Source organism: Argiope bruennichi, chromosome 9 (assembly GCF_947563725.1).
Source record: "Argiope bruennichi chromosome 9, qqArgBrue1.1, whole genome shotgun sequence".
In the NCBI taxonomy this organism is placed as follows: Eukaryota; Metazoa; Arthropoda; class Arachnida; order Araneae; family Araneidae; genus Argiope; species Argiope bruennichi.
In genome coordinates, this window is record NC_079159.1 from 33,262,074 (window position 1) to 33,397,447 (window position 135,374).

Consider the following 135,374-nt stretch of genomic DNA (forward strand, 5'->3'; position numbering starts at 1 on the left):
GGTGATTAAAATTTGAACTATTTTTTATTGCAGAAATCGTTTTCCCGCAGTCCATAAACGTGTATACCAAGTTTTAATAAAATCCGATAGGCAGAACAGGTTCTAGAGGGGTCTCAATAGAGTCACTTTAATTATAACCACTCTGTGTGTGACTACGTTCAGGATGAAACTTTTTAAAAACGTTCGAAAATAGTTATATTTTTGAAGGTTTAAAAAAATTCAATATATATAAAATGTGTAATAATATAATATATAAAATGAAAAGTATACATAAAATATATTCTTATATATATATAAAAAAGATTGTAAAAACATCTATGAAATCGAAATATACCAGATAAATGGCAAAAGTTTTTTTTTTTTTTTTTTTTTTAAATTGGGGAAAAGGACTTTTTTTTGGCTAAAAAGAGATATAAAGCAAAATTCTTCTAGATTAGAAGTTTAACAAATTATTTGCTTAAATTTTGAAGATGGCTCAAGAAATATATTATCTACTTCCTGAACTGAAAATTAAGATATATTTCTATCCATTCTTTAAACATTGAGTTCGCCTGATAAAAACACACGAAATTTTCAATTTTTTTCAAGTACTAAATAAACTATAAAATATTTCTAAATGAATAGATTACTTATTCTTTAGGTCAGGAACTATAGGACATACTGAAAAATTATTATATCAAATTTCAATAAGATATATATTCTTTAGATTTTAAACATTTTAATGTTCTGTAAGAAAATTCTACCATAGATTAGAATTTGAGAAAATAGCATTTATACATATAAAAAAAAACATTAATATATATATAAATGCAAATATGAGAATCAGTGTAACTTCCCAAAAAATAGATTTAAAAACTAAATTCCGAAACCTATGCAAACAGTAAGAATATTAAATAAAAATAAATTCATACTTTCACAAAAAAGCGACTTATCAACGCAATCATCTACTTTAAATTGAAAATTTTTAAAGCAGTGAAAAATAAATAAAATAAATGATCATCGTCTGAAACTTTTATTTATAAATGAAATAAAACTAGTGCAACGCTGTATTCAACAAAACAATTTTTTAAACTCTTTTTTTAAGAACTTTTATTTTTTATATTGAATTATTTTATAAAGAACTGCATTAAAATAATCACATTTTTTTGAAACATTTGAAATTTTTTGCTTCTTTATCAAAATGCATGTCAGAATTTAATAATATTCGTAGACATAATACAAAAATTCGTATAATATATACAGAATTTCTTTGCTTTTTTATTAATTAAAAATCTCACAAAATATTTTTATAACTATAACTAGCTCGTTCATTTCGTTTTATTGATTTCAAAAAAATTCGCTTGAAATGCAAGCAAAAAACACATGTCTGTTACATTTGTCAATTTTTCTGATTCTCTTTAACATTTCTTAAAGAAAAAATTTAATTTAAAGTAACGTTTTTTTTTTTTTTTTTTTTTTTTTTTTTTTATCAGTGAATATTTTTGTAAAATTTAGATATCTCCCAAAGAATTCTAAATTGTGCAGTCCTGGAAATTTTGGTTTATTTCTGAATATTTTGAAAATTATTTTCCGAGAAAACATTTGGGAACGAGGTATTTTTTGTCTTATGCCTTTGGCCTCAAAATTTTTGTATATTTCAATTTAAGAAATTTTGATTTATAAATTTAAAATAATAATAAAAATTATAAACTCCAAAAAAATTATAAAAAATGCGCGACTTCTATCTTTTTTATTCAGTATTTTAATTTAAAAAAGGATCATTGTTCAGTAATCATTACATTTTGACACATATTGAAAATAAGAAAACCCTAATTTAACATTTAGAATTCCAAATTTCAATTATTCATAATTCCTCAATAATTAGCTCAGTTACAAAAACGTTGTAACTATAATTGAAATTTAATCTAGAGAATTTGAATATGTATACAAAATTAGGTGTTGCCATTTGAAAAACTGAGTTTGCGTAAATCTAAATATGCAGACGACCTTTTGCTTGAAAAAAAAATACTTCGTACAGTAGCAGAGAACATATTTCTACAGTGACAGACATTTACACATTTATTGTACGGTAATTCGTTTTAGAACTACGAGCTATGTCTGGATACTTTTTTGACTGACTGTGCAATATTATTACAAGATTATAAAATACAAAAAGCTAAGCGAGGCATCTGAAACCAATGGGACCTTTTAATCTTAAAGCAATGAGTTGTGTCGAGAGTTATTTATTACTTTCGATGACAAAATTCGATATGATTCAAAGTTGCAACACCTACCATTAAAAACTTCGGCACATTTTAAAATATCAGCTTCTCTGACCTTAATTCATATTTATTCAGATGATTTTCATTGGCATTGCATTGTTTACGAAACACACCTTTGCCTTACGGATTTCCGGCTTGCTATGACATTATTTAGTTTTGTGTATTGTCTGGTACCGCTCAGATTTTGATTTCAGAGTATTGTCTGGCAGATTTCCGATTGGACAGTTCCCTAAGTTTACTGGGCAAAGGAGGGCCCTAGTTATGTTGATTATAAAATGCTATCGATCTAGTTATTTGTAATAAAAATATTTGATTACTTAGGATAAAGGTTATTAGCATTTTGTGACGTATAGTTCATTATGTTTCTATCCATTTTATTAGATTCATTTAATTATTAGAGCATTTATAAACACTGGACCTCAACATAATAAGATTGTGCACAGATATGGAAGTTGTAAAGTCTTGAGACATTATCTTTACTTATAATAAAGATAGATGTGTGTTGTTTGTATGTGTGTGCATATTGACACTGTACAAACGGATAGAGCTACAGCTATTGATTTTGCCATGTATATATTTTGGAGGATGGTAATGTGCATGTCAGAATTTTTGCTTATTTAAAGCAGCACCAATTTAAAATTAAAATTGGAATTTTAATTGATTAAAAATGAAATTTAATTTTTAGGTTTTTTTGTGATTTTTTTCGAAAATATTATCGTACAAAAAAAATTTCACATAAAAAATTATCTTTTCAATGGTAACAGTTTTTTAACATGTAAATAAATTTTTTATTTTTAATCAATTAAAAATATTTTGATTAGAATTTCCAACTATTTATCTCGCACAAAATAAATATAAAATTTAACTTGCTCGAGCATGCTATGTTTGCATAGGAAAAATTAGCTTTTATCACTGTGTTGCCAGTAGACGAAAACTGAAATACAAATTTTAGTTAATTCTTACTGCAATTTAATATATAGAATTGTAATTTTTTGCACACGTCTGCACGAAATGAAATAAATAAAAAATGTGATATGTAAAAAGAAAGTGCAAAAAAAAAAAACATTTCTGTGAATTTTAAAAGTATTTTTTATCTAAATGAAATAAAAAAAAAGATAAAAAAAAAGTTGATATCTGCTATCTAAAATTTCAAGATATCATGAGAGAACATTACTTTTTTTAAAGTCACGTGGGTATCAATATGACAGAAAAACATCATCTTCTCACATGATTCGGCGAGTTCGCAAATTATACAGACTAAGTCTATGGCAAAGGATACCGACGTGCTCTGATTGGTTTAAGCCTTGGCATCTTTTTGGCAATGTTTTGCTAAAAAGATGCCATACCGAAATATATTTTTATAAAAATAAATAAAATTTCTGAATTTATCCCCACCCCTATTTTTTACGGTTTACATGTAATATTAATCTGGAACACATATACAGAAGAAAAGATCAAATTATGAAACCTAAATTAAGGAAATATAAAAATTTCAATTTATTAAAAATATTTTTGTGTTTGTTTCTTCTTAATGTTATTTTGATATAACTAAAAAAAATTAGCTACGAAATCACATATTCCGTTAAAGCTTACATATTTATACGTTTTGGGCATTAAGTAATCATCTCCCCATATGTAGTTGATGGGAAAGTAACAAACGTTCATCAACAAGTTTCAATGACTGCATGAATTATCTAATAAAGACACGAAAATCATAGAAAAATAAGAATTATTTCATTGCTGCATCATATGTTGAGTAATTACTTTCATTTAGTTTTTATACTTCTGTGCATAAACAACATTAATTAATTGTATTACTAGTATTATTAGTAATATTTATTATTATTATTATTAATTAGTATTAGTAGTATTACAAGTAATATTTAGAGAAAACAATTATATTAATAAAAATTAGACCGTGTTGATATACACTCGTATCTTCCATAAAACTAATGAAAGGTACAAGGTTTGAGCCAAATAAGCGAAAACTACACTATTATGAGTGCAAAACATTGCCAAAAAAATGCCAAGGCTAAAACCAATCAGAGCACGTCAGTATCCTTTGCCATAGACTTAGTCTGTACAATTTGCGAACTCGCCATGATTCGTATTTGCAATCATCAACATTTAGAAAAGCGAGGGTTTTTGATAATCTCAAAATCAATCGAGTTCTAAAAATTTTTTCTCGAGGAAAAAATTTTGAATTTTTTTTGGTAAAAAAAGCAGGTTTAAACCGTTTTGAAACAATCACCTGACTATCAGATAATGCATGCGCCGATATTTAAAAAACGGTGGTTTCTTTTTTATCTCAAAATTGTTCTAGCTCCAAAGCTATAATATAATATAATATAACTTTTGGTACCTCCCATTTTCCTACGATTACTTATTACGACCCTACCCTTTATTGGCCAAACAGGAGAATCGGGTGCATGGCAGATATTCGAGCCAAGTTATAACTTTTTGTTGGCAATAAGTTTACCAACATAATAAGTATCATTTTTAATAACCCCAAAAGTGAAAAACTAATGCCTCAAAAGCGATAAACCGCCGATTTTTTATCTGTGCATTTTGAGATTTCAAAATCCTCAAACTAAAACAACATCATGTTCTGACATGATAAAATAACACTTTATGTTTGAGCCTATAAATATTGTGATGAATAATAAATATCATATATTTATACAGGCTCACGGTCCTACTCAGTCCAATGAGTTATGTCCAGTAAAACATAGGTGAATCTCTAAAGTTTTAAATAAAAATAGGAAGGTACAATTTATTATGATTACAACTGAATGATTTATGAAAATTTATATAATACTCTTACAAAGACTCGCAATTTTAGACTACTCCATTGATTGTCTCAGAAAAGATATTGTTACGGAATTTCAGGGGTTTGTTTGGATAGTGGGAGTTATATGGTGTGGAGAACACTCAATCAGCAGGCGGCAGTAGAAAATGAAACAACGACGTTTATTTACACGAAGACACACAGGACAACACAAAGACGGCAACTATATACAGCGCATAATTATCTTCAACCGAGACGTGCAGACAACAGCACACAACAGACTCTAATGCAGACCGTAGCACACAACTTAATTCAGCACTCACTGGACTCCATCGCTGCTCCGCTAATCTCTGGAAGGCCAGTTCTTCCTGTCGATTCCGACTACTCTTTGACTCCACTGTGCCACGACCCCTCTTCGCTGTCGCTTCCGACTACTCAATTCACCACTCATTTACCACTCGACTCACGACTGCCCGGCAGCTGCGGGTGCTTCCTTTTATAGGTCTCAGGAGGCGGGACTAGAAGCCTCTCAACCAATCAGGAAAGTTCGAGGCGTATCTCCATTCCTACTGGACGGATCGGGAAAATTCTCGATGTTTCGGGTATAATCTATTTTGGCGCCAAAGTCGCCAAATTCGTCTCCAAGTCGCCAAATGGTCTCCAAGTTTGTCGCCGAGCAATGGGACCTCCTATGGAACCGACTATGCTGGGAAGCCGCCTCACAGATTCGTAACAATATGTATATAAGCGTCTGGAGTTTTTCCAAAGCTAATTAGCCTAAAATTATGAAATTATTGATTTTCATAAAATAATGATATTCAAAACTTCATAATTTGGTTAAATTTCGTTGAAGAAAATAGAAGCGTTTCTTTTATTTAAAGTTGGAAGTGTCAAGAATATTTCATGGAATATAATTCCTTACAACCAAAGGAGTGTATAAAATTTAGACTTCATGATAGTACATATATTGACTAAGATAAAATAAAATAGTATTATCTGCATCATTTAAATTCTTTTACAAATAAAACTGAAAGCCCAATTTTATGATGAATTAGATAAATTTGTATTGAATAATTCCTTGAAATATTGCATAAAGTATAAAACAATATTCTGTAGCTCATCTAAAAGTTTAATGCTGAATGATTCAGTTTCCCGTACTCATATTTTATTCCCAAGGATTTATAATGGAATAAATTTTGATTAAATTTTTTTCTTAATAAACTCATGTAGAGGTTGAACGATAGAAAATTCTTTTCTTTGAAAAATGACTAAATGGATGTAATTTCAAATTAAGTTTAAAATGGTTTTTAAATTCTTTATGGATTGCATAATTTATTTGTATTTGATTCTGATTCACAGATTACAGATAATTGAGAAGTGAGTTTATATATCTCAGGATAATCTGGATTGAAATACTTCTTTTCCTAGGTGTATAAAAATTGCATAATTGATTGCATAATTTTTTTGTATTGTTGATTCTGATTCACAGATTACAGATAATTGAGAAGTGAGTTTATATATCTCAGGATAATCTGGATTGAAATACTTCTTTTCCTAGGTGTATAAAAATTGCATAATTTTTTTTTATTGTTGATTCTGATTCACAGATTACAGATAATTGAGAAGTGAGTTTATATATCTCAGGATAATCTGGATTGATAATACTTCTTTTCCTAGGTGTATAAAAATTGCATAATTGATTGCATAATTTTTTGTATTGTTGATTCTGATTCACAGATTACAGATAATTGAGAAGTGAGTTTATATATCTCAGGATAATCTGGATTGATAATACTTCTTTTCCTAGGTGTATAAAAATTGCATAATTGATTGCATAATTTTTTTGTATTGTTGATTCTGATTCACAGATTACAGATAATTGAGAAGTGAGTTTATATATCTCAGGATAATCTGGATTGATAATACTTCTTTTCCTAGGTGTATAAAAATTGCATAATTTTTTTGTATTTGATTCTGATTCACAGATTACAGATAATTGAGAAGTGAGTTTATATATCTCAGGATAATCTGGATTGATAATACTTCTTTTCCTAGGTGTATAAAAATTGCATAATTTTTTTGTATTTGATTCTGAATGACAGATTACAGATTATTGAGAAGTGAGTTTATATATCTCAGGATAATCTGGATTGAAATACTTCTTTTCCTAGGTGTATAAAAATTGCATAATTGAGTGCATAATTTTTTTGTATTGTTGATTCTGATTCACAGATTACAGATAATTGAGAAGTGAGTTTATATATCTCAGGATAATCTAGATTGAAATACTTCTTTTCCTAGTTGTATAAAAATTGCATAATCGATTGCATAATTTTTTTGTATTGTTGATTCTGATTCACAGATTACAGATAATTGAGAAGTGAGTTTATATATCTCAGGATAATCTGGATTGATAATACTTCTTTTCCAAGTTGTATAAAAATTGCATAATTGATTGCATAATTTTTTTGTATTGTTGATTCTGATTCACAGATTACAGATAATTGAGAAGTGAGTCTATATATCTCAGGATAATCTGGATTGAAATACTTCTTTTCCTAGGTGTATAAAAAATGCATAATTGATTGCATAATTTTTTTGTATTGTTGATTCTGATTCACAGATTACAGATAATTGAGAAGTGAGTCTATATATCTCAGGATAATCTGGATGGAAATACTTCTTTTCCTAGGTGTATAAAAATCAATAACTATTAAATCAGGATGTTTTTGGCATGCACATAATGGGAACTGATATTAGTAATAGTAATAGTTTGGATGTTGTAATAGAGGATGTTTAATTGATATTTATGATCATCATGAAGAGTTTTAAAATTATTGGCAATTAAATATTTTATATGATTGCATTGAATTAATCAAGATATCATTTTTACTTGCATTTGTTTATTATTAATAAGAACCCAAAATTTCTTCTTAGATGTTATATACATATACAAATAGAGAATGACATATAGAGTATTTATTTATATAATTGCTTTCCTGGATAAAGTAAAAAAAAAAAATAAACATGTGAAGTGAACATTTTATAATTATGTTGATTTACTTCATGTTACTTTAATATCATTAATTATGGCTTGCTTGACTAGCACATTTTTGCAAACACAAAAAATTTTGTTTTTGATAAATGATTAACCTTTTCCTTTGAATAGCATAGATTTTTGGAGTTTATTATTCGTGCTCTAAATGTTTAAACAACACTACGGTTACTAAAAGAGCAGACTAACATTAAAGCATCCGATTCGGTTATAAAAATTTCTTTTTCCAAAAAAATTTGAAATTTTTTTTTAGAATCTTCAAATAATGTCCAAACTTCGTAGATTTTAAAAGAGACTTTGTTTTTAATATATGTAAGATAGAATTATAGATACAGCAGTTTCAATAATACACAACAAATAAAAAGGAAATAGGTCACAGTGTTATTTTAAAACGGAAATGAGTGATTTATCTTATTTTTACCATAAAAATCATCTCCAAAATGATATTTAAACTCTCTATTTAGTCAGCCGTAGTTTGCTCACCTTTCTGTTAAAAAAGCGTGAAAACTTCCTTTATTTCTAGCGCTTTTGGATGAACTAATTTACATTATTTGAACGCATTTTCTGGAAAATAAATATATCACAGTGATAAGTTCACGGGAAACATGATATCTCAAAATCAATTCAAAATATTTCATGAAATTTTGTATGCATGTGTCCAAAACATTTGAGGATGTGATAGACGGGCGAGTTCGCAAATTGCACAGACTAAGTCTATGGTAAAGGATACCGACGTGCTCTGATTGGTTTAAGCCTTGGCATCTTTTTGGCAATGTTTTGTCAAAAAGATGACATACCGAAATATATTTTTATAAAAATAAATAAAATTTGTGAATTTATACCCCCCCCCCTCTATTTTTTACGGTTTACATGTAATATTAATCTGGAACGCATATACAGAAGAAAAGATCAAATCCTGAAACCTAAATTCAGGAAATATAAAAATTACAATTTATTAAAAATATTTTTTGTGTTTGTTTCTTCTTAATGTTATTTTGATATAATTAAAAAAATTAGCTACGAAATCACATATTCCATTAAATCTTACATATTTATACGTTTTGGGCATTAAGTAATCATCTCCCTATATGTAGTTGATGGGAAAGTAACAAACGTTCATCAATAAGTTTCAATGGCTGCATAAATTATCTAATAAAGGCACGAAAACCATAGAAAAATAAGAATTATTTCATTGCTGCATCATATGTTGGGTAATTACTTTCATTTAGTTTTTATACTTATGTGCATAAACAACATTAGTTACTTGTATTACTAATATTATTAGTAATATTTAATATTATTATTAATAATTATTAGTAGTAGTAATACTAGTAATATATAGAGAAAACAATTATATTAATAAAAATTAGATCGTGTTGATATTCACTCGTATCTTCCATAAAACTAATGAAAGGTACAAGGTTTGAGCCAAATAATCGAAAACTACATTATTATGAGTGCAAAACATTGCCAAAAAGATGCCAAGGCTTAAACCGATCAGAGCACGTCGGTATCCTTTGCCATAGACTTAGTCTGTACAATTTGTAAACTCACGATAGATGGCAGATTTTAAGATAGCTTTATTTAGATATGTTTTAAGACGATTTCAGTTCAAAACATAAATAACTTTTGACAAAAATCCTTAGCAACAACTCATAATTGTTGTTAGCTCATAAAATTTTTATTTATTAAAATAATTTTAATCTTGTGGTGTGTTACATTTCATGTAGTTTGTGCTGTATATAGGTGAAATAAAAATTAAATATTTCCATTATTTTTTAACTTACTCTTTTTCCCCCTAACTTTGAAGGTATTGCTGACGTTTCATTAAATAAGCAGTTTTTTCAAAACCTAAAGGCAATGAGTGTATTTGATTCCTTCTAGTAGCGATTTTTCAAATCTGTTTTAGCTATTTAGTAACAATAAACACTATTATGGGTAATTTTTTTAAAAAATTCGTCTCCGAAACTAATCGGATACCTTAATCAAAAATTATAATACCAGTTTGACTTTAATCAAGGAAAATAATTAACCACAAATTAGCAATCAATTATTATCCATACATTTCTTATTCTTTATAAAATTATCAAACTTTGAAGGAAATCTACTTATTAATATGAATTTTATATGCGAACTATTTAAAAATTTTTAGATTTATGTATTCATATATAAAGAGTTGAAGAATACTGTTTACCTCCATTTTACTATCTCGTATACAAAGTATAGAGAGAAAGACGCTTATTAGAATGAAATGCCTAAATTCTGTCCGCCATCTTAATAATCCTGTATTTAATAATTCATCGTTATAAATTTTCAACAAGAAATTTGATTGAATCAATTAAATTATAATTATGTTTTGAAATATGAAATATTGTATTATCAACAAGAACACACTGAATTTCGAGACTTGAAATTAGTCATCTTGCACATTTGAAATTAAGTGAATTTCGATTACAAAATTCTATCTTTACAAAACGGAAGTGAATGAGCTTAAACAAATGCACGTGTTATTTATTCTAAACTTCCTGTATTCCTTATCAATACAGTAAACCAACACAAATTCTAAAAATTAAAAAAAAATAAACTATGGATAAATTTGAGATCCTTTTTAGTATCTTCAGAAATAATCATCGAATTATATTTAAATTAGAAAACCAAAAATGATGAACAGCTTTGTGCTCATTTTCATATCCCTGTATTTTAAAAGAATTCTGAAAAAAAATCTACAGACAATAGAAAATTAATATATTTAATAGAAACACGTGTATATTCATAAGATCTAAATTATTAATATCTATCTAATTAGATGGCCCCTTATTTGCTATAATAGAAATGTAGCGAAAAGGGAGTGAGTTAATGTAAACAAATGCTTGTGATATTTATTCTACACTTCCTATATTCCTTGTCAATTCTGTAAACCGAAGCACATTCTAAAATTTCGAAAACATAGAAAAAAACTATGGGTACATTTGAGATGTTTTTCAGTATCTTAATAAATAATCATCGAATTATATTTAAATTAGAAAGCCAAAAATGATGAACAGCTTTGTGCTCATTTTCATATCCCTGTATTTTAAAAGAATTCTGAAAAAAAAAATCTACAGACAATAGAAAATTAATATATTTAATAGAAACACGTGTATATTCATAAGATTTAAATTATTAATATCTATCTAATTACATGGCACCTTATTTGCTATATTTTTACTATTGTAGAAATGTAGCGAAAGGGGAGTGAGTTAATGTAAACAAATGCTTGTGATATTTATTCTACACTTCCTATATTCCTTGTCAATACTGTAAACCAAAGCACATTCTAAAATTTCGAAAACATAGAAAAAAACTATGGGTAAATTTGAGATGTTTTTCAGTATCTTAATAAATAATCATCGAATTATATTTAAATTAGAAAGCCAAAAATGATGAACAGCTTTGTGCTCATTTTAATATCCATGTATTTTAAAAGAATTCCGAAAAAAAAAAAATCTACAGACAATAGAAAATTAATATATTTAATAGAAACACGTGTATATTCATAAGATTTAAATTATTAATATCTATCTAATTACATGGCACCTTATTTGCTATATTTTTACTATTGTAGAAATGTAGCGAAAGGGGAGTGAGTTAATGTAAACAAATGCTTGTGATATTTATTCTACACTTCCTATGTTCCTTGTTAATACTGTAAACCAAAGCACATTCTAAAATTTCGAAAACATAGAAAAAAACTATGGGTAAATTTGAGATGTTTTTCAGTATCTTAATAAATAAGCACCGAATTATATGTAAATTAGAAAGCCAAAAATGATGAACAGTTTTGTGTTTATTTTAATATTTATGTATTACCATCTAAGTATGAAGGGCAAAGGGGGTTCAACATTGTATTGAAGAAGTGGTCGTCATAATTTCACCACTCAGTGTATATGTAAATATATATAATCCAAAATAGTACAAAAATTGAAAAAAAAAATCCTTATAAAAGATATTTGTATTAAGTGGTTAAGTTTTTTTTTATTAAATAAGATATTTTCTAATTTAAATGAATAATTTGGTTACATCAAAAGAAAGGCTGAGAGGAATTTGATTATTTTTACCGTTTGCCATTTCCATAAATATAATTTATAAAATCATGAAATATTACTTATGAATAAATTGGGTGAGACAGAAAAGTTTTGAAGTAATTAGATGAGCTCCACCAATTACCAGCAAATTCTTCAAATTACTTCTTTTTACCATTCAATTCAATTCATCCTATCAACCAATCCTCCAAACCAATCCATGAACTCTTTTTCTTCCTTATAGGCTTCCTTGTTTAGAGTCTTCTTTTCATTATAATATGCTTTTCTCAAATTGATCAAATGTTGCTTCAGCTCCTGGTAGTTCCCATTATCGTATACTGTGGCCAATTTACGTATTCTCGGTCTTCTCTTAGCGTGGTCCAGGAAGGCCTCGAGCTGCTCGATGCTCTGAAAACAGCACAATGGTTCCCACATCTCTTTGATGCGAGGAGGAATGCTGACAGAGACCTGAAGTGATGAAGGACCTGGATTAAGTCCTGAGGTCATATTGATTACTGAGTTTACATTGTAGATTTCCTCGATATCAGGTTCGAATCTTTCTAGAAAAATAAAGACTGCATTAAGAATGAAAGTAAATAAATAAATATTTTATGATCTTAAATACAATACACTCCCGAGTATGCGGTGCGCGACTATCCGGCTCCCGTACTGCCCGGCCTAGTTTTCTTTTATCGTAAGGCAAAGTGTTGCACTGGTAACATTGCCAAGGCATTAGATGCAGCATCTGCTGCGATTCTCCTACGTGTCGTGTGCAAATTGCTAGTTGCGACAGGAAAAGAGCAACGCTTTCTGCTTGTTATTCATTGTTTCGTCAGCAAAGGACCTCAACTGTTGCTGCTGATTATATCTGTGTACTCATTTATAAGTGGAAAATAAAATCAGTTTGATTTTCTTAAGAATTAGGTCTACGATTTACGTTAACGTTTTGTGTAGGTTTCCTGCATTTAAATTACGTAAAACATTTGCAATAGCATAATGCTGTCTATCGCTCTACAAATTAAAAATATATAATTTGAAATTAAGAGGAAATAATCTGGATTACGCCTATTCTTAGGAAGTTTCTAGAATTAGTTTAACACGAAACCTCCATTTTTTTAACTTCCATTCTTCCAACTCATTAATTAAAAATCATTTATTTTATTTATTTAAGAATTACATAATACAACAACGTTTCTGGCTCAATGAAATGATAAAACCATTAAAAAGTTACAGATTGATTTTTAAATATTTATTGCCATTGCTATTCCAAATATTTAACGATCCAATAAGCGATGAAAATTCTTCAGTTCTGTGACTTTTATGAATGCTTCGAAGAACTATGGAAATAGTAAAATTACGTATGATTCAAAATATTGCATAATATCTGAATGAATACACCCTCCTCCTATTATAGTCTATAGGTGGTTACTAAATAACTGTTACAAATATTATTATATTTCTATTTATAAGTATGGACATCCTATTTATTTTAATATTATCAACAGCATAAATAAAAGCTCAAATTATTTTATTTGAATTATTCGTCATCATTATCTCTTACGAAATTGGTTTATTACGGCAAGAATCATTTATGAAGATAATGTACCATATTCTATCAGCACAGAAGTTTTTGAAGAATTGAACTGTTTCTAATGGTTATTATTTATGTAAGTTATTTAAATTCCTTAAATACAATTATATTCAGGTTTTTGATCCTATTAAAAAATTGGTCAAACTTCTTCCTTAGGGACAATTGAGACATCAGATAAGAAGCCATGTTGATTTGTTTAGGGTTAGTAAAAACGGAGCGTTCCAAGATAGAAGAATGTGTTAACGCAAGATTTTAATTCAATAAAAATCACAGTTTTTAAAAATTTGAGTTGTTATATTTTTATTGAATTGAAAAGTACACAGGATAAGGTTATATATGGAATAACACATAGTACAAATGGCCTCCACGACTTTGCTGACACATACTCTTTTGTCGAAATTTCTCATGACCATTTTGCATAAATGTGACTGAATTTCGTTGATACAGCTTTGAATTTCCCCCTTCAATGCACCCGCGCCTGTGGGCTTGTTGACTTCAAATAACCCCATAAAAAGAAATCCAATGGTGTTAAATCGCACGATCTAGGGGGCCAATTCTCAAATTTTCGAACTATGACTGGCCAGAATTTTATATTTTTGAAATATTGCTCAACAATGAAAAATGTTGTTCTATTATGTAACGCTCCATTTTTGCTAACCCTAAACTATCAAACAGTTTTTTAATAGATTTGCCAATACTTTACTGTACGAATAGTGGCAACCGTCCCAAAATAGCCCTAGTGTTGCTTTAAAACGGGACGTTAATATAACTAAACCAAACCAAACAAATGGTGGCAAATTCAAATTTTGGGTTAATTTTCAATGTGAACTTGCGTTAATTTTCAGTGTTGCATTTTAATATTCAGTGAGAAACAACTTCGTATCTCAATATATTATTCCGACAATTACCTTCTTTTTTGCAGTCTCTGTCATCTTTTATCTTTTTAATACCTGCGTAAAAAATTGAAAGCCATCCTTATTATTTGGAGTATTACAGAATTTTATAACCAGCTTGTATGAAAGATAAATATTATTTAATTTAACTGTTCGGAATTACTATACTCGAATGGAATTATTTGAGACAATTTCATAGAAATTTTAAAATTCAGATACATAATGAATGCTTTAAATTTAAATCAAATATAGAATCAAAATCGAATATATATACCTGATTTTGGGTCGAATTATTTTAAGATTAATTTAACCCTTTGCACTCGGAAAAGTAATCCGATGCAGAATTATTCACCTAATACAAAGGCTTATTGATTGTTCCGAAAACTAAATATATATAATTGTTTTAAGTTGAATTTCCATTCAAAATTAATCTACATCTTTTTACCATTCTATAGGTGTTTTTAACAATAAAAGTTGAAAAATAAATGTATAAAACGTTGTAACAATGTAAAAGGTTGATTTATTCTTTTTAATAAAAAGTCTTATATTCAGTTAAAAGTTTTATTATTTCTCACTTAACATTTCAGTAATAAGATGTTTCCCATTTTTTAAAATTATTCTAAACTGCATACTGTTGTAACTGATTTAGTTAAAAGAACATTCTATAATGCCACTTCTTAAAATTTAAAAAATATAAAATATTAAAATATACTTTAAAAGACAAAGTAATCTGTCCAAATAATTTAAATCACTTATTTAAATATTTAAAAATATTAATATTCATATTATTTTTTCATTTTTATAAATAACTTTCAAATGATGTTATTAATGCAATTAAAATGGATATACTGTTATTACATATTTAAAATTATACGAGGGTAAGTCAAAAAGTAAAGAGACGCTTGCGATTTTCTGGTTAAAATTCGGTAAAATAGTTAAAAAAAAAGAAACTTATTTTGAAAAAAACCCCAAAAAAACTGAGAGGTTGCACTTGCAATTCCTTCCAAGAGCGTAGTATTTTTTGGGATTTTGTGTCCACGTTTTTGAGTATTTTGATCCCTCTTCTTCAAAACTCGTTGATAACAGTCATAATACTCTCTCATTTCTTCTTAATCGACATAGCTTTTTATATGAGGTTCAGATTTTCAAATTTCAGGTTTCCCATCATAGTCAGATTATATTCTTGTTGTTGTTGTTTATAATGGCACTTACCATGGACAAGCTTGCTGACGAAGTCAGCGATTTCAAGCCAAGGGAACGTCTCTTGTTTTTTAGTAGCGCCAACTAGGGCCAAGAGTACGTCTTAGCTACTCACGCATCACATTCGCTTGCTCAACCACTTTTTATAGGGGGGCACATTTACACATCTCACAGATAGAACAGATGAAGAACAACCATGCCCGAACCGGGACGCGAACCCAGGACACCCAGATCACGGGGAAGACGCTCTATCCCTATGCCAAGACGCCGGCTTATATTCTAAAGATTATTAGTCTGAACTCGTCAACATAAGTATTGGGTCTTTTTGACACCACCTTTTCTCTTTTGTTTAGAAATTCTAAGAATTTATAAAAGTGTATACTTGTTACTTCCTGCATTATTATGAAGGATCTAGAAGAAGAAGATTAAAATAAAGAAATCAAGGAAACCATGTATCTTATTTTTTTACAAGAAGGTTGAGGTCAAACTGACGCCTGTGCGTGTTTCAGATCCTTTTAATGTTATGAAAATGTGAGCTAACGACACAGATTCAGAAATCTTCTCGGAAGTAGGAATACTTCCGAGAAGAAGGATGATAGTTCAGTTTCGGCATATATTCATGAACGTTTGGAAAGTGGTCATGATAGAAAACTGGAACAAAACGCAGAATCTAAATACTGCAGATTCAGAAATCTTCTAGGAAGTAGGAATACTTCCGAGAAGAAGGATGATAGTTCAGTTTCGTCATATATTCATGAAAGTTTGGAAAGTGGTCATGATAGAGAACTGGAACAAAACGCAGAATCTAAATACTGCAGATTCAGAAATCTTCTAGGAAGTAGGAATACTTCCGAGAAGAAGGATGATAGTTCAGTTTCGTCATATATTCATGAAAGTTTGGAAAGTGGTCATGATAGAGAACTGGAACAAAACGCAGAATCTAAATACTGCAGATTCAGAAATCTTCTAGGAAATAGGAATACTTCCGAGAAGAAGGATGATAGCTCAGTTTCGTCATATATTCATGAAAGTTTGGAAAGTGGTCATGATAGAGAACTGGAACAAAACGCAGAATCTAAATACTGCAGATTCAGAAATCTTCTAGGAAGTAGGAATACTGCCGAGAAGAAGGATGATAGTTCAGTTTCGTCATATATTCATGAAAGTTTGGAAAGTGGTCATGATAGAGAACTGGAACAAAACGCAGAATCTAAATACTGCAGATTCAGAAATCTTCTAGGAAGTAGGAATACTTCCGAGAAGAAGGATGATAGCTCAGTTTCGTCATATATTCATGAAAGTTTGGAAAGTGGTCATGATGCAGAACTGAAACAAAACGCAGAATCTAAATACTGCAGATTCAGAAATCTTCTAGGAAGTAGGAATACTTCCGAGAAGAAGGATGATAGTTCAGTTTCGTCATATATTCATGAAAGTTTGGAAAGTGGTCATGATACAGAATTGAAACAAAACACAGAATCTAAATACTGCAGATTCTGAAATCTTCTAGGAAGTAGGAATACTTCCGAGAAGTAGGATGTAGTTCAGTTTCGGCATATATTCATGAAAGTTTGGAAAGATGTCATGATACAGAATTGAAACAAAACACAGAATCTAAATACTGCAGATTCTGAAATCTTCTAGGAAGTAGGAATACTTCCGAGAAGTAGGATGTAGTTCAGTTTCGGCATATATTCATGAAAGTTTGGAAAGTGGTCATGATAGAGAACTGGAACAAAACGCAGAATCTAAATACTGCAGATTCTGAAATCTTCTAGGAAGTAGGAATACTTCCGAGAAGTAGGATGTAGTTCAGTTTCGGCATATATTCATGAAAGTTTGGAAAGTGGTCATGATAGAGAACTGGAACAAAACGCAGAATCTAAATACTGCAGATTCAGAAATCTTCTAGGAAGTAGGAATACTTCCGAGAAGTAGGATGTAGTTCAGTTTCGGCATATATTCATGAAAGTTTGGAAAGTGGTCATGATACAGAATTGAAACAAAGCACAGAATCTAAATACTGCAGATTCTGAAATCTTCTAGGAAGTAGGAATACTTCCGAGAAGTAGGATGTAGTTCAGTTTCGGCATATATTCATGAAAGTTTGGAAAGTGGTCATGATAGAGAACTGGAACAAAACGCAGAATCTAAATACTGCAGATTCAGAAATCTTCTAGGAAGTAGGAATACTTCCGAGAAGTAGGATGTAGTTCAGTTTCGGCATATATTCATGAAAGTTTGGAAAGTGGTCATGATAGAGAACTGGAACAAAACGCAGAATCTAAATACTGCAGATTCAGAAATCTTCTAGGAAGTAGGAATACTTCCGAGAAGTAGGATGTAGTTCAGTTTCGGCATATATTCATGAAAGTTTGGAAAGTGGTCATGATACAGAATTGAAACAAAACACAAAATCTAAATACTGCAGATTCTGAAATCTTCTAGGAAGTAGGAATACTTCCGAGAAGTAGGATGTAGTTCAGTTTCGGCATATATTCATGAAAGTTTGGAAAGTGGTCATGATAGGGAACTGGAACAAAACGCAGAATCTAAATACTGCAGATTCAGAAATCTTCTAGGAAGTAGGAATACTTCCGAGAAGAAGGATGATAGCTCAGTTTCGTCATTTATTCATGAAAGTTTGGAAAGTGGTCATGATAGAGAACTGGAACAAAACGCAGAATCTAAATACTGCAGATTCAGAAATCTTCTAGGAAGTAGGAATACTTCCGAGAAGAAGGATGATAGTTCAGTTTCGTCATATATTCATGAAAGTTTGGAAAGTGGTCATGATAGAGAACTGGAACAAAACGCAGAATCTAAATACTGCAGATTCAGAAATCTTCTAGGAAGTAGGAATACTTCCGAGAAGAAGGATGATAGCTCAGTTTCGTCATATATTCATGAAAGTTTGGAAAGTGGTCATGATAGAGAACTGGAACAAAACGCAGAATCTAAATACTGCAGATTCAGAAATCTTCTAGGAAGTAGGAATACTTCCGAGAAGAAGGATGATAGCTCAGTTTCGTCATATATTCATGAAAGTTTGGAAAGTGGTCATGATAGAGAACTGGAACAAAACGCAGAATCTAAATACTGCAGATTCAGAAATCTTCTAGGAAGTAGGAATACTTCCGAGAAGAAGGATGATAGCTCAGTTTCGTCATATATTCATGAAAGTTTGGAAAGTGGTCATGATAGAGAACTGGAACAAAACAAAGAATCTAAATACTGCAGATTCAGAAATCTTCTAGGAAGTAGGAATACTTCCGAGAAGAAGGATGATAGCTCAGTTTCGTCATATATTCATGAAAGTTTGGAAAGTGGTCATGATAGAGAACTGGAACAAAACGCAGAATCTAAATACTGCAGATTCAGAAATCTTCTAGGAAGTAGAAATACTTCCGAGAAGAAGGATGATAGTTCAGTTTCGTCATATATTCATGAAAGTTTGGAAAGTGGTCATGATAGAGAACTGGAACAAAACGCAGAATCTAAATACTGCAGATTCAGAAATCTTCTAGGAAGTAGGAATACTTCCGAGAAGAAGGATGATAGTTCAGTTTCGTCATATATTCATGAAAGTTTGGAAAGTGGTCATGATGCAGAACTGAAACAAAACGCAGAATCTAAATACTGCAGATTCAGAAATCTTCTAGGAAGTAGGAATACTTCCGAGAAGAAGGATGATAGTTCAGTTTCGTCATATATTCATGAAAGTTTGGAAAGTGGTCATGATACAGAATTGAAACAAAACACAGAATCTAAATACTGCAGATTCTGAAATCTTCTAGGAAGTAGGAATACTTCCGAGAAGTAGGATGTAGTTCAGTTTCGGCATATATTCATGAAAGTTTGGAAAGATGTCATGATACAGAATTGAAACAAAACACAGAATCTAAATACTGCAGATTCTGAAATCTTCTAGGAAGTAGGAATACTTCCGAGAAGTAGGATGTAGTTCAGTTTCGGCATATATTCATGAAAGTTTGGAAAGTGGTCATGATAGAGAACTGGAACAAAACGCAGAATCTAAATACTGCAGATTCAGAAATCTTCTAGGAAGTAGGAATACTTCCGAGAAGTAGGATGTAGTTCAGTTTCGGCATATATTCATGAAAGTTTGGAAAGTGGTCATGATAGAGAACTGGAACAAAACGCAGAATCTAAATACTGCAGATTCAGAAATCTTCTAGGAAGTAGGAATACTTCCGAGAAGTAGGATGTAGTTCAGTTTCGGCATATATTCATGAAAGTTTGGAAAGTGGTCATGATACAGAATTGAAACAAAACACAGAATCTAAATACTGCAGATTCTGAAATCTTCTAGGAAGTAGGAATACTTCCGAGAAGTAGGATGTAGTTCAGTTTCGGCATATATTCATGAAAGTTTGGAAAGTGGTCATGATAGAGAACTGGAACAAAACGCAGAATCTAAATACTGCAGATTCAGAAATCTTCTAGGAAGTAGGAATACTTCCGAGAAGAAGGATGATAGTTCAGTTTCGTCATATATTCATGAAAGTTTGGAAAGTGGTCATGATAGAGAACTGGAACAAAACGCAGAATCTAAATACTGCAGATTCAGAAATCTTCTAGGAAGTAGGAATACTTCCGAGAAGAAGGATGATAGTTCAGTTTCGTCATATATTCATGAAAGTTTGGAAAGTGGTCATGATAGAGAACTGGAACAAAACGCAGAATCTAAATACTGCAGATTCAGAAATCTTCTAGGAAATAGGAATACTTCCGAGAAGAAGGATGATAGCTCAGTTTCGTCATATATTCATGAAAGTTTGGAAAGTGGTCATGATAGAGAACTGGAACAAAACGCAGAATCTAAATACTGCAGATTCAGAAATCTTCTAGATAGTAGGAATACTTCCGAGAAGAAGGATGATAGTTCAGTTTCGTCATATATTCATGAAAGTTTGGAAAGTGGTCATGATAGAGAACTGGAACAAAACGCAGAATCTAAATACTGCAGATTCAGAAATCTTCTAGGAAGTAGGAATACTTCCGAGAAGAAGGATGATAGCTCAGTTTCGTCATATATTCATGAAAGTTTGGAAAGTGGTCATGATAGAGAACTGGAACAAAACGCAGAATCTAAATACTGCAGATTCAGAAATCTTCTAGGAAGTAGGAATACTTCCGAGAAGAAGGATGATAGTTCAGTTTCGTCATATATTCATGAAAGTTTGGAAAGTGGTCATGATAGAGAACTGGAACAAAACGCAGAATCTAAATACTGCAGATTCAGAAATCTTCTAGGAAGTAGGAATACTTCCGAGAAGAAGGATGATAGCTCAGTTTCGTCATTTATTCATGAAAGTTTGGAAAGTGGTCATGATAGAGAACTGGAACAAAACGCAGAATCTAAATACTGCAGATTCAGAAATCGTCTAGGAAGTAGGAATACTTCCGAGAAGAAGGATGATAGTTCAGTTTCGTCATATATTCATGAAAGTTTGGAAAGTGGTCATGATAGAGAACTGGAACAAAACGCAGAATCTAAATACTGCAGATTCAGAAATCTTCTAGGAAGTAGGAATACTTTCGAGAAGAAGGATGATAGCTCAGTTTCGTCATATATTCATGAAAGTTTGGAAAGTGGTCATGATAGAGAACTGGAACAAAACGCAGAATCTAAATACTGCAGATTCAGAAATCTTCTAGGAAGTAGGAATACTTCCGAGAAGAAGGATGATAGCTCAGTTTCGTCATATATTCATGAAAGTTTGGAAAGTGGTCATGATAGAGAACTGGAACAAAACGCAGAATCTAAATACTGCAGATTCAGAAATCTTCTAGGAAGTAGGAATACTTCCGAGAAGAAGGATGATAGCTCAGTTTCGTCATATATTCATGAAAGTTTGGAAAGTGGTCATGATAGAGAACTGGAACAAAACGCAGAATCTAAATACTGCAGATTCAGAAATCTTCTAGGAAGTAGGAATACTTCCGAGAAGAAGGATGATAGCTCAGTTTCGTCATATATTCATGAAAGTTTGGAAAGTGGTCATGATACAGAATTGAAACAAAACACAGAATCTAAATACTGCAGATTCTGAAATCTTCTAGGAAGTAGGAATACTTCCGAGAAGTAGGATGTAGTTCAGTTTCGGCATATATTCATGAATGTTTGGAAAGTGGTCATGATAGAGAACTGGAACAAAACGCAGAATCTAAATACTGCAGATTCAGAAATCTTCTAGGAAGTAGGAATACTTCCGAGAAGTAGGATGTAGTTCAGTTTCGGCATATATTCATGAAAGTTTGGAAAGTGGTCATGATACAGAATTGAAACAAAACACAGAATCTAAATACTGCAGATTCTGAAATCTTCTAGGAAGTAGGAATACTTCCGAGAAGTAGGATGTAGTTCAGTTTCGGCATATATTCATGAAAGTTTGGAAAGTGGTCATGATAGAGAACTGGAACAAAACGCAGAATCTAAATACTGCAGATTCAGAAATCTTCTAGGAAGTAGGAATACTTCCGAGAAGTAGGATGTAGTTCAGTTTCGGCATATATTCATGAAAGTTTGGAAAGTGGTCATGATAGAGAACTGGAACAAAACGCAGAATCTAAATACTGCAGATTCAGAAATCTTCTAGGAAGTAGGAATACTTCCGAGAAGTAGGATGTAGTTCAGTTTCGGCATATATTCATGAAAGTTTGGAAAGTGGTCATGATAGAGAGCTGGAACAAAACGCAGAATCTAAATACTGCAGATTCAGAAATCTTCTAGGAAGTAGGAATACTTCCGAGAAGAAGGATGATAGCTCAGTTTCGTCATATATTCATGAAAGTTTGGAAAGTGGTCATGATAGAGAACTGGAACAAAACGCAGAATCTAAATACTGCAGATTCAGAAATCTTCTAGGAAGTAGGAATACTTCCGAGAAGAAGGATGATAGCTCAGTTTCGTCATATATTCATGAAAGTTTGGAAAGTGGTCATGATAGAGAACTGGAACAAAACGCAGAATCTAAATACTGCAGATTCAGAAATCTTCTAAGAAGTAGAAATACTTCCGAGAAGAAGGATGATAGTTCAGTTTCGTCATATATTCATGAAAGTTTGGAAAGTGGTCATGATAGAGAACTGGAACAAAACGCAGAATCTAAATACTGCAGATTCAGAAATCTTCTAGGAAATAGGAATACTTCCGAGAAGAAGGATGATAGCTCAGTTTCGTCATATATTCATGAAAGTTTGGAAAGTGGTCATGATAGAGAACTGAAACAAAACGCAGAATCTAAATACTGCAGATTCAGAAATCTTCTAGGAAGTAGGAATACTTCCGAGAAGAAGGATGATAGTTCAGTTTCGTCATATATTCATGAAAGTTTGGAAAGTGGTCATGATACAGAATTGGAACAAAACACAGAATCTAAATACTGAAGATTCTGAAATCTTCTAGGAAGTAGGAATACTTCCGAGAAGTAGGATGTAGTTCAGTTTCGGCATATATTCATGAAAGTTTGGAAAGTGGTCATGATACAGAATTGAAACAAAACACAGAATCTAAATACTGCAGATTCTGAAATCTTCTAGGAAGTAGGAATACTTCCGAGAAGTAGGATGTAGTTCAGTTTCGGCATATATTCATGAAAGTTTGGAAAGTGGTCTTGATAGAGAACTGGAACAAAACGCAGAATCTAAATACTGCAGATTCAGAAATCTTCTAGGAAGTAGGAATACTTCCGAGAAGTAGGATGTAGTTCAGTTTCGGCATATATTCATGAAAGTTTGGAAAGTGGTCATGATACAGAATTGAAACAAAACACAGAATCTAAATACTGCAGATTCTGAAATCTTCTAGGAAGTAGGAATACTTCCGAGAAGTAGGATGTAGTTCAGTTTCGGCATATATTCATGAAAGTTTGGAAAGTGGTCATGATAGAGAACTGGAACAAAACGCAGAATCTAAATACTGCAGATTCAGAAATCTTCTAGGAAGTAGGAATACTTCCGAGAAGTAGGATGTAGTTCAGTTTCGGCATATATTCATGAAAGTTTGGAAAGTGGTCATGATAGAGAACTGGAACAAAACGCAGAATCTAAATACTGCAGATTCAGAAATCTTCTAGGAAGTAGGAATACTTCCGAGAAGTAGGATGTAGTTCAGTTTCGGCATATATTCATGAAAGTTTGGAAAGTGGTCATGATACAGAATTGAAACAAAACACAGAATCTAAATACTGCAGATTCTGAAATCTTCTAGGAAGTAGGAATACTTCCGAGAAGTAGGATGTAGTTCAGTTTCGGCATATATTCATGAAAGTTTGGAAAGTGGTCATGATAGAGAACTGGAACAAAACGCAGAATCTAAATACTGCAGATTCAGAAATCTTCTAGGAAGTAGGAATACTTCCGAGAAGAAGGATGATAGTTCAGTTTCGTCATATATTCATGAAAGTTTGGAAAGTGGTCATGATAGAGAACTGGAACAAAACGCAGAATCTAAATACTGCAGATTCAGAAATCTTCTAGGAAATAGGAATACTTCCGAGAAGAAGGATGATAGCTCAGTTTCGTCATATATTCATGAAAGTTTGGAAAGTGGTCATGATAGAGAACTGGAACAAAACGCAGAATCTAAATACTGCAGATTCAGAAATCTTCTAGGAAGTAGGAATACTTCCGAGAAGAAGGATGATAGCTCAGTTTCGTCATATATTCATGAAAGTTTGGAAAGTGGTCATGATAGAGAACTGGAACAAAACGCAGAATCTAAATACTGCAGATTCAGAAATCTTCTAGGAAGTAGGAATACTTCCGAGAAGAAGGATGATAGCTCAGTTTCGTCATATATTCATGAAAGTTTGGAAAGTGGTCATGATAGAGAACTGGAACAAAACGCAGAATCTAAATACTGCAGATTCAGAAATCTTCTAGGAAGTAGGAATACTTCCGAGAAGAAGGATGATAGCTCAGTTTCGTCATATATTCATGAAAGTTTGGAAAGTGGTCATGATAGAGAACTGAAACAAAACGCAGAATCTAAATACTGCAGATTCAGAAATCTTCTAGGAAGTAGGAATACTTCCGAGAAGAAGGATGATAGTTCAGTTTCGTCATATATTCATGAAAGTTTGGAAAGTGGTCATGATACAGAATTGGAACAAAACACAGAATCTAAATACTGCAGATTCTGAAATCTTCTAGGAAGTAGGAATACTTCCGAGAAGTAGGATGTAGTTCAGTTTCGGCATATATTCATGAAAGTTTGGAAAGTGGTCATGATACAGAATTGAAACAAAACACAGAATCTAAATACTGCAGATTCAGAAATCTTCTAGGAAGTAGGAATACTTCCGAGAAGAAGGATGATAGTTCAGTTTCGTCATATATTCATGAAAGTTTGGAAAGTGGTCATGATAGAGAACTGGAACAAAACGCAGAATCTAAATACTGCAGATTCAGAAATCTTCTAGGAAGTAGGAATACTTCCGAGAAGAAGGATGATAGTTCAGTTTCGTCATATATTCATGAAAGTTTGGAAAGTGGTCATGATAGAGAACTGGAACAAAACGCAGAATCTAAATACTGCAGATTCAGAAATCTTCTAGGAAGTAGGAATACTTCCGAGAAGAAGGATGATAGCTCAGTTTCGTCATATATTCATGAAAGTTTGGAAAGTGGTCATGATAGAGAACTGGAACAAAACGCAGAATCTAAATACTGCAGATTCAGAAATCTTCTAGGAAGTAGGAATACTTCCGAGAAGAAGGATGATAGCTCAGTTTCGTCATATATTCATGAAAGTTTGGAAAGTGGTCATGATAGAGAACTGGAACAAAACGCAGAATCTAAATACTGCAGATTCAGAAATCTTCTAAGAAGTAGAAATACTTCCGAGAAGAAGGATGATAGTTCAGTTTCGTCATATATTCATGAAAGTTTGGAAAGTGGTCATGATAGAGAACTGGAACAAAACGCAGAATCTAAATACTGCAGATTCAGAAATCTTCTAGGAAATAGGAATACTTCCGAGAAGAAGGATGATAGCTCAGTTTCGTCATATATTCATGAAAGTTTGGAAAGTGGTCATGATAGAGAACTGAAACAAAACGCAGAATCTAAATACTGCAGATTCAGAAATCTTCTAGGAAGTAGGAATACTTCCGAGAAGAAGGATGATAGTTCAGTTTCGTCATATATTCATGAAAGTTTGGAAAGTGGTCATGATACAGAATTGGAACAAAACACAGAATCTAAATACTGCAGATTCTGAAATCTTCTAGGAAGTAGGAATACTTCCGAGAAGTAGGATGTAGTTCAGTTTCGGCATATATTCATGAAAGTTTGGAAAGTGGTCATGATACAGAATTGAAACAAAACACAGAATCTAAATACTGCAGATTCTGAAATCTTCTAGGAAGTAGGAATACTTCCGAGAAGTAGGATGTAGTTCAGTTTCGGCATATATTCATGAAAGTTTGGAAAGTGGTCTTGATAGAGAACTGGAACAAAACGCAGAATCTAAATACTGCAGATTCAGAAATCTTCTAGGAAGTAGGAATACTTCCGAGAAGTAGGATGTAGTTCAGTTTCGGCATATATTCATGAAAGTTTGGAAAGTGGTCATGATACAGAATTGAAACAAAACACAGAATCTAAATACTGCAGATTCTGAAATCTTCTAGGAAGTAGGAATACTTCCGAGAAGTAGGATGTAGTTCAGTTTCGGCATATATTCATGAAAGTTTGGAAAGTGGTCATGATAGAGAACTGGAACAAAACGCAGAATCTAAATACTGCAGATTCAGAAATCTTCTAGGAAGTAGGAATACTTCCGAGAAGTAGGATGTAGTTCAGTTTCGGCATATATTCATGAAAGTTTGGAAAGTGGTCATGATAGAGAACTGGAACAAAACGCAGAATCTAAATACTGCAGATTCAGAAATCTTCTAGGAAGTAGGAATACTTCCGAGAAGTAGGATGTAGTTCAGTTTCGGCATATATTCATGAAAGTTTGGAAAGTGGTCATGATAGAGAACTGGAACAAAACGCAGAATCTAAATACTGCAGATTCAGAAATCTTCTAGGAAGTAGGAATACTTCCGAGCAGTAGGATGTAGTTCAGTTTCGGCATATATTCATGAAAGTTTGGAAAGTGGTCATGATACAGAATTGAAACAAAACACAGAATCTAAATACTGCAGATTCTGAAATCGTCTAGGAAGTAGGAATACTTCCGAGAAGTAGGATGTAGTTCAGTTTCGGCATATATTCATGAAAGTTTGGAAAGTGGTCATGATAGAGAACTGGAACAAAACGCAGAATCTAAATACTGCAGATTCAGAAATCTTCTAGGAAGTAGGAATACTTCCGAGAAGAAGGATGATAGTTCAGTTTCGTCATATATTCATGAAAGTTTGGAAAGTGGTCATGATAGAGAACTGGAACAAAACGCAGAATCTAAATACTGCAGATTCAGAAATCTTCTAGGAAGTAGGAATACTTCCGAGAAGAAGGATGATAGTTCAGTTTCGGCATATATTCATGAACGTTTGGAAAGTGGTCATGATAGAAAACTGGAACAAAACGCAGAATCTAAATACTGCAGATTCAGAAATCTTCTAGGAAGTAGGAATACTTCCGAGAAGAAGGATGATAGTTCAGTTTCGTCATATATTCATGAAAGTTTGGAAAGTGGTCATGATAGAGAACTGGAACAAAACGCAGAATCTAAATACTGCAGATTCAGAAATCTTCTAGGAAGTAGGAATACTTCCGAGAAGAAGGATGATAGTTCAGTTTCGTCATATATTCATGAAAGTTTGGAAAGTGGTCATGATAGAGAACTGGAACAAAACGCAGAATCTAAATACTGCAGATTCAGAAATCTTCTAGGAAATAGGAATACTTCCGAGAAGAAGGATGATAGCTCAGTTTCGTCATATATTCATGAAAGTTTGGAAAGTGGTCATGATAGAGAACTGGAACAAAACGCAGAATCTAAATACTGCAGATTCAGAAATCTTCTAGGAAGTAGGAATACTTCCGAGAAGAAGGATGATAGTTCAGTTTCGTCATATATTCATGAAAGTTTGGAAAGTGGTAATGATAGAGAACTGGAACAAAACGCAGAATCTAAATACTGCAGATTCAGAAATCTTCTAGGAAGTAGGAATACTTCCGAGAAGAAGGATGATAGCTCAGTTTCGTCATTTATTCATGAAAGTTTGGAAAGTGGTCATGATAGAGAACTGGAACAAAACGCAGAATCTAAATACTGCAGATTCAGAAATCTTCTAGGAAGTAGGAATACTTCCGAGAAGTAGGATGTAGTTCAGTTTCGGCATATATTCATGAAAGTTTGGAAAGTGGTCATGATACAGAATTGAAACAAAACACAGAATCTAAATACTGCAGATTCTGAAATCTTCTAGGAAGTAGGAATACTTCCGAGAAGTAGGATGTAGTTCAGTTTCGGCATATATTCATGAAAGTTTGGAAAGTGGTCATGATAGAGAACTGGAACAAAACGCAGAATCTAAATACTGCAGATTCAGAAATCTTCTAGGAAGTAGGAATACTTCCGAGAAGAAGGATGATAGTTCAGTTTCGTCATATATTCATGAAAGTTTGGAAAGTGGTCATGATAGAGAACTGGAACAAAACGCAGAATCTAAATACTGCAGATTCAGAAATCTTCTAGGAAGTAGGAATACTTCCGAGAAGAAGGATGATAGTTCAGTTTCGGCATATATTCATGAACGTTTGGAAAGTGGTCATGATAGAAAACTGGAACAAAACGCAGAATCTAAATCCTGCAGATTCAGAAATCTTCTAGGAAGTAGGAATACTTCCGAGAAGAAGGATGATAGTTCAGTTTCGTCATATATTCATGAAAGTTTGGAAAGTGGTCATGATAGAGAACTGGAACAAAACGCAGAATCTAAATACTGCAGATTCAGAAATCTTCTAGGAAGTAGGAATACTTCCGAGAAGAAGGATGATAGTTCAGTTTCGTCATATATTCATGAAAGTTTGGAAAGTGGTCATGATAGAGAACTGGAACAAAACGCAGAATCTAAATACTGCAGATTCAGAAATCTTCTAGGAAGTAGGAATACTTCCGAGAAGAAGGATGATAGTTCAGTTTCGGCATATATTCATGAACGTTTGGAAAGTGGTCATGATAGAAAACTGGAACAAAACGCAGAATCTAAATCCTGCAGATTCAGAAATCTTCTAGGAAGTAGGAATACTTCCGAGAAGAAGGATGATAGTTCAGTTTCGTCATATATTCATGAAAGTTTGGAAAGTGGTCATGATAGAGAACTGGAACAAAACGCAGAATCTAAATACTGCAGATTCAGAAATCTTCTAGGAAATAGGAATACTTCCGAGAAGAAGGATGATAGCTCAGTTTCGTCATATATTCATGAAAGTTTGGAAAGTGGTCATGATAGAGAACTGGAACAAAACGCAGAATCTAAATACTGCAGATTCAGAAATCTTCTAGGAAGTAGGTTTACTTCCGAGAAGAAGGATGATAGTTCAGTTTCGTCATATATTCATGAAAGTTTGGAAAGTGGTCATGATAGAGAACTGGAACAAAACGCAGAATCTAAATACTGCAGATTCAGAAATCTTCTAGGAAGTAGGAATACTTCCGAGAAGAAGGATGATAGCTCAGTTTCGTCATTTATTCATGAAAGTTTGGAAAGTGGTCATGATAGAGAACTGGAACAAAACGCAGAATCTAAATACTGCAGATTCAGAAATCGTCTAGGAAGTAGGAATACTTCCGAGAAGAAGGATGATAGTTCAGTTTCGTCATATATTCATGAAAGTTTGGAAAGTGGTCATGATAGAGAACTGGAACAAAACGCAGAATCTAAATACTGCAGATTCAGAAATCTTCTAGGAAGTAGGAATACTTCCGAGAAGAAGGATGATAGCTCAGTTTCGTCATATATTCATGAAAGTTTGGAAAGTGGTCATGATAGAGAACTGGAACAAAACGCAGAATCTAAATACTGCAGATTCAGAAATCTTCTAGGAAGTAGGAATACTTCCGAGAAGAAGGATGATAGCTCAGTTTCGTCATATATTCATGAAAGTTTGGAAAGTGGTCATGATAGAGAACTGGAACAAAACGCAGAATCTAAATACTGCAGATTCAGAAATCTTCTAGGAAGTAGGAATACTTCCGAGAAGAAGGATGATAGCTCAGTTTCGTCATATATTCATGAAAGTTTGGAAAGTGGTCATGATAGAGAACTGGAACAAAACAAAGAATCTAAATACTGCAGATTCAGAAATCTTCTAGGAAGTAGGAATACTTCCGAGAAGAAGGATGATAGCTCAGTTTCGTCATATATTCATGAAAGTTTGGAAAGTGGTCATGATAGAGAACTGGAACAAAACGCAGAATCTAAATACTGCAGATTCAGAAATCTTCTAGGAAGTAGAAATACTTCCGAGAAGAAGGATGATAGTTCAGTTTCGTCATATATTCATGAAAGTTTGGAAAGTGGTCATGATAGAGAACTGGAACAAAACGCAGAATCTAAATACTGCAGATTCAGAAATCTTCTAGGAAGTAGGAATACTTCCGAGAAGTAGGATGTAGTTCAGTTTCGGCATATATTCATGAAAGTTTGGAAAGTGGTCATGATAGAGAACTGGAACAAAACGCAGAATCTAAATACTGCAGATTCAGAAATCTTCTAGGAAGTAGGAATACTTCCGAGAAGAAGGATGATAGTTCAGTTTCGTCATATATTCATGAAAGTTTGGAAAGTGGTCATGATAGAGAACTGGAACAAAACGCAGAATCTAAATACTGCAGATTCAGAAATCTTCTAGGAAGTAGGAATACTTCCGAGAAGAAGGATGATAGTTCAGTTTCGTCATATATTCATGAAAGTTTGGAAAGTGGTCATGATACAGAATTGAAACAAAGCACAGAATCTAAATACTGCAGATTCTGAAATCTTCTAGGAAGTAGGAATACTTCCGAGAAGTAGGATGTAGTTCAGTTTCGGCATATATTCATGAAAGTTTGGAAAGTGGTCATGATAGAGAACTGGAACAAAACGCAGAATCTAAATACTGCAGATTCAGAAATCTTCTAGGAAGTAGGAATACTTCCGAGAAGTAGGATGATAGTTCAGTTTCGTCATATATTCATGAAAGTTTGGAAAGTGGTCATGATAGAGAACTGGAACAAAACGCAGAATCTAAATACTGCAGATTCAGAAATCTTCTAGGAAGTAGGAATACTTCCGAGAAGAAGGATGATAGTTCAGTTTCGTCATATATTCATGAAAGTTTGGAAAGTGGTCATGATACAGAATTGAAACAAAGCACAGAATCTAAATACTGCAGATTCTGAAATCTTCTAGGAAGTAGGAATACTTCCGAGAAGTAGGATGTAGTTCAGTTTCGGCATATATTCATGAAAGTTTGGAAAGTGGTCATGATAGAGAACTGGAACAAAACGCAGAATCTAAATACTGCAGATTCAGAAATCTTCTAGGAAGTAGGAATACTTCCGAGAAGTAGGATGTAGTTCAGTTTCGGCATATATTCATGAAAGTTTGGAAAGTGGTCATGATAGAGAACTGGAACAAAACGCAGAATCTAAATACTGCAGATTCAGAAATCTTCTAGGAAGTAGGAATACTTCCGAGAAGTAGGATGTAGTTCAGTTTCGGCATATATTCATGAAAGTTTGGAAAGTGGTCATGATACAGAATTGAAACAAAACACAGAATCTAAATACTGCAGATTCTGAAATCTTCTAGGAAGTAGGAATACTTCCGAGAAGTAGGATGTAGTTCAGTTTCGGCATATATTCATGAAAGTTTGGAAAGTGGTCATGATAGAGAACTGGAACAAAACGCAGAATCTAAATACTGCAGATTCAGAAATCTTCTAGGAAGTAGGAATACTTCCGAGAAGAAGGATGATAGTTCAGTTTCGTCATATATTCATGAAAGTTTGGAAAGTGGTCATGATGCAGAACTGAAACAAAACGCAGAATCTAAATACTGCAGATTCAGAAATCTTCTAGGAAGTAGGAATACTTCCGAGAAGAAGGATGATAGTTCAGTTTCGTCATATATTCATGAAAGTTTGGAAAGTGGTCATGATACAGAATTGAAACAAAACACAGAATCTAAATACTGCAGATTCTGAAATCTTCTAGGAAGTAGGAATACTTCCGAGAAGTAGGATGTAGTTCAGTTTCGGCATATATTCATGAAAGTTTGGAAAGTGGTCATGATACAGAATTGAAACAAAACACAGAATCTAAATACTGCAGATTCTGAAATCTTCTAGGAAGTAGGAATACTTCCGAGAAGTAGGATGTAGTTCAGTTTCGGCATATATTCATGAAAGTTTGGAAAGTGGTCATGATAGAGAACTGGAACAAAACGCAGAATCTAAATACTGCAGATTCAGAAATCTTCTAGGAAGTAGGAATACTTCCGAGAAGTAGGATGTAGTTCAGTTTCGGCATATATTCATGAAAGTTTGGAAAGTGGTCATGATACAGAATTGAAACAAAACACAGAATCTAAATACTGCAGATTCTGAAATCTTCTAGGAAGTAGGAATACTTCCGAGAAGTAGGATGTAGTTCAGTTTCGGCATATATTCATGAAAGTTTGGAAAGTGGTCATGATAGAGAACTGGAACAAAACGCAGAATCTAAATACTGCAGATTCAGAAATCTTCTAGGAAGTAGGAATACTTCCGAGAAGTAGGATGTAGTTCAGTTTCGGCATATATTCATGAAAGTTTGGAAAGTGGTCATGATAGAGAACTGGAACAAAACGCAGAATCTAAATACTGCAGATTCAGAAATCTTCTAGGAAGTAGGAATACTTCCGAGAAGTAGGATGTAGTTCAGTTTCGGCATATATTCATGAAAGTTTGGAAAGTGGTCATGATAGAGAACTGGAACAAAACGCAGAATCTAAATACTGCAGATTCAGAAATCTTCTAGGAAGTAGGAATACTTCCGAGAAGAAGGATGATAGCTCAGTTTCGTCATATATTCATGAAAGTTTGGAAAGTGGTCATGATAGAGAACTGGAACAAAACGCAGAATCTAAATACTGCAGATTCAGAAATCTTCTAGGAAGTAGGAATACTTCCGAGAAGAAGGATGATAGCTCAGTTTCGTCATATATTCATGAAAGTTTGGAAAGTGGTCATGATAGAGAACTGGAACAAAACGCAGAATCTAAATAATGCAGATTCAGAAATCTTCTAGGAAGTAGAAATACTTCCGAGAAGAAGGATGATAGTTCAGTTTCGTCATATATTCATGAAAGTTTGGAAAGTGGTCATGATAGAGAACTGGAACAAAACGCAGAATCTAAATACTGCAGATTCAGAAATCTTCTAGGAAATAGGAATACTTCCGAGAAGAAGGATGATAGCTCAGTTTCGTCATATATTCATGAAAGTTTGGAAAGTGGTCATGATGCAGAACTGAAACAAAACGCAGAATCTAAATACTGCAGATTCAGAAATCTTCTAGGAAGTAGGAATACTTCCGAGAAGAAGGATGATAGCTCAGTTTCGTCATATATTCATGAAAGTTTGGAAAGTGGTCATGATAGAGAACTGGAACAAAACGCAGAATCTAAATAATGCAGATTCAGAAATCTTCTAGGAAGTAGAAATACTTCCGAGAAGAAGGATGATAGTTCAGTTTCGTCATATATTCATGAAAGTTTGGAAAGTGGTCATGATAGAGAACTGGAACAAAACGCAGAATCTAAATACTGCAGATTCAGAAATCTTCTAGGAAATAGGAATACTTCCGAGAAGAAGGATGATAGCTCAGTTTCGTCATATATTCATGAAAGTTTGGAAAGTGGTCATGATGCAGAACTGAAACAAAACGCAGAATCTAAATACTGCAGATTCAGAAATATTCTAGGAAGTAGGAATACTTCCGAGAAGAAGGATGATAGTTCAGTTTCGTCATATATTCATGAAAGTTTGGAAAGTGGTCATGATACAGAATTGAAACAAAACACAGAATCTAAATACTGCAGATTCTGAAATCTTCTAGGAAGTAGGAATACTTCCGAGAAGTAGGATGTAGTTCAGTTTCGGCATATATTCATGAAAGTTTGGAAAGTGGTCATGATACAGAATTGAAACAAAACACAGAATCTAAATACTGCAGATTCTGAAATCTTCTAGGAAGTAGGAATACTTCCGAGAAGTAGGATGTAGTTCAGTTTCGGCATATATTCATGAAAGTTTGGAAAGTGGTCTTGATAGAGAACTGGAACAAAACGCAGAATCTAAATACTGCAGATTCAGAAATCTTCTAGGAAGTAGGAATACTTCCGAGAAGTAGGATGTAGTTCAGTTTCGGCATATATTCATGAAAGTTTGGAAAGTAGTCATGATACAGAATTGAAACAAAACACAGAATCTAAATACTGCAGATTCTGAAATCTTCTAGGAAGTAGGAATACTTCCGAGAAGTAGGATGTAGTTCAGTTTCGGCATATATTCATGAAAGTTTGGAAAGTGGTCATGATAGAGAACTGGAACAAAACGCAGAATCTAAATACTGCAGATTCAGAAATCTTCTAGGAAGTAGGAATACTTCCGAGAAGTAGGATGTAGTTCAGTTTCGGCATATATTCATGAAAGTTTGGAAAGTGGTCATGATAGAGAACTGGAACAAAACGCAGAATCTAAATACTGCAGATTCAGAAATCTTCTAGGAAGTAGGAATACTTCCGAGAAGAAGGATGATAGCTCAGTTTCGTCATTTATTCATGAAAGTTTGGAAAGTGGTCATGATAGAGAACTGGAACAAAACGCAGAATCTAAATACTGCAGATTCAGAAATCTTCTAGGAAGTAGGAATACTTCCGAGAAGTAGGATGTAGTTCAGTTTCGGCATATATTCATGAAAGTTTGGAAAGTGGTCATGATACAGAATTGAAACAAAACACAGAATCTAAATACTGCAGATTCTGAAATCTTCTAGGAAGTAGGAATACTTCCGAGAAGTAGGATGTAGTTCAGTTTCGGCATATATTCATGAAAGTTTGGAAAGTGGTCATGATAGAGAACTGGAACAAAACGCAGAATCTAAATACTGCAGATTCAGAAATCTTCTAGGAAGTAGGAATACTTCCGAGAAGAAGGATGATAGTTCAGTTTCGTCATATATTCATGAAAGTTTGGAAAGTGGTCATGATAGAGAACTGGAACAAAACGCAGAATCTAAATACTGCAGATTCAGAAATCTTCTAGGAAGTAGGAATACTTCCGAGAAGAAGGATGATAGTTCAGTTTCGGCATATATTCATGAACGTTTGGAAAGTGGTCATGATAGAAAACTGGAACAAAACGCAGAATCTAAATACTGCAGATTCAGAAATCTTCTAGGAAGTAGGAATACTTCCGAGAAGAAGGATGATAGTTCAGTTTCGTCATATATTCATGAAAGTTTGGAAAGTGGTCATGATAGAGAACTGGAACAAAACGCAGAATCTAAATACTGCAGATTCAGAAATCTTCTAGGAAGTAGGAATACTTCCGAGAAGAAGGATGATAGTTCAGTTTCGTCATATATTCATGAAAGTTTGGAAAGTGGTCATGATAGAGAACTGGAACAAAACGCAGAATCTAAATACTGCAGATTCAGAAATCTTCTAGGAAATAGGAATACTTCCGAGAAGAAGGATGATAGCTCAGTTTCGTCATATATTCATGAAAGTTTGGAAAGTGGTCATGATAGAGAACTGGAACAAAACGCAGAATCTAAATACTGCAGATTCAGAAATCTTCTAGGAAGTAGGAATACTTCCGAGAAGAAGGATGATAGTTCAGTTTCGTCATATATTCATGAAAGTTTGGAAAGTGGTCATGATAGAGAACTGGAACAAAACGCAGAATCTAAATACTGCAGATTCAGAAATCTTCTAGGAAGTAGGAATACTTCCGAGAAGAAGGATGATGTCTCAGTTTCGTCATTTATTCATGAAAGTTTGGAAAGTGGTCATGATAGAGAACTGGAACAAAACGCAGAATCTAAATACTGCAGATTCAGAAATCGTCTAGGAAGTAGGAATACTTCCGAGAAGAAGGATGATAGTTCAGTTTCGTCATATATTCATGAAAGTTTGGAAAGTGGTCATGATAGAGAACTGGAACAAAACGCAGAATCTAAATACTGCAGATTCAGAAATCTTCTAGGAAGTAGGAATACTTCCGAGAAGAAGGATGATAGCTCAGTTTCGTCATATATTCATGAAAGTTTGGAAAGTGGTCATGATAGAGAACTGGAACAAAACGCAGAATCTAAATACTGCAGATTCAGAAATCTTCTAGGAAGTAGGAATACTTCCGAGAAGAAGGATGATAGCTCAGTTTCGTCATATATTCATGAAAGTTTGGAAAGTGGTCATGATAGAGAACTGGAACAAAACGCAGAATCTAAATACTGCAGATTCAGAAATCTTCTAGGAAGTAGGAATACTTCCGAGAAGAAGGATGATAGCTCAGTTTCGTCATATATTCATGAAAGTTTGGAAAGTGGTCATGATAGAGAACTGGAATAAAACAAAGAATCTAAATACTGCAGATTCAGAAATCTTCTAGGAAGTAGGAATACTTCCGAGAAGAAGGATGATAGCTCAGTTTCGTCATATATTCATGAAAGTTTGGAAAGTGGTCATGATAGAGAACTGGAACAAAACGCAGAATCTAAATACTGCAGATTCAGAAATCTTCTAGGAAGTAGAAATACTTCCGAGAAGAAGGATGATAGTTCAGTTTCGTCATATATTCATGAAAGTTTGGAAAGTGGTCATGATAGAGAACTGGAACAAAACGCAGAATCTAAATACTGCAGATTCAGAAATCTTCTAGGAAGTAGGAATACTTCCGAGAAGAAGGATGATAGCTCAGTTTCGTCATATATTCATGAAAGTTTGGAAAGTGGTCATGATGCAGAACTGAAACAAAACGCAGAATCTAAATACTGCAGATTCAGAAATCTTCTAGGAAGTAGGAATACTTCCGAGAAGAAGGATGATAGTTCAGTTTCGTCATATATTCATGAAAGTTTGGAAAGTGGTCATGATACAGAATTGAAACAAAACACAGAATCTAAATACTGCAGATTCTGAAATCTTCTAGGAAGTAGGAATACTTCCGAGAAGTAGGATGTAGTTCAGTTTCGGCATATATTCATGAAAGTTTGGAAAGTGGTCATGATACAGAATTGAAACAAAACACAGAATCTAAATACTGCAGATACTGAAATCTTCTAGGAAGTAGGAATACTTCCGAGAAGTAGGATGTAGTTCAGTTTCGGCATATATTCATGAAAGTTTGGAAAGTGGTCATGATACAGAATTGAAACAAAACGCAGAATCTAAATACTGCAGATTCTGAAATCTTCTAGGAAGTAGGAATACTTCCGAGAAGTAGGAAGTAGTTCAGTTTCGGCATATATTCATGAAAGTTTGGAAAGTGGTCATGATAGAGAACTGGAACAAAACGCAGAATCTAAATACTGCAGATTCTGAAATCTTCTAGGAAGTAGGAATACTTCCGAGAAGTAGGATGTAGTTCAGTTTCGGCATATATTCATGAAAGTTTGGAAAGTGGTCATGATAGAGAACTGGAACAAAACGCAGAATCTAAATACTGCAGATTCAGAAATCTTCTAGGAAGTAGGAATACTTCCGAGAAGTAGGATGTAGTTCAGTTTCGGCATATATTCATGAAAGTTTGGAAAGTGGTCATGATAGAGAACTGGAACAAAACGCAGAATCTAAATACTGCAGATTCAGAAATCTTCTAGGAAGTAGGAATACTTCCGAGAAGTAGGATGTAGTTCAGTTTCGGCATATATTCATGAAAGTTTGGAAAGTGGTCATGATAGAGAACTGGAACAAAACGCAGAATCTAAATACTGCAGATTCAGAAATCTTCTAGGAAGTAGGAATACTTCCGAGAAGTAGGATGTAGTTCAGTTTCGGCATATATTCATAAAAGTTTGGAAAGTGGTCATGATACAGAATTGAAACAAAACACAGAATCTAAATACTGCAGATTCTGAAATCTTCTAGGAAGTAGGAATACTTCCGAGAAGTAGGATGTAGTTCAGTTTCGGCATATATTCATGAAAGTTTGGAAAGTGGTCATGATAGAGAACTGGAACAAAACGCAGAATCTAAATACTGCAGATTCAGAAATCTTCTAGGAAGTAGGAATACTTCCGAGAAGAAGGATGATAGTTCAGTTTCGTCATATATTCATGAAAGTTTGGAAAGTGGTCATGATAGAGAACTGGAACAAAACGCAGAATCTAAATACTGCAGATTCAGAAATCTTCTAGGAAGTAGGAATACTTCCGAGAAGAAGGATGATAGTTCAGTTTCGTCATATATTCATGAAAGTTTGGAAAGTGGTCATGATAGAGAACTGGAACAAAACGCAGAATCTAAATACTGCAGATTCAGAAATCTTCTAGGAAATAGGAATACTTCCGAGAAGAAGGATGATAGCTCAGTTTCGTCATATATTCATGAAAGTTTGGAAAGTGGTCATGATAGAGAACTGGAACAAAACGCAGAATCTAAATACTGCAGATTCAGAAATCTTCTAGGAAGTAGGAATACTTCCGAGAAGAAGGATGATAGTTCAGTTTCGTCATATATTCATGAAAGTTTGGAAAGTGGTCATGATAGAGAACTGGAACAAAACGCAGAATCTAAATACTGCAGATTCAGAAATCTTCTAGGAAGTAGGAATACTTCCGAGAAGAAGGATGATAGCTCAGTTTCGTCATTTATTCATGAAAGTTTGGAAAGTGGTCATGATAGAGAACTGGAACAAAACGCAGAATCTAAATACTGCAGATTCAGAAATCGTCTAGGAAGTAGGAATACTTCCGAGAAGAAGGATGATAGTTCAGTTTCGTCATATATTCATGAAAGTTTGGAAAGTGGTCATGATAGAGAACTGGAACAAAACGCAGAATCTAAATACTGCAGATTCAGAAATCTTCTAGGAAGTAGGAATACTTCCGAGAAGAAGGATGATAGCTCAGTTTCGTCATATATTCATGAAAGTTTGGAAAGTGGTCATGATAGAGAACTGGAACAAAACGCAGAATCTAAATACTGCAGATTCAGAAATCTTCTAGGAAGTAGGAATACTTCCGAGAAGAAGGATGATAGCTCAGTTTCGTCATATATTCATGAAAGTTTGGAAAGTGGTCATGATAGAGAACTGGAACAAAACGCGGAATCTAAATACTGCAGATTCAGAAATCTTCTAGGAAGTAGGAATACTTCCGAGAAGAAGGATGATAGCTCAGTTTCGTCATATATTCATGAAAGTTTGGAAAGTGGTCATGATAGAGAACTGGAACAAAACGCAGAATCTAAATACTGCAGATTCAGAAATCTTCTAGGAAATAGGAATACTTCCGAGAAGAAGGATGATAGCTCAGTTTCGTCATATATTCATGAAAGTTTGGAAAGTGGTCATGATGCAGAACTGAAACAAAACGCAGAATCTAAATACTGCAGATTCAGAAATCTTCTAGGAAGTAGGAATACTTCCGAGTAGAAGGATGATAGTTCAGTTTCGTCATATATTCATGAAAGTTTGGAAAGTGGTCATGATACAGAATTGAAACAAAACACAGAATCTAAATACTGCAGATTCTGAAATCTTCTAGGAAGTAGGAATACTTCCGAGAAGTAGGATGTAGTTCAGTTTCGGCATATATTCATGAAAGTTTGGAAAGTGGTCATGATACAGAATTGAAACAAAACACAGAATCTAAATACTGCAGATTCTGAAATCTTCTAGGAAGTAGGAATACTTCCGAGAAGTAGGATGTAGTTCAGTTTCGGCATATATTCATGAAAGTTTGGAAAGTGGTCATGATAGAGAACTGGAACAAAACGCAGAATCTAAATACTGCAGATTCAGAAATCTTCTAGGAAGTAGGAATACTTCCGAGAAGTAGGATGTAGTTCAGTTTCGGCATATATTCATGAAAGTTTGGAAAGTGGTCATGATACAGAATTGAAACAAAACACAGAATCTAAATACTGCAGATTCTGAAATCTTCTAGGAAGTAGGAATACTTCCGAGAAGTAGGATGTAGTTCAGTTTCGGCATATATTCATGAAAGTTTGGAAAGTGGTCATGATAGAGAACTGGAACAAAACGCAGAATCTAAATACTGCAGATTCAGAAATCTTCTAGGAAGTAGGATGTAGTTCAGTTTCGGCATATATTCATGAAAGTTTGGAAAGTGGTCATGATAGAGAACTGGAACAAAACGCAGAATCTAAATACTGCAGATTCTGAAATCTTCTAGGAAGTAGGAATACTTCCGAGAAGTAGGATGTAGTTCAGTTTCGGCATATATTCATGAAAGTTTGGAAAGTGGTCATGATAGAGAACTGGAACAAAACGCAGAATCTAAATACTGCAGATTCAGAAATCGTCTAGGAAGTAGGAATACTTCCGAGAAGTAGGATGTAGTTCAGTTTTGGCATATATTCATGAAAGTTTGGAAAGTGGTCATGATACAGAATTGAAACAAAACACAGAATCTAAATACTGCAGATTCTGAAATCTTCTAGGAAGTAGGAATACTTCCGAGAAGTAGGATGTAGTTCAGTTTCGGCATATATTCATGAAAGTTTGGAAAGTGGTCATGATAGAGAACTGGAACAAAACGCAGAATCTAAATACTGCAGATTCAGAAATCTTCTAGGAAGTAGGAATACTTCCGAGAAGTAGGATGTAGTTCAGTTTCGGCATATATTCATGAAAGTTTGGAAAGTGGTCATGATACAGAATTGAAACAAAACACAGAATCTAAATACTGCAGATTCTGAAATCTTCTAGGAAGTAGGAATACTTCCGAGAAGTAGGATGTAGTTCAGTTTCGGCATATATTCATGAAAGTTTGGAAAGTGGTCATGATAGAGAACTGGAACAAAACGCAGAATCTAAATACTGCAGATTCAGAAATCTTCTAGGAAGTAGGAATACTTCCGAGAAGAAGGATGATAGTTCAGTTTCGTCATATATTCATGAAAGTTTGGAAAGTGGTCATGATAGAGAACTGGAACAAAACGCAGAATCTAAATACTGCAGATTCAGAAATCTTCTAGGAAGTAGGAATACTTCCGAGAAGAAGGATGATAGTTCAGTTTCGTCATATATTCATGAAAGTTTGGAAAGTGGTCATGATAGAGAACTGGAACAAAACGCAGAATCTAAATACTGCAGATTCAGAAATCTTCTAGGAAGTAGGAATACTTCCGAGAAGAAGGATGATAGCTCAGTTTCGTCATTTATTCATGAAAGTTTGGAAAGTGGTCATGATAGAGAACTGGAACAAAACGCAGAATCTAAATACTGCAGATTCAGAAATCGTCTAGGAAGTAGGAATACTTCCGAGAAGAAGGATGATAGTTCAGTTTCGTCATATATTCATGAAAGTTTGGAAAGTGGTCATGATAGAGAACTGGAACAAAACGCAGAATCTAAATACTGCAGATTCAGAAATCTTCTAGGAAGTAGGAATACTTCCGAGAAGAAGGATGATAGCTCAGTTTCGTCATATATTCATGAAAGTTTGGAAAGTGGTCATGATAGAGAACTGGAACAAAACGCAGAATCTAAATACTGCAGATTCAGAAATCTTCTAGGAAGTAGGAATACTTCCGAGAAGAAGGATGATAGCTCAGTTTCGTCATATATTCATGAAAGTTTGGAAAGTGGTCATGATAGAGAACTGGAACAAAACGCAGAATCTAAATACTGCAGATTCAGAAATCTTCTAGGAAGTAGGAATACTTCCGAGAAGAAGGATGATAGCTCAGTTTCGTCATATATTCATGAAAGTTTGGAAAGTGGTCATGATAGAGAACTGGAACAAAACGCAGAATCTAAATACTGCAGATTCAGAAATCTTCTAGGAAGTAGGAATACTTCCGAGAAGAAGGATGATAGCTCAGTTTCGTCATATTTTCATGAAAGTTTGGAAAGTGGTCATGATAGAGAACTGGAACAAAACGCAGAATCTAAATACTGCAGATTCAGAAATCTTCTAGGAAGTAGAAATACTTCCGAGAAGAAGGATGATAGTTCAGTTTCGTCATATATTCATGAAAGTTTGGAAAGTGGTCATGATAGAGAACTGGAACAAAACGCAGAATCTAAATACTGCAGATTCAGAAATCTTCTAGGAAGTAGGAATACTTCCGAGAAGAAGGATGATAGCTCAGTTTCGTCATATATTCATGAAAGTTTGGAAAGTGGTCATGATGCAGAACTGAAACAAAACGCAGAATCTAAATACTGCAGATTCAGAAATCTTCTAGGAAGTAGGAATACTTCCGAGAAGAAGGATGATAGTTCAGTTTCGTCATATATTCATGAAAGTTTGGAAAGTGGTCATGATACAGAATTGAAACAAAACACAGAATCTAAATACTGCAGATTCTGAAATCTTCTAGGAAGTAGGAATACTTCCGAGAAGTAGGATGTAGTTCAGTTTCGGCATATATTCATGAAAGTTTGGAAAGTGGTCATGATACAGAATTGAAACAAAACACAGAATCTAAATACTGCAGATTCTGAAATCTTCTAGGAAGTAGGAATACTTCCGAGAAGTAGGATGTAGTTCAGTTTCGGCATATATTCATGAAAGTTTGGAAAGTGGTCATGATACAGAATTGAAACAAAACACAGAATCTAAATACTGCAGATTCTGAAATCTTCTAGGAAGTCGGAATACTTCCGAGAAGTAGGATGTAGTTCAGTTTCGGCATATATTCATGAAAGTTTGGAAAGTGGTCATGATAGAGAACTGGAACAAAACGCAGAATCTAAATACTGCAGATTCAGAAATCTTCTAGGAAGTAGGAATACTTCCGAGAAGTAGGATGTAGTTCAGTTTCGGCATATATTCATGAAAGTTTGGAAAGTGGTCATGATAGAGAACTGGAACAAAACGCAGAATCTAAATACTGCAGATTCAGAAATCTTCTAGGAAGTAGGAATACTTCCGAGAAGTAGGATGTAGTTCAGTTTCGGCATATATTCATGAAAGTTTGGAAAGTGGTCATGATAGAGAACTGGAACAAAACGCAGAATCTAAATACTGCAGATTCAGAAATCTTCTAGGAAGTAGGAATACTTCCGAGAAGTAGGATGTAGTTCAGTTTCGGCATATATTCATGAAAGTTTGGAAAGTGGTCATGATACAGAATTGAAACAAAACACAGAATCTAAATACTGCAGATTCTGAAATCTTCTAGGAAGTAGGAATACTTCCGAGAAGTAGGATGTAGTTCAGTTTCGGCATATATTCATGAAAGTTTGGAAAGTGGTCATGATAGAGAACTGGAACAAAACGCAGAATCTAAATACTGCAGATTCTGAAATCTTCTAGGAAGTAGGAATACTTCCGAGAAGTAGGATGTAGTTCAGTTTCGGCATATATTCATGAATGTTTGGAAAGTGGTCACGATAGAGAACTGGAACAAAACGCAGAATCTAAATACTGCAGATTCAGAAATCTTCTAGGAAGTAGGAATACTTCCGAGAAGTAGGATGTAGTTCAGTTTCGGCATATATTCATGAAAGTTTGGAAAGTGGTCATGATACAGAATTGAAACAAAACACAGAATCTAAATACTGCAGATTCTGAAATCTTCTAGGAAGTAGGAATACTTCCGAGAAGTAGGATGATAGCTCAGTTTCGTCATATATTCATGAAAGTTTGGAAAGTGGTCATGATAGAGAACTGGAACAAAACGCAGAATCTAAATACTGCAGATTCAGAAATCTTCTAGGAAGTAGGAATACTTCCGAGAAGAAGGATGATAGCTCAGTTTCGTCATATATTCATGAAAGTTTGGAAAGTGGTCATGATAGAGAACTGGAACAAAACGCAGAATCTAAATACTGCAGATTCAGAAATCTTCTAGGAAGTAGGAATACTTCCGAGAAGAAGGATGATAGCTCAGTTTCGTCATATATTCATGAAAGTTTGGAAAGTGGTCATGATAGAGAACTGGAACAAAACGCAGAATCTAAATACTGCAGATTCAGAAATCTTCTAGGAAGTAGGAATACTTCCGAGAAGAAGGATGATAGCTCAGTTTCGTCATATTTTCATGAAAGTTTGGAAAGTGGTCATGATAGAGAACTGGAACAAAACGCAGAATCTAAATACTGCAGATTCAGAAATCTTCTAGGAAGTAGAAATACTTCCGAGAAGAAGGATGATAGTTCAGTTTCGTCATATATTCATGAAAGTTTGGAAAGTGGTCATGATAGAGAACTGGAACAAAACGCAGAATCTAAATACTGCAGATTCAGAAATCTTCAAGGAAGTAGGAATACTTCCGAGAAGAAGGATGATAGCTCAGTTTCGTCATATATTCATGAAAGTTTGGAAAGTGGTCATGATGCAGAACTGAAACAAAACGCAGAATCTAAATACTGCAGATTCAGAAATCTTCTAGGAAGTAGGAATACTTCCGAGAAGAAGGATGATAGTTCAGTTTCGTCATATATTCATGAAAGTTTGGAAAGTGGTCATGATACAGAATTGAAACAAAACACAGAATCTAAATACTGCAGATTCTGAAATCTTCTAGGAAGTAGGAATACTTCCGAGAAGTAGGATGTAGTTCAGTTTCGGCATATATTCATGAAAGTTTGGAAAGTGGTCATGATACAGAATTGAAACAAAACACAGAATCTAAATACTGCAGATTCTGAAATCTTCTAGGAAGTAGGAATACTTCCGAGAAGTAGGATGTAGTTCAGTTTCGGCATATATTCATGAAAGTTTGGAAAGTGGTCATGATAAGAATTGAAACAAAACACAGAATCTAAATACTGCAGATTCTGAAATCTTCTAGGAAGTCGGAATACTTCCGAGAAGTAGGATGTAGTTCAGTTTCGGCATATATTCATGAAAGTTTGGAAAGTGGTCATGATAGAGAACTGGAACAAAACGCAGAATCTAAATACTGCAGATTCTGAAATCTTCTAGGAAGTAGGAATACTTCCGAGAAGTAGGATGTAGTTCAGTTTCGGCATATATTCATGAAAGTTTGGAAAGTGGTCATGATAGAGAACTGGAACAAAATGCAGAATCTAAATACTGCAGATTCAGAAATCTTCTAGGAAGTAGGAATACTTCCGAGAAGTAGGATGTAGTTCAGTTTAGGCATATGTTCATGAAAGTTTGGAAAGTGGTCATGATACAGAATTGAAACAAAACACAGAATCTAAATACTGCAGATTCTGAAATCTTCTAGGAAGTAGGAATACTTCCGAGAAGTAGGATGTAGTTCAGTTTCGGCATATATTCATGAAAGTTTGGAAAGTGGTCATGATAGAGAACTGGAACAAAACGCAGAATCTAAATACTGCAGATTCAGAAATCTTCTAGGAAGTAGGAATACTTCCGAGAAGTAGGATGTAGTTCAGTTTCGGCATATATTCATGAAAGTTTGGAAAGTGGTCATGATAGAGAACTGGAACAAAACGCAGAATCTAAATACTGCAGATTCAGAAATCTTCTAGGAAGTAGGAATACTTCCGAGAAGTAGGATGTAGTTCAGTTTCGGCATATATTCATGAAAGTTTGGAAAGTGGTCATGATAGAGAACTGGAACAAAACGCAGAATCTAAATACTGCAGATTCAGAAATCTTCTAGGAAGTAGGAATACTTCCGAGAAGTAGGATGTAGTTCAGTTTCGGCATATATTCATGAAAGTTTGGAAAGTGGTCATGATACAGAATTGAAACAAAACACAGAATCTAAATACTGCAGATTCTGAAATCTTCTAGGAAGTAGGAATACTTCCGAGAAGTAGGATGTAGTTCAGTTTCGGCATATATTCATGAAAGTTTGGAAAGTGGTCATGATAGAGAACTGGAACAAAACGCAGAATCTAAATACTGCAGATTCTGAAATCTTCTAGGAAGTAGGAATACTTCCGAGAAGTAGGATGTAGTTCAGTTTCGGCATATATTCATGAATGTTTGGAAAGTGGTCACGATAGAGAACTGGAACAAAACGCAGAATCTAAATACTGCAGATTCAGAAATCTTCTAGGAAGTAGGAATACTTCCGAGAAGTAGGATGTAGTTCAGTTTCGGCATATATTCATGAAAGTTTGGAAAGTGGTCATGATACAGAATTGAAACAAAACACAGAATCTAAATACTGCAGATTCTGAAATCTTCTAGGAAGTAGGAATACTTCCGAGAAGTAGGATGTAGTTCAGTTTCGGCATATATTCATGAAAGTTTGGAAAGTGGTCATGATGCAGAACTGAAACAAAACGCAGAATCTAAATACTGCAGATTCAGAAATCTTCTAGGAAGTAGGAATACTTCCGAGAAGAAGGATGATAGTTCAGTTTCGTCATATATTCATGAAAGTTTGGAAAGTGGTCATGATACAGAATTGAAACAAAACACAGAATCTAAATACTGCAGATTCTGAAATCTTCTAGGAAGTAGGAATACTTCCGAGAAGTAGGATGTAGTTCAGTTTCGGCATATATTCATGAAAGTTTGGAAAGTGGTTATGATAGAGAACTGGAACAAAACGCAGAATCTAAATACTGCAGAAAATCTGATCGTATTCTTTTCTGCACGTAGAAAATGTAACAAACTATTATATAAAATGTATTCTTTTAAATTAATAAATATCTTGAAATTTATGTTAAGAATTCATTTCATTCTGAAAGAAAAATAATAAAATTATTTTTCAAGCATGTATATAAAAATGAACGACAAAAGATATAAATTTTCAAAGTGTTTAAGCTTCTTTTTCTAAAATATTTCAAATGTAAATTATATGCAAATTGCAATTTTCTTATTTTTTCCCCAATATTTTTATACAGAAAAAAATTACTTACATTAAAAATAAAAAAGTTTCATATAAATGAAATGGGGAAAATAGAAATGAACGCAGAAAAAAATATGAAAAAAGGGATATGTTTAATTTTGGTTTTTCTTATTAAAAATTGCATTTGAATCTTAAATAAGAATATATTCCCGTGGAAAAACATTTATATATGCTGACCAAATATTATTTTTATGCATATAGCCAATTAGGCAATGAATAAGTGCCTGATATTTTGGTGTCAAAATGACCCCGCGCCTGTGCTAATGTTCAAAAAATGAGTCCGTGTGCTGTATTGTTAAAAAAGAAGCTAGGATTATTAGCGATTAAACTTTTATGCCTATACAGAGATTACAATTGAGGTATAGGGAAAAATTATCCACTTAGTTGTGTATTTTACCTTTTCCACTGATAAAGCAAAGATCTTTAATATCCATTAACCCTCAGAAATGAGAAAGATTTGATTATTAAAACAGAATAAAAATTTTTTTATAAATTTAATAATGAAATTAAGATGTATACTCACCACTTGCGATGTTCAAATGTTGAACTGTTTCCGTTGAAGTAGATGGTTGAATGACATAGATATCATTTTCACTATTGTCGGCTTTTGATATTTCTTCAGATTGTTCTTGTCCATTATTTACGAGTGAAGTATGGGCCTTTTTGGAATTGGACTCGTTCTTTTGGTTATCCTTATGAAACAGGGAACGCTTCATTGTAGAGGAACTGGACACGCCTACTTTTTTTTTACTACTACCAGGGGTTTTATGATAAAGCGTCTTGTAATATCTGACTTTTTCCTCTTTCCTTTCGAATTTACTAACGTTCATTTTCTCAGGCGAAAGGGTAATCTCAGGAATGTTAACTTTTTTCGCATTTCCTCTTACGTCACTTGGTAAAGAATTTTGTGACTTCGGCATGTGAAGAGTTTCAGCATTTGAAGGTTTTTCTGGTGAAGAATTCAAAGCTACTTCAGAGCCAATGCTTTTAGGGCAACTCCAACTAGTATGGCCGCCTTTTTTACACGTGGGGCAATAAAATTTCAGACTTGGCATTTCATTTTCTGTTTCTGTTTGAATCTCGTAGTCATCAGGTAGGTCGACATTTTTAAAAGCATCCAGATCTTCCATTTCGGGAACATCTAAAACTATTTTTAAATCAGGAGTCAAAACATCTGGATGATGTTCTGAAAAAGGAATATTAGATATCTCCAAAATCTGGTGGTATTTAATATCTAAGTTATCTAGAATGAAACGCTTTAATTTTTGAAGAAATTCTTCTTTTTCCATAAAAATTTTCGCATCCCGGACAATCAGCTGCGTTGTCAGTGGGTGAATAGTAGCGAGTGTTTCACCATTTTCTTTCAATAAGAATCTTCTACGGAGAAATTTCTGTACGACTTCATCTCTATTTAAATATAATTTTATGCCTCCATATTTATCATCTGATACTGCAGCTTCTATTTTTCCTCCAGATATACAGCTCTGTATTAGGTCTTTGCATGCCTTCATTATATCATCGGGATTTTCAGCAGAATGTATGAAAACACCCTTCTTTGCATCCATGTCAATTTTCTCAAATGATATGAAATAATTTTTTTACCACATCCAACACCGACGAAAACAACCATTTCTGTACTTAACAAATTCTTCATTGTTTTTATAACTTTTTTATCTCCTGTATGATAAAGATATTTATGCTGAAAAACTAAACTGACTATTAATGTTTGATAAACAATTCTCTGATATTATTCAGTGAAATCTTGATAAGATAATTCAATGTTTCAATTTCAAATACATCTCGTTGAGGAAGTTGAACTCATTTATCACTTTTTTTAGTCAGATTAAGTACTTCAATTAGAATTAAGATATGAAGTAAATATTCAAAATAAGTCAAACAGATTGTTATAAGATCATGAAGCGGGAGATAGCTACAAGGCCATGGATTTTGAGATAATCTTTAAAATATGTTTCGCTTTCTCTGCAAAATATTTTGCAATTATCTCTATTTTTGATTTTACTGACAGTATATGTATTTATTTAGCGTAAAAAAGAGATGAGTGAGTCAATGAATAAGTCTATCAGTTATTTTGTTCCATATCTTTCTTCTATTTTTTATCAAATTTAAAATGATCATATTTCCTGCACTTTAAGCTGGCCACTCTGGATCTAGAACCTATTTAATGGCAGATCTGGATGATGAATTTATACAAAATTAAAGAAATGAAAAAAAAACAACAACTGAAACATGAAACTATTTATCATTTTTAAAGAACATAAGTAAAACAGTATGGAATTAAAAAAAACTTAAATACATGATACAAATTTTTAATCTTTGCTTCAGATTAAATATTATATTGTGGTTTTTGCATTCTTTCGAAAGATGGCGTGTCTGTTTCCCGCCGATAAAAACATTTATAAATGAAATTTAGATTTTTTTATAGATTTGTAAATGGAATTTGATTTTATTCCTTTGGAATCAAGATTTTTGCATTTTTTCAAGAAATTTTAACTGCTAAATTTCAAATTAAAAAAATATATAAATTATTCTTTTATATTTTTAAAAACGCACGACTTTTATCTCATTCATTCAGTATTTTAATATGAAAAAGAATCATTGTTCAATATTCATTACATTTTGATACATATTGAAAATACAAAAATCCTAATTTGACATAAAGAATTCCAAATTTGAATTATTAATAACTCCTCAACAGTCAGCTCAGTTACTGAAACGTTGTAAGTATTATTGTAATTTAACATGCAAAATTTGAATATATATATATATATATATATATATATATATATATATATAATTTCTATATCGACAGACATTTACACATTTATTGTACGATAATTCGTTTCGGATTTACGAGCAATGTCTGAATACTTTTTTGACCGACTGTGCAATAAATACTATTACAAGATTATTCTATGGTCGTAAATCAAGCGTCTCAAACTATCAAACTAATGGAGCTTTTAATAGTAAAGCAATGAGTTGTGAGTTGTGTTATTTATTACTTTCGATGATGAAATTAGATATGATTCAAAGTTACAACACTTATCATTAAAAACCTCTGCATATTTTAAAATATCATCTTCTCTGAACTTAATTCATATTTATTCAGATGGTTTTCATTGGCATTGTATTGTTTACGAAACTCACCTTTGCCTTACGGATTTCCGAATTGCTTTGAAATTATTTAGCTTTGTGTATTATCTGGTACGACTCACTCTCCGATAAGGCAGGTCCCTGAGTTTACTGGGCTGAGGGAGGCCCCAGGTACGTTGATTATAAAATGTTATCGATGTAGTAATTTGTGATACGAATATTTGATTTCTTAGGATAAAGATTATTAGAACAATATTAGAATTTTGTTATGCATAATTGGTTATGTTTTTGTCTACTTTATTACATTAATTTTAAGTTAGGTTCCTTTTAGCATGTTTTACATACACTTTCATTTTCAAATATAAACAAATTTTCACAAAAAAATCACTAATAAAAAATTCTAATGCTCGTGAAATTTTTATTTATTAAAATAATTTTTATCTAGTGATCTGTTACATTTTATGTAGTTTGAGATGTATATAGGTGAAATAAAAATTGAAAATTTCCATTATTTTTTAACTTACTCTATTATTCTAAGATTGAAAAGTTTGCTAAATTTTCCTAAAATAAGCAGTTTTTTTTTTTCAAAAACTTAAGTTAATATGTGTATTTTTTCTTCAAGTAATTACCGTTCAAGTCTATTTGAGTTATTTGATACTATAAAAATGTATATGTATCATTTTCATTTTATGTATTAGGCTATATTAGCTATTTGGTACTATAAAATGTTTTGCATCAATTTTTATTTTATGTATCAGTCTACTTTAGCTATTTGGTACCATAAAAATGGTTTTGTATCAATTTTTATTTTATGTATCAGTCTACTTTAGCTATTTGGTACCATAAAAATGGTTTTGTATCAATTTTTATTTTATGTATCAGTCTACTTTAGCTATTTGGTACCATAAAAATGGTTTTGTATCAATTTTTATTTTATGTATCAGTGTATTTTAGCTATTTGGTACCATAAAAATGGTTTTGTATCAATTTTTATTTTATGTATCAGTCTATTTTGGCTATTTGGTATTATAAAAATGTTTATGTATAATTTTTTTTAAAAATTCGTCTCTGAAAGTAGTCAGATACCTTAATAGGTTAATTAAATTAAAAATGGGTAAGAAAGTGAAAGTATATGAATAAATTTATTACAGGTATGACTACTTAAAATTCAGTGTCTGTTTCATCATGAATTAATATGGTATTTAGTTCAGAAAGTTGTAATATATTTACCGAAGAAACAGGTGAGATTTTATCTCTATAGTGTGAAATAAAAATAAGATTAGTATTCACTGAATTTAATCCGCATGTTTGAGTTTGTGTAAGGAAAAGATGATTTGAACATTTGGTCGAGAAGGTAAGAGTTTCATTTCGAAAAATTGCATGAGTCTCCAAGTCTCGAATCTTCGCGAGTAAGTAAATCTAAATAACTGTATGTAAATTCTTGTAACTGTATGTAAATTCTTATAGTTTGCAAGCAACAAGCAATTCTTGTACATATATACTTATATAAAGCTCAATGTGTGTGTGTGTGTATGTGTGCTTTGGCGCTCTACAGGCCAGATCGTTTGAAATTTGGCACTTGCATACCTTGGAAGTCGGGTATGTGCACCTGGGGTCCCTTTTTTTGAATTTTTAATTAGAATTTTTATTAATTATTAAATAGTAACTTCCCTCCACAAAAATCTATTCATTTACCCACCGCCAAATGAGTAAGGCTTCAGTTTTTTCCCCAGGCTAACGAGGATAGGCTTAACATATTTTCGGCCGATTATTTCAAAATATTCTGTTTATTTTCTTAGTATTTGATGCATTTAAAACTAAACATTGTTAATTAATCGATCATTCAGTACTTTTGAATTAAAATGAAACAGAATAAAGGAAATTAAAAATTTCTAATCTGCCTAGCGTTACACCAACTGCCGTAGAAAATTTACGGATTTGCGTTATCATAATTGGCGTTGAAAATTCACGCATGCACATTGTGTTCTGATTGTTGACAACTTTATTTTCAACGGATACGGACTTGGTTTTGATGGCTTAACATGTTTCCGACCGATTATTTCAAACGATTCTGTTTGTTTCTTAGAGCTTCATGCATTTAAAACTAAACATTGTTAATTAATTGATCTGTTCATGATGAATCTGAGAAAATTTTGTTGAAAACTTCTTGAGATATTACATAAATTAAAAAAGATATTCTTTAGTGCCTATAAGGTTTAAATACTCAGCGACTCTATTTTCAGCACTCATATTAAAAAGAAATGCTTCGTTTCAGTAAAAAAAAATGTTCTTATATTAGTTGCAATTTAACCATTTTCACTTTCATTTAAAGCATAAATTCTACGGGAGCTAACAGAAAATTAGAGAGATACATATTACGTTATGGCTGAAGGCCTTTATAATATTATGAATGAATTATATGACTATCAAAATTTGAAGCTTTAAAATATTTTGATGAAGAATCTATTAAAATTGGAGTTACATAAAATATTGAATTATTAAAATTTTAACGAGCATTAAGATTGGCGACCCGGCTGGTCGCCAAAGGCGGCAAGTATATATATTTCATGTATCTCGGAAATGGCTTTAACGATTTGGGTCATATTTTATATTTAGATAGGGTTTTGCTTCTTAAGTTTATCTATATAGGTGTCTTTCCTGAAAAAACGAGATTTCATTCACACAAAAAACAGTTTTATAACTAACTATTAGAATAAGTATATTCAACTTCCGCTTTGAAGTGCTGGCAGCGCAGTATAGAGGTCAGAGCAACATGAATGCCACGTGTGCTTTGGGTCTACAGTTTGAATTGCGCTGCTTGCTTTATTTTTTTACTTATGCATTTATACTTAATATTTTTGCTCTTTAAGTTTATCTATATAGCTGTCTTTCTTGATAAAACACACACATTATTTTATATTAACATTTTTTTTATAACTAATTATTAGACCCCTTTCTATCTGCTCTCATACAGACAATATCATACAGCGTCATTTCGGACCCGATTTCACCATGTCAAAACTGAGTGTAAGTTTAAAAATATAAGTAATGACAGATAAAATGTGAAATGAATACTGTAATATTGTTTCGAATAACATGTTAAATTAACAGCATTCATGATTTGTGATTAAGATTGAAAAATATTCATATGTAATCAATATGTAATTTGTATCTAAATGTTTTCTCCGACCCCCCCTCTCAATTTTACAAAAAAAAAAGACACTCCCCCCCCCTTAAAAAAAACTGTCGAGAGATGATCGGTTTTCCAGATATTGAATTTTTATACAAGAAATGCTTTATGAGAAAATGTTCAAAAATAAATGAGTTATTATTGTTTTAAATGATGATAAAGAAACTGGTGATAAATATTAATCGCGTTTTGTAAAAAGATATAGCAAGCTGTATAAGTAGGAACCAAAAGTATGAAGATGAAGGTGCAAATTAAGCTTGAAAGAATAAGTTTGAAAAAAAAAAAAGATGGAAAAATCAGATTTGCATCCAACCCAAAACGAGATCGTAATCTTTCGATCAACCAAATTAGAAATAAATATTGTTTAAATTGTAAAAAAAAATGAATAAAAAAATGAAAGAAATGATGAATCTGGCCTGAAGACTTTATCAAGAGTCATACTCAGCCAGGGATACAAACCAGTGATTTTTTTTTTGAAGTCTAAGTACTAATCCCTCGTGACCCAATATTTAGATAAAAAACAGACCCCCAGCCCACCCCTCAGTGGAAAAAAAATACCTGGTTTGAATCATTGTCTAAGGGTAACCCATAATGAAGTCTTCAGACCAGATTCATTACTTCCTTCATTTTTTAAAATTTCATTTTAACCATTTTCTTTGTAATTTACATTTAATGTTTATTTCTAATCTGATTAAGTTCATTTGTGTTTTAGATGTAGCAGCATTGGCCCGCTCTGAATGCAATTTATCTTCCTTTTAATAGTTTTTAACTCAAAAAATATTTATTTTATTAATTAGTTTCCTAAATATTGCTTTAAATTTTGGTTTGCCCTCCTAATAGCAATAATAAGATGAATCATTATAAATGAGTGTAAGGATTCTTTTTAGTGTTTAGGAAACTTTTAAATATAGAATACTTACACTCATTTATAGCAATAATAAGATGAATCATTATAAATGAGTGTAAGGATTCTTTTCAGTGTTTAGGAAACTTTTAAATATAGTTGTAGGTTAGATAATAATAACTAGAAATTAAATTAAAATTTTTTGATATTATATGGCTTTTATAATAATCATTACAAAATAAGAATGCAAGAATGCGATATGCATCCTTCAGAGTGGTGAGTCGGATTCAACATAGGAGTGCAAAGAATTGATATTGGAATTTTTATAAAGCGAATGATTATAAGCCCTATGAGTATTTTTTAAAATTTTTTAGAGCCAGCTTTCTTACGAAATTCGCTCTTGAGACTTATAAAGCTGAAATTCTACCGACGCATTGTCTGCCGTATGATTCTCTTGTGATGCGCTCTTACTGTCAAATTAGTTTACACCTATTATCCAATTGAATGACTCTATCGTTACAAAAGATGGCAAAGAAGGAAGTCCTCTAATAAGATAAAAAAACTGATTCAAAGGCGCACATCATTGTATTTAACATGTTAAAATTATGAGACAGATTCTCCGAACATAATAATAAGGATAATATGGTAATAATATTGAGAAAATAAGAAAAATATTCTTTGTGGAGGAAAAGAAGATAAAAAGAGATAAAATTATGGCCAATGTCATTTTCTTGTTTAGAGCACTTTAGAAAAGAGTTCAAGCAACCACGTGAAATTCATGTGCTTTACATATAGTTAAAAAATTGGGATTTTTATTTGTTGTTGTTTCTTATGGCACTTGCCATGGACAAGCCCGCTGTTCGAAGACAGTCGATTTAAGCGTGAAAGAGCGTCTCTTCTTTCTATAGTAGCGCCATCTAGGGCCAAGAGAACGACTTAGCTACACAGTTCACAACCCTTTTTACGGGGCAGACTTTATTCCCAGGTCGTAATTTAGACCTGAATCAGAGAACGATCACCCCTGATCCAATACCCCCAGGGTATTACTCTCGACATGGAGGACTTTGTCACCACGACAGATTTATACGAGCGTCAGCCACCAAGCACGCGGGGAATCTTCGGCCGGTGGGGTTCGAATTTGCAACCTAAGGGACACGAATCCAACGCTCTTCCAACCAGGCTATCCCGGTCTCGGACTTTTATTTAAAACTAAAATATGTATCTGACTCTAAGCCATTCAAAGTCAGATGCATCCCTTATTAATCAAAGATCTCCACAAATCAGAAAAGACAAAGAGATATAGTCCCCCCGCCGGGAAGGGATTCGGTAGATAGGGATTTATATTTATCTTCTTACGGGGAAAATATCTTATTGAGAATTTTAATTTTAATCTTAAATATATTGTAACGAATTGTAATACCTCTTTCCAATGAAGTCACTTTCCTGGTAAGAAAGATAATTTTAGAGATAGTTCTAATAGAATTTGAATGGATGCTAGGTCATTGTCCCTTGGCGACAAAAACAAAGGTTTCTGGAACTGCTGGAAATTTGGCGATATATTGATTAAGTTACGATAACTTTCTAGAAGCTTCTTTGCTCTGTCACGGAAACTATAAAAAGCCAAGATATAAAACTGAGAGTCAGTTGAGAGTAGCAGGCGACTGGAGAAATGTGAGAAGCCACTCTATTTCGAATTCTCTATGAGCACTTTGTAATGTTAAGTTTGTTTATAATAGATTTGTTGCTAATGTGTTGTTGTTTATTACAAGTGCTGTTTTGGGATTTCTCTGTTTATGTTTTGCTATTATGAATTCGTGCTGTCATAATAAAATGTCCTATCTGCTATGGTGGTGTTCACAGTAGAACGACAGTACGACTTTGGAAATTCGTTTTGTAATAATATCACTAACAGCGCAAGAAGCGTTTAGAATAGAATGTGTGAAATGTAAAAATGGTATAACATATTTAAAATATCAGAACATGTAAATAGGTTCCTAGGAGCATGTATTTTTTTAATGAGATCTTAAAATCGGAACAATTTATATTAGTATCTTTTGTTTTTGAAAGCACGATTTTTAGTCTTCTTATATCGGGAAGTTTCTCAACACAGAATAAAAACAGGATTCATCGTAGAAAACAGGATTCACCGTAGACTAGAAAACAGGATTCATCGTAGAAGGAAGAAAATAATCTAGATAAAACTCTTAGACTTTTTTTGAAATCAAGAATATTAAGATTAAAAACAAACAAACAAGCAAACAAAAAACGTTAATTTGCGAAAATTTTTTATAGGAAATGTTACCCGAGAGGAAACTAGTACGTCGTCAAAATGTCATTAAAAAGCATTCAAATAAGGGTCTATTAAAAATGAATGACCTTATTTAAAATTTCAATACCTTTTCACTCTTTAATCAATTATTATTTATTTATATTTATTAGTTTATTTTTTTATTTTTCAGCACACCAGATGGTCTTTTTCCTTAACAATACCTAGCTTTATTATCCCTGTTAACTATATCCCATAAATTCTCAACACTTTTTGGATCTATTCGAGAAATGTCGTTTCTTTCGTTGCAATATTGTTTATTTTAAATAAACATATACTTAATAAAACCAAATATCCTGTTTCTCAATCCAAAAAGGTGATATTTCATCACTCATCTTTTGCAGTTGAGCCGTGCTTTTGTTCCTGTTCTTCGTTCGACACTTTTTTTACTTACAGATTTGGGTCATCAGAATGTTTGCTACCTATCATGACTGTCATAGGTTTCTTTAACAACTTAAAGGTTCTTTAACATACAAATTAAAAATATAAATTCTAAAGTTCTAATTACATATTTTAAAACTTGCTGCACTATGGTAAGAACAAGTCGAAACATAATTATTTCCGACGAAGAATTAATTTTAAGAAAAGAGGCTCCAATCGATTTAACATTAAAAGCATATAATATAATCATTATAAATATCTACGAATAAAAAGGTAGTTAAATACTGTGAATGCTATGATTCAGGTTCTATAGAGCAAAATCGTTCTAGGATATTTTAAACGAGTAGTTATTAATACCAAATTAACATACGAAAGCCTTTTGACGATAATATGTCATATTGAGGATATACTGAACTCTCATTTCCTAGCACCTTTCTCGCCCGATGCAGTGATCTGAATGCTTTGTCTTATGGTCCTCTTCTAATAGTAGGACGATTAACTGTATTGTTGAACCCGATATTGTTAATATATATTATTATGTATTAAAACTATATGGCAATGAACTACAAACTTAGTTCACCTAATTTGGAAAATGTGGTCAAACAGTTTTTGTGAGTTCTTTACAAGAAAGAATAAAATGGATGTTTGAAGATGTTGAAAGTCAGGCAATTAACAATTTTTAAAAAGGATATTATTAGTAATTGCAATTATTTTTTAAGGAGAATAATATTTTTTTCAAATGATGAAGGAAAAATAAGAGTAAATGTTGTTGTTTCTTATGGCACTTGCTATGGACAAGCCCGCTGTTCGAAGACAGCCAATTTAAGCTTGAGGGGGGGCGTCTCTTGTTTTTATAGTAGCGCCAAGAGAACGACTTAGCTACACACACGTCACAACCTTTTTACGGGGCGGGCTTCACTCACGCATTTCATTCACTCAACCACAGATCGTAATTTAGACCTGAATCAGAGAACGATCCCCTGATCCAGTGCCCCCAGTAGTATTACTCTCGACATGGAGGACTTTGTGACCACGACAGATTTAACACACGTCAGCCACCAAGCACGCGGGGAATCTTCGGCCGGTGGGGTTTGAACTCTAAATAAGGGACGCGCATCCGACGCTCTACCAACCAGGCTATCCCGGTCTAGAGTAAATGTTAAAACACATAAACGAAAATTTAAAAAGCCAATATCAAAAATTTACCTTTCATCCGTACAACTATGCAATTATTGAATATACAAGGTGATCAAAATTAAAACACCCCTACTCTGAGCTCTCTATACAGCAAACTACTCAGTGTAAAGTCTTCAAAATTGTGGAAGATACTATTCAAGACATGTGATAGCGGATTATTCGAAAAAAAAATTAATTCCAGAAACACCGACAGATGGCGCTGTACAACAGAAAACATGGTAAAAAGACGCAATTTTAAAATCAAGATAAAAAATTACTTTTTTTATCGTTAATTCCGAAATAGGATTTTTACTTCCGCTTATATCTCAAAATATTTACACTTTTAATTTGTGTCTCACAATAATTTGTAGCAGAATGATTTGGTTAAGATCCTATTTTTTTTGTAATATCAAATAAAAAGAAATTTTAATACCCCCTCCCTCACAAAAAAAAGTTTTGGCTAGCAAGATGGTTACCAAAGGCGGCTAGTAATAGATAAAAGACTATTAAAATATTAGGCTTTGATATCTGTTAGAATTTAATGCTTAAAAATATATCCTTGGGAGAATCATGAAAATTAAATTATATATAAGACATTTATTTCAAATTAAGCACAGCTAATATTTCCAGTGAACCAGTCAAAGACGTGTAATGCACAATTATTTCGACGTTATCTTTTTTCATTTAATATTTCTGTACTGCTATAATAAATGCTTTTTATTGGTTCCATTAATATAATTTGTTAAAATATTAAATATGTATTTTTTAAAGGGAATTGACCTTATAGAAAAATGTGTGAATATTACATTTTATTATTTATTTTTCAGATTTCATATTGTATAAGCCATATTCAAGGACATTTGACTTACAATGCTTGGTATGTATGGATTTTAGCAGGTGTAACTTAAAAATCAGTTTGAACATAGATTAAACTCAAGGTGTACGTACACACTTGAAACTTCGAAAATCGTTCAAAATATAGAATATTTCTTTATTGCTTAATAATGTTCTCTGATCCTTTAGCTTTCAAACGATATTAAGATGTTTTCAATATTTCGAAATATTTCTCGAGTTATAATTATTTTTCTTGAGGTGCTTTCATTAAAAACTCTAGTTACGGTTTTTTAAAATTCATTTTATGAAGAATGATATTTTTCCACTATGTTGCTGCATTCAAACAATCATAACTCAACAAGAAATTAACCAAATACAATTATCTATATCAAAATAATCTGTATGAAATAGCGGATGTTTTGTGCCTCAATCAAAGTTATGTTTATAGAAATAAATTTTTAATAGCTGTTTAAAAGTTAAAATGACAGAAAAAATCTCGCTTTTTCTATTCATCGTTGATGAAAAAATTGTTTAAAAAAACTATATATTTTTATAACTTGATTGAGGCAGACAACATGAAGACTAATATTAGGCATCATTTCCAACTAGAATTGTGTGTCTGTACAAATTAGAATTTAAGATGTCATGTTTCAAAACATAGGCTAATTAGCTCATTAAATATTACTCAATTAATTAATAATTAGTGTAATATGTTTTTTTCTCACTGAAATGAGTTAAAACATATATTAATCACCTACTGTGAAAAAACTGGATTTTTAAAGTTAAAATTTAAAAAAAAATCTTCTAGAGTGTACGTACACCTTAAAGTGTAGTAACATAGGATTATTTTAAATTTACTGACTTTTAAAAAATGCTATAAAATATGAATATTATTATTATATGCTTAAATTAGATAATGTACAAAATTTATTTATTTTTTCTAAAAAATATTTTGCGAGAATCTTTAAAGTAATTATGTTCAGAATAATACGTTAAAATAAGCAACATTAAGACAATTGCAAATAATATAGAAATTCATAATAATTGCTTAAATCTGAACTTTCACAGGCTCCGAGTGAATAGATAAAAAATTGCCAAACTAGAAAAATTATTTATAATATATATATATATATATATATATATATATATATATATATATATATATATATATATATATATATATATATATATATATATATATATATTCAAAGATTCTTACTTTTCCCTTGCCTACACTTATCAAAGAAATCCTATCAGAATCTCTTAGTAAATTACTTAAGTGAACATTTTCTGCTCTTTGCTACGTTATCGCGATGTAAAGAGATAATCGATTTCATATATATTTATCTATATGTATATATTTGTCTCTCTCTCTCTCTCTGTCTATCTATCTATATATATATAATAATATTTCAAATTCTAAATCAAATTCCAAAGTTTTATTTCAATTTAGCCCATATTATCATCATTCTAAAATATTCTCTTATTTCCTTATCCAATTCCACCTTTTTTTTATTTCACACGAGCTCTAAAAATGCTTTCATCTGAACTTTCACAGGCTCCGAGGAAAGAGATGAAACATTGCCAAACTAAAATATTCTTTATAAAAGATACCTAAATTCTCTATCCTAAATAGACACGTGTAAAGAAATCCCTATCAGAATCTCATTGTATATAAACACAGGGAAATATATTTTTTGCCTTTTTAGCTTTTCACCTTTTTAACTTTTTCCTGTTCTTATGTCGCGCTGTGAACGGATGTGTTTTGTTTGTGTTTCTTGTACATAAATCATGCCTCCCAGGATGGAATAAAAACAAAGTTTAAAATTCGAAAGTGTCTTTTTCTCTTCGGACACTGCTTTAAAAAATTATATTTGCACACACACATATATATATTCATTCTGTTATTGTCTTTTATTCCATTGTGATTTTCTTTTACTTCAACGAAGACACTGAAATATAAGAATTATATATTTAAAATAACCAGGATAAAAGTAAAAGAACCAAATAGAAGTGTTTAAGTTTTCTAAAACGTTTGTCCTTGATACTTGTAAACAAATCTTTTCAGAATAATATAGATTTTATTAAGAATCACCCTGATAAATTCATTGTACTGAATTTATTTAAATAGTTTTAATTTTCAATGGAGCATAAAAAATCATTTCTTTTCTTTTTAATCTAAATTTAAACCATGCGAATATTATCTTAATGAAATGTTATATAGCCTTAAAGAAATGTTTCGTGGGTCCTAAAAATTACTAGGAAATTTTTATATTTATGTACTTGATGTTATGTTAACGATCTGATAGAACAGAATTCAGTATGGTGATGGAAGGTATTCAGTATTCAGTGTTACAAATCACGATAAGTGACTCAAAATCGTAAAATATGTATTGAAATTTTGACATCCAGCTTGAAAGGCAAAAAGAATCATAATAATTACAAAAAGATTTTTTTTGATTAATTATTACCAGATGCAGTGATTGCCGCTGACGCCATTGCATGCCTTGGAATGATACAAAAACAGTTTCCGAAAGCGATTTCAATTACTAGATATATTTTTGATAGTAGCGTTTAAGACACACCGTGGTATAAGATTCTCCTGTATGTCCACAGTCGTCGTATAAATGAGTAATTCAAAGTGATCCTATAGGAAAAAGTGCCATGGATTAAAGTCCGGTGAATTTGGAAGCCAAGCAATGTGTTCCGCATGTCCAGTTAGCCTCTATAGTTAAATATGTAACATCCAGATGATTATGCTCCATCCTAGAGAAATGTATGGAGGTATTATTATGGTTGAGCCACTGAAGTGCGAAAGGGGCAATTTGTAACATTTTCAGAGAGGGCATGTTGCGAAAAAAATATTACATTGTTCCAATGAGGCGTTTCAGCAACAAGTATAACCCCAAGAGATAATTATCGATGATTCCTGTCCGCACATTGACACCAAACTTCTCTGAAGATTCTCACGATACACTAGCAGAAGGCATTAGCCATCATCGACTATGCATTATGTGTGTTGACAATGCCGTCTGTAATCAGAGTCTGCATGCATTTCCCCCAGTTTTCAACGTGATTTGCAATACCATGTTCCATTATAGTTTTCATTCCACTTGATGAATGCTAACACTATTATGAGTTTGTCGGTTCATTATCGGAACAACTTGTGGGTGGTTTATTTTAAATATATGTATCTTGGTTGAAAAAGGAAAGTTTCATTTTCATTTTGCTATAGTTTATGCAATAGTTGACTTAATAATTTAACTTTTTTTAAAGCATATTTATTAACCGCATATGATTGACAAACTTTCGGCTTAACTGCATATTTTCTGAGATAGTCAATAGGTGATTAGCTTCAATAAGCAAGACATTTTTAGCGATTAATTTCTGACATGCAGTTAGTACAAAAGTACTGCATTATTTTAATACCATTATCATGGTTTATGTCTACTACAACCAACAGGGTACCTCTTTTTTCTTTATTGTAGGTAATATTTTGATATAACTGATAAAAAATTCAAAATCCATACATTCAGATAGTAATATTTTTCAACTACGATATAGAATTTTAAAAAGTATTTCAGATACATTTTATTTTGTGATACAATTTTTGTTTGAAAGCATCTAATTCCGATAGTTTATTTTATAGATGCCATTCCAAAACGCTATGTCCTGACAGCTGTGGCGCTAGCGGCTACAACTCTATCTATTACCTTACAAACCAATCTCAGCCTAGCTATTGTATACATGGTGGAGACTGTTTTCAATGAGACCACTTCCATATCAACACCTAACGAATGTAGTACTGTAAGACTAGTCAGCATTAACTCAGAAAAGTATACACGGGTAAGACTTTATAATTTTGAAATAGCAAAGTTATTACTGATTATATGTTTTTCGGAACTTTTCTTTTTTGGTTGGTTCATTATTACTTACTTATTTAAAGAAAAAGCGTACGACAGTGTTAAGTGATACAAAATGAAGACGAATCAAATAAAGACTTAAAAATATAAACAGTAAATGTTAAATACTTTAAAAGTCAGATCACGAATTTAAAAGTTAAAAGCATTTACTAAAGGGCGTATTAAAATGATCTTCGTCAAATATCTTTTTAAACATTAAAAGAACTGTAAGGAGAGATTATTCATATAATTAAATATAAAGGACATTTTCTCAAACAAGTGTTTGTTTCAAAATGTTCTTGTTTTACATTTTAAATTATAACATAAGTTGTTTAGATTTTACTTGCGTAAGAGCCAAGACTGGCCACGTTGCGCCAACATATTCTATTATATTACATTAAACTAAGAATATTATAGTTTTTTTCCTTTTAATATAGGCTAGAAATATTTGCAATTAATTAATTAATATTATTTTCTACAGTAAAATTTCACTTATTTTGCGCAAATGTAATATATTTTTAAAACATTTAATGAAAGAAAACGAATAAATATTTGATTTTGTTATGACTGGCAAAATTGTATTTTTTTTTTCATTAAATTTTAGTTGATTTTTTTTCAGTAAACGAGTAATAAGATGAATTTCATCGAGTCATTCTTAATAATTTTACTAGATTTTGCAATTTATTTTTTTAAGAATTTGATTGAATAAAATGTTGTCTCATTGTGTATCCACTTTCTCAATTTTAAGTTTGTTCACAGTTGTCTAGGAAATATTCATTTATTTCCTGTTTAAACATTTCCAAAGGATATTATTAATGAAAATAATTTTGCTTGCTAATAATTTTGTAAATAAATATTCGCACTGTCATTGTTTTCAAAATTTGAAAATTGCATATTTAGAAGAAGGCAAACAAAGATAAATTTTAGCCATCTCATCAATATATTTCAGATACTGATTTTTTCCTTCTTGAATGGTTTTTAATTTACAATTAGATGACTATGCTATCTGGAGTTTCATTTATGCAAAATGGGCATTTATTAAAACTTGAAAAGTTTCATTTGTTTTCTCGTATAGAAAAGTACAAAGACGAAACATTGTAATCATCTAAAAATTTATATTCGTTGTTTTGATGATTTTCTAAGCTTTAAGCCTGCATGAGTCCTAAAAACACACTTTTGTAATTATGTCTGTCCTTCAGTGAGCACGATAATTCAAAAGTGCTTTGAGCTATAGAAATGAAATTTAGTATCCTACATGAGTACCAAAAACACACTTTTGTAATTATGTCTGTCCTTTAGTGGGCACGACAATTCAAAAATGCTTTGAGCTATAGAAATGAAATTTAGTATGTGACTATGTTTTGATGATTTTCCAAGTTTTAGGCCTACATGAGTCCTAAAAACACACTTTTGTAATTATGTCTGTCCTTATGAAATTTAGTATGTGACTCTTATACTGAATTTGTAAATTTCTGTCAAATTTTGAACGAAATGCATTGAGAGGAAGTCTTTTTGTCTGAGTACAACTGAACACAGTAGATAAAATCGCAAAGTTAAATGGACAATTTTGGCATTAAGATCTAGCATCTAAATAGTATATAAATATCAATGAAAGAAATCTGACAAGAAAGTGACTATCAAACGGTCTGTATTTTCATTTGCATATAAATGCGATATTTCTAAAACATAAATACTTAAATAAATGAAAATTAATATGCAATTTTACCATTCAGTTTATATTTATCAAGCTTTGAGCAAAACTTATCTGCATATTGGCCGTCTTTTGGTCTGTACTTTCACATGCACTAGTTTCGTCAAAGGAATAATTTAAAAATGCAAAGGTTTACATAAATGAAATGTGGTATGTCATCTCAGTTCTAAATTTGTACTCTGCCCAATTTTAGTTTTATTTGTTTAATGAAATTGCGTCTATTTGCATATTAGGTTTTCTTTACTACAATAAGAAGCATGCAGTTCTAATATTCTGGATTCAGAAAAATAAAATTGCAAGCTCCCTTAGCACTTACGGCCTTATCGAAGTTCAACATTTTTTTGCGGACAGCGGGGGAAGGGGAAGGATTGGTATCTTTTTTAGAGTACTCGAAAAAGTTTTGGGTAGACAATTCCTGTTTAACAAAATAAAAAATAATTATCTTGTCCTTAGAGAAATCGTTTGTTTACAAATTTAATACAATAATTTATTTACAAATTATTATAACAGTTAGTTTACAAATTTAACACAATAGTTTGTTTACAAATTGTTATCATAGTTTGTTTACAAATAGTTTGAAGATAAAATCAAGGAAAACTTTACATAGTTATTGTTCTTTTCTCCATTCATAGGAAAAATCTCATAAGATGCTTTGGTGACCTTAACAATCGAATTAAATGCAAATTCAATTTGTACAATTAATACAATTAAAGGAGTAATTAATTATTTCCTTTCCTTTTCAGGGAACTGCTACCAAATTTGACTGGAACACTGAGATTCAAGGTCTTACCATAGCGCTGCAATTTTTGGGCATGGTATGTGGCTATATACCAGGAGGACGTTTAGGAGAGTTACACGGAGTTAAACGGACTATGATCTGCACTATGCTTCTAGCGTCCCTTTTCACCATCCTATCACCAATAGCGGCTGAGCTTTCTGTGTATTTATTCATGGTTGTAAGATTTATGGTCGGAATAGGATCGGTAGGTTCATATAGGAATATGTCATATTCACTTTTATAAGTTTAAAATAATTGGAAAAAACCAATGCCCGGCTTCACTCACTTGATCGCTAATTTTTATAATAAATTGCTTCAAAAACCGTCTAGTGGGTTTATGATGACAGAAGTCTGGTACACTGGATAAAAAAAAATGAAAGCCTTGAACACGAGTATCAGAAATACAATCGATGCGTATAAACTTTTGAAAAAACAGTACTTGTAGAAATTTTCAATAAAAGCAGACAGATAAACAATTATAGTTGTTTAGAGTGCAATCAGAGAGTTCGATCCGCAATGAACATAATAAAAAAAGGGTAATCTCCTTATGTGAGTGCTTACTTTTTAACCTCTTCCAATAGTATATGCAATTTTCTGGAAGAATCTTCAGATCTCATCTTCCAATAGTATATGCAATTTTCTGGAAGAATCTTCAGATCTCATCTTCTAATAGTATATGCAATTTTCTAGAAGAATCTTCAGATCTCATCTTCTAATAGTACATGCAATTTTCTGGAAGAATCTTCAGATCTCATCTTCTAATAGCGCTAGAACTGAAAAGACTACATTCTCCAGAGCTTCAATTTTGCGCACTAGCCTCAACTTTATGCCCATGTCCCAAATGGCTGCAAAGTTTTCTGAAAAAGTTAGGAACCATTGATCTGGTATCCACTAAGCATCACTGTAAATTATTTCAGACATGGCTATGAAAAATAGGAAAGCAATTTCACAGACAAACAATACAAAAATTCATTATTTATAAATGTAATTCTTTTCAGATAATTACTCATTTCTTTCTGGTGAACACCATTTTATTTTCGGACACATTTTTTGTGCCATTTCATGTAGACTATTACAGATTAGGACACCTTTCATAATTGGTGCCACGTCTAGTTCACAGAATCGTTCTTGCACACTACGTTCAGATACAAAAAAGAATTAACAAAAACTTTGTACTCGACAGATACGCCATCTATCGGCGTGAAGCTGTAACAATAAATAAGTCATCAGTTACTTTCCACTTTCTTGTATATGAGGTATACGAAGAGGGAACACTCTATTTTTTAATGAATTTGCTTAATGGGAATCAACTTTCCTATTATTTAATATATTTGTATCAAATTTAGCATCTCTGAGTCAAAGTGTTAGACTTGTAGGATGCCAACAGGCATCTTTTTTTCTTAATTGTTATTAGATATTAACATATTATTTAATTTTAATAAGATTTCTATTTTTATTTATTTTAAATTTTAATACCTGGTGAAGTCTTTACTTTTTAACATATATTGATACTTTGTAAGCATTCTCAAAAGATATATATATATATATATATAGAGCATTACTAACTCTCTCAGCTGTAAAAAGTATTATGTTTCAATAAAGTTCGTCTGCATTTTGAAATATTTCAAATTCTGCAATAGTATACGACAGGAAGTATTTATAAAAATATGAGAGATGTTTATTTTTTGTCTTTAGAAATTTTACATTCAGAAATCTAATTAAAAAAGAGCTTGTTTTCTAAATTACTAAAAGATAATGTAAATTGTATCCTATGGTTGAATAAATATTTTTAAACAGAAAATTACACTTGTTTTTGCTTTTTCTTACGTAGACATAGAGCAATTAAATGCAGGTATAATCGCAAGTTAATAGTAATATTAAAATAAAGCATTTTACAATGAAAGATTTAATAATAAAGTTTAAAAGATAAATAAAGTCTACATGCATTAAATTTCTAAAAAAATTTCAAACATTTTTTTTTCTGCCGCCTAAAATACGAAGCTACTATTACTTTATGTAATGTTATTAAAAATGTTTTCATGAATTTTCTACATCAATAATTTTTTCCATTAAATATTTCGTAATAAATTGTACCCGGTTCGTAAAGTTTATTAATATTTAATTTTTCAGGCTCCTGTTTTTCCTCTCCTGGTAGTCATGATTTCTAAGTGGATTCCGAACACAGAACAAAGTTTTATTGCGTCTATCATGCTGGCTGGCTTCGGGACAGGCGCCTTCGTCTCTTATCTAGTTTCGGGTGTACTGTGCTCATCAGAATTTCTTGGTGGATGGCCATCAGTTTTCTACTTAAGTGGTAACTAACTTTGCTTAAATTTATTTTCATTTTTGAAAAGTGAGATTTGATTCCATTTTGGAATGAAAAGCATTATGATAATTATTTTACCCTTTTTTTACTGGCCTATTTGAAGGAGTGCCCCAAACATTTTTACAGCACAAAATTTGTCACTACTACAAATTATAACTATATCCAGAGAGAGTGTTCGATTTTATTATATACTAGCATAAAATAATGTGCTCTTTTCATTTCTTCTTAATAGAACTTCTATATTCATAACGAGTCACATAGCAAGTAATGATCTGTTATAACGATAAAACTGAACTCGTGATGCTTAATGTTACGAATTTGGAATAGTATTTCCTAGAGTAGTAAATTTCCTAGTAAGGGAGAGAGTTTGTATGCTGATTCTGTTGAATGCTGAATAGATGTCAAATCATTGACTAAACTGAATAATAAAACTGAACTCGTGATGCTTAATGTTACGAATTTGGAATAGTATTTCCTAGAGTAGTAAATTTCCTAGTAAGGAAGAGAGTTTTTATGCTGATTCTGTTGAATGCTGAATAGATGTCAAATCATTGACTAAACTGAATGATAAAACTGAACTCGTGATGCATAATGTTACGAATTTGGGAATACTACTTCCTAGAGTAGTAAATTTCCTAGTAAGGAAGAAAGTTTTTATGCTGATTCTGTTGAATATTGAGTCAAATCATTGACTTCCCCCTGGCCTTGACGAAGAATTTGGTGATAAACTGTAGATTCCAGGAGCAGCAAGAATCTTGTCGATAGATCCATTATGATAGAGCAGTAAAATCAATAAGTAGTAAATCGGCAATTGAGATGAAGCGAACAGTCTGTGGCAAGCAGCAGACGATTGAGAAGCGTGAATAATCTGAGAAGTCTCTCTCCATTGGAATTCTGTCTGGACACTTTATTTTTACAATTATTTATTGCCATTTTTCTGCTTTTTGATTGCTGCCTATTGCAAGCAGGGGGTTTTATGCATACTTCCGCTGTGTCTTCTTTTGCTTCCATCTTCCATCTTTTGTGTAGAATAAAGCACGTTATTTTTTTATTGAGCCTTCACTATATTTTTGCCATAACTGAACTCGACCATGGTCTTCGGATTTAATTTTCCGTAACAATACTGATACTTTATGTCATGTTTTGTTCTTTGAATTATAATGATGAAAATCGAATACAAATGTATTATTACATCAACTGCACACCATGAAAGAGTTTTCATCTTAACCATATGCCGTCGAAAAATTTAAGTTTCAACTACGTGTCACTGGCAAACCTAGTCAAAAGATATACATTGCATTTTCGGTGATTAATCGCTCGTTGCAATAAATATGACATTTTTTTCTGATCAATCTCTAGCATATGGTAAATACATAAGTATATTTTCGAATGTCTTATATAGAACCGATAGGGCTCAAAATTTGATGAATGAATACACATTGTGACTTAACGGCCACATCTAAATTTCATTTTAATTAATAATATATTATAACTTGTTGCATTTTGAATTTGCATTTGGTTTATATTCCTGTTTAAAATTTTAAATACATCTACTTTGAATAGAATGATTTATAAATGGCAAATTAGTGAACGTATTTGTACCAAAATTTCACAAGGAATGACAATTTTGTTCACAATGCTCTAAATGTCAAATGTCATATACCTAATTCATTTCTGTAACGTTATTTTTATTTGCACAACACCTTTCAGACAGGCAGATTCCTTATTAGTCTATTCCATTTATGATTCGAAAGAAATCTAGTTTTAATATCAAAAACACAACAAATTTCATCAATATGGATCTTTGCTCTTACGATTTATCTTGTTCGCGGACAATCAGGCATAATTTCAAAATTAGTTCTAGTGAATTTCTGAAATGAGCATATTTTTTTAAATTCTCGAGAGTTCTTGAGGTTGAATTTTTTGGAATCAAAACAACTTGATTTTTACTTGAAGAAAAGTTGATTTTTTTTTATCTTCCCCCGTCCATAATATCAAAGTTAGTTTTGAAAACAAATGCTTCATTGGAGTTATTGTACTATCATATTGGATCAGTTTGAGTTCCTAAATCATTAACTATTTTAATTGTGCATAGTATTTCACATTTAATAATTAATCCAACAATTTCTCCGAAGTTGTGTAATTTAATTGAACTCCAAGATATAAATTTCATAAAAATTTGAAATATTATCTTATATTTATTCCGGAATTCTTTGTTTTCTTTAAAAAATGCTATATTCTAATCTCGTAGCCTTTACTTGATATCAAAGTAATATTTTGGAATTAAAAAATAAATTAATTTTTTTCATATTTAGCCCAAAAAGTAAGTATTTTAATTTGTATTCTATTTACATTTTCTATATTTACAATGATTGCAACATCGACTACTGAGATATTTCCTTGCATTTAATTCGAGTGTATTTTCTTTAATAACAATGTGTTACAAAAATTTTTGTGAGAATTTTTCCTTAATTGAATATTTAATTCAACAATGAAATAATAATAATAATAATAAAAACTGAGCAAGGATATCAAACGCAGAAATATCTTTCTTTTCTAAGAAACATCATTATTATGTACAATAAATATTATGTAAATAATAATATCATTATTATGTGCAATAATTTATACATTAATTAATACATTATTATGTACAATAATTAAATATTTTTTAAAGTTTTAAAATCTTTTCAAAAGATTTTAACGAAATTTTGCAAATGTCCTCAAGAAATGCCTGATACTTTTGTATCTTAAATCACTTAAAAAAAGTTTAAATGAGAAATTCAAAAAGTTATTTATATGAAAATTTTTATGTATTAGGAAAAATGTAAAAAGTATTTGTATTCTGCTCTTGAAGATGCCTGGTATTGATATCCTTGTGGGGCTAACTGAATTAATAACACATAATTATATTTTGATTTGTAAGTCATCGCATTCTAATATATAATTTCAAATATTTTTATTTAACTATATTGTTGTAAATAATTGCCTTTATAATTGCTATATTATTCAATTTTTAGATAGTTTATTTAATTAGATTGATTAATTAAAATGTACTCATTAGATTCTAGGCCATATTATCGCAAAAATATTTTAGATATCATTATTTAGGCTTCATTTCAACACTCTTTTCCTTGATGTAATATTTTGTAAAAGTGGTGTGAATATAAGGATTACATTTTAAAAAAGTGGGGAGTGGGGGCTGTTTCGACGTTTGCCCTATTTTATAAAATTTTAAAATTATTCAACAATTTTAAAAAACCTTATATAAATGCAAACTAATTACTATTACAATAACTATATAGACTGATAAGAGAAGGGAAAATTATCTATATATTCCTAATGTTTTTTCAAAAACTCTTCATGGAATTTGATTTAATATATACAAACATTAAAGTAATTATCTTTCATAGTAGTTATTTTTTTGTAGGAATAGCTGGAATTGCTTGGTGTGCGCTGTGCTTCTTCTGTGTGTTTGAATCCCCTGATGATCATCCCACCATATCATTTAATGAACTGGAATATATAGGAAAGAATATTGGATCACCTGTCAAAAAGGTTGCATTTGGTCATCTGTTTTGAATTGTCATTTGACATTTAATCATTAAAAAATTCTTTTTATAAAAGATCCTCAAATTACTAATTACATTTATTTCAACTATTTTTTTCTGAGTTTTGTGTTTAAAAAATAAATTGTATTAGGAAATAATTACCTATAATTTTTTTCTAAATTTCCTATAATAATAACCTATGATTACCTATAATTATTTTCTAATAATTACCTATAATAATTTTTTTCTAAAATAATTACCTAATTGCCTATAATAATTACCTATAATTTTTTTCTAAATTTCCTATAAAAATAACCTATAATTACCTAATTGCCTATAATAATTACCTATAATTTTTTTCTAAATTTCCTATAAAAATAACCTATAATTACCTCTAATTATTTTCTAATAATTACCTATAATAATTTTTTTCTAAAATAATTACCTAATTGCTTATAATAATTACCTATAATTTTTTCTAAATTTCCTATAATAATAACCTATAATTACCTATAATTATTTTCTAATAATTACCTATAATAATTTTTTTCTAAAATAATTACCTAATTTTTTTCTAAAAATCTAAGAAAATATTACCTATAATGTTTTTCTAAATTTCCCTATAATTTTCTAGTGAACTGATATATATTGAATAAAAATAAAAATATTCTAATCTCTTAAATCATCGCAGTATTAAAAAATATCAGTAAATTATTTATTATTATTTTTGCAATGCTTAACATAATTAGCATTTAAAATTATGAATGCCATTTATTTATTGTTTCTAATAAAATTATAATTTCTAATAATTATAAAATTATAAAATTTCGTCAACATGGAACACTTTTGTAACTTTGTTATTTATTATCGCATTTTCATAAAATTGGTATCGAGGGAAATAGATTAAAGAGACAGTTTTGCTGAGATAGACAAACTGATTAGTCAAGTTAAATACTATATTGTAATTTTTCCTTTACTGCTATTGAGATTTTTTTAATAATTCGATTCAGCAGGGTTTTTTTATGTGTGTGTATCAAATTTTGTTCTGAAATTCGCTGTAATTCTTGAGAAATGCTTAATTTTATTTGCTGAAAATTCTGCCAGAATAGAGCCAACCCATCCGGGGGCCGTATATTAAGTTAGACTGTTAGTACAAAAATAAGACTTTTTTTTGCGTTTTTATCCCATGTCATTTTAGAGGAGTAAACATATATCCTTAATAAAAGAATTTTTTTTTTCAAAATAAAACCATTTCTTTCTTTTTATTTAAATATTGAAGAATTTTCATTACTTCTAAAAGTAATTAATCATTTAGTTGATTAAAAAAATTAAATTCTAAAATTAATTAACATTAGTTCACTTTTTTAGTTGATTCCGTTCTGTGATATTAACATATATCTTAATGTTGTTGTTGTTGTTAATTATAGCACTTGCCACGGACAAGCCCGCTGTTCGAAGACAGCCGATTTAAGCCTAAAGGGGAGCGCCTCTTGTTTTTATTGTAGAGCCAACTAGGGCCAAGAGTACGACTTAACTACATAAACGTCACAACCCTTTTTACGGGGCGGACTTCTTTCTCGCATTTCATTCACTCATCCACAGATAGTAATTTAGACTTCAATCAGAGAACGATCACCCCTGATCCAGTACCCCCAGTGGTATTACTCTCGACGGAGGACTTTGTGACCATGACAGATTTAACACGCGTCAGCCACCAAGTACGCGAAGAATCTTCGGCCGGCGCGGTTCGAACTCGCAACCCCGCCTTATATCTTAATTTTTATGAAAAATGAAATACTTTGTTTAACCGATTCTTTTCCTTAAAATGTCGCACATTGGAGAAATGTGAATACCTTAAAGGCATTTTAATCCAATGAAATTATCCGTATTTATTAAAAGGACGAACTTTTAATTTCAGGCAGAAAAAATTGTTAATGGGATAGAAGATTTATTAAGTTTACTACTGTAAGAATGACTGAACGCTGGACATTCTTCCTGTTATACAATGGCTGATGTAATCAAGATAAATAAATGCAAACGAATTGAGCCAAGCACATTATCAGGTCAATTAACCATCTTAATTAACTCCGTTAATCAGTTGGTCTATCTCAACAAACCTTTTCCGTTGAGTCATTTCCATCGATACCAAATTTGTGAAGATGCGTTACTAAATAACAATGTTTCACAGGTATTCCATTTTTTTTTGTTAATACAAATCGAAATGTACGAATTGAAAGTAGTACAATTTTCAATTTATTATTAATAATATTTCATTTTCAAATTTACCGACTATCGAACAAGTTCTGTTCTATTATGCCCTCAAGTGAAATTAAATACGTATTACTAAAATATTATGGTCAATTTATATTTACAGCATAAACTTTCAACGTTAAGATTTGAATAGAAAATTTTCAATAATATTATAATTTTTCCCTGATGAAGAAATTAATTCATTATATTTAAAAATGTTTGTGAAAAAGAAAGGAAATATTGCAAGAAAGACAAAAATATTTATTATTTATTCATTTTTTTAACATTCATTTTATTAATTAATTCATTCATTTTCTCATTTTTTAAAGATGAAACAGATCAAACATTGTATTGGATGAATGAAATCTATTTAAAGTCGTGATAGAGCTGAGGGAGCATCTATTTATATTTTGAACTTAATTTCTTCCCAAGAGAGGGCGCTATTATTCTAAATTTTATGTAAGAATATTTTGAAACAATTTTTTTAATGGATATAAAATCCTATATAATAAAATTATCGGGATCACAATGCAGAATTTTTAAAAATTTGTAACGACATCAAGTTAATGGCTTATTTTCTTGAAATCAATTTTTAAAAACTACTAGTAGATAAATAATTTTGCTTTTATTTATTAAATAGTTTTATATATCTTTATTTTAATAAATCACGCTATTTTTTTATTTTCTTTTTGTAGATGAAAACTATTCCTTGGAAATCGATGATAACATCCATCCCTGTATGGACTATTGCAGTGGGCACTTTTGGTCAATACTGGCTTTTAGCCTTTTATGTGACTTCGCATTCGATGTATTTAGGCACAGTTTTAAATTTAGACAGTGCTCAGGTCATTTTTCCTTATTATTTTATTTATTATTAGTTTGAATTTAATTATTATTGTTGTTAATTTAATAATAATAATTATTATTAATTTAATTATTATTATTATTAATTTAATTATTATTATTAATAATTTAATTATTATTATTAATAATTTAATTATTATTATTATTAATTTAATTATTATTATTAATAATTTAATTATTATTATTAATAATTTAATTATTATTATTAATAATTTAATTATTATTATTAATAATTTAATTATTATTATTGTATTTAATTATTATTGTTGTAAAATAGTTCAGACTAATAATTGGTATTATTAGTCTGAAACTATTTTATTTACTTGTACCATTTTTTTTGACTATGTCATGGAAACTTTTGAATGAGTTTAATGTTGTAATTTAATTATGCCTCTGCCTCCACCTTAAAATAGGCGTTTTATGTTTTGAAAATTCCCAGAAGAAATCAGATTTCTATAGAACGTTTCACAGTGGAAATTTAATTTTCATTCAACAGAATCGAGAAAAGCGTTGCTAAACAAAATTTATAAAGATTCAACGATTTTTAAAGATTATTAAAGATAAAGAAGACACAACTACTATACGATATTTCTACGATATATAAAGTGATAACTATACTATTGAACTTTGCTAAACGTTGTTTATTTCAAGAATATCAAAATAAATTGATCGAAAATAAATCATAAGATGAAACATACTTACCATTTTTGTTGTTATGAGCTTTCCGATATGTGTAAGACCAAGCAGTGGACGACTAATAATAAAGGCCAAAACATTTGCTAAACAACGTGAACTTGATAATGAAATCAGATTATAAAAAATTAGAAAAAGGTTTACAAGATGTTATCGAATTACTTCAACCAATGCCTCTAAATGCCTTAGTCAGAATTCTTCAGTTATATTTATCTATTGTATCCATCACATCATTTTCTATCATATCTACTATATCAATCTAATATATCCTCATCTACCATATCAATCTAATATATCATATCTACTATATTAATTTAATATATCATATCTACTATATTAATCTAATATATCATATCTATCATGTAATATTTATCATATCAATCTAATATATCATAACTACAATATCAATCTAATATATCATAACTACAATATTAATGTAATACATCATATCAATATTCAATTATCATATTTTATTTGCTTAAAATATCAAAATTCTGTCTCTCGCTCGTAAAAAATGTACAGAGAATTTTTGAAATTAAAAATTTAGACAATTATAAAAACACTAATGATACTAGTATCAATTGACCAGAGTTGTAAACGCAGGTACCAGTCAATCAATTTGATGTTTGCCCTCAGGGATTCAGTATAGTAAATGATTCGCTATTTTTTCAAATGTTATACCTCTTTTAATAATTCTTGATTAAGATAAATATTTTTACTTCAGTGTTTCAGGCCGAAATGGCAGGAATTAATTAATTTTATGCAAGTGAGACTTTGAAAAATGTTTTTAAAATCAATATACATATCAATAGTCATCTACAGAAGCTCTGAGGAATGATAAGTTAAGATAAAAATTTGTTAATAAAGTCAAAAATATTAGTTTGGCTGAGTGACTGAAAAGCATTGCCTGCAGGCAGGGATTTGTCAGTATTCAGGACAATAAATTCACGGACCACAGCGCTAAAATAACAACCATTACAGAAAAAGAAATCTGCATCTTTGCAAATCAATTGTAAAATGAAATTCAGAATTCAAGGACAAAAAAGTAAAAAAAGTTATTAGTTAATGAATGACTCAGAATCATGGAAACGAATTAAAGAATTCATTGAGTAGATAGAGGAAAAAAAGTTTTAATGCAAGAGAAATATATAATATACTTTTTAAACAGGCATAGTTTATTTCCTTCTTTTTTTTCAAAAGTTTTATAATCATGGATTCACGCTATCTGCATTTAAATATTGTATGTAAATCTTTAAACTTTAAATTAAGAGCACTAGAAAAAATTAATGTAAATACACTTTAAATAGTTTTAATTGATAAAATGGCTTAAAAATATACTTTTTAATAAATATTTTATTTTTAATATTGGTAGATTTTTCAATATCAGAGATTCAATATGAAGAAAACTATTCCAATTCATACTCATATTTTTAGTTCTTGATTCTCATAATCTTCAATTTTTTCATCTTTTCCTAATTTTATTATATTTTTTCTTTTCTCAATTAAACTTTAGAGCTATATTGGGTTGAGGTTATTTTTATAATTTATTTCTCTAACTTTTCTATGTAAATACCTCTTGTTTCTTCTATATCATATATGATTTCTGTATGTATCTGGAGAAAATCTTTTATCGACTACTGTTAATCTACACAAGTTTTTAGTAAGTTGGGTCAGTATGTGAAATAAAAAAAAACTTCTAATGTAAATATTTTTTTAAAAATAATTTTTAAGAATTATTAAACATATGTCATGAGTTTTATCTATTCATAATTTTTACTGCTTACTGTAATTAATTTTTTTATTTCTGAATTTACATGATTTCTGAACCGAATATAAAGACCAACTGCTATGGTTCTTGTAATATTATAATTACGGAAATTGTAAAATATATATATATAAAAAAAGTCAATAGCATAATAACTAGCTAGACTAATTATTTTTACCCATAAATTTTTCTATTTTATAGAGTGAGTTTTAAAAGTGAATAAGCCATATGTTTTATCATTTGTTGATCTAAAAATTCCTTAGAACATTAGCCGATTCGAATTTAAGACAAAAAGACGGAAGTCTTTTCAATCACTATGAAATTAAATATGAAGAAAGGAGAAAACCAGTTAAACCGCTCGGAAAGAAATTGTACATGCCTTTTGTCGAATAGTTTATAATATGTATATTACCTTATTATATTATGTATATTACCTATATTATATTACCTTTACTATTATTTTAAACGAGATATTTGTTATTGGTAGAATGGTTTACTGTCTTGTGTGCCAAATTTGCTTCGTGCCCTGTTCGCATGCCTTGTGGGTAGTATCATAGACTGGACAAGAAGAAGGAGAGATATACCGATTGTGTATGTCAGGAAAGGAGCAACTCTTGTCAGTAAGTAATGTCAGAAGTAACTTTTCTTGTATATAAACTCTCGATTATTCGTATTTGGTAATTCGAAAATGTAGATGAAAAACCTTAATTATAAGAGAAAAATAAATACTTTAACCAAAAAACTTATCGATTTAGGAATTATTGGTTTAATGTTTATTTCCTTAGTTTTTGGAATCAAGAGTTTTAGATATTCCTTGTATTAAATCCGCCCAGTATCATTTCAGAATGAGTAAGAAAAATTCCTCGGCACTATCTTATCGAGGACTAATGCAAAATAAGGCCAATTTTATTTTTTAATTTCAAGGCAATACTTAATGTTAATGCAGTGTGATGACGAAGTTCTTCAAATGTTAGCAAGTTAGTTTCTTCGAATGTTCAAATGTTAATTTTTCGGATGTTAATAATTTGCTCTCATATATATATATATATATATATATATATATATATATATATATATATATATATATATATATATATATATATATATATATATATATATATATATATATATATATATATAAGATAAATAATAATAATACTATCATAAGTATAATATATAAAAAATAAATAAAGATAGAAAAAATAGTAATAAACTAAATTTAAATTACATAGAATTGCTGCTTAAAATCTGGACAACCTGTAAAAAACATTTATCACAAAATTATTAAAATGAAGTGCCTGGTATCTTACATTAAATTATTAACTGATGTATTCCTTATTTCTCAGGAAATAATTTAAAGTCAGCATTTTTTTTGTTCGTAATATTGTCACGTTTATAGGCTTAAGGAAGAGAACACTCGTAGAGCAATATTAGTTTATTCAAAGTAAACCAAAGACCTCGGTTACTATAAAGCAAGCTCTTATATACAGATATAGAATGTTCTAGAACATTCCTAGAACTAACTAAAGAGGAAATGACGTACAAAGATTCTGAGGAAATTATAATAATGGAATATTCCAGAAGAGCTGAAAGGAAAATAAATAAATAATTAACAAATTTATTTGGTGATGATTGAACCAGCAATCACTTTGCCCGCAGTCCGATATCTTATCAACAAGCCACGGAGACATGTGGCTAGCTTCGTTGCAATATTTCAAATATAATTGAACAATTTTTCGTTATAACAACTTTCAATGACTTTCATTTATAATCTCCTTTGCGTTATAACCTTCCGATAAATAACTAAATCCTTATCTCCTTTGAATTTCTGTACTTTAAATCCCTATTAAGGATTATGTTTGAAATAATCCTTGTTTTTGAGAAACACGATATATGATTTTAATAACATCAATTGTACTATCTTCATATTCCGCATTGTTTGTACAAAATTATAATTTAAAGTATTTAAATCTACATATTTACTGTGGATCTTAAGGACCTAGAGTCCTTATCCAAAATTTAGCTATATTAAATGAACTCTTTGAATAAGACTTTAAGGATCTGTGGGAAACTTGACAGTCATCATATGATTCCAGTGTTTTTAAAGCGACTTGTCTTCAATTTTAATCTTCTTGGCCTTATTTCTTTTTTGTAGACTTAATTTTTTTTAGATTCTTGACAGAAAATTATTTTTTGTTATACGTATTGTGATAATTATGTGTAGTCATGCTTTTTGATTGATATTGTGCTTACATATGTAGAACTGGGTGGGACAAAATGCCCATTCAATCCCATTTGGATCAGTGTCTAGGGTACTGATTACTGAAAACTTTTAAAGAAAAACAAATAATTTATTTACAGTAAACAAAATTAAAAGAACATTAGCAATTAGAACGGAAAGATTATTTACATTAAAGTTAGAAGTAAAATATTTAGATGGCACCAAGAGCGAAGCCTAATACGATGTCTGCCCATAGCTAAACTATGAACGTCGTTGCGTATTAAATACTCATTGTTATCAGACACGAAGAACCTTCTCTCGAACGAATGCCAACATCTCGCTTTTTACTCAAACTTATGGTCATGTGACTTAGCACTTTGGATTAGTAGAACCCATGATGCCATCTATTACAATACAATAAAACTAAATTGATTTGGATGCGTTCAGTATAATAGTGGAATGGTAATGGCTACTAATTAAATCTCTACAACTATGTTTTACTTTTTGACCATTGCTAATTATTTGTATTTTTTGTTTGTATATAGGTTTAGAACTTTGCAGTTATTTATTCTTTGCTGTTCCTTTTTTTTATATGTGTTTTAATTTGCTTTTGTGGCTTGTGTTTCTTGTGTGTTTTTTTGTTTAATGCGTTATGTAAATGGTATCAATAACTGTGGCGTGCTTAATAAATAAATATTTCAAAAGCATTTCTTTCCATATTAGAATTATACGTAATTAAAATTTTTTCTGAGAATTTTTTAACTGATTTGATTGAAATCTATAATTGTAAAAGCATTGTGGTGATAATATATATCTCTTGTATATATTATAAATTTTTTTAAATAAAATATTAAAATGTTTTCACAGATTCCATTGTGGCTTGTTTGGGGTTTACTGGAGTTATTTTTGCTGGCTGTGATGTTATGCTTAATACAATTGCTTTTGTCCTTGGTGGTCTCTGTGGAGATTTTGTAATATTTGGTGTGGTCTTGGTTCCGACAGATATTGCACCAAGCTTAGGAGGTATGTATTAGGAGGTATGGTACAAGGTTTTATCAAGTATAAGAAATCTTCCTGGAATGTATGTAGTTGTCAGAGATGATCACACACCATATTAAATTGCTCCTTAGTGAACGCACTTTCACAGCTTCAGAGAAAGAGATACAATGACAACATAGAGATGATCCATGATCTGAATTATTGTTATCATAGTTAAATTTTCGTAAAAATAGTTAGCTGAAAGCTTATTTCAGATCTTTTCGCTGATGAATCTTTCACAAGTTCAGATAGCGCAATTTAAATATTATTTGGTTGTTTTTGTATTATATTGCTCTGAAAATATATTGCTCAGTAAGTTGCAAAGTGTAATAAACTCGAAAATGAATAACTACGCTATATTCCACAAGAAAACACGAAACACAGTTAGCAAAACTCAGCCGAAACCCCACTTGCTGAAATCAACCATACACACGCAAACATCAAATTTCTAATTAGACTACCTAATTAAGCGCTTTGTGTACCTTCTCACGAAGCGATGACAAAGTATTAACTAGATTTCTTTAGTATCTCTTATTTATATAAGTTCTGCATAAGGATATGGAATTTTCTATAAGGATCTGTGGATCTCGGTTTCTACATGAAATAATGACAAAATACCTGTATTCGTTTCAGAATCTTAATTTTTGTCTTCAAAGGCACCAACTCGTCACCAAATCGCCAATTTTGTCGCCAGTGTCATAAACCATTGATTCGGCATCTATTCAGCAATCATTAAGAATATCATTAATTCTGTTTATTCGGCGATAAATTTAAAATTGCAGAAAATCATAGTTACAGATTGGTACTATTATTAATATATCAACCTGTACATGTTAATTTTTATTAAAACATTTCAAGAGTTTCTTTGATAATTGTCCAAACGTGAAGACTCTCTTAATTTTGTTCTTATATGGTAGATGAATATAAATGAAATAATTAATAGAAAACAACATTCTTTAGCTTTTACTTATGCATACATTTCAAGTAAACATTATTCTAAAGGAAATTGTCGATTTTAATCATAATGGGTAGAAGTTTTCAGTTTAATTAAGTTAAATAACTAAATGAAAGAAGAAATAATAATTTTTGATTTTAAATAAGCATTTTATTTTATCTCAACGCATTCTAATAAATAGCAACAGCAAAACATTATTTAATTTACATCTGCGAGTAATTTATATGTTAATTTCATTCTTTTATTTGAAAATTCGCAGTGATGATTGAATTATTTTGGGAGTTTTAACAAACCTGCATTCTCTTGTTTTATAATATGGTATATAAATAATGTATATCTATCGTTTTGAAATTTAGATAAAATTGAAGTAAAATGAAATTTATTTACTCTATTGGATATAAAAACATAAGTAGTATTAAACGTAGAATTATTCGATATACGAAGCAAAAACGATTGTATACAATGCATTAATTTCATTAGAAAATTTTAATTTAAAAGTATCTGTATCAAAGGTTGTATTTATTATTGCAATGAAAAAGTTTATAACTGAAATAATATGATTTAATGAATTCAAAATTGTCAGCTGCAAAGATTATACATTTCTATTATATTAAACTTTTCAATTAATGATATAATTCAGTTAATAATTTTTTTGAACAAAAGATCATTTGAATTATTGCATTTAAAAGGGCCTAAGACCTATTACCTGATATTTAATTTCTTCTAGGAACATTATCTGGAATTCTATGCTTTTTTGGCAATACGCCCTTTTTTCTACTACCTTGGATGATTGGAATGTTTACTAAAGAAGAAGTAAGTAAAATATATTTGCATTATAATTAATCTAATAGAATTGGTATTATATAGTTAAAAAAGGTATATTTACAAATCTGAAAAATAATTTTATGTAATAAAGAGTATTTAGTTTAGAGTATATTATTTAATAAAGAGTATTCCTTAAACTCAATATTGAAACATTTGATTGTTACTCTCTCATGTTTTTTTAAAAAAAATATATTATTAGCCATGCATTATTCTGAATAACTCGTGGATAAAAAAATTGTAAAAATATATATAAAAAAATTGTAACACGACTGAATAGAAATTTCGTAATATAATAGTAATTATTTTTATTAATATTATTAATTATTTAAATTTATTACATATATATTATGAAAAGAATTAGTTAAAAATGATATATATATATATATATATATATATATATATTAAGACAGCGAAGAAATTTTCAATTTTGTGATGTCGTTTTATTTCATCTTGAAGAAGCACGCAGTATTTACAGCAGAAGCGACGAGCAACACACAACACAGACCAACACAGAAAGGAATGAGGAAAAGGCTCTTGAAATTTTATCCTTGGCCTTATATAACCTGAGATTTTGATAGGGAAAATATTTCTTTACAGTGCTAATATATAATTAAGATTTTGATGGGGACTTTTGCTACACGCGTCGACGAGGTAAGGGAAAACACAGGGATCTTTTAAAAAGAATGTGCTTACTGGACATTTTTCTACCCCTTCACGCGGAGTGTGGGAAAGTCAGGCTTTTAGCCGATTCAGCAATTTTACAAAGCTCTCTTGAATTAATTATGTAGAGAAAGTGGAATTGGATCATGAAATTAGAATTAAAATATCATTACACACACACACACACACACACACACACACACACACACACACACACACACACACACACACACACACACACACACACACACACACACATTTATATATAACATGAAGAGGACATACAGAATTAGAGCCTAATCATATGGAAGTAATCAACATTCCGTGCTTTTCTGATTTGAAGCAAGGAGTTGAAGTTTAAGAACTCGGATTTACAAACAGTTCTTAAATAGGCATATAAAATGTTTTCTCTATTTGAAACTATTTAATGCCTTTAAGAATTTATGAAAAGAAATAAATATAAGCAAGCAGTGCATGGACATGAATGGAAAGACAAATTACATCTCGAAAAGAGTTAAAGTTCGTTAATTTGGAAGGCTTTTGTAGGTTAGATTACTAAGTTGTTTGATTTAACAAAAGAATAATTCTTGTTAGTATACATGGATTACCAAGATATACAAAATTACACAACTGCGTGCCTCAGTCTATGAGATGAGAGCAAATATTATTTATAAAAGGAAATATTAAAAAAAAATAGAAACATAAAAGAAAACAATGGAAAATCTTTATAAAATAAAACTATGTTATTATATCTTCAATTGTTAAATGTATTAACCTAAACCTTAGCCATGAATTGTGGTATAGCTTAGGATTTCCTTTGATTACTTAGAAATTAAATAGCGTTCAAGTGAAGTGATGAAAAAAGTTGTCTGATAATGAGTAGTCTAGTCAAAGAATATTTGAGTTGGAATATTTATATATTGCAGTGGGTGTGTTGGCTAACCAATAGCTTTTTTCTTTAATTATTGTTGATTTGGTGTGCATTCTATATTTTGGTATAATATCAGTTTTAAAAAGCTATTACTATAACAAAGGCGTCATAAACAGGCACAGCATATACAGAATATCCAATTCAGTCTTTTGCCCCGCCCCCTTAACTTTTGAATAAAATCAGCTATAGTCATAACAGTACTATCCATGTTTAGTAAAATGGCTTAGCGATTATAAATTTATAGCATAAACTTGTGGAAAATGGAATTAAGTTCACTATTTCAGAAACTGCATAAGATGAAGAAACAAGTCAATTATAGGCATTATTTATTTTATATAAAAAAAGATACCCTGACTTCTGAACAATAATATCAAGCACAAAGTGCTCAAAAATGCAAATTTGTTTGTATACATTTTCTGAAGTGATATAGGACATCGACAAAAGAAGAAAAGGAATTTTTTTTGAACAAAAAGGAATGAATATATTCATATAATGAATGAATTCAATGTATTTTTTTCTCTTTGGAAATAACTTAAACAGTATGAAAACGGGATATTCTACCAAAATTGTTGGATTTTCGATAAGATATTACTGTTGCTTTACTCCAGGGCATTAAGGAATATTTTAACAGTGTACTAAGTGAAATTCAGACAAAGGTCAAAATCTGTGCTGTGGAAGTAATTTAAATACTGAAAACGAAGGTATCTTATGGTAACTAGTTGTTCTTTTTTCTTTTTGATCCGTTTTGTGAAGTCACCGTTTCGGAAAAAGCGAACAAATACATGTATATTTTGAGTGCTTTATTTTTAACTTTTATGTACATAAGGTGCATTTTTATACGAAATCGATGACGCAGTACAAGTTTGCAACTGACATTTCCCCATTATTATGTACTTTTTCCGAGGTACGAATGATAACTTCGAAATTCGACACTAGATGGTACTTCAGTGAACCTATTTCGTAACGCATCTCGATTTTATTATGCTTACTCAGACATCTCCTTTATGACCAGGTGCTGTCATTTTGAAATTAAGAAAAGAATTAAGGGGTTGGGCTCCGTTTATTAATATTTGAATTTAAAGATGGATGTTATATTATTCGGATTTCATTTACTTAGTATTTTAGCCCTAGAATGCATGATTAGTATTATTTTATTTTTTAAAAAAAAAGTATACATATTTTGAATAGAAGTAAATAATTTAGGAATATTATTAATTTTTTTTAAAAATAAATTTATTAATTATTTTTTAAATAATTAATAATTTTTTTTTAAAATGGCTACCTTATAAATTAAAAAATATCCTAGTAACATAAATTACGTTATAAAAATTCTGCAATAAAAGTAAGTCACTTTTTACCATTAAATTTTTTACAATGCAAAAAATATTTTGATAATATTTTTAATAGTAGAACCATTCATACAATTGCCATCTTGATATTTTCCCAATTTTCCAGTTTAAATCTAATTCTAATACTGCTATACCTATATATAGGTTGTGGTGAAAGCTTATAAGCCAGTTAACAACTACGCTACCCAAGCAATTGCTTTTGTATCATGGTCATGTTACTGGTATGCGAACCACAAGGTCACAGGTGCTATCCTCTCGCATCTCAATCCGCCACATTGGTGATCCCTACGCTACCCGAGCAATTGCTTTTGTATCATGGTTATATTACCACAAGGTCCCAGGTTCTATCCCTCGCTCATACCAATTCGCCACATTGGTGACCTCGGACGATGAACCTTCAACCTTCGTACAGCTGTTGTGGCGCCATCTACCCCCAACAACCCAAAGTCATCCGATTCACTTGACGCAGCAACCACTCAACCACACACATTCGCCATAACGCTTGGCGCTACTCAAATAGGTAGAATCAACAGCTAATAAATAATACATCACCACTCAACAGCCATCTCGTTCGTCTCACTTCCGACTCACTGGAGGGCGAGTCTGTTGTGAAAGTTTATCAGCTAGTTAACAACTACGCTACCTGAGAAATTGCTTTATATCATGGTCATGTTACTGGACTGTGAACCACAAAGTCCCAGGTTCTATTCTCGTGCATCTCAATCCACCACAAGGTCTTTTTAAGAAATGTTTATCAAAAAATCATATAAAAAAGCATTTCCAAATACATGATGTTCCACAAGGTAGGCAGCTTCTAATATTTACATAAACAGACAGAACACGTCAAGAAGAGTATTTTGATGTATAATATTTGGGGTCCCCTGATTTAGCATCATAGTATAATTACAAGAAGAACATTAATTACGAATCCGATAGTTTGTATTATAAATTACGGTGCATACGACAATTGTACAACAGGGAAGCTTCCATAAGTGACTATGTAAATTTGTGGCAACCAATGAGGAGAAAAGTTAATCTGCAAGTGAATACGCAAATTCCCGCCGCGGCATATAAGACTAGAAAACAGGTTAGATGAGATTGTCGTTACTCGTTAAGAAATTACTCTGTACTGTAAGTAATCGCTGTGGTTCTGAAAAGAGCAAACATTTGATTGAGCATCGTGTTTTCATGGTGCTGACTCATCATGAATTGCAATCACCAACTGCTATGGGGAAAAAAATTCGGCAGTCACCACACCATAAACGGCACGACGTTAAAAAAAACGTACGAAAGATTTAAGAACCTTCACTGTTTTGGACAATGTGCTAACAATGGGGAAAAGATGCATGTAAGGACAGAAGCAAATGTTCAGAAAGTGAAAGAATTGTGCAAGTCTATCCAGAAACTGAAGCAAGTCCATCAACTTCGGTACGGCATGTGGCACGACAACTCGACATGTGCAAAAGCACCGTGCATCGGGTAATTAAGAAGGTAATCGGTTAATAATGCGGCCTTCTTCCCTTAAAAATTTCGAATCAATCAACCATTGACCAATTTGGATGGTTTAAGAAGCTTTCATTTTGTAAGCACGATGATTAATAACGTTGAATGTGCGAAGTAAGTCCATAAATTTCGGTACGGCAGGTGAAAGGAGAATTCGATATGCCCAAAAGCATGGTGCATCAGATAATGAGAAAGGATGCAACTCTGTTCCCTTACAAAATTCACAGCATTCATCCATTGACCGATTCGGATGGTTTAAGGAGGTTTGGTTATGCAAAAACGATGATTAATAAGGTTGAATAGGGAGAAATTGATTTCAGTCGGATCTGGTTTAGTGACGAGGCGCACTTCCACCTCCAAGGATATTTTAACAAACAGAACTGGAGGTGCTGGGCCACTGAAAATCCTCATCATGCAATAATTCGGCCACTTCAGCCCTTTAGATTCACAGTTTGTCTACATTATCTGCCGAAGGCTTCATTGAGTCAATTCTTTTAATCGAAAATATCACCAGTGAAGCTTATTTTGATGTGTTGAATGATGGTATCATACCATTCTTGCATGACATATAAAAGATAAGCGATTATTGGTGTATGAAAGATGGTACTAGATCTCAACACATTCAGCGAAACCTCGATCTCTTAGTAGAACATTTTCACGATTGACTGACAACTGATAGATTTCGCAATGGAATGAGAATACAGAATGGAATTCTGAAGGGTATAGAGTCGCCACCTTATTCCGCAAATCTTAACCCGTACAAATTTCTTTATGGAGATGTCTGAAAGACACTGTGTATCTCACATAGTCATCCACACTAGACGACTTGAAAGCAGTAATTGAAACTGAGTTGAAGGAAACTGGAACAGACGTTTTGCAGAAAACAATTTCGAACTTCGATTCCAGACTTCGCCATGTCATTTTTCGAAAGCCAATGAAAATCTGTTGCATTGTAAGTTCTCAATAAATATTGATTTTCACTTGTTTTTTCTCTTTTTTTCTTGAATTTTTCATAACGCAAGTTTCACACTTTAATTAGAGTATGACGCTACAATCGGGGACCCCACAAGTTACACATCAAAATACTCGTCTTGACGTGTTCTATTCGAATCTGCAAATATTAGACACTGTTTACCTTGTGGGAATCCTATACTTATTGTTGTTCTTTGGGACTGTCACATGATGCTTATAAACAGAAACAAAAACTTGTGTCAAATGGTTACATGACGCACTATAGGGTTAAGATATTTATATTTTTGGAATGTTAGTTTTATTTCTTCTGTAAATTCAATTTCATAGAAAGATTAAATTTTTGGAAACAAAATCAAACCTTAAAATCTTTTTTTGTTTGAATTGCTGCCTGAAAATGGTTCTTGGTAATGTTTTCAGATTGGATTCAGATGTATTCTCTTTATACTTAATTTCTTACTAATGTACGTTTATCTCTCATAATTTCTCTTATGCGATGATATTGTTTGTTTTTCAATGAAACTTACTTAAATTTCTTTTTTCAACAGCAATCCTTAAGGCAATGGAGATACATTTATTACTGCACAATTGGTGTAACAATTGTGACGACTCTAATCTACGTTATTTTTGGAACTTCTGATCCCCAGCCGTGGGCTACGGAGGAGGACGAAGACTCATCAGTTCAAAAGGAATCTCAAGAACAAAATAAACAAACATTAACTAATTCGAACTCAAAATGCAACAGCTTGGAATATCACAATCATGGAACAAATCATGACAAACATATTAAAAATATCAGTTCTGAGAAGAATCATATAGTCTAAAAGTCATGCTTGCTGTCAGTGGTACATTATAATTAAAATATATGTAAATACGGATAACACAACTTATTTAAAAAAAATCATGTGATCAAAATGCTACTGAAACATAAAAAAAGTCGACATCAACAGAGGTGAAAGCCCACTTTCACGCTACTTTTGATGCAAACTCAAAAAGAATTAATGAAGAGATGGCAATATATGTGGGTATTCCCATATAACACAGAGTTGCAATATATGTGGGTATTCCCATATAACACAGAGTTGCAATATATGTGGGTATTCCCATATAACACAGAGTTGCTTGTCTGTTATTGTTGACTGTCCCATACCTGCCTATTATTTCAATATTGCTGTAAAATAAAATCTTGTTTTCATTACGTCTTTGATTGGTGTTTACAAATTCATTAATTTAAACAACGTCTTGTAGCATTTTATGCAAAATTGATATGTTTTGGTAAACTAACTTAACCTTAAAGTTTGTCAGAGACTTTTCTAATCGTTTATTGTGATGCATTATTTGTTTTCTAGTGTATTTGGGTGATATATTGAGAAAAATAATTGAAGAAAAATGCCTTACAGCATTGTTGAAAATTAATAAAGAATCTTCATATTATCAAATAATTATGAATAGAATAACATGTTATTCTATTCAGAATGTACAATATTTATTTATATCGTTTGCATTTTAGTTGTCTCCATATGTGAAAAAAAATTAAAACATTGTTATTTAAGCAAATTTTGTTTGTCATTTGTTGAACATAATTTGAAGCATTGAAATTTTTAATTTGCAATATTAACATTATGAAGTGATTTTGGTAATTCTATAACTCATATTATTTAAAATAAAAATAATTATGTAAAATACTTTATACATGATACATGTCAGTGCTACGAAAGGAAACAAATCTTTAAATAAATTTGAAATATAGTAAATATTTCTCTTATTCCCCATAACTATAAAGGAATTATTTAGTTTAATTAAGCTATTTCAAATAAACATGTTTTTTAAAAATCACGATGCATTAGATATTGAAAATATATTCTCTTGTATGTGTATATTTTCGTCTTCAAATTTATCTTGTTTGAGAAATACTTAACTTAAATATTTCATTGGTATAGGCTGAAGCCGATATGAGACCTTTTTCAACAAGATGATTTTCGAATATATGTTTTACGAATGATACGAAAAGAGCACATTTTATTCAAAATTTAACAATCCTTAACATAAATCCTTTCTAATATATCTACTGACAAAAATTCTGAAGCTTATTTTTGATAGAATTTTAAAATTGCAATTTGTTTATATTATTACGAAGTCTAGTAACCAAAATAGAAGCAGTCAAGAGAATTTCAATCCAGTTAATACAGTTTAATGCACACTAAACTACAGCAATTATCGTATTGTCATATGTGTGAATACACAGCACCTGCTATATATTCAAACAATAATACATTTGCTAACAATCTTTATTCAAAACACTGAGGTATTAGACCATGATCATAATCACGTCACAGCGTACTTTAGTATGAGCTATGTAGTTGCTACAGGAAGCAGATGTTATGTTTATGGATTTTTCTGGTTTAATAGTCCCCTTAGTCATGATATTCTAATTATTTTTACCGAACGACTTTACGCAGAAGTCATTAGTATAAAAAATATTTATTTGCTATATGCTTTGCAAAGAACTATATGGTTACTGAATATCTGTATTGTAGAAAAATATATTAAAAATTATTTTTGTTCTTCATACAAAATATCCCACTTAATAAAGTAAATAAACAAAAATTAGGTATAAATCAAAACTTGGAATTTTAGTTTTCGGTGATTTAAGTATTTTGAAGTTCACCTTCTCTCTGAAAAAAATGAATCTATCGAAACGAAATTTTCATCTCAATACTACAAATATTAAGTATAATTCACCATCTTCTGCTTACAAAAAGGAAGAAAATCATTTGATTAAGTATTCGACCGAACAACAAAATTATTTGAATTTAAATTCAACAATAAAGTCTATTGTAAAATTATACTAATTAAAAAAATGCTAAAATTTATTAACATTTTGCACTAGAATTAAATTAATACCAAAAAAAACCCTATTTTTTTAATTTTAAGAGGATTTGAATTTTAAAATCCATTTTATGCAATAATAATTTCAGAAGTTATCACGGAAAAATGTCAAAATTGAAATTACTTTTTACTTAATTACAATAAAAAATCGTCTTAAGGTGTACATCCACTCCAAAGTGATCTGCACCAAATTTGGCGGCTCTGAGGTAAAAGTGTTTTTCTTATATAGCGTTTTCTTATAGAATATATAAACAAGAATGCATAAACACATACATTCTTTTTTATTGTAAGTAGAAAAATGCGATATGATAATCTTTGTGCACGAAACAGTTAGTTCTTGTCATTCCTCCATAAATTTGTTTGCCATTATTAAGATGAGGAATGCTGAGTGCAATGAAATTTACATCAACCATTTCCCAGCATTAACGTAAAATTTTACTGTACCAAATTTGGCGGCTCTGAGGTAAAAAGTGTTTGTCCTATAGAATTGTAAAATAAGCATGCATAAACACCTACATTCTTTTTTGTTATAAGTAATAAATGTGATATGATAAGCTTTGTGCTCAAAACAGTTACTTCTTTTCATTCCTTCGTAAATTTGCTTGAAATTATTAAGATGAGGAATGCTGAGTGCAATGAAATTTACATCAACCATTTCACAACATTAACATAAAATGTTACTGTACCAAATTTGTTGGCTCTGAGGTAAAAGTGTTTTTCCTATAGAGCGCTAAAAAAAGCATGCATAAACACATACATTCTTTTTTATTGTAAGGTATTATTTTTTTATTGTATTGTATTTAGAAAAATGCGATATGATAATCTTTGTGCACGAAACAGTTAATTCTTGTCATTCCTCCGTAAATTTGTTTAAAATTATTAAGATGAGGAACGCTGAGTGCAATGAAATTTACATCAAACCATTTCACAACATCAACGTAAAATTTTACTTTAAAGTTTGTGTGATGCTGTTTCCAAATTTTAATAGATGTAAAAATTAGCTTTGTGAAATAAGATTTCCATGAGTTATATTTAAAAAAATGCTAAAACCTCCTTAATTTTTAATAAATTAAAAATTTAATCGAACTTAAAAAAATCACTCCTACATGCATTTTTCTCATTTTTTATTTAAAAATAATATGTAAGTATTACCATTAGTAAAATAGTAAATCCATTGCTTTATATTTACACAAACATTCCAGCAACGCACTGCGTCCGCATAATGTTATTAAAAAATTTAATAATGTCTGCGGATTTTTTTTCATAGAGGATTTTTTTATTAGATACTATAGAATCACGTCTAAAAGAATTAGATATCGTCAAAAAAATTTATTTAATAATAAAAAATCAATGAAAAGTGAATTAGCTTTTATGTAAATAAATATATGTGGACATTTTTTTTTCCATTTCCGATGGATCATAAAAAAAAGAAGAAAAAAACAGTGAAAAATATGAATTTATTACCAAAAGTTATGCACAAACATAGGTTGACTTTCGACTTAAACACTGTAAAGATCCAGATGTTCATATCAAATCCATGAACCAGTTTTCCAAGCCTCCTTACGAAGATGGGTTTTAATGTCCATTTGAAACTCCTCTTCAGCCACCTGAAGAAACCTGCTCATTTCAGGAAATGTGATCATCTGATAATTCTTTAATTCAGGAAAAAAAAGGAAAATTGATCGATTTTAAGCCGTATTCTCGGCGAAAGGGGTTAAGGACGCCAATCTGTCTGAACAAAATATCTCGGTCAACAAATTTATAAAAAATGGATATCTAAAAAAAAAAAAGAAAAAAAGAAAGAGGATTCTAGAATTCTCAGACAACGAATTAATAGTCATGCCAAAATGGCGACTTTAGAGGATGAATGCTTAGATATTCTTGCTCTGTAGTCTTTATTTAACCCGTTCGTCACCATGAACATAATCTAATAAGATTCTTACTTCTTTGCTATCTCTTAATTGTAGTAGACAAGAAAATATATAATTAGATAGCAGATATGATTGTCAGGCGATATCACATAAATATAAGTATTTTCTACTTGTATAAAATTCTACAAATAGTGAGAACTTTTAACTGTCACACAAAAATGGGTAGCACGGCAATCAATGTGTTAAAAGAAAATGAAAAGAACTTCCGACTAATGAGGAACTTCAAAGTAATATTAAGGCAAATTTATCAATAAGATGGGAACATTCTTCGAAGAGAGCATCGAAAACCTTATTCCATCTATAAGGCAAAGATCAAAATTACGGTAGTTATGTAGAAAAACAACAAAAACAACCCCTCCTGAATTTATCACCATAATTTGCACACAATTTATGGTGATATATTCATTTCTTCTCCGCTCTTGTTTTTTCTTATGATCCTTCAGTGTTTGAAAAATAAAAATGCTTTCGTAGAGAAAGGAATTAGAATGTAAACTGAAACACTGCCGCATTGAAAAGAGGCAGTCGATTCTCCATGGGCGAATGGTCATAGCACTGGTTTCTTAATCAAGAGATTGTAAGTTCGAATCCTGCTAGAGACAATGCGATCCACAGTCTGTGTAAACATTTAATTCCTTGTTTTTATGTTTTACTTTATTTCATGTTCCAGAAGATTCTGGACCTTTCTTTAGTTTACCAGCCAAGTGTTCCGGACTTTTCTTACTGTCTCCAGAAAAGTATTCTGGAACATTTCCTGCTACTATAAAAGCATAAGATCTGTCAGTCACTGTGTTCTGAGTTCAGAGTTGAGTTAATAAATTGGTTTAGCTCTACTTCTTGTGTGTGTCATTGAGTTCTATACTAAAGTACCTAAGTGACAATATCCATAATTGCAATTTCTTTAAAAAAATTGGAATTCAACAACTTAGCATTAACAGTTGTGAATGTGTTTTCTGTATTGTTACGAAATTTCCGGGGTTCGTTCGGATAGTGGAAGTTATATGGTGTGGAGAACGCTCAATCAACAGGCGGCAGTAGAAAATGAAATAACGACGTTTATTTACACGAAGACACACAGGACAGCACAAAGACGACAACTATATACAGACGATTTTATCTTCAGCCGAGACGTGCAGCAATAACAGCATACACAGCAGCATATAACAAGACAGACAGACAGTAGCGCATAGCTTAGTTCAGCACCAGCTTCACTCCGTCGCTGCTCCGCTTTTCTCTGGAAGGCCAGTTCTTTACCGTCGATTCCAACTACTCTCCGACTCCACTGGTTCGCGACTCCCCTGCAGCTGCGGCTGCTTCCTTTTATAAGTCTCAGGAGGCGGGGCTAGGAGCCTCTCAACCAATCAGGAACGTTCGAGGCGTAACTCGGTTCCTACTGAAGGGATCGGGAAAATTCTCGATGTTTCGGGTATAATCTATTTTGGCGCCAAAGTCACCGAATTCGTCACCAAGTCGCCAAGTTTGTTGCCAAGCTCTGGGATTTCCTATGGAACCCACTATGTTGGGAAGTAGCATCACAGGTTCGTAACAGTATTATTTGCAAGCGTGAAAATTTTTAATAATATGTGGTCAATACTGTCCTTCCCTTTTTCAAAGGATGCAAAATTTTTTAATGATTAATAAAGTATTTTTCACATTATCTATATACTATCACGAACAGCTGTTCTCGAATATTCAATGAACGACGATGACGTAGGTATGAATTTTAAATCATTATATAACCTTATTCAGCTCAGATTATTAATCGCAAGCAAAAACATTAAATAATTAAAAAACAGTAAGAAAAACTTCATATTTTGAATTTATCATTTCATTTAAATTCTATTCATATATTCATATTCCTTTACATCTAGATCATATTGCTCTTAAGGAATATTTAAGTGAGGGCTTTTACTGACTTTTAAAAGCATCGGAAAATGGTTAAAGACGTAGCGAATTTTACCCCCTTTCACCATTAAATAATGTTGCATTACATTTCAACATCATCATCGAATCTTATATCGTGCTATTGGAAACTAGAAAAACGTGTTTTGGGGCATCTATCCTTGTCGAGTGAAAAGTGGAATAATAAAAGTTAGTGTTTGTCTTATTATTAGCTAAAGAAAAGTGATAAAAAAGATTGTTCTGACCTGTCATGAAGATATGTGCACAAAACAATAATATTAAGAGCCGGTTCTGTGCATAACCATTAAATTTCAAATTTTCATAAAAGACCTGGAATAGATGGAACTGAATTTTTTTTATTTTAATTTATTTATATTGTTTTTGTTTATTACATTGCAGACTTAATGTCGTTTTGTAATAAATGCTAATAGTAAAAGAAAAAAGATCTTTTGGCACAATTTATTATAAAACAGAAGATTAGACAACAATACTACATGTCAATTAGACAATTTATTACAAAATGTCAGCAAAAAATCGAGATAAAAAAATAAGAAGATGTTAAAATACCAGACATTATATGTTTAATAGCAGGTGGTTGGGAACAATATAAATAAGAAGCCTAACGTATATAATGTCTCTGTTGTGACTTTAAGGTGTAAACATTTAATTCTAATCATCAAGAATTCGATTGGAAAAAATTGATGTTACGATTACATACAAAATTTCATTCGTCCAGATCAGAGTTTCTTTTTTATAGTCTTCACAGGCAGATTTACAAAATTTGAAAAATGTATTATTTTGAATTCAGGGAGATCTAAAACGTGGTGATTCATCAGAATTTCGAATTAGAATCTTTTGATGACTACATCACTTATACGAGAAAGTCACTAGGGGAATAGCTTTCCGGGACTTTAAAACCTATTCTCAAACAAATATGTTATCATTATTATGAGTATTGGGCAAGATTATCAGGTCACGAGTATTCTAATTTTTCTTTTTTGTATACGAAGTTTTAGACCCCCCTGAGTCTGTAAAACACATCTTTGGCATTATGTCAGTCTGTCTGTATGTCTGTGAAAAACTTAATAAAGATAACTGAAAAAAAAACTTTGAGTTAGCTGTCTGAAACTCGGTGTATAGCTATTACACAAATTTATAGATCCATTAAGAGGAAGTCTGACTATCGGTTTGTCTGAATATTAATTAATACTATAACTACGAGGTGGAGAAAGCTAGATGAATAAAATTTGGTACACAGACTTAAAATTAATACTTTAGGCATCTATCAAATTATGAGCAAACTCCAGCAAGAGATTGAACAACTATTGGTCTTTACTTTGAATACTTTTTAGTATTTATTATAAATAAAAATAAAAATAAAGTTAAATGATTGTTTGTGTATGTGTTGGCAATTTACAATCTTGACAGTTTGACTTAAAGTTATCAAAATTGCCCATATAACTTTAGGGAATGGGAATATGCACCTCGATCTTCATGATATATTAGTTAGAATTAATTAAAAATTAAGCGAAATTTTGTGTTTTTCTGCTATAACATCCGAAAATAGTGCAATACAATAATTATTTTTCATCTTAAGTTCCAAAACTTTCTTTTTAATGATACCAATATTTTAACATATAAATTAAATGCAAATAAATTAAAAAATATTTTAAGCATATATTCTAACAATTTATTTCGCACAAAGTAAAAATTAAATTTTATCTCCGTAAACAAGGTACGCTTGCATGGGGAAAATTATCTTCTATCAACGTGCCCTCATGTTGATAAAAGCTGAAATTAAACAATTAAGTAAAACTTACTGCAAACTAAACTAGAAATGTGTAATTTTCAGAAAGTATATGTGATACATGAAATGTAATATTTTCTAGAAAGGTAAGAGCATGTAAAGTTTTCTGAGAATTCTTAAATATCTATAATACTAATCCAATGATTCTGTAGAATTTAAATAGGATTTATATATATACAGGATATCCATTCTTATCGGATCTCAACACATAATTTTTAAATACTTACTATTAGACGTATAAATCAAATTGGAAAAATGGTCTAAATATTCAGTTTGAGTTAATCAATGTTTTAACGAATTACAAAATTTACATTTTTGTACAGACCTTCATTCCTATGAGTAATATTCAATTAAATATTTTTGAGACTTTTCATTATAAACAAAAAGAAAGACCCATTCTATTGCAATTAAAACTCAGTGAGGTTTGAAAATTGAGAATATTACTAACAGAAAAACGTGCGATTTTAGACCACTTGTTTGGCCGATTTAAAGAATATTTGGTAATCAGCATCAAGATTTTTCTCAAAACTGATTAGTCTAAAATTATGAAACTGCTGATTGCCCTAAAATAGTGATATTCAAAATTTCTTATCTCGGTCTAATTTGGAAGAGAGCATAGAAATGTTTTTGTTTTTTTATTTAAAAGTTGGAGTGTCCAGAATATTTTACTGAATATAATTCCTAAAATGCAAAGATCTGCATTAAATTTAGATTTCATAATTTTGTCGGAATTACATATATTGATTGAAACAAAATAATATTTTTTATTTCGTCATTTAAATCCTTCCAAAAGTAAAATTAGAAACTGCAATTTTATGATAAATCGGAAAATATTTTGAATAATTCTCTGAAATAATGCTTAAATTCTAAAAGAAAATTCTATAGTGCACATAAGATTTTAATGCTGAACGATTCCGCTCTCACATTTAAAAAAAAATAAATATTTGGTATCAGTGTAAAAATGTTTTTATATTAATTGAAATTCCACACATTTCAGCTTTTCATTAAAGCTAAAATTTTGCGGAAGCGTGCAGAAAATTAGAGATAAAAATAGAACCGTGAAAAGTTTCTATAATAGAATGAGTTACATGAATATCAAAATTCAAGATTAAAAATATTTTGCGGAAGTTATTAAGAAGTCAATTTATATAAAATCTTTACTTGATCGTTAATTACTGCGAAACGCCTTTCGGATATCCAAGAAATCCATTAATTTTTAGAAATTTCTAATACGATGATTTATAAATAATTTGCATAATAAATTAAAAAACAGTGTCAAATATTCATCACATTTTCACAAAATCTGATTAATTCTAATTTTTCCATAATTTAGTTATTTGTACAATAAAAGATTAAGTATGTATAAATATGAAACATTTTGTGATTCATTTTATTGAAACTTTATAAGAATTATTTTTTTCTAGTAATGACATATTAAAATATCTTTGGATGTGTTTGTATTTTGACAATGTTTGTATTATTTGTAATTTTATTTATTATATACTATTTTTCTATACTTCTTTATACTATTTTCTCGTCTTTAATCTAAGGGTTCTCGTCTTTGGACTAAAGGCGAAAATTCTTGTACACATAAAACAGTTTATTTTTGACAAGAAGGGGATGGCACATAAATAAAAATGCAGAAAACATTGCCAGCAACACAGAGTGGCTATAGATCTTTTATTCATTTTAAACAACGTTGCCATTCACAAAGAAACCATTTTGATGCCATCAGAAATAAAATTGGTTGCCACACAAATTATAATAAAAGTAAATATACACAAAAAAATATAATAAAAGTAAATATACGCAAAAAATAAAAAGCTTACACAAAATATAATAAAAGTAAACTTTATTAAAATACAAACATTGTCAAAATGGAAACACATCCAAACAATAAGGATTACTTCTTTCTAGTAATGGAATATTAAAATATCTTTGGAATTGATATCGATTTTAAAAAAAAGAATTACATTTGGTTTATTAAATAAAATTTGTTTGATTTTTAAAATCCGTTTTTTAAACTGATTATTAATTAAAAATCAGGATATCTCACTATAATTTGAAATTGTAAATATTGGATCAAGAATTCTATCAATCTTTATTTCATAATCATTTTTGTCACATGATTAGGAATTGCAATACCGGTATACCGGGATACCGAATACCGGTATTTTGAGCCATTTGTACAATTTCATAATACCGGTATTCGCAAGTTTAAATACCGGTTTTTCTGTATTTACTTGAAATTTTTAAAATTGTCTCCACTATATGTTCAGGTATCGCGAACATAGCAATATAGTATACGTTTTTGTTTTTATGTCTCCATAACGGGCGAAATTAATTAGCTAATTAATGGCTTCATTAATTGCTTAAATCTAAATTAACGAAACATGAATTATCCCTGAAAGAAAATATTGTATCCATAACGACTGATGGAGCAACAATTATGAAAAAAGTTGGAAAGTTGATTGGTGCAAATCAGCAGTTGTGCTATGCACATGGAATTCAATTAGGAGTAATAGATGTGTTATGCCGAAAAAATAAAGAACAGAAGAATCCAAATACTGTGGATATAGAAATTTCGGATTCCAACTTTGAAAAGAGTAAGAGTGAGAGTGATATTGACAATGAAGATAATGACAATGTAATTGTTGAAGAAGATATTGCTAATAAGGATGAAATATTAACCTATCAAGAATTGCTTCCTATAATTTATAAAGTTCGAAAAATTGTTAAGATATTTAAAAGTTACCCTATAAAAAGAATATATTACTAAAATATATATTAACTGAAAATAAAACAGAATATATGTTCATATTAGATTCTAAAACACGTTGGAACATTTTACTCCTAATGATGGAACGATTTTTGAAACTGGGAAATCCAATCAAAAAAGCAATAATCGACTTAAACCTGTAAATTAATTTTTCAGATAGTGAATTCGGCTTAATATCCAGAACTATATCAGCTTTACTTCCAACAAAACTGACTATTGAGGCATTATGTCGGAGAGATTTTAATTTATTAACAGCTAATGCAACAATAAATTTCATGTTGCAGTCACTGAAAGAACAGCACACATCACTATCTGAAGAATTATATATTACATTGAAAAATCTCACAGAAGAAAGGCATACCGAAATAGAAAATGTCTTATGGTATTTACATAATTATAATGATTTTAAAAATGAAAATGAAAAAGAAGAAAAGAAAATAACCAATTCAAATCTGATTAAGTTTAGAGTAAATTTTCTTAAAATTGTTTATCCACATTCGGAAGAATTCGGTTCAATTATCGAAGATTATGATATCACTACTATCGATAGTGAAAAGGAATTGTCTCTTGAACAAAAATTAGAATTAGCGATAAATAAAATTTCAACGAGGCAAAAATACATTACAGAAATCAGTTATATCCAAAACCATCCGACGGGAAATCGATTTATTTGAAGATGAGGGATTTAGAGGTAAATACTTGGAAAAAGTATATCGCGCATTGCTAACAGTACCACCAACTACCGTAGATGCCGAAAGAGCGTTTTCGACAGCTGGTCATTTTTACACAAAATTACTTTTCAGGCTTAATGACAGTACAATGGATGCATTATGCTTTTTAAGATCACATTTCAAAAATTTGTAATAGTACCAATGACTGAATAGTGATATTCACACTTTTTTTGTGATTGAAATAAATAAGATGTTTCTTTACTTTTTTGTGATTATATACTGTTAAAATTTATAAGTTACAAATTATTTTTGTGATATTTACACTCTCCAACAAAACTGGCAAATAAAACAAAGAAACACCTGTGTTTTCTTTCTTTTTCTAAAATTTCTAATACCGGTATTAAGATTTAAAAAAAACCGAATACCGGTATTAAGATTTAAAAAAATACCGAATACCGGTATTAAGATTTAAAAAATACCGAATACCGGTATTAAGATTTAAAACATACCGAATACCGGTATTGAAATTTTGGTCCGGTATTGCAATCCCTACACATGACCCATTGAAAATAATAATAGCAATTAACTTATAGTAAATTTGATTCTTAAAATCAGATTATACTTAATTTTATTTCTAACATTATTAAAAGCCAATACCCCTAATCAGAGGGATAAAATAGCCTACCATTACCGTTAAGAAATGAGTAATTTTAGTGGTTATTATATTTTCCACGTCCTCAGAAAGGACTAAAATTTATGATCTTATCGTGATTCACTTTTTTTTTATTCATACCGAACCAATATTAATAAGACATTCATTCGATTAAGTGCTTGCAAAAAAGAAAAAAAAGTTGGGTCCGATGAGCGATGTAAATCTTAGATCTGAAACCCCAATAAAATCTAATCGTTTCTGTTTGCACAGCTCCCCTGAGATCTGTTTAAATTTGGCTAAAGAAAATTCTGTCTCGTTAATTCAGTTCTAAAAAAAAACAACTTTTTTTAGGCACGTGCATTTATAATACAATCGAAAGATAGATAAATAATGAGTAAAGGTTTGTTGAATTACGCTTGAAACGAAAATTGTTTTCTCAAGAAACATGCGCAGCTGCTCCTTATTTCCTGCCATATACTTTTCATCCTGATGTCAGAAAGGAAAATGTTTCATCTCTGAGAAAAATATTAGGTGAGTATGATTATGCAATTCATTTGTAGTGAAATTTGCCTAATTAAAATTTTTTAATCAAAATTTTTCACTGGCTCCTTAAATTTTATGTGAACATGATTGTAAAATATTATTGATTATTCAAAACTGAGTTTCATTAATTTAAAGTCAAAACTGAAATATTTAAAAAATTGCTTTAAACTTGAATTGTTATCTTATATTAAATTAGCCGCCTTTGGTAACCAGTTGTTAGCCTAGATTATTAACTAACTATGCTGTTAAATTATTAATATGGGATGCGTTAAATACACTAAAGGGATAATCTACTATACAATCCATTCAATCAAAAGCATATTTATAAGACACACATAATGAAATTTGTGAGAAATTGCGCTTATTGCATGTGAAATGTATTATTATGTTCGAAATCTAATTCTTTATTCATTGTATTCAAAAGTCTGCAATTTATTTCCAAAAAAAAGGGTAGCTATTTATTTATTGAAATTATCGCTTTCAATGCTTTTAAATCTTTTAAAATTACAGTCATGGTTTTATTTTTTAAAGTAATAATAATAAACATTACTACCATTTTTAATAAAAAATTATTTTCGTTTACGCCTGCAATACTCATTTATAGAACAAATTTTTTTAGTAAAAGTATTAATTCTTACTAATATTGATCAATTCTTGATATTAATTTAAAAAAAACTTTTTTAATTAATTATAATTTTTATTGTTAGTCTACTAGGCTTGAATTATCTTAATTTCACCTGAAAACTTCCCATAATCCATTAAGCTTTTACATTTTATTATTTTCAAACTGTTCGTAAAAATTTTTACGATGCATAAGAAATTTTTTTTCTTTGCAAAATCTGAATTAAAATTTATACTCTTTAATAAAGCTCTGTGCTATTTATTTATATTTTATAGTTCTGTGCTATTTATTTATATTTTATAGTTCTGTGCTATTTATTTATATTTTATAGTTCTGTGCTATTTATTTATATTTTATAGTTCTGTGTTATTTATTTATATTTTATAGTTCTGTGCTATTTATTTATATTTTATAGTTCTGTGCTATTTATTTATATTTTATAGTTCTGTGCTATTTATTTATATTTTATTTGTGTTTTAAACTAGAATATAGATATTTTGTAAAAAAGGTTTTAGAAAATCATTAAAAAAATGTCTTATGAAACAAAAAAGGATTATAACGCTTTTATTTCGGAAGGAATGTTTGCTTTGAAGGAATTTTGAAACTTTCTTTTTATCAGATATACTAATAATTACATAAGTAAATATTAAAAAAAAGTAACTTTCACTTTATACATAATTTTTTTACTTCAATTTACAATTACAATTTGTTTCCATTTCTTCATTTAAAGTTATCTATGTTATTTTGTAAAGCTTCTTACGCTGTTATATGATTAAGTTAAGTGAAAAAATCTTCTTCAGTCCTTTAAGAAGTGTTTGATTAGTTGATCGAATTAAATAATTTTTCACTTTTAAAATTGTAATTTTGGTAACTTCCAAAAAAAAGTTAATCTTGCTGAACTACAGCTAACATATTCCTACATTTCATATGGAGAGACGTTGCCTACTACTATTAAGAAAAAAATAACAGACTCTTCTACATTTTTCAAAAGTTATTTTTCCATTCCAAATTAAAAAAAAAACTATTTTATAAATGTATGTTTTTGTCAAATTTTTTTCAGGACAAGAATAATTTTTTAAAAGTGCCTTCACAGTCATGTTAGGTAAGAATTTTATTTATATACCATTTTATAGAAAAACTTTCTTCTTTTTAATTTAAATGGTTCAATTTATATTTTCCTGTCACTCTTTCTTCACGCATTTGATCACTTTATATCTTAATTCCTACATGTAATGTAAAAGTAATAATTGAGATAATAGGAAGATATATTTCCTTTCAATTTGCAGTTTGCGAAATGTTACGAGGGTCGGATGAAAAGTTTCCGACCTAACATGGTAAAAAAAAATCTGTTTAATGATTGCTTTATTTTTTAACGTAGTCCTCTTCCAAAGATATACATCTACTCCGGCGGTGCGACAAAGCTTGGATACCCTCTCTTTCAGAGCTTTCTTCTAAGGCCTCAGAGTAGGTATTCGTCGCTGAGATGACTTCGGTATCCTAACAGAATTTCTTTCCAGTCAGAAATTTGTTCATGTTGGGGAAGATGCTGTACTCCTAGGGGACCATATCAGGAGAATAGGGTGAATGTGGAAGAATTTCAAACTTCAGTTCATGAAGTTTAGACATAAGAATGACATCCAATGGACGTGAGCATTGCCCTGGTTAAACAAGACTTACTTCTTGGCCAAAACTGATCGTTTTTCTTTGATTTTGGAATGCAATTTATTCAGAAGATTAGCATAGTATTCAGCATTGATGGTCCTGCCTTCTTCTAGATAATTCAATAATAAAATTCCCTTAACGTCCCAAAAAACTGTTCCCATAACCTTTCCAGCAGATGGCACACTTTTTTATTTTTTAGTGCTGATTTGTCTTTCACTGTCCGCTGTTTTGATTGCTTTTTGGTCTCTGGAGTATAGTGATGGATCCACGTCTCATCCACAGACAGGAAATGCCTCAAAAAATCTGTTGGGTTTGAATTGTACAACTCCGATATCGTCATGTGTTACAGTTTTTGATCCAAGGTCAGCAAACACGGCACCCATCTTGCTGACAACTTTTTCATACCCAAAAATATCGATTAAAATATGATATGTTCATTTTTTGGATATACCAACAGATTCAGCAAATACTGTCAATTTAAATAGGCTATCATTCACAATGTTTTTTTGAACTTTTCTAACGATTTCTTCTGCAGTGGCTGATTATGGTCTTCCAGAACGCTCCGCAACCAGAGTGCTTGTACGACAACGTTTAAAGTGTGCAACCCATGTTTCAACAATTTCAAATGAAGGAGCAGATTCCCCTAGTGTAGTATCTAGCTAAGTTTTAATATCCGTTGGAAATAAGTCTTTTATAAAAAAATATTTTATCACAGCTCGCACCTTCATACTCGGCTAATAACAGAAGAAAATTTTAAACAGCACAGTATAAAAACAACCAAACACAAATCTTTTAAAATATGCAAGAAGTATTAAACAAAGATGACACTTTGAAGTGCTTTAGCCAAAGTTATTCCGGAAGCGCCATCTGTAGGTGAGGCCGAACACTTTTCATCCCACCCTCGTATATTTCTTTATAATATAATCACACATATGCCTTTTATATTTTGAGCAATTTATTTAACACGCAAACTTATTTCACGTCGATATGGATTTTGACAATTCAGTAATTTTATAGATTGTTGCGATTACTAAATGAACAGTGGTGGAATTCCGATTATGCAGATTATGCAGTTGCTTAAAGTTGCAATATAACTATTTGTAATATAATCATTACAAATATGCATTTTTTATTTCAGACGGTTAATTTAACACGTAAGCTCATTTCATTCAATATTAGATTTTGACAATTCAATAATTATATCAATTTTTACGAATACCTACTTATATGAACGGTGATGGATTCTCAATTATGCAGATTAGGCATCTGCTTAGAATTGCAATATATAGTGGTATGTTGTTGTTTTCTAAGGAACTGCCCGGTTTTAAATACACTATTTTTAATTTTCCCAAACACAGCTACACTACAAAATTCACACACTTATTACTACAGACACATATAGAAAAGTAGGTTAAAGAACAGTATGGAGAAGGGATTTCACGGTTTCCAGCCGACAGCATTCGGCGTTAGCGCAAGGATTGCATATAGGGAAAAAGTTGACCTCAGGGTGCAGGTCTGGCTGTCTTCTGCAAAACGCCAAAAGGGGGCGCTCTCTGCTCAAGGGGAAAAAGAGGTGCTACAAATATAAATATTTACAATATAATCATTACACACACGCATTTCATATCGACAGTACATTTTGACAATTCAGAAATTCTATATATTGTTATAAATACTGTATGAATACTAGTGTGTTTTTGAATATGCAGATTAAGCAGATGCTTAGGTTCACTGGCGAGTCGAATAAAAAAATTATGAGTATAAAGTTTTAAAAAAATATATAAATTCTCTTGAATAAAAAAATATGAGTATACACTTTATCAAATATAAATAGTAAGGCTTCTGTTTTCAATTCATTATTAATAATTACGGTATTTATAAACACCAAGCATCTTCTTAAATATTCAACTTATGTACAAATGTGGATACACATAATGAATAACAATAAAAATATTATAAGTAGGTGATCATTACATTTGCCCAAAATTATTAAAATTAAAAGTTGATCTAAAATAAATCTTGAACATGTGGATAAAGTTATAAATGTGTTGAAATATGAAATTAAATTGATTAGTTTATTCAAAGATTGGTCTCACATTGTACACCACTTAGGTCCACAAAATGACTAATTCCACTACGTGAAATAATCTACAGTAATTGTCTATTAGTAATTATCTATAAAAATGCAAAGTAATTTTAAAAATTTTTAATCAAAACGGAGTCATCAATATTAATTATTTAAAAATAATTAATTATGTTTCATATTATTTTATTCAAGATATTAAATATAACATTTTCATATGATATGACATAAGGTATTCAAATTATATTAAAGAATAGGACTGTGTTGTAAGAATTTAAAGCGAAATTACGAAAAATAAGCAATCAACTTCACTCCATTTAATATTAAATCTATTTATTGAAACAAATTTTTGACAAAACGTCGCCATAATAAAAATAATTGAAAAAGTTACCATATTTCGCATATGTATCCTCACAATCATAAATGAGAATTGCTTCACATTTTGAATACTTTCAATTAAATAGATCACAGTGGAAAACATTTTTTGCAGTGAGAATACTAAATTTTAATATACCCTTTAACTACCAAATTTCATACCAAAATAATTTATAAAACAAAAATTCTTTTGGCGCATATTAATGGGAGCAAATAATACAATAATACATGAATGAATAATGGGATTTTGTTTTGCGGACAAATAACGTTTTCAAAACTTGCTTTGAAAACATATAAGATACATTTTTTAAATACTCTAACATTACTAAATTTTCTATAAAAACACGGATATATTGAAAAAGCAGTGTTTAAGAAAAACAAATCAAGGTATATTTCTGTTAACACTGTACCAAGTCTATCATGCCACTAACTTCATAATTTGGCTACTATATTGTGGCTAATTTATGGCGACAACTAGCAATCGTAGTATTTCAACTTTACTTTCAGCATATGCTTGAAATCAGTGTTAACGTGCCAGGATTTAGCGCCAAATTTGTATAGAGGACAAATGTTGGTGCTGATTATTGTTTATATATATATAAAGGAAGAATTTTCGCCAATATTTTTGCTTGGTGATGGCTGGTACCATCTTAACTGAGCAGTATTAAACTGTTGTCCACCGTAAGCACAGACTCTAAAATAATGTTTTTCTTCTTTTTACAACAGATTTCATCCCAAAACGATATGTGTTTTCAATAGTAGGCTTAGCAGCTACTACGCTATCTGTAGCATTACAGACAAATCTGAGTATAGCTATTGTATACATGGTGAAAAATACGAAAGATGAATTATCTAAAGAAAACTTCAATGAATGCAGTTTGCAACCTGAAGTCACCTTCAATAAAACTGAATTTCCAGAGGTAAGTATTATTTTCTTTCTCTGAGAAAGGTCTTCAAGAATTTTCTTCATGCCAAATTTTATGCTATGCGGCATTAACGTGCGATGACGCCAAATTGATTCTATGTGACATAACCAGAAAAATTGCTGGAAAAAATTAAATGGAAATGGAAAAGAAAATTAGTTAATGAGAGAATAAAAGAACCTTGGATATAAGTTATCAATGGGAGCTTCGTGATATATCAATTGGGGAAAAAGTGATTAAAATATGAAAGAAAAATTCCTTTTCTAAAAACTAGATATTATGAATAATTTTCTCATTTCAAACCAGATAATTCAAAGACTATTTGAAAATTTTTAACTAGTTTCCATAGAAAGTATTAGAATAAGATTAATTATAAGAAGATGTTTCAAATGAGTGTCTTTTATTTTAAAAGTATTTTTCATTAAAAATCTACAAAATTTCATAATATTTAATCTTTAAATTTTATAATAATTGTTCAAATATCTTTAATTGTTTTGAACTACAGGATATCCAAATAGTTTTACATACTTTTTCTTGATGTCTATAGCGTTTTTAGAGACAGTTTCTTTTCCAAGTAAAACATAAATGTAACCTTTACTATAATTGAAGTTAAAAAAATTTTTTCACTAAAAACAGCACCATATGGCTAAAAAAAACATATTGACTTATTTTAAAGGGTTAATTAAAAATTCTGTCCAATGTCTGAAATAACAATTTTGCTAACCTGTATAAAAATGTATATACAATGAATGCATATATCATGTAATAATGTTGGATAGGGTTTTGAAACATTAAAAAATGAACAATACTCACAAGGTAGAAGAAACCAATCATTTTTAAAAAAGATAGAAAGGTGAGGATGAGGCACTTGATGAAAAATGTCTCTTTAAATAATGCTAGAGGGCTGAAAATATTGATAACTGGGCCAAAAGTCAATGGAAAATTTGATAGAATGAAGCTTGTTTGCCTCTTTACAGTCCCATTCTATTTGCCATTCTAAATTAAGAATGGTGTTTATATATCTTTTGACATCGTAAAAAGGGACAGGGTCATTCAAAAGAATGATTCCGCTGCCACGTAAGCCAATTTATTTGCCAGGAATACCTACTTGTGAGGGAACTTAGCTGAATACGAGTGGAATTGAATGAAAATTGGAAACATTCCATACTTCAGCTCTTTTTGGAATTTTATTACAATATATGTCCAGAAATTACAATGTATTTAACCTTTAACAATTACAGGTAATCAGGGGCGAATTTGACTGGACCCCAGATATGCAAGGTATTGCACTTGGTGCGCAATATATGGGTCTTGCTGTTGGCTATATTCCTGGAGGACGATTGAGTGAGGTCTATGGCGGCAAGATCACCATGATCAGTACCCTCTTGGTGTCATCGATTTTCACCGCCCTTTTACCACTCATGGCTCATTTGTCTATTTATGCTTTCATAGTATGTCGATTTGTTATCGGAATGGGAACAGTAAGTAAAACTTCTGCATTTTATGCTTTATTTTTTATCGTATTGTTGTGGGTCAGTTGTCGTCCTTCCTTAAAATTGAGCTGTCTTCTTTTTTTAAACTGAATTCGAAAATTCTGAGTATCGGAAATTTTAAGTATCGATAATTAGTCATTCAAATTTTAAGAATGAGTAAGTAAAATGCCCCATGCATGAAAACGGCTCGTAATATTCGATTTTATTTTCTCCTGTTTTTTTTTTCGAACATATTTCTCCTGTTTTTTTTTTACATATATAAAAAAAATTGTCTCTGGTAATGTTTTTTTGTAAAGACGATAAGAAATGTAGAAAGAAATTATTTATTGTATTGTTATATGTCAGTTGTGCTCATGCTCTAAAATTTACCTGTCTTTTTTTAAAAAAACGAATTCGGAAACTCTGAGGATTGATAATTACTCACGGAAACTTAAAGCCTGAATGAGTAAAATACCCCATGCATCCCAACTGAAAACGATTTGTAATATTCGATCTTATTTTCTCGTGCTTTTTTTCGAACAGTTACATATATAGGGACGAATTGTCTCTGGTAATGGTTTTTGTAAAGACAGTAAGAAATGTAGAAAGAAATTATTTATTGTATTTTTATATGTCAGTTGTGCTCATGCTCTAAAATTTACCTGTATTTTTAAAAAAAAACGAATTCGGAAACTCTGAGGATTGATAATTACTCATGGAAACTTAAAGCATGAATGAGTAAAATGACCCATGCATCCCAACTGAAAACGATTTGTAATATTCGATCTTATTTTCTCGTGCTTTTTTTTCGAACAGTTACATATATAGGGACGAATTGTCTCTGGTAATGGTTTTTGTAAAGACAGTAAGAAATGTAGTAAGAAATTATTCATTGTATTGTTATATGTCAGTTGTGCTCATGCTCTAAAATTTACCTGTCTTTTTTAAAAAAAACGAATTCGGAAACTCTGAGGATTGATAATTACTCACGGAAACTTAAAGCCTGAATGAGTAAAATACCCCATGCATCCCAACTGAAAACGATTTGTAATATTCGATCTTATTTTCTCGTGCTTTTTTTCGAACAGTTACATATATAGGGACGAATTGTCTCTGGTAATGGTTTTTGTAAAGACAGTAAGAAATGTAGAAAGAAATTATTTATTGTATTTTTATATGTCAGTTGTGCTCATGCTCTAAAATTTACCTGTATTTTTAAAAAAAAACGAATTCGGAAACTCTGAGGATTGATAATTACTCATGGAAACTTAAAGCCTGAATGAGTAAAATGACCCATGCATCCCAACTGAAAACGATTTGTAATATTCGATCTTATTTTCTCGTGCTTTTTTTTCGAACAGTTACATATATAGGGACGAATTGTCTCTGGTAATGGTTTTTGTAAAGACAGTAAGAAATTATTTATTGTATTGTTATATGTCAGTTGTGCTCATGCTCTAAAATTTACCTGTCTTTTAAAAAAAAAACGAATTCGGAAACTCTGAGGATTGATAATTACTCACGGAATCTTAAAGCATGAATGAGTAAAATCCCCCATGCATCCCAAATGAAAAAGGCTCGTAATATTTGATCTTATTTTTTCGAACATTTACATATACGAGGACGTAATTTTTTGTAAATTGACGGATTATGATTTTGCAATTGATTAATTTAAAATTGACAATTAACAACCGTTCCATTTGTCTCCTACTGCAAATATATAAATACAAATTTGGAAAGAAAGTGTTAAAGCGGTTTTAAAAAAAATGTGATTTGGAATCAATCTCAAAGACAAAGTGTACCGCTGGTGGATTTCATTGTTTGCTTCAACATCCACATAAAACCAATAAATTAATGGAAACTTATAGAGGGATTCTTTATAACTTCATTATGAGATAGATGAAAATAATAGGCAGTTTCAGGAACAGTTGTTTAATTATTTTCTAAGTTCCACTTTTCACAAAACAAAACAAACACGAATACGAAAATACATGATATTCAGAATACAATTTAATAAAGATCCCCAAGAAGGATAATGAGAAATATATCTTGATGTTAATAAGTTAACGCCATCCTCTGTATCAAAAGAGAAGGTACGAGAGTTATGTAACCGCTGCAAACTTAATTTTGCGTTGGAAAGATATAAATTAAATCACCATACATGATTTTGTTTTCTCATTTCTCAAGTAGTTTTATTTTGAGTAAAGAAATTTTTCTTGTAAGGATACTTGTAGAAGTGAAGAATCAAAAAATAAATGAGACAATGAAAATGGTCCGAAGTAACCATTACTATTTGCCCCAAAAGTCGAAATAAAATTTAGTACGAAAACATCAGTAAATGTTGTCAGATTTGTCAAAATTTCTTCAGCAATATTTTCCGATTTGGACTTGATGTCAAAGACAAAACTCTCCGCCGATATATTTTATTATTTAGTTTAATATCTAGCAAAAAATCTATTTATAATAACTTATTAGTGATCTGATTTATATTTGGAAAAAAAATTATCACCATATTTGGATATTTTTAGTTTTTGGAACAATTTTATTTATGGATACGAAATGTCTCTTGCAATGCTGCTTGTAAAGACAGTGATAAATGTAGAAAGAAATGAGGCAATGAAAGTTGACAAAAATAAATCATTAAATTTGGTTAAGTACGGTAAAACACAAATTGGAAAATGGGATCACTATTTTTAAATAATGTTTTTTCACTGGGATTGTTGTCAATAGAAAGAGATATCGCTAGTATACTTTATTATTTGGTTTAATATGCAACATAAAACTAGTGAATAAATAATTAAATGTTCACTTAATTTGTCTTTGGAAAAAGACGAATTAAGTCGCTTCACCCAATCTTGATTTTCCATTTCTGGAACAATTTGATTAATAGAAGCGAAATGTTTATTGTAATCGCATTTTCGAAGACATTGAAATATGCTGAAAGAAACGAGACAGTGTAATTTAACAGAAATAACCATAACCATTTGCCTCAACACCATAATAATATTATTTATAAATAATATTAAACTTATAAATTAATATCCCGAAAGAAGTTATCTTCCTTTTACAAAATTTTTTGATTTGGACATACTATTAAAGACAAAAATTACCACCGGTTATTTAATTATTTTGATTAATATTTACCATAAAATCAATGAAGAAATAATCAATTTCTTGATTTTTTTAAAAAAAAAGACATAATATTGGACAAGAAGATTTAACAAAGGGCAAATTTGATTGAAAGGAGCATAATAGTCTTGTTATAAAATTAATGATTGATTTTCAATTTTTTTTCAGTCACCTGTATTTCCAGCTCTTGTATATATGATTTCCCTTTGGATACCCGAATCTGAACAGATGTTCATATCTTCTTTCATTTTGGCTGGATACGGCACAGGCGCTTTTGTTTCGTACGTCACAGCTGGGGCCCTATGTGCATCGGATTTTATAGGAGGCTGGCCTTCTGTATTCTATCTGGGTGGTATGGTAATAATGTTCATTGCATTACTTTATTGCTTTAATGCATTTTGCATTTTTTTTGCTTAAAAATGCATTATTTGAAAACTGGTATTGTGGAATGAGTTTACCTTTTTGTAAACTACAATTTGAATTTATAATACTGTTCGAAAAAATTAAAAAAAATCTGTAGGTGGGTTGTAGCACAGAAAAATCCAGCACGCTTAGCAGACGCTCTATACCACACGAAAACAGGAAGAAAGGAAGAAAACACAGTAGAAATGTATAATTTTATGAACAGAAAAAAAAAATATGAACTAAAATATCTCGGGAAAAAATCTAAATAATCAGCATTAATAAAAATAAACAAATAAAGAGAAAAGAAAAAATCTTTTAAAAAGTTTTCTAACAAAGTCAAAAATTTGTTATATACTATGCATAAAAATACTTAAAAATTACCGTCTTATGGCCATAGTAATAAAATATATTAGGAAATTGCTATTATTGATCGAATTTAGAGTTTTGCTTTACTGATAAATGCTTCATCTCTGTAATTATTGTCTTCCGTCCTCTATTCTTGTCACTAGGCGAATGACAAAAAAAACCATGTATCAGTCATGTCAAGGTCACTGGTACCCCATGGAGAACATAATCGCGAGCTGTCGCGATTGCCTTTCACCACTACATTTGAACCATGTTCCTCAAAACATTCCAAGACAGAGTTCTGTTGAACGGTGCATTTTAGGGCGAATCCGGACTCATAGGGTTAAGTATTTTCATTTTAGATTTGTAAATCGACAGAAAAAGTTTTAACAAAGGAATCATGGTGGCAATTATGTAAGCACAGGTTTCTATGGTAGATAAGCATTCTAAACTTCAGAGAAATAAACATGAAATTTTGTATTCCTTAAGCCTTTTTAACCCATAGCAATCGAATTAAAAGATTCTTAAACACATAACTTTCTCAAATAACGATTACAACGGAAGTTTATGTGATGCACCAAAAGTTCATATCTTCTTGAATAAAACAAAACTTGTTATTTCCTTGCCTACTTCAAGATCTATTTCGGGAATAAAAGCACAATGATAATTGTTTTTCGAAAAATCGTATTTGATAAATCATTAAAGAATTTTTTTCTTTCATTTTCAAATAATTACATTAGTAAGGAATAAAAATCTTTCGATATTATCATCAGCGGAAAAAGGGGCTAAATCCATTTCTATGCTAAGAATATCTATATATTATTACATCCAATTTGTTTCATAGAATAGAATTGTAAAATAACAAATAAAATATAAGAAGCTATTTTTTTAAACAATTAAAATCAGTGCGCTAACTTCTTGCCATTTTGTTTTCTTACCTGGTTCTTATTAAGTTGTACTCTTTGTTTATAGAATTAGTGATTGTATTGCTTCAACTAAGGGTTCTAATCACAAAGGCATTGCTTGCATATTTCAAATTAATTTTGTAACAAATTATCATTATCTTATTCATTACAAGCCTCTAATTATCTTATTTGTTACTAGCCGCTTTTCACAACCATCTGGTTAGGAAGAATAAATGCTCATTAATATTTTTCAATTAAATATATTAAGTTTTGCACTGTGGATTCTAATATTCGCATTGTTCAATACAAATGTTTCTTGATATACCGTTTCTTTGGCGACTTGGTGTCTTTGGCGATGGTATTCTTGGTGAATTGGTATTTGGCGAATTGGTGTCTTTGGGATGGTATTCTTGGTGAATTGGTATTTGGCGAACTGGTATTCTTGGCGATGTAAAAGAGCTTGCTGAAATAGGTATAAACCGAATATATTTCATGAATATTTATAAAATATTAACAAATAAATATGCTAAAGTATACAGACTGTATAGCTAAATACAGATATTGTACAGCTAATACACATATACTGTACAGCTATACAGATACTGCATAGCTAAAGTATACAGACCGAATTTTCAGCAAACGAGCAAAGTGTACTAAATGTCCAAAATATTGGAATCAGGGTTTCCAAACCAAAGACCAAGATTTTAAGATTGCACCAAAAATTAAATTTGCTATCGTATTTAGTGGGTTATTTCCGTAGCCCATATGTTTTAGTCCAAATTTTGTCTTAATATGTTTGGAAGGAAAAATAAGTGAAATCTCACCAAATGATTTAAGCAGAGTTTCATTTGTAAGCCTGCTTCATTTTATTTCAAGCATGACAAGCAATCAACAATATAATTTTTTGATTAAATATAACTTATTGGGCAAAGCATGATAAACCAACACACGGCACGTTCGAAATTGATAGAAATTTCCATTACCGAATAAATCTTTGTTTATAAAAATATGCATTCAACACACACATGGTCTTGTATTGACTAAAAATGCCATGACATTCATTTCTAGAAACACGAAAATAAATACAGCTCACGGGTAAATAAGAGATGGCAACGGGAAAATGCGTGAAGTCTGAAGTCTGGACTAAAACAGCTGTGCAATCAAATTTCCGATTTTTATTCCATCTAGGAAGTATCTTTATTAACGTGTTGTCATAAGATAAAAGACATTGTATGCAGTTTACAGTAAGATTTAAAGCGATAACATGTCTCAATTTATCTAGAGATATTTAAAAGAAGGATTTCATGTCATTTTGTAAAATTTTTATACAGTTTATAACCGTGATGATTAATTTCAGAAGTCAAGGATAAGAGATTCTACTTAACTTTAAATTTTTTCATGAGATATTAAAATATCAACGATATTTGGAAGATAGATTTCTCACGATTTTTGAAACACTTAACGTAGTTTATTTTTACATTAAATACATTTTGGAGGTTTGATTTTAGGTAATACTGAGTTTGTTGTACGATCTCGCTTTTCGTAACTATGATTAGTTAAAGATCATAGTTTAGGAGGTTATAGTCATAGTTTTAGTCAAAGAGTTTAGTTAAAGATCATAGTTTTAGTTAAAGAGTTTAGTTAAAGATCATAGTTTAGGAGGTTATAGTCAAAGAGTTTAGTTAAAGATCATAGTTTTAGTTAAAGAGTTTAGTTAAAGATCATAGTTTTAGTTAAAGAGTTTAGTTAAAGATCATAGTTTAGGAGGTTATAGTCAAAGAGCTTAGTTAAAGATCATAGTTTTAGTTAAAGAGTTTAGTTAAAGATCATAGTTTTAGTTAAAGAGTTTAGTTAAAGATCATAGTTTTAGTTAAAGAGTTTAGTTAAAGATCATAGTTTAGGAGGTTATAGGCAAAGAGTTTAGTTAAAGATCATAGTTTTAGTTAAAGAGTTTAGTTAAAGATCATAGTTTTAGTTAAAGAGTTTAGTTAAAGATCATAGTTTTAGTTAAAGAGTTTAGTTAAAGATCATAGTTTAGGAGGTTATAGGCAAAGAGTTTAGTTAAAGATCATAGTTTTAGTTAAAGAGTTTAGTTAAAGATCATAGTTTAGGAGGTTATAGGCAAAGAGTTTAGTTAAAGATCATAGTTTTAGTTAAAGAGTTTAGTTAAAGATCATAGTTTTAGTTAAAGAGTTTAGTTAAAGATCATAGTTTTAGTTAAAGAGTTTAGTTAAAGATCATAGTTTAGGAGGTTATAGGCAAAGAGTTTAGTTAAAGATCATAGTTTTAGTTAAAGAGTTTAGTTAAAGATCATAGTTTTAGTTAAAGAGTTTAGTTAAAGATCATAGTTTAGGAGGTTATAGGCAAAGAGTTTAGTTAAAGATCATAGTTTTAGGCAAAGAGTTTAGTTAAAGATCATAGTTTTAGTTAAAGAGTTTAGTTAAAGATCATAGTTTAGGAGGTTATAGGCAAAGAGTTTAGTTAAAGATCATAGTTTTAGTTAAAGAGTTTAGTTAAAGATCATAGTTTAGGAGGTTATAGGCAAAGAGTTTAGTTAAAGATCATAGTTTTAGTTAAAGAGTTTAGTTAAAGATCATAGTTTTAGTTAAAGAGTTTAGTTAAAGATCATAGTTTTAGTTAAAGAGTTTAGTTAAAGATCATAGTTTAGGAGGTTATAGGCAAAGAGTTTAGTTAAAGATCATAGTTTTAGTTAAAGAGTTTAGTTAAAGATCATAGTTTAGGAGGTTATAGGCAAAGAGTTTAGTTAAAGATCATAGTTTTAGTTAAAGAGTTTAGTTAAAGATCATTTTAGTTAGAGCATAGCTTTAATTAAAGATCATAGTTAAATCAATTCAATGTCTCTACCAAGACATTGAATTGATTTGAAAGATAATTTTCGTATCAATACTCAAACTGAGATGGATTCTTTACTCTGAATATGTTAACGCTATCCATGCACTCCTTCATTGATATTGGGAGATCAATTTCATTCCGGTAAATTTACTTCGAAGCATTAATGTATTTAATTAAAAAAGAAATATATTATTTTATTGGTACAAACATATATTATTCGAATCATGTTTTCTTATACACATTTGATTATATAATATAGATTGCGATATTTTGAAAATAAAAGGATATAAAAGTAAGTAAGACAAAGTAAAGATGAACTGGCCTGAACTGGCCCTTTTTAAATCAATATCAAACAGATTTTTTTTTCAAATTCAAGAGCCCTCCGTGCTTTTGTACGTGTCTTAGATAAGTTTTGATTTCCCCGAAGAAGGCGTTTGATGACAAATGCAGATCATGGACAAATGAAGGCAAAAAAATGTATTTATTGTTTATTAGCATATTAGAATGGGCTAAGAAAAAGAACTGTGTAAAAACATTACATTGTTTCGAATTTAAAACAAAAATTAAAAAAGTCAATACAATTCAAAATACTATGAAATTCAAAAGCAAGACTATATAGAATATAGTCTTATGGATTATAGTCTTAGAATATCAATAATGGAAAAGATAAAAAAAAAAGAAGAAAAGAAAAAGAAAAAGGGGGAAAAAGCATCTAACAAAGACCTCAGAAAAATCCTCATTCAATTGACATGAGCCTTCTATGGAGTAGAATCATTCCAAAATAACAGGCATCACTATATGATATGAATTTAAACAAATCTAAGCAGTATAAAAACAAAAGCTAGTTTACAATAAACATTAGAAATTACCATATTGCTATTCTTCAAATATTATAAAATCAAAACTCATTATAATTAATATAATTCTGATTTGACAATAAATTACTTCTTCAAATTATTTAGCATGAAGAGTTATAATTGTTTTTATATTATGAAAATTCATACGACATTCTAGTTGGAATATTAACATTGCTTTATTCTTTTTTTACAGCATTTAGTGGATTAATATGGTGTGTATGGTGCTTTTTTACTATATATGACTCCCCAAGCTTACATCCTTTAATAAAATCAGATGAATTGACCTTGATTACAAAAAATACAAGTCCTCAAGCAGAGCAGGTGAGCTTATTTTTCACAATTGGCAGGAATGTTATGCAATCGATTTTCTATTTGCACATATTTCCTTAATTACGTTTAAAAATTATGATACTAATTTACTGTTATTCGTACAGTTCTTTAAAGAAATTAGAATGCATGCCATACATTTTTAAAATGTTTGGCAATCAGGTTTGGAAATGTTAAAGAGTATTTCATTTATATATTTAACATTTTTTTGCAAAATCAAACCCCTATCCTTAAAGAAATTATATGATTATGTTAGTTTTTATTTTAGATGGATGATCATGATTTCTAGACACGTACATTTGTTGCCCTCTGCCTTTATCATCTTTCATCTTTAGCTTTGAGCGAAATTTACTACTTTACATTCTTTATGGGGGGAAATTCTTGACAGAATATCTTAGCCATAACTACTGTAGAAATTTCGGCAATTTTTATTTCATATGAAAAAATTATGATACCTAGATACGTCATTAATGGCTGCTTGTCCCCACCACCTTTCATTTTCGATATATATAAGAAATATAAAATTTTGAAAGAGGCCCCTAACTTCCATAATTGGAGAGATTCCGTTACTGTTACTCCCCATTTTGCAAGCGTAATTAACAAATTAGAGCGTTCCAAGCACATTGTACAAGTGCGATTTAAATATGTTCTTTTATTGTGATATCATCACAATGTGAGTTCATCAACGTTGTTTGATATCACTAAATTAATACTTTCATATGGTGGATAGGCCTCGATGACTAGTCAAAAGAGGCTACTTTGTAATTTTATTAACAAATTATTTTTTATTACGTAAAAAATAATTATATTAAAAATGATGCCACTATAATTTTGAAAATCCTGCCCGCTATGTTTTATTTTAGCTAAATGCTGTGTCTGGTAATTCTTTATTTTTTAAATGTTCTAGACTATGAGTGAATCTACCAGTCATAAACCAAAGAATGATGGCCTATGAGTGAGAAATCTGCCAAGAAAACGTTTGATAATCTCTACTTATAAGTTTTGAAATATCAGAAAAGCATCATTCTAATTTCATGAGTAGGCAATTTGAAATTATCTAGTTTTAGTGATTGAGCATTTTTAAATTTTATGAATGCTCGAAAAACCATATGTTGTAAACTTGTTGAGTCATCATTGCATAAAGCTAAATAACGGAAATTTTGAGATAATTTTAATGTCTTGAATTGAAGACACGAATGCACTTTGTAGTAACATGACATAGATTTATCGCTTACGACGAATTTTATGCAAGGGTTTGAAATAATAACAGCACTAACTCTATACAATTTACAGGCCATAGAAAGAAGAAGAAGAAGAAAAAAAAAAAACAGATATTAGATTTATAGAAATCTTTTTTCTTGGTGTTTTTTTTATAAATAATATACTTATTTTTTATTTTTAGATAACTTCTATACCCTGGAAAGCAATTGCCACCTCAGTTCCCTTCTGGGCTCTAGCTGCCGGATTTCTTGGGCAATGCTGGATTTTGTCTTTCTTCGTCACATCAGTGGCACTCTACATGGGCACCATACTCAATCTGGGCAGTGTTCAAGTCGGTATACGTAAATGCAATATTTTAAATTAAATTTTTTTTTGCTATAACTTTAGTTCTGAATTTAAGTTCTATTCTATGATTCTTCAAAACGTTATTATTACATGAAAATTACTTGAAGATAAAAATTCTTTAACATCATGACTAATAGCAGCTTATTCATTGGGGCTTCAATGAATCTTTCAATTATTTTACAAATTTGTTCATAACATTTTCCAACATTTCCTTAATAATATTTTGATATTATTAGATAAGAAATAAAAATCGTATATTAATCACCTCCTGTTGTTTATATTTACTGTATAAACCTATTGTAGTAGATTTACTGTATAAGCCTATTGTAGTAGATTTACTGTATAAACCTACGGTGTAAATTTACTGTATAAACCTATGGAGTAGATTTAATGTATAAAAACATATTGCAGTGGATTTACTGTATAAATCTATTGCAGTAGATTTAGGCAATTAAAAATTTGCTTTCGATTGACGTTTTAAATGTTTCACCGACTTTTTTTTAGAATGGCTTACTGTCATGCTTACCGAACTTGCTTCGTGCAATTTGTGCTTGTATTGTTGGCATCTTGATTGACTACATAAGAAGTAGAAGAGAAATACCGATTGTGTATATTAGGAAAGGCGCAACTCTTGCCAGTAAGTTAAGAATACTCTACTGACTTCATATTTGTAATTTAAATAGATAATAGAATTTTTTTAAATGTTTTTTATTAAGTTTAAAAATTATTTTTTCAGATTCCTTAACGGCATTCATAGGGTTTATTGGCATATTATTTGCAGGATGCAATGTTACATTGAGTACCATTGCCTTCATCACTGCTGGCATTTTAAGTGATTTTTATATATTTGGCGTTTCTTTGGTTCCTATAGACATGGCACCAAATCTTGCTGGTAAGTGAAATAATCTGTATGTAAATAAGGAAAAAAAATTGAATTCTACGACTATTACCAGAAAATACTTTATCTGTTGGATCATAAAATTTTTCAAATGAGAATATCACAGCACAAAAATTACATTAACAATGCATTTTAATTTTTATTAAATGCTTAGGAAATTCCTATGGCATTCATTGTGCTTTAGTTCTTATTGTGCAGCTTTGAGTTCCTCAAGCTTTTATGATTTTTGTTTTAACTTCCCAATTTGTAATAATTTTTTTTCCTTTCATTTTGGAATTCGTTTTTTTTTATTTCTTTAGTTTTCCAATTTGAATTTTTGTTTGGGTTTTGTCATCCAATTGTGTAATAAAAAGGCTTAAAAAAGTTTATTGCAAATTTTTAAATTTTGCAACATATTTTTTAGTACAATAGTAAAATATTTTTTAAAATTATTTTCTTTTATTTATTTTTAATGTATTTCATAATGAATTATTATTATTATTAAAACGTGTAATCCTTTTCTTCATATTCATTTCGAAATAGTGCCTTTCATATGGAATCAAATTTTTACTAATGTTAACTTTTAATTTTTCTTGTGAAAATTCTAAGTACAAAATTAAAGATTTCTTGCAAAGGAAGTGACTGAAAAATCGACATTATCTCATATTTGCAAACATTACAGAAGTGAAAGTAATAAAATTAATCCGACTATGTCAAATTAATAAATTTTTGACAAATGATTCAAATATACACAAAATATTTACAAATCTATGTCATGAATGGTCATTGGATGACAAAATTTGACTAGATTACAACATTTTTTTTGTATAATGTTATGCATAACCTTTTTTTTTGTATTTTTCAATCAATTACTTTTTTTTTCGAATTTTAGTAGATAAATAAAGGTTCGAACAAAATTCTGTAAATTATAATCAAACAAACTCAAAACAACTCTTATTATTTATTTATTTATTCTATCAATTCTTGTGATATTTAAAAAGTTTTTTTTTGATTTAATAAAGTTATAACTTCTCATGGGTTTAAAGTTTTACAACATTATGTGTCAAGATATATAAATTCGTATATGTGGAAAAGTTATTATGCCCAATGCATAAAAAATGGTTTTAACTTTCAATTGTGTGATAAAAATTTATTACAATTTCTTAAAATTGTGTAATAAAAACATATATATTTTTAATGAATTATTATTTTTATTATCGAAACTTGTAATCACCTTTTCTCATATTTATTTCTATATAGTGCCTTTCATATGGAATCAAATTTTTGCTAATTTTAATACTAATATTAATTTGTCTTAAGCGTTCAATATTTTACACTATTTTATGTCAAGAAATATAATTTCGTTTATGTGAAAACAATATTCTGCAGAATGAATATAAATAATCGTAAATATTTTGTAATAGTTATTTATGATGATTCTATTCAGGAACATTATCAGGAATTCTGTGTTTTTTGAGTAGTGTACCTTATTTCCTCCTTCCAGCAATGATTGGATACCTTACCAAGGAAGAAGTAAGTGTTTTGTATATTTGTATCTTGAATAAAATCAAACTAAAACACAAACATTTTCAGAAACAAACTAAAAAAATAATTGATTAAAATATATAACAAATAAAATGTTTAAGTACGAAGCCTTTATTATAAATTATTTTTCAATGGTATTTGCTACCACATAATGATCACAAATGTATTAAATTATAGAAACTCTCTTCATATTTAGAATATCAAATAAAATTTTTACAGAAATAATAAAAGGACAATTAGTATACAATTTATTTATTTCCATTTGCAGAAATAAAGAAAAACTAAAATACATTTTATTTATTATTTTTTCTAAGTTTTACATAACAGTTTTTTAACGATTAAAATACTTGCCATGACATTGTTAGGAAACTGAACACCTTCCTACGAAATCACTTTATACTTTGTTCTAGTGTCTTTCTTTGTATTAGATGTTCTTGTGTCTTTCTTTATATTAGATGTTCTTGTGTCTTTCTTTGTATTAGATGTTCTTGTGTCTTTCTTTGTATTAGATGTTTTTGTGTCTTTCTTTATATTAGATGTTCTTGTGTCTTTCTTTGTATTAGATGTTCTTGTGTCTTTCTTTGTATTAGATGTTTTAGTGTCTTTCTTTGTATTAAATGTTCTAGTGTTTTCTTTGTATTAGATGTTCTTGTGTATTTCTTTGTATTAGATGTTCTAGTGTATTTCTTTGTATTAGATGTTCTAGTGTCTTTCTTTTGTACTAGATGTTCTTGTGTATTTCTTTGTATTAGATGTTCTAGTGTATTTCTTTGTATTAGATGTTCTAGTGTCTTTCTTTTGTACTAGATGTTTTTGTCTATTTCTTTGTATGAGATATTCTAGTGTATTTCTTTGTATTAGATGTTCTAGTGTCTTTCTTTTGTACTAGATGTTCTAGTGCATCTTTCTATTAGATGTTCTAGTGTATTTCTTTGTATAACATGTTTTAGTGTCTTTCTATGTATTAGATGTTTTAATGTCTGTCTTTGTGTTAGATGTTCTTGTGTATTTCTTTGTATTAGATGTTCTTGTGTATTTCTTTGTATTTGATGTTCCAGTGTATTTTTTTTGTATTTGATGTTCTAGTGTATTTCTTTGTATTAGACAATTGATCCTATCAATTAAATATCATTTAATTTGAATGTTAAAAATGGGAAATTGGAGAAAACATGTCCTAACATTTCTCTTTTTGGGATGGTAAAGGCCATTTCAAGTTGCCGTTCATGTCATCAAAACGATATTACAAACAAAACCATATAACAAAATTTATGTAAACACAACGAATCAAATAACTAAAAACCAATTTACGAAAATGTTTAAAAATTGGAAATTTTATGCAAACAGAATTTGACATTTTATTTAGATTTACATTTTATTAGAATTTAATACTTCTTTTTTTAATCTTTTTAACAGCAATCTATAGCGCAGTGGAGCTATGTGTATTATTTCACAATTGGATTGGTCATTGTTACTACTATAATATATTTACTGTTTGGTACATCAGAGCTCCAGCAATGGGGTATGGACCAAGATGAATCCAGACCAACAATCAAAGGTTCGGAAGACAGGAACAATGAGCTTGTCAAAACAGAAATTTCAGTGATAGCAGATGAAGGTATTCGTTATACTCAACAGAGACGGTTTTCATAAATTATTTTGTATCCATTTGTTTAAATATTTTCCGTCTCACTTCAATACGTCGTACCATTCATTTAATATTCTTATCATGAATTTTCTTCTTAATTTCTCATATTTCATTCTTTCAGAAAGAATAGTTTCAATGCCTGAATTTGTAAAGTTCATCTCCCAACTTTTTGAAAAATCATTTAAAGTCTGTTAATAGTTAAGAATTTCTTATTGTACTTCATTAATGTCATAATAAATGTGCTGTAATAAATTTTTGTTGTTTTGCATTTTTCGATAATAATGTCTTAAGTCTTTACATGAAAATTTACAACGTCATTTGTAGTTATTATCATAAGGAAAGGTAAGAAGTCTATAGCTACCACGTATTTAAGCTGTTCGAAGTTTTTAATCATACATTTAAAAATGACAGATATATTGCAGAAATGTATTGCAGATGCGTAGAGGAGAAATTTAATTTCTTTTAATAATAAGAATAAAAAGTCTTAGAGTGATAATAAGAAGTCGTGACACACATGCGTGCTCGCACACATACACGCACACACAGAGAGATGTACACATACACGCACACATATACTTTCACATTCACATACACACAAGCACGCACGCACAGATTATATTCACACACACACAAGCACGCACGCACAAATTACATTCACACAAGCACGCACGTACACATTCACATACACACAAGCACTCACGCATACATTCACATTCATATACACACACAAGTACTCACGCATACATTCAAAATCACATACACACAACCACACACGCACGCACGCATCTGTGTTTGAATAATACAGATTTAATCAAAAATGGACAAAATTAGAACCATTTTATATTTATTTTGAAGTTCGTTTAAATTTTTTATGGGGGAAAAAAAGAAAAAAAAAAAAAACTACGCCTACAAAATTAATTTGATATGTTAGTGGAATTAAAGTATATTTCAGTTTTTTATCGCAGCTGTTCAGAATATTTTAAATCTCAGTTTGAAATGGTTTTAGAATGAATAAATGAAATGAATGAAATGAAATGAATAAATAGGAGGAAACGTTAGTCATTGCCAATCCTTTTTACATTCACTGATTTCAATCTTCAAAGTAAATTCGAGATTTGGATAACACTCTGCGAGTTGGATTCCCCTTGAGTCTCATGAAAATACTTTTTTGATTTACATCTTTATTCTGTAATTTTATCTGCCTATCTAATGACTGACATAATTTACAGACATAATAATAAACATAATTTTTTAGCAGCGTCTCATTGTCACAAACAAATTAAAATGTGATTTTTGTAAATGAATTTTCTTTTTGAAGTAAATGCCTATTTCTAAAGTCTTAGAAATTAGCCACTGGTCAAAATTAAAATGGATACCATGCATATTAATAACGATACTAAATGCACTTATTCATACTATTCCTGAATTTCTAAATAAGTTTACTGCTTTATTAAAACATAAAAAGCAATAAACTTAAAATTGAGCAACGCGAAGCAAGATACTTTCTTCCATTAAGATATTTAACAATTTATTCCTCATTAATTATTTTGTATTCGAGGAAAGTGATTCACCAGCTGCATAAAGTTTACGAGTCACATCAGCTGCTCACTTATCATCGCAATCTAAAAGAATTGACACAGATTTATTTTTTCATGATAGCTTGTAAATCAAGAATTTCCAGGCTAAACAATATTGAAAGATTTATGAACCGCCATTTTGAATAAAATAAATTACCATTCATTCTTTAAACACAACAATCCCGACTCATTTGTAACTATTAACAAGATATAGAACTTCAAAGGAAGTGAGCATTCAAATGATGTTCTGCACAGGAACTTAGCTTCGAATATCACTTTATGGGATATAATTCCAGGATATCTCAAAATCAAAATGTTTTGGGTTACATTATGATAATTTGATACTGTAAACAGAAAAATATCAGATATTGCTGGTTTGCCCATTAATTTAAGAAATAAGGATTGATAAAATTATTACCAGTGATTATTTAAAGGAAATTAAAAATTGCAAGCATACTTTTCACTGAGAATTAAGGAAAAAAATAAGGAATTTTAGCTAGCAACAAAATTTTATAGAATTTAATATAATTTAAAAAAATTCTCTTAGTATGTAGAATCTAAAGCTACGGAAATTTTTTGAATTAAACTTTAATGTTCAGTAAAAAATCATCATACATTCGAAGCTAAATGCTCTAGGGGGATTCTATGCTTGTATGAATATGATTAAAAATGATTACGTTCATGTAAGATTATCCAACATTTGTTGCGACGGCTAAGCGGAATTCTATTGCTTGTATGAATATGGTTAAAAAGGATTATGTCAATGTAAAATTATCCTACATTTGATGCGACGGCTAAACGGAATTGCTTTGCAAGTATGAATATGATTAAAAATGATTATGTTAATGTGAGATTATGCCTCATTTGATGAGACGTCTAAGCGGAATGCTATTGCTTGTATGAATATGATTAAAAGTTATTATGTTAATGTAAGATTATCCAACATTTGTTGCGATGGCTAAGCGGAAATCCATGATCAGTATTCCGTCAGAAACATTTATCAATCTCTTGGTAAACAAATTAATCCCGTGAAGATATAGATCTGGTTTGTTTCGATGCAATTTAGTTATCAATCAATTTTTTATATGAATTCAACGAAACACAATCTTTATGGAGAGAAACAAAGAGTAGTCTGAAGGAGCAACATTTGGTGAATCTGGCGGAAGGGGCAAAATGTCCCGTGAAGTGATCTAAAGTTTCTTTTCACTATCCTGGCGATATGTAGGAAAGCATTGTCGGATTGAAAAAAATATCTTATCCTGATTTTCTGGATTTTCTTCTTCAATGCTTTGTTGAAATTCATCAACTGTTGCTTGTAGTTTTCACCATTAATGATTGCATTATACAATGCTTCCAATTTTTTTTATCTTTTATTGTTTTGGTGATTTACCATGCTTTTTGTCATGTGCAGTGAAATAATTATTTTTAGATCACTTAAAAATGGATGAAGTCATATTAATACGCAAAAGACATAGAAAATAAAATATTAAACTTTATATAATTTTACTAATAACACCTTAAAACTTTTGCATTACGAAGCGAATAAAAAGAAACAACTATAGACCTTATATATCTAATTTACAAAAATTGAAATTGAAATATACATAAGATTATTAACAGAGATATTTCAAATTTGTAGAAACGCATACTGCATGAAAAGTTTTATAAAGTTTAAAAAAAACTGAATTTAAATTAAATAAATCCAATGAAAAATATCGATAATAAAGTAAAGAATGTATTAACCATAAGGAACAAAATCCGAACTTGTTGTTTCTGAAAAAAAATTCGTAGTTTAAAATTTAACGGCATGTGACGGCTATCGTTACAAAAACATTCTTTCCGTGAACGGCAGTAGTAAGTATAATCACATATGGATTTGGATATGGCTGCGCTTTCTTCACAACGTAAAGAATATTGCGTGATTGAGCAAATATGTAGTTTAATACTACCGGAATACATAACTTAATCGGAAATCATGTGACATCTGCTTATAGATATAGAATTTTTGAAAAATCACAACTATGAATTTTACGTTGTAAAAGTCAGGCGATCATGGTGGAATGAATAAAGGAGTTATCTTCTTCAGCGTTTTTATTGTAACTGAAAACAACTCAAATGCTTTATTTCACATTGCTTCTTTAATAAAATAATCTGGAAAAAATATCTTAGATATCGGCACATTACAAAAATCAAGGAAAAACTTAACTTTTTTTAAATGGATTTTCCTAAAATTCATACTCGACTTACATGCCAGAGAAATTATGTTCTTTTTGGAACCAAAGAACCGATGCTAGAATCTTCTGAATTGGTGTTAACTTTAATTATGTATATATAGAGATTTCTCTCAATATATACAAAGGATGAATAAATGATTATACCTGTTTCCCTCTTTCTGAAATTTGTAAATTTTATGTTTAATTATAATTTCTCTGTCGTGATTTTTTTTCTTTTTAAGGATAAACTTAGTGATATTGTGAATTGATAGTGGAAAAATTATCTGGTATTAATTTAAAAAAACATGAAGAGGAATGAGCAGAAACTTCTTCCATCTCCAATGAAAACCTTTAGCCATTTTTATATGCGAAAACTCCTGAAATAAAGCACTGTTTGTGTTTTTCTTATTTATACGTCCTTTAATCAGTAGCCTAATTCATTTAATAATGGAGTATTCCATTTATACGACACAAATACCCAATTATGCTTACACACACACACACACACACACACACATATATTTCGTTAAAGTATGAATTGTTGATATAAAAATGATAACTGTAAACAAAACTAATATTCTTATAAAAAGTAAGAAAATATTGTTAAACAAAGCGGTTTTCTCTGCACCATGTTGCGTACGACGTTGTTAGAAACATGTAAAAATATCAATTTATATTTTACGTCGCCATTTAAATTTCATTTTATATATTTAAGAGTATTTATATTTCAATGCATTTTTATATATTATATATATCTTTTTAAAACAATTATGTTGAAATTATATGAGATATAGTGAATTTAAAATGATTGCATTTTTATCATTATATTATTTCATACATGATGTAGCCAAACAATATTACATACCTTAATAAGCTTTTACCTAACTGTTGTTCGCTAATGGCATTTGATAATATTATAATAGTACTAGCTTCTTCATTAAAATATGAAGTGCGCAAATTTCAGGTACAGAACTGCGAGATAAAAATCATAAAATAAAAATATAAATGATAAAAAAAATAATCACATCCCTTGTGGAAAGTTCACTATTTGATTTGTGACGAAGGGGAAAATACTTTTATTAGAGAGAATGCAAGACAGTTTAGAGAACCGCCCCCCATCTCCCATTGGCTACTAATATCGACAACTTTAAAGGAATCTAAAGTTTTCTTATGTCTGATTGCTGATAACAAAAGATAATTTTGCATTATTATATTATTTGACATTTTTCAAATGAAAGTTTACAAATTTTATTTATACGTGGATCATAAGTAGGAAAAAAGCGCATTTATTCAATTCTTACTATTAGTTCACACTCTACCTATATATATTTATATATCTTGTTCAAATTTTCAAGCTTTAATAAAATACTTTTTATTCATACACTCAAGTTCAAATACATTTTTTTTTAAAAATGTGTAGTGAATGACACGATACTAATACAGTTTTTCAAATATTAATTCATTGATTAAATTTAATTAATTAATCTTAGTTTTATATGGGAAAAAATTTCTCTTATATAAGATATTTAAAAGGATAGAAATATAAGATACAAGGGAGCACTGTAGATTATGCAGTAATATATCTAGGACGAAAACTCTTCGCAGTAGGTCAAGCATATGTCACATTGAGTCTTTTGGAAACATTAGATGGACTATTAATTGAAGAACTGGACTGCTCGAAACTCACTGGAAAGGTTCCTTGCAATAATGAAGCATTACAAGAGATGGATAGAATGATAAATTATAGACCACCTTCAGCTTCATAAATTAGAAACGAAAATAAATAGAAAGCGAATAAATAGTAACAAGCAAAAATAATTGTCCATCACCATATATAGGAAGGACAATGGACAATTGCAAGGAAATTCGCTTTCTCTTTTGCCACTTAATATTGTGTTTCTGTCATATGTATATACATATTTATATTAATTGTAATTATTTAATAAAAAGTAACTAAAATAAAATTTTTCTTACTTGACCTAAGTAGGAATTGACTTAATGTTTTTATATTATTTGTTATAATAAAAGATAATCTTGCACGCATTATAATATTTGAAATCTTTCAAGTAAAAGTTGACATAAGTAGAAAAAAAGCGCATTTATTACTAAGTGCGAGAAGCTTTCCATGTTTTATTGCCTTAAGAGATCTGATTTATCAGTTGTATATTCAGCTTATGGTACGGTCACATTTTATGAAGTTTTCATTCTTCCTCCGATGTTGGCACAGCTGTAAAGCACAGCATGAAAAAACATACATATTTCTACGCAGAAATATTTAGGATTTTTTTGTATTCCTTCCTCTGAATTTGAGGAAATTTCTTTCGCTTATGATTATTTCTATTCGGATTTATATTGATAGCATTTATGTAATTGTGTAATAGGGCGAATGGAAAATTATTTTTTTTCTTCTCAAATTGCTTTATCAAGGAAAAATTGCAAATAAATAAAAAAATTAAATCATGAAAAAAACAAAAACAAAAACAACAACAAAAAAAAAAGAATAAAAAATTAACAATGTTTCCCACTTTATGCTTTAATGAATATGAATACTTCCAGGGTACATTTTTTGAAATGTATTAACTATTCACATTTTCAAATTTTTCCAAAAAATAGATGTAAAAAATTAATAAAATAAAGATACATTAGTTAAAAGCTAATACAATTTTAAAAACTGGAAAATATGTTTTTCCCAAATTAAAAATTGGGAAAAAAACAAAAAAAACCCTCCTAGTTTAAAAGCTTATTGAATGATTTGCTCACAGTTTAAGAAATTAGGTACTAAATATATAAACTATTTCTTTAACAAAAAAGTAAACTGTTCTTCTATCCAATCTTGGAGTACTTTGATTCCAGTTCTTCTTTCCTTCGCCACAGAATATCCCCGAACTTGGAATCTCTAGGATTCCTTGTCGGTTGAAAGGATATACGTGGGAGTATTTATTAAGAATTTTTTTTTTTGTAATTTACTTGTACAATACACAGAAAAAGTAACTATATAGAATATTATAATGATGAAGGAGGTGTTCGGTGGGGAGTATGAGTAGATGAAATCTATTGAAGTTAATATATTCTGGAGAAGAGCCTGGTTGAGAAATGAAACGAAAATTTATACTGGGCTTGGGTCTGGAGAAATCAATTCCTCGTTCTCTTGTAAGAACCGCACAAGATTTCTAATTTTGACCTTGGACATCTTGTTTCTCATAACGTTGGTCCACCAGATATTTTCTAGGTCGTGGGTGGGTTTTTTGAGATGAAAAGATGTGGTGAGAGGGCAACTAGTGGCATAATGAAGGGGATCGCCTACTTCACCGCAGCCACATTGATCCGATCCTTTAATATGGAATCTCTTGAAATATGAAGGGAAAGGACCATGGCCAGTTGTAAAGATAATGTCAAGCCTGTTCTAAGATGATGGGTTAAAGGACACTTTGTAGATGATTTGATAGAGGTTTCTGCCAGTTGAGCCATTGTCCCTTTCTTCTTGCCATCGCTGTAGGCTCAATTTATTTAGAATATTTTTCAGATGGCTTCTAGGAGCTGGGTATTGAACGGGCGTATCTCACTGATAAATAGCATTAAATGTTCATTTTTTCACATTACTAAGCAATATAACAACTTTAAATGTTTTTTAAATAAATATATTGTTTATTCCATATTCAGGATTTACTGAACATACTGAAAAAAAAATTACATCAAATTTGAACTAAAAGTATGCATTAGGCTTTAATTTAAACGGTTTTTAGGAATAAAATTTTGACAACATTCAGTATTTAAGAAAATAGCATTTAAAGTTGCTAAATAATATTAAAACGTATATGAATATAAAAAAAATATATGCAGTTACCCAAAGAATAAAAGTAAAAATAAAATTCAAAGGTATTTTTAAAGAAAATATTTTAAAAACTAAAAACATCGAATGAAAATAAAATGTTCTATATTTTCGACACAAATCGACTCTCAACGTCGCTCTGAAATGTTACAAAATAACCTAAACATTCATTAAATTTGGATTTTTTTTAAAGCTTAAAATGTCGGACCTTTCAGATTTTGAAAGAGGTCAAATTATGGGAGCCCGTCTAGCTGGAGCAAGTGTGACCGAAAATTCCAACTTTAAGGCGTTTCTAGAGGTATGGTGTCCAAGACATGACAGCCTACACACAGCGCGGCAAGACAAGCACGACACAGCAAAATAGTGGGCTGAAAGAGAAGCTCAATGACAGAGACTGACGGGTATTGAAGCGGATTATAATGTCTAAATAACGAACAACTGCAGCAAAAGTGACCACAGAACTCATGGCACAGCAGCAATTCTCAAGTCACTTGTCTCAGATGTTCATGGTAAACGTCATCTATATTGGTGTCCCACTTACAAAACATGATCGATTTATAATTGGAAGAATGTAATAAGGTCTGACTTTTACCTACAACAGGACGGGTATATGTTTGGAGGACACCTGCATCAGCGTATGACCGCAATTGTTTCCTTCCATCTGTCAAGCATGAAGGTGGATCTATCATGACATGGGCAGCCATGTCGTGGTTTCCTGCTGGCCGAATCGTAACACTGAAAGAAAGGATCACTGGGGAGAAGTATAGAGAAATTTTATCAGACTAGGTCCACCCTATGATTCAAAATTTGTTTTCTGCAAGAGATGGAATGGACTGTCCAGAATGATAATGCACCTATCCATACAGTGAGACTTGTCCAATCAGGGTTTGATGAACCCGAGAATGAAGTTGAACCTATGCCTTAGCCCGCACAGTCACCCGACCTCCATATAATTTAATATTTATGGTCTGTTTTGGAGCGTTCAATACGAAATCGATATCCACTACCAGCATCATCTCTCACAATATCTCCAGGAAGAATGGTACAATATTCCTCTAAACACTATTCAATACTTGTATGAATCGATTCCTAGGGGAATCCAAGCTGTATAACATGCCAAATGCGGTTCTACATCATACTAATAAAGGATTCTTTATAAATCTAAGGTGTTTCCATTATTTTGATAACCACCAGATCTGTATGTCTCTAAGTTTAAAAAAGAGAATGATTGGGCAAGTATGCACTAATCCATCTTTATCCTTTTAGCGAAAGTTGCTTAAATCTGCATGGGAATCAGAATTATAGTACAGTATTTAAAATTAATTACAAAGAATGTACTGAAACAAACGTAAATCTATTTTGTTTACATATTATTTTGGCTTGGGAAATTGAAAGATATATCTGTAAAGTTAAAAGTTTCAACACTAGTACCGCTGAAGGCAAAATACGGACAGTGAAATATGCATAAAGACTAAATGAAGGACCATTTAAAGTGACTGATTAAAATTTAATGTATTTTTTATTCAGAATTTTTCTTGAGCGGTTATATTTTATTTTAAACTTTAAACAGTATTTTTACACAATTTACAACGCATTTTTGGAATTACGTCTGTCTTTCTGTCTATAAAGACGATAATTTAAAACGCTTTAAGCTTGACGTATATATATATTTGGTATATGCTTTTTTATTTGAAAGTTTTAGATTTCTGTCAAATAATTAAGGAAATGCATTGAGATAAATTGATCTATCTGGGCATCCAGGTACAAGTGAACACGATAACGATAAAAAAGATTTAGACATATAAAATTTTGTAGACAGATTAAGCATCCAAAATGTAGATTGTATCAAATTTGGAACCAAATACGTTAAGGGATTGGCCGTATGCTGGTTTTTACTTTTCATGCATGTGAGCATAACAAAAAAGTAGCAGCTTAGGTAATTGAAATTTGATTCACAATTTTAACATACAAAGAGTGGATTCTCATGAAGTTTTAGGTCAAATGAATCAAACAGTTGGCCACCTATCGGTATACACTTTCTCACACATATAAACAAGATAACTGAAAAACGCAATGACAGAAATAAATAAAATTTCATAGGTGAAGTTTTTGATTACAATTGAAATTACATGTCAAATTTTTATTTCAATCTATATGAAAAAAAGATATCTAAAAAGCATATTCGAATTTTCGATACCTGTGTACATTAATAGTATTTACAACGAATCGCCATGCAAGATTCAGTAAAAATGTTAGATTAATTTTAAAATTCTTACTTGATTACTATTCGGTATACCGTTAATACACAACTATTGGTTTTCTTTATTGTACCACGAAGCACATAATTCTCATGCATGAAAATAAAACATTGAACACTCATGGTGTTCATAGCCTTCGTGAATATGCATAGTTTTATGTAGGGAGAGGGGTATAAAATCTTTTATAGAATATGTGAAAAACTTTAGGGTTGAGCACTTCCGCTAGTTTATTTGAAGGTGATTCATTCAATTTACTTGTGACAGGAAAGTATTTTTTTAAGAAGGCTGTATCAGAAAATAGAAATTATTTTCCAAAAATAGAAATCATTTAGAAAGTTTAAAATTTGATAATAATTTGTTGAAATGAAGCAATTATTGATAGTTAAAGAAATATAAAAATCTCAGACGTTTAACTCAAATTCGCGACACCTTTTCAATTCGTCTAAAGCAAACAATGGAAATTCGGTCCTGTCCTGGCTGCCTTAGGATGTTTGGTCGATTCATATATAACGTGCAAAATAAAGAATTTTAAAATTATTTCATCCAATTTTTGAAGAATAAATTCTTACCAATATTTTTAATACAAGCTATTAACTTTTAATTAAAATTCAAAATATTGTAGGACAATTAATAAAATTTCAGGGCTTTTAGGAACATTTTAGGACATGTGATTGAAATCCAAAATATATCCGACTAAGTTTTCAGAACGGAAAAAACAATTGAAATACAGAACCATATAATTCAATCAAAGACTTATACGAGGCTAATATGGGTATATACGACTTATGCATAAAGAAAAAGTTGGACATTTAAAATTGACTTATATGTCTAATCTTTTAGAAAATAAAGCCAGTAACTATTTATTTGAGAATCCAGGAAATTTGATTGAAGTTAAATATAAGTCAATTTTTAATACAAGTCAATTACAAAATACATATCAATTTTTCACTTTTGAACAAACAACCGAAATTCAAGAGTGTCCAGGTTAATTCGGGATTTCTGGTGACTTTATACAGATAAAAAAAAAATTTGAAATGTAAAATTTATTTGCTAATCTAGCTTTTTAAAAATTAAAGTTAATTAATGTTTTGATCATGCATTAATTTACTCATAAATAAAATTTGAAACAATTCGAAAAATTTTATTGAAATTTGTGAAAAAAAAAATATAAATGCTCAGTTTAATTAATAAATAAAAAAAATATTTTTCATTTTTTAAATTTATTTACTAATATTAATTAATTGTTAATAAATAATACAGGAAATTTTATTGAAGTTAAATAAGTCAATTTTTAATACAAGTCAATTGATTAAATACAAATCAATTTTTCACTTTTGAACAAACAACCGAAATTCAAGAATGCCCAGGTTAATTCGGGAGTTCTGGTGACATTATACAGATAAAACAAAAATTGAAAATGTAAAATTTAAATGCCAATCCTGCTTTTTTAAAAATAAAGCTAATTAATGTTTTAATCATGCATTTATTTACTCATAAGTAAAATTTGAAACAATTCGGAAAATTTTACTAAAATTCGAGACAAAAAATATAAATGCTCAGTTTAATTAATAAATAAGAAAAAATATTTTTCATTTGTTAAATTTATTTGCTAATGTTAATTAATTGTTAATAAATAATATTATTTAAATAAGTTAAATAATGAGTAATACCTCTTAATAATGCAAAAGTTTGAAGTTCATTCACACCAGCTTCACAGATTTTAACATACAGCTATTGCAGAAGCACTAAGACTAACGTACTGGGGAAAATGCCTCGTTTATTCAACGAAGCTAATTTGATCTATTTATGATAGGATATCCACCAATAAATAATGCCTTCTCATTTAATGAGTAATGCTATGAGACAACTTTGGTACCTTTATTATTATTTGGTGGTATTAGTTATTCTGCAATATTCGCATATATAATGAGAAATGCTAATTACGCCAACATATTCTTATTTTGTGTTTTTCGTGGCTCATTTTTCTGCAACAGTAAAAAAATGTTCCAGCACAGAAATTAATGTTTTGTTTCTCCGAGGACAAAAAGACGAAACAATTGTTATTTAAATGCATGACTGTAAGTGGAGTTTATAGTTTTATTATATAGTGTGTTTGCTCATTAAAAATAATCATTATTCAGAAAACTGTTTCATAAAATAATATGTTAAATTATTTGTATCCTTTTCTTAATAAATAAATAATATTATTTATTATTCCGATATGTATATGTTTATTGGATAGGAATCTTATTTATGCTGTATTTATTAAGCTAAAGAGATGTCTAAGCATACAGAATTATGAAACTTCTGATAACATGAGTGATGAAAAGTTCAAATCAAATATTAAAATTGCATTCACCTGGGGTGTAAAATCCTAGAAAGAACTTTTTTTAAACTTCGTGTTCTATAAAGAATTAAAAGTATTATTTTAGATCTGTATAAATAATTCATATGCATTTTAACAATTTATGCACTTTATTTTTTTATTATCACTGACATAAAATAGTGTGAAAACTTTAGGAAATTGTTTACAGTATCATATTTTTTTTTTATTTGGAAATGTTAAAAATTTATTTAAAATATGTGGATACATTTTCTTATATATTGTTAACCTATATGCGCTTTAAAGGATAAAAAAAGAACTTGGATGTTGAATCCACAAATGTTTTCAATTTGTGAGATAATTTATTCTAACAAAAAGCATTAAAAATTACTAAATAAAGCATTTAATAAAACTAGATATATTCATGTTTTTCCTTAAGTATTAGGAAATATAATCTGCGTTACATCAAGTCTAAAATTTTTTAAATGATATTACATATTTATACGTAATTCATTTAGTGTCTATATTATTATTTATTATATTTTATTTGCTTTTTTTTAAACAAACGTTTTACCGTTTCTGTCACTAAGCAATAATTGGTGGCAGATAACTTCAAGTGATTTATGAGTTGGAATTGAAAAATAATTTAAAATCCTTATAAATTGCATTTTTTTATGTTTTAAAATAAAAAAGAAAATAATTAAAAAATTTGTGTGTGCGTCCTTAAAAAATTTACCTTTCTAACAAAATTTTACTTTAAAATTCACTTTAAAATATTCTCTGAAGGATTTCTTTTAAATATTCATGAAAAGTAATAAAATGATAAAATGACGACCAGATGAAATCATTCACGCAAAAGAAAAGAAACATCTGCAAATACTTTTATTTATTACTTATAGCAGAAACAATAATTCACTGTTTCAGGAAAAGACAATATCTTTTTCAGCAAAAAAATAGATAAATAAATAAACGGTACTGTAACATACTGTAATACATAAATTAAATTAGGGATACTTGGTCATAGATGATTTCCCCAAATTGTGATTTATTTCACAGTTTGTTAAACATGTGCTCCTATTGTCTAAGTCAAAAGATGTACTTATTGAAAGGGACTTCTATTTATTTTGAAAACTCATTACAATGTCACATAGATAAATGTTTTTGGGAATACTGTCGCAAAATACTGGGAATTTGGGAATACTGTCGCAAAATTTCTCTTTTTCATTTGTTATCCGACTTGTATTTCATTTTTTAGGATTAAATTTATTAATTCATTTATTTAATTATAATCCTAATTATTAACAGACTTTAATCTATCATTTTATATTAGAATTACCTTAATAATTCCAATTTACATTTGGTAATTTTCCGCAGTCTTTATCTTTATAACTGAGTATTGAGTATAATAGGGATATATATATATATATACAAAAGTCGCCAACCTACTCACAATCTAA

At 30.4% G+C, this 135,374-nt stretch overlaps 3 protein-coding genes across 3 annotated transcripts; 2 read left to right on the forward strand and 1 right to left on the reverse strand.

Moving 5' to 3' along the window:
* Window positions 1–12,109: 12,109 nt before the first annotated feature.
* Window positions 12,110–48,415, reverse strand: LOC129984372 (uncharacterized). The gene is made up of 2 exons (XM_056094243.1): window positions 47,326–48,415; window positions 12,110–12,725 (listed from the first exon to the last, which is right to left on the reverse strand). The coding sequence occupies exons 1-2, from the start codon at window positions 48,365–48,367 to the stop codon at window positions 12,349–12,351; spliced, it is 1,419 nt and encodes a 472-aa protein (XP_055950218.1). The 5' UTR covers window positions 48,368–48,415; the 3' UTR covers window positions 12,110–12,348.
* Window positions 48,416–49,977: 1,562 nt separating this feature from the next.
* Window positions 49,978–87,839, forward strand: LOC129984576 (sialin-like). The gene is made up of 11 exons (XM_056094491.1): window positions 49,978–50,084; window positions 58,658–58,707; window positions 62,314–62,510; window positions 65,021–65,260; window positions 67,186–67,369; window positions 70,812–70,939; window positions 73,878–74,027; window positions 76,992–77,124; window positions 79,593–79,748; window positions 81,446–81,531; window positions 87,504–87,839. The coding sequence occupies exons 2-11, from the start codon at window positions 58,701–58,703 to the stop codon at window positions 87,777–87,779; spliced, it is 1,557 nt and encodes a 518-aa protein (XP_055950466.1). The 5' UTR covers window positions 49,978–50,084; window positions 58,658–58,700; the 3' UTR covers window positions 87,780–87,839.
* Window positions 87,840–100,000: 12,161 nt separating this feature from the next.
* Window positions 100,001–129,700, forward strand: LOC129984916 (putative inorganic phosphate cotransporter). Its single transcript, XM_056094866.1, has 13 exons — window positions 100,001–100,114; window positions 101,809–101,850; window positions 105,595–105,788; window positions 107,033–107,272; window positions 110,561–110,744; window positions 115,951–116,078; window positions 117,487–117,636; window positions 118,155–118,287; window positions 118,387–118,542; window positions 119,975–120,060; window positions 121,486–121,687; window positions 121,839–121,903; window positions 129,530–129,700. The coding sequence occupies exons 2-13, from the start codon at window positions 101,844–101,846 to the stop codon at window positions 129,698–129,700; spliced, it is 1,716 nt and encodes a 571-aa protein (XP_055950841.1). The 5' UTR covers window positions 100,001–100,114; window positions 101,809–101,843.
* Window positions 129,701–135,374: the final 5,674 nt, after the last annotated feature.

Excerpts from the sequence above, each read along its gene's own strand:
- LOC129984576 (XM_056094491.1), top strand. Across the intron at positions 74,028-76,991 it reads TAAATTTAGACAGTGCTCAG|AATGGTTTACTGTCTTGTGT; the intron begins GTCATTTTTCCT and ends TGTTATTGGTAG. Across the intron at positions 81,532-87,503 it reads GAATGTTTACTAAAGAAGAA|CAATCCTTAAGGCAATGGAG; the intron begins GTAAGTAAAATA and ends TTTTTTCAACAG.
- LOC129984372 (XM_056094243.1), bottom strand. The coding sequence starts at position 48,367 with ATGGATGCAAAGAAGGGTGTTTTCATACATTCTGCTGAAAATCCCGAT. Across the intron at positions 12,726-47,325 it reads ACATTTGAACATCGCAAGTG|AAAGATTCGAACCTGATATC; the intron begins GTGAGTATACAT and ends TTATTTTTCTAG.
- LOC129984916 (XM_056094866.1), top strand. Across the intron at positions 105,789-107,032 it reads ATAAAACTGAATTTCCAGAG|GTAATCAGGGGCGAATTTGA; the intron begins GTAAGTATTATT and ends TAACAATTACAG. Across the intron at positions 116,079-117,486 it reads CAAGTCCTCAAGCAGAGCAG|ATAACTTCTATACCCTGGAA; the intron begins GTGAGCTTATTT and ends TTTTATTTTTAG.